General features: G+C 37.9%; 2 protein-coding genes across 2 annotated transcripts; one reads left to right on the plus strand and one right to left on the minus strand.

Annotated features, from left to right (window-relative positions):
* Positions 1 to 7,794: 7,794 nt before the first annotated feature.
* On the plus strand, positions 7,795 to 114,084 carry LOC128856882 (uncharacterized). The gene is made up of 14 exons (XM_054092303.1): positions 7,795 to 8,159; positions 28,850 to 30,073; positions 87,772 to 88,391; positions 88,878 to 90,072; positions 103,488 to 103,584; positions 103,677 to 104,077; positions 104,136 to 104,650; positions 104,735 to 105,238; positions 105,744 to 105,857; positions 106,480 to 106,701; positions 106,755 to 106,904; positions 106,959 to 107,581; positions 107,636 to 108,389; positions 108,451 to 114,084. Exons 4-14 carry the CDS (start codon positions 89,416 to 89,418, stop codon positions 108,509 to 108,511), a joined length of 4,098 nt encoding a protein of 1,365 aa, XP_053948278.1. The 5' UTR covers positions 7,795 to 8,159; positions 28,850 to 30,073; positions 87,772 to 88,391; positions 88,878 to 89,415; the 3' UTR covers positions 108,512 to 114,084.
* Positions 90,106 to 96,837, minus strand: LOC128856884 (myb-like protein I). The gene is made up of 4 exons (XM_054092304.1): positions 96,754 to 96,837; positions 96,447 to 96,698; positions 95,297 to 96,358; positions 90,106 to 90,703 (listed from the first exon to the last, which is right to left on the minus strand). The coding sequence occupies exons 1-4, from the start codon at positions 96,803 to 96,805 to the stop codon at positions 90,243 to 90,245; spliced, it is 1,827 nt and encodes a 608-aa protein (XP_053948279.1). The 5' UTR covers positions 96,806 to 96,837; the 3' UTR covers positions 90,106 to 90,242.
* Positions 114,085 to 144,179: the final 30,095 nt, after the last annotated feature.

Genomic DNA, 144,179 nt, shown 5'->3' on the forward strand with positions numbered 1-144,179 from the left:
TAAGCGTACATTGCGACGCTGTGTAAGGTACTGCAAGCTTTTTGAGATAAATACGAGTATACCGCTTAAATGCAATAAAATCGATGTGCAGCCCGGGGGAGGGTTTAAGTACCACTCTGGCTCTCCTCAAGTAGCATTAAGGCACCGCTTTGATACCGTTTGAGACCTCCAATAGGCAGGTACCTACAGCCAGCCAGAGCTGTTGATGTAATGGAGAAGATTGTTGGGACTTAGGTAAGCTGGACATTTACAGATAAAGTACTCAGCACTATCTTTCTCTGCAAGGCCCTCACAGCTTCTGCATTGGGGCTTAGCTTCTCCGCATGTGAGCCGATCGTCCAATGGCCGGTAAATACAGCTACGAATTGAAAATTTAATAGCGTGGAGTCTTCGGGACTTTCTGAGTCTTCCGCATATGGTAGTATCAGGTCAGTCTATAAGTTCGATCGTATTTTACCCATAATTTCACTTTTGTACGATTTTTTCATACAAAAAATTATTCGCGACATATAACGGAACTATTTATATTTTCTTTGATATATTGTGCATTCAACGAGTGATTTTGATCGCGGATGCCCCGCGCAGGTCGTTCTGAAATATTTAACTCCGACACCTTGCTCGAACTCGTGATAGCTCAGAGGTTAAATTCATCGCATGGAACAGTTCACAGGCACCCAGTTCACAGGCACCTGGTTCAGTTGGGAAAGGTTTCAAAGCTGGGAAAATGGGTTCCGCATAGACTTTCCGTCGCCAACCATCGGCAGAGAGTGAATGTGTAGTCTCAGCTGCTGCAACGGCTGGAAAATGAAAAGTTTTTTGAACCGTATCGTTACTGGTGATGAAAAATTAGTCCTTTATGGTTAGATAAAGTTGAAACACCAGAACCGACCCCTAGAGATGACCTTCACCCCAAGAAGATTCTCCTGTCTATTTGGTGGGATACGATCGGTATTGTTTATTATAAACTTCTGGAACCAAACCAGACGATAATTGCTGATTGTTATTCCCATCAGCTATCAAACTTGAATGAGGCACTTAACAAAAATCGACCGTCTTTAGTGAATAGACGCAAAGTTTTCTTTCACCACGACAACGCAAGACCAACATACTCTCCGGATATTGCACCTTGTGATTATCACCCTTTCCGTGGTCTTCAATCCCATATGAGTAACAAGAACTACTCCTCAAAAGAAGCTATAAAAGGGGATATCGAAGAGTATTTTGGCTCCAAGGACAAACAATTTTTTGAGCAGGGAATTAAAAATTTGCCTAAACGTTGGGAAGACATTGTAAATAATGACGGCAAATATATTATTGATTAATAAATACCAAAAACATCTTTTTTATTAATTTTAAAACCACCTTTAAAAAACGCACGAACTTATGGACTGTCCAAAATATTGTACAGGTGCCACAGTGTTTTCGAATTGCACATGAAAAAATGGAGTTCTATATTTTCTGCGCTTGCCGGAGATATAAGTCGGGCAATTCTGACACCAATTCAGTCCCCTTCCTGGCAAGCTCATCAGCAAGTTCATCAACATCTACGTTCTTATGTCCTAGAACCTAGATCAGGTAAGTACCAGCACCACCGAGAGATCTGATCTCCTCCTTGCGGCAGTTAACTAACTTGGATCTACACCACAGCGTCGTCAGAGCGCGATTAAAATGATCTGAAGAAAATGTTAAGACAACATCAAAAGAGACTCACGTAATGGAAAAACTACCAGCATCGATACTCCAACCTTTACTGGACTCGCCATGAAACTCTCTACCCTAGCAATATCACTCATCTACAAGCAATCACTTTCACACGCCTAAGCATCGGGCATACGCAAATAACTCACCAACATCTTCTCACCGGACGATCAACATGTGTTCAACAATATTGTATTCGCCGATCATATGTTCAACACTTGTTTTGTTTTACAAAGTTTAGGCAAAAGCATTTAATTACTAATCAGTACCAAAAATTGCTAAGAATTTACATATATTTGTTTAGTAGAATGTCAAGTAAGAACTTATATTCGCATTCGATGGCCGTTGTAGCTGCACTCCCATATGCAATTAGGTTTAATATCTATATAATATTTATCATATTTCTTCTAACACATAATATTGTAGTAAAAGCAAAAAAATAAAAAAAACGAGAAATCTATTTTATCGCCTTCAAAATAGGCTCCATTCCAAGCAATACACTTAGGCCAACGATTAGTCCAGTCATTAAAGCACCTTTTAAACGCGTTTGAAGAGATCTTCTTCAGCTCCTTCAGTGGTTTCTCCTTAATGGCCTCTATCGACTCAAAGCGGCGTCCGCGGAATGGCAATTTAAGTTTTAGGAAAAGGAAAAAGTTACAGGGGGTCGGTGAATGCGGTGGTAGTTCGATGATAGTTGTCGAGTTTTTGGTCAAAAAAGTGTTCACAATATGAGCCTTGTGAGGCGGTGCGTTATCATGGTGCAAGATCCATGAGTTTTCTTTCCACAAATTGGGCCGTTGCCTACGCTCATTCTCTCTGAAAGGTCGTATAACTTCCAAATAATATTCTTTATTTAACTTAGAACCATTTGGAACGAGTTCCAGGAGCACAAACCCATGATAGTTAAAGAAAACTAGTAGCATGATTTTCACTTTTAACCGACTTTGACGTGGTTTTTTGGGTTTCGGCTCATGTGCATAGCGCCATTCGGCCACCTGTTGACAAACTCATATACCAACGTCTCATCACCTGTTGCGCTAGATAAACGTTGAGTCCGAATTCACTTGCTCAAGCATGTCTTCCGTCACCTTCTTCCGCTGAATTTCTTGGAAGAAATTTAACTATCTTGGAACGAGTCGAGCAGCCTCGCGTCTCATGCCCAATTGATGGCGTAAAATGTTGCGAATTGATTCGTGAGTGACGTTACGGTCACGAGCTTCCTCCCTCAAACTTAAATCATGGTTTTCTAGCACCATTTGCTTTGACGACGTTTTCATCCATTGAAGACATTGGTGGGCGACCAGACCGGGGCAAATTTTCCACGACTTCTCGGTCCTTTGCAAAAGCCTTATACCACTCAAAGATCCGTGTTTTTGATAAAGCAGACTCGCCATAGGCTTTCTGCAGCATTTTCAACGATTCGGCACACGAAATCCCGTTCAAAACACAAAATTTAAGACAAATTCTTTGTTCGATTTTTTTATCCATAGGGAAAATCGCAGAGCACACCGGCGCTTGACTGATAAAAACAAGCTAATTGACAGATCACGCTCAAACTCTGCGACTCTATTGAGCACAGTTGTACCAACATTCCAGCAAAAAAGATCTAGACATACTTGTGTGTGTAAAGCGCGCTTTTTAAATGAACGATTCCCGATATTTTTTTGACGGAATGTATGTCTTTCGTGCGATCCAATTAGGATTGTGATACTTTCATTTGGGGACCGAGTCATAAAGTCTACATAATTGGAATTGAACGACTCCAACATGCTTTTCTTAAATACGCTTTACGATCATTGAACTTTGTTGAACCAATTCCTACTTATCAAGCTCGCTTGCTTTTGATTGAACTAATGTCTTGGGAACTAAGAAGATCTTTCCTCCTACTTTCATTTGTTTATAAGATCATCAATGGCAGTATTGATTGCTCTTTTCTTTTGGAAAGAATTAATTTTAACCTTCGCACAGTGTAATCTTGGTGGCTCGTTACCTTTCTATGTTACTAAATGTATAATGGAGTAAAGCTCGAAAATTTAGGGTATTTTGAGGAACTTTGTTTACAATAAAAAAACGAAAACTATATTTAAAGTTTTTAGGCTTTTTATTTAATTCTTTTACATACAAAAATGAAAATTTGTTTTTAATTTTAACAATTTTAAAAATGGTGCTGAATTGACCCTCCCGAAAAATTGGACCTGGACGGCGTTGTCCATTTTGGGTCTTCTATTTATCTGTAACACAAAGTCCAAAAAAATTATTAGTCAGTATGACTGTACCTACGTCCCATACTAGAATAAAAAAAAAAAAATTTACCAAATGGCGCGGTTTTGAATTTGACACTCTAAAAAATCGGGGTTTTTCAGTTTTTTAATCAAAAAATACGAAATAATTGAAATATTAATATGGTTCTAGTACGGGCGATAGCCATTGATGTTGTGAACAACATATTAAAATTTCAGACGATTCGGTTGAATAGTTTTTAGAAAAAACTAAAAAAGTCGTTTAGAGATAAATGAGTTTAAAGTTTGAGGTACAGGGCGGGCGGACCACTCTCTACCTAGTTAATGGCTGTAGAAGCTGTAATTTCGGGAATTTTCGCATGCAAATTTCACAGTATATTCTTAAGATACTTTCGAAATATCGGAAAAGCAAAAAATCGATTTTTCGGAATTTTTAGACCACCGGGTTCCCTTAATGCTCCTCTTGTTGGAGCTTTGAGTAAACTTAATTCGATCTCGAGTTCTATCCAACTAGATTTTTCTTCTCCGAAATGTGCATTTTGAATTAATTTAAACTTATTCTATATTTTAGGTATTTAAACCATTTTCGATTGTCAATCTAATTAGTCTGTAAGAAGCTCATGTTCATAGGTGAAATAAATAAATAAACAAAAACCAAAAAATTCGTCTGGAAATCCTTTAAATGTATCACACAAATCAAAGAGATTTTCGTTTAACTTACATAGAGTAAAACTTATGAAGATCTTTATGATTGCATGTTTCCTACAGGGTATGATTAGTCACAAATCTTTTTGGATCTACATAAATGAAGAAAGAAAGAAATTGGGATCTTGGTATATATTATTTCAAACGAAATTATGGGGCTCAAATAGAAAAATAAAGAAAATAACAAAGTTCTGTCAATGGATTCTGGTAGAGAAGAGAACAAAAAAGTATACGAGTACCGGCAATTTGAAAGTTTTGCAAAACTTTGCAAGGTATTTTTTATCTAGCATTCTGGAAACGTGTCCTAGCCAACGGATGCGCTACGATTTAACAAAGTGCACGACGTTTTCACCTTGTAGGAATTCCTCTAGCTCGTTATAATATCTGTTGCGATAGAGACCACTTTTTTTCTCGTATTGGACCCAGTATTCTTCTTTCCAATATGCTTAACTGTGTAATTGCATCTGCTTTCAGAGTCCAAGAGGAAATAAAAAACAAAGAAAAAAGTTATTCTTTTCAATTATTTTTATCAGTACGCCAGGGATTCAAAAACTACATGAAATATCTGATGATAGAGAAATACAAGCAATGATAAAACTTCTCGTAAAAAGCTATATGGCATTCAGAGGTGCCTTAAATCGGTAGGTCCCCATATTTCTTAAATGCACATCAACACTTAACCAGAGAGGCACGCATATATTTTTACAAACACAAACATATTTTATTTATTTATTTACATGAAATTAGCCTACAACATAAATCTTAGAAGCTATTTGTGTTAGGAGATATAGCAGCTAGGCCTTAAACGCGTATATGTACTCGTATATGAAATGTGGTTGTTGACGAGTTCTTTTATGGAAAGTATTTCTGATATAGCAAAACAATTTTCACGTTTTTTGGTCGTTTGTCAGCTGGTGTGAAATATTGAATTGAGCTTACGAAAATCGAGAGACTCAGTCAAAATGCGATACCCAGTTGTCTGATGTATGTACGTTTACCTCTGAATGATTTTCATAAGTGACTTCTTATTATTATAAAGGGTGGTTAAATTTCAAAGGCCGATGTTGAATGTGTACCACACCTAAGCGTAAATTTTTTTTCTGCATTTCATTTGACATTTTTCAATTTCAGACTAACTCAGACTAAAAGTTATTCAGGCTTATTATGAAAACGAGCGTTCAACTCAAAATGCATATAGCGCACTTCATAATTTTTTCGGTCAATTTAATCGTCCAAATGTGCGTACAATCGGAAAAATTTTGGCAAAAGTTTGAGCAAACCGGGTCTGTAGGAGATGTGAAAACACCAGTGCATGCTCGTGCAGCTCGTACTGCAGAAAATATTGCTGCTGTTCGCGATAGTGTGGTTGAAGAGCCGTCCACCACAACTCGTCGTCGTGCCCAACAATTGCAACTCTCACGCTCGTCGTTGATGAACATTATGCATAAAGACTTGCATTTACACGCTTACAAGGTGCAACTGACTCAAGAACTAAAGCCTCTTGACCATTTCAAGCGTCGTCAATGGTCAGAATGGTGGCTGGAAATGGCAAAAGTGAATGACCAATTTTCGAAGAAAAGCATCTTCAGTGATGAGGCACATTTTCACCTCAAAGGATTCGTCAATAAGCAGAATTGCCGCATTTGGGCGAATGATAATCCAAGAGTGATTGCCGAAAAACCAGTGCACCCACAAATAGTGACTGTTTGGTGCGGTTTATGGGCCGGCGGCGTCAGGGGTACGTCGATAAGCCAGCAACAATTCAAGAGCTAAAGGATGAGATAATTCGGCACATTAACGGCACAGAACCTCAATTATGTCTCAGCGTCATCGAAAATTTGGACCATCGGATAGAGGTGTGCCGCCGAGACCGCGGCGGTCATTTGGCCAATATTTTGTTCCATACATAATTGGGCATACCAAGATCATCATAATAAAGAGATATGATAATAATTTCCTAAAAGAATTGTATTTTATTCAAAATCAACACCGGCCCTTAAAACTTAACCACCATTTATATATATACATATTTTGGGAATAGTCCAATAATCTCTAAAGACCACACCTTTCCCTATGTGGCTTTGTAGAGTATGTATACCTCAGACGGAGGATATGTACCTGATTCGTAAAAAGTTGTGCTCTATAAAAGTTTTGCCAGCCCTGGGGCTGAGATCATTTATAGCTCTTTTCAAAGAGTCGTGGACTCAACGTTTCGATGAATCTTTTTCGCTTTGCTTTTTCGTACATAAGCACAAGTATATCTATTTCTGTATATTCGTACGCCTTATTGTGTTCATTCAGAACTTACACCTGCAACCGACTATTCCTATTCCACATTAGACTGATTTGTTTACACATTGTGTAAAAAAGCAGAAGCACTGAAGATCACTGAAAATATAAACAAAAATGTAAAAATGCGAATATCTTAAATTGGGCTACCATGTGGAATCTTGACAAAAACCGCTCGTCGCTACAGCGCTAAGGCGCTAAAAAAACAGAGCTATAAACGTAATGAAAAAGAAAAAAAGCAGAAGCTAAATCGCCGAATGGCGTTGATAAACAAACTGCGTAAGTGGAAATTCCCATGTACATACATTGATGGATGTATGGTATGGACACACACATACTCAGTTTGATTGTCGTATTGGTATTGCTCAGAATCTTCCAATCACTCGCCAAACTTGCCGAAGCAATCACTCACTCATTTGCTCATTTGCAGCCAGCAACGTTGCAATGCAGCTTTTGGAGGGCTGTTGAGTGCCAGCGTCGGTGGTGGGTGCATTTATCGCTAGCACACACACGCACATATATGTATATACATATAAATACTTATGTATATACAGAGGAACTTGTGTAAGCGCACGCCACTGTTTGTTGCCCGAAGGCCGTTGGCGGCCGCTGGAAGTCAAGCAAGAGAATCGACTGAGCAACCGCCCTAAACGAAATCAACGCCACACACACACACACTGTCACTCTCTCGCTCTCTCTCCCCATTAGTTGCGTTGTAGTGGGACTTAGCACTTTCTTGATGGATACCAGACACAAGTTCATCGTTTTCAGCTGCTTGTTAGACGCTTTTCCACCAACTGAACGCAAAAGTCACGAGAGTGCGCTGGAATAGAGAGCCAAGAGCGCCGAACACGCCGAGTAACGTTCGTGTGTCATGGCGGAGTTGGCGATGGCGATAGCGCCATAGAGGAAAATAAAATTTTCCTACCACAGCAGACAAGGCTTTGACTTTCGTTCGTGCGGCGGACGTCCTTGTCCTGCGTCGTGTGTGCCGTGTATGGACGCGTTGACGTTGTATAAGGAAAAAGTAGCAAAGTAGCTAAGAAAAATTTCAGCCATTTCTAAATTAGTTGCTGAACAAAAAACAAAACATAAAATATTTGCAAAATTCTATGTAAATGTAGCGAATTGTAATTAAAGTACAATGAAAAAAGTTGTTAAAAAGGTGAAAAGCATTGCAGGAAGAAAAGAGCAAAAAGTGAAAAGCATGAAACGATTGGGGGTGAGGTAGTGAAAAAACGCTGAATTTTGCAGCTCAGCGCTCAGTTTGTGGGGGAGGGCAACTGTAGCAGAGGCCGTGGCAGCAGCGTGCTAGCTGCAGAGAATCGACGAATTTTCTTTGCCATACCACCGTTTTCAGGTTTTTGTGTGTTATGTGATGTGTGAAAATGCGCGTATTATGAAGAAATTGTGAAAATACAACAGGCAGCTATAAAAACTGCAGAAAAATAAAAATTCCATGTAAACAAGCTAAGAGTGATGAAAGTGAAATAAGCGCTTTGAAGCGTTGCTGTGATTTTTTCATAGCTTTTGCGTATATTTCAGCGAGCAGAAGTGTTTTCAATTTTCATGGAAATACTCGGTGAACGCTTGGGGGTTGAAAGTTGGGGCGAGATAAGGCTGTGAGGCGACTACAACGCATTGTGGTCAAATGCATAAGAAGCCGTTATGACTAAATACTTGAGCTGTTGCAATCAATAATTAAGTCAAAGTTAAATAAAAATGTATATATACAATAAAAAGAATACATACAAACAAACATACATAAAAACAAATAAAATAAAAAAAGTTAGCAGACATTTCCCGCAAGTAGCTTGTGTACGCGCAGAATTCGGGCCTAATCACGCCATTCACAATGCTTGTGTGTGTGCGTTGCGGCTATGCTGCTCAATCAAAATAATTAAGTTTACTGTAATTAGGAGAAGTTGCATTATTATCGCATAAGTATAACCGACTTGTTTTTAGTTTAACTTTCAGCTTTCAGACATATTTTCTATCTGCATCACTGTGTCCTGCGCGTTCACGATCAGATGTTAAGCTCGTATTTTTTATTTAATTTTTTTTTTTGCTAACTGATTCACTCCCTTTCTCTCAAGCCGTAACTTGTGGTTGAGTTGCTCGGCAAGGTCGCATGAGAATTTTTTTCAATTACGCGAAATTTTTGCGCACTTCATTCGGCTGAAATACAAACACAACTTCAAGACTCTCCCACTCACATTAACACTCCACAAACGTTCTGGTGACTGAAGTGATGTGCCAAACAGCTGAGCTGGTGTGGCGAGTGGCAAGTGCGAGTTGAAAGGATTTTTTATCGCGAGAAGCTGTATTTATCAAACATTTTGTATGTCAGCAGAATCCATATTTTGTGTAAAAAACTTCGTTTGCAAAATATCTTTGCTAATATTCCTTTTTATTTGTTATTAAATGGCTAAAGTATTGTGAGAGCAACAACAAAAGCGTTAGTGGAAAATACAGGAGAGGGGAACACATTTAGAATTAACAGAATGTTTTAAATTGCCGTAGAAACAACTGAAAGCTTAGGACTATTTTGGAATCAAACTGTTAAATATCAAGACCCATGGCCCACTAAATGGAATGGGCGACTAGCGGGGGCAACTAAAAAGTAAATAACTATTATTTCAGAGTCTCTTTAAATAGTTTATGCTAGTTGTCTTAGTACTCATGTAAAAGTAATAAACGGAATTTAAAAATGTTGGCGACCATTGAACAACCTGGCGTATACGTAACAAAATAATAATGAATTCATACCAGTCCACTGTAGGTCAAATGACTACTTTTTCTGTGCAAAATTAATTACAACTAGAAAATCGTTCAATCGATTTCGATCGTATTCAAGCCAAAACTAGTCAGAAATTCCCTAGTAAGAATAAATCTAAAAAAATGGAATTTAACCCATTAACGACCACAAATTAATATTAACCCTTTTGCAACAATTAATGCAAACGTGACAGTTCATTAATTTTTTTTTTAATTATAGAAAACATTAGTAATTGCTTATATCTAATTCATTTTGTAGATTTAATTTAAATATAACATCTTCATTCTCATTAATTTCATCGTCTTGGTTGTTAAGATTAAATTCTTAGCAAAATAATAGTTCAATTACTGCTGAAGGAAGTGTGGAAAGTTTGCGCTTTTGTAAGCGTCTATTAAAGAATAGTGCGGAAATTAATGAATTTGAAGGATCGACAACCCAATTAAATTCGCCTAGCATGCTCTCTTCTTCCATTACTGCTTGAAAAACTGCTTTTTGCATCTCAACGATTCTTTCAGATTGCAACGAGACTTTTACAAGGGTATATTTTGCTTCTTTACCCTTAGGTCCTCATTTGAATTTAGCGGCTGTAATTTTAGAATAGTCTGGATAAATACCACAGTTTCTTAACTTATTTTCGTAGCGTATTGCGTTGTACTGCTCTTTTGAAAAACTATTTTGAAGAAAGAAAGCTAAAACCTTATGTGCAGAAAGTTGAATTGGCGATTTGGTAGCTTGAATACATAAACATCCGCATTTTTAATGGCCTTGTTGGACTTTCCACACTTTATTTCGGGATTGCAGCCAAATCGGTATCTCCTTGCTTACGAGCCGATGTTGCTGCTTCACGTACAAAAAGATTAGTATCAGCTTTCTCAGTTGAAAGGTCTGCGGCTTCTTTTTTTGTCAAATTCTGATTTTTCGCTGAATGGCATACGTGGACGACCAACAATGGTACTAGTTCCTTTTTTAGGAATGCTATTTACCACCAATTTTAGCTCCGAATTTAACCACACATGATTTTAATCCCTTAAAGGCGTTCTTTCTGTGGCATTTTTTCCACTTTACGTTTTACAGTAAAAAAACTTATTTTTTGCATTAAGTCCTTAATGGCCTTAATTTTTCCAAGAACATGATTAAAAACGGCATCAAATTGTTGTTTTTGGCAACATTATTTTCGCCATATTTCACACATTTCGTTTTTTTTATACCGAGGATGCCTAAAAAAAGTGGAATTACTCTTAAAACGCAAAAAATCGTAATTTCAAATAAATTGTCAATAACTCATTAAATAGCATTCCATCTATTTTTCTTAATTTGAAAGAAGTCAAATGCGGTCAACATTTTCTAGGGCTTCCAGAAAGCCAATGTGGAAGATAACTTGCATCACTTCAAGGTTATGTAGGCTAATAAGTTATTTACAAATATAGCAACACAATTATAAAGCGTTTTCATTAAATACATATATGTACCTACATGTCCTTCATTTAACATTTCGCACTAATGAATTATTTTCAATACAATTCGAGAAACGCGGACTCAAAGTTCACCAAGCACTGCTGAACTCGCAAGCAAATTTATACGAAAAATTACGTCGATTGACTTTGACGCGTGCCTGTGTACGAGTAACGGTGTTTTTTATTAAGTGAAAATAAAATCCACGCACCTTTGTTTTGGGGTATTTCTAATTACAAAACAACAACAACAAAACAAAAACGTCACATTCATTCTTATCACTTATGCACAGCAAAAACGGTCATTTGACCTAAAGTGCAGTCGCATTTGAGCAGAATCCAGGCACTCGCGAATATACACGAAATCACGCTAAGTTCGACAAAAGAGAAACAAAGAATTAAAAAAGAAGAATTAAGAATTAAAAAACATAATTTAAATACGGCGGCCACCGTTGCCGAATGGGTTGGTGCGTGACTACCATTCGGATTTCAGAGAGAGAACCTTGGTTCGAGTCTCGGTGAAAGACCAAAATGCAGGAGAGGTTTTTTCTAATAGCGGTCGCCCCTCGGCAGGCAATGGCAAACGTTCCGAGTCGGCTTGGCACTGTTGGTGCCTCCGTTTGTGGAACAACATCAAGACGCACGCCACAAATAAGAGGAGGAGCTCGGCCAAACTCCCAAAAAAAAAAAGATGTTCGCGCCAATTTTATATATATAATAATATTGAAAAAAACTTGTATTCCCATCGCTTATCGGAACATACGACAATAGTTATGTTTCAAAAACAGTACTCAGCCAGTGCTAGGGTTGTTCAGCCAGTACTAGGGGCTGTTGATTACGGGATTTAAGAACATTTTTAATGTCATATCGGTATTCTGCGACATTACTTTCGCAAATTCAATAAAAATTCTACGAATCTTAAATTTTTTGCTATGAGCTGAAATCTGTTTGATTACCTTAAAATGACATGGCGAAGAAAATATTACAAATTAATGAGAATTCGTAACTAATAATTCTGTTTTTACTTATGAATATCGATGAGGTAGAAAAATAAGTACCTATACTAAAATACTTGTTTTGAATTAATCTCTTCAATGTCTGTTCTGAATTTTGTTAGAAATTAATGAATAAATAAATAAATAGGAGTTCAAAATTTCCCTTTCGTTTGAAAGCATCAACGGGAGAATTAAAAATTGGAAAGTTTTAGTTTATTACTACTTGATATAATTTTAAGATCAGTAAAGTATAAAAAGTACAGTCTTTTAACGGTAATCAAAATTTAGTGAAATTCATGTTTATGCTTCCTGACGAAAAATACATCTTCAAAGTTTGTTTACTCTGGGATTCACATCGATGCCGGAGCCAATAGCCCTACTCAGTAGAAATAGTCGCTTGTAGATGCTTACACATTTCCAGTGATTCCTGATTTCTCATAGATTAAATGGCATTGCCATTTGTTGCGATCGCATTTTAGTGGTTGCACTACGAAAAATGCCGAGTCGATGAGAACCCTGCAGTTATATTTATTCAATGGGAGCAGATAATTAAATATCCCGGATGGAGGCTTCCTGAACTTAACCCGCTTATAATCCACGATGGCTTTCAACCATAACTGAGAGAACTATACACCCTCTTACTGACGCTGACTCCCATTGTGAAAAGATGAAATACTACGTTTTAAAAGGTTCGGATCCCAAGGGAGGCTGAGTTCATTTTGGGGAAGTCATAGGCATATTAATCAACAGCATTTCTTGTAGCGGTCGTTCATTAGCAGACATTGACAAACCTTTGAGTGACTTTCTTGTAGGAGAATATTGAGATACGGCAGCTCAAAACTCTTAACTCTGATATGAAAACTTTCATTGATATCCAGGCAACCCTAAGGCAGTGAGGCAGTGGAGGCAGTGATGATAACTCGCTTAATGTAAAGCAGTTCGAATTTTAAGCTTAATGGAGGGTAATTACTCCACTGACTGTGTACCACTCCATTGACTGCTGGCTCATAAAGAAATTTCTATTAAATAATAAAAAGGAAGATAGGCTAGCAAAAATCGGAGTAAGTCTCAGTCAACATGTCATATTACATTCGCACCGAGCGAAAATTGTTTGTGGGTTGCATCAAAATCTTAAATTACTACCAAGATCTTGCTTTGCTCATACATTTCGAAAGCCAATAAATATCGCCTAATGCTCCCAATGTTAAATTTTAAACTATAAATTCGGACACTACCTTCTTACAACACCTCAAGCTGCCAAATTGTGACAAGTGCAAAGTGAAGCATGCACAGTAGGCAACAAAATTAATGCTAAAGGTGCCCTGCAGCACGTTTTGTGTCACTGAATAGTATTCTGCATATCGCGCCTGCGTTCTTAGTCTCACTGAGAGATATTGAGGAGCAGAGGAATAGCCTGCGTACAATTTTTGGCCAAACTACTTACAAACTCTGTGGCGTATGCAAGAGGAATGTTGAACAAAACAAATCAATTTGCTTAGTCGGGTTGTAGGGAGAGTGAAATTCGGTTAAGCCATTCAGATGCTTTGAGCTTTAGTTATATTTAGTTATAATTCTTCATTGCCGAGAATGTTTGATCCTTTGTACCACTTAAGCACTAGGAACAAAATTGTTAATATAGAAACGAAGTATAACTGGAATGCATTTATTTGATTGCCATCTGGTAGATAATTTCATGGCATTCATTTTTGAATTTGATATCCGGCTACGAGTTACTTGATCCATTCGATTAATCCAATTTTTGACTACTTAAATCTATCTGTTGGTGTGTGACTACCATTTACAATTCAGAGAGAACGTGAGTTTGAATCTTCAAAATGAAGAAAAACATTTTTCTAATAGCGGTCGCCCTTCGTTAGGCGACGGCAAACCTGCGGTCAACTGTAGGCCCATTCATTTGTAGAACAATATCAAGACGCACACCACAAATAAGAGGAGGAGCTCGGTCAAATACCCAAAAAGGGTGTACGTGCGAATATTGCAATAAATCGATTCAAGTTGCACCAGTTTGTCGGACCGAAATGTCCTCAATGTTTAGTTGATTCATTTTGGAAACAAAAATTCAGGCAGCTTTGCTCGATAGCGCTCACTTTTCACCGTAACGACAGCTCCTTTCTCATTTCAAAACATTCACAGATTCGCAGATTTATTTTTTTTAAGTAAATTTCCACAATTTGCAAGCGTTGTTCTGGGTTTAAACGATTCATGATGACATACCAAATCTTACCGAACAGAAATGCCAACACAGTCTGCCATTCTCAGCTATCAAACCATAGTTATCGATATCGATAGTTCTCATGCAGTTGAAAGAACCCTCGATATTAAGCAGAGTTAGGTAGGTAGGTAGAGATGGCGGCCGATATGATCCACTTAGACCTGTCGTAGGCCAGTTGTGCCATCACTTGAGTTACTGCTGGATCTCCTATGACTTGCATAGTGTAGAAAATTTCTCGTTGCAGCAACTTTTCCATTCGAAATTTTGTGTGTTCAACTGTCTCAAAATTTATTCAGATATTTCCTTAATAAAAAAATAAAATTCAGTGACCCACAATTTTGGTTACAAACGTAAAAACTATCAAGTTGTGTGATGTATTTGAATTTACCAAACTGTGAGTCGCGCAGGGCCCAAAAAAATTTCCAAGCGCACAAAGTAACCACCCGGAGATATTTAGCTGATTTCAACAAATAATATCCATTAAAGAATCAAGTCCGAATGTTGTTGGTGCTCACAAAATGATAAACATTTTCAGATTACTTGTGTCTGTTGATATAATCAAATTTAGTTTCCACTATCGCCCATCGCTATTGAAATCAGAGGGAGTTTTTCAACCTAAGTTTTTCCAACCTGAGTATTTATTTGCATTTGGAGTGTGCACGTACGTACGTTTAGTAAGAGTTTGGTGTATTTCATCATATTTGTTGTTGTTGCTGGCATTCACTCACAATCGCTCGTACTTCACACTGTATTCTCAATTCTGCTCCGGAACTTTCCCATTTTTCTCTCTCGTTTCGTATTATTCCAGGCGGCGTCGTGCAATTTTATTATTGCTCGTTTATGCCAAAAATCAGCGATATACCTATACAATGCTTGCAGATCCACCTCCCCTCCAGCACTCCCAACTTGCTCTCGCTCCAAAGCCATTTTCTCTGAAATACAATCCAAATGTTCGGCAATATATCCAAATTGATATTCTTTGAGTTGCCATTATTTTCCTATTGCTTTTGTTGTCATTGTTATTGTTTTCATCGTAAATTATACCTTTGCTGTTTTTATTATCTGTGCGTGTGTGTACTGTAGTCATTGTTATACAAACAAATGGATGCCTGTGTTCGAGCACTTCTTAGAAGCACGACGCGTTCACCAACTTCCACATTTGCCATTTGTAGGCGGTCTTGCGCCGTGCGTTGTTTTCTTTGGTTTCGATTTCGGTTTCATTTTGATTCACTTCATTCATTCAGCTGCAAGCCATACGACTGACGGTGTATTTCGTAGAATGAAAGAAACTTAGCCACATACATGCGAGTACATATATAAGTTTACATCCTCTGCTGGCTGACAAAGTAATTGAGCCACTGTGCTAGGCTGCTGGTTGCTCTCGACAGTTCGCCAATGTACGTCCGTCCGTTCACAGATCGCGCAGAATTCGAATTTAGCAGCGGAGTGACGTGAACATGTCCTAAAAGATTTCAAGCGCTTCCCGTTATTTCTCACATTCTTGGAAGTTGTTTAGTAAATTTTCGTGGTTGTGTTTGCGTCCGGTGCGGGTCCATGTTGTGGCAATAAAGTGCGGACAGTGACATGCTGGTGTGATTTCCAAAATGTTAAAAAATAAAAATGAGATGTGAATATGAAAATGGATTCGATATGTGAAAATCTTTCTTTAGCAAAACGTCGTTTGAAAATTTGAAACGAATGTGCTAAATAAAGTTTAAAGCCACTCAAAGTGATTTATGTGTTTGCCAAAAAATAAAAATGATGTAAAAATTTTATAAAAATATACAACAATAAATGTGTTTTAGAAGCAATATGTAATGGATGGCTGCCGAAGAGGTTCAGCGGGAACGAGACGAAATAAAAGCGTTAGAATTTCTTTCGTTAAAAGTATTACTGTTATTAAAAAAAATAAACTGGCGCAGACATCGTTGAGAGATGGAAAAGGGAACTTCTTCAGCAACTTATGGGGTGTGTTGCGCTGCTATCTTTTGACTATGAATCTGTCATGTCGTCATTTCTTTTCCGCAATTTCCTTCAAGTTAACCATCGAGAATTCCCCCAGCATTCTATGTCGGAGAGCATGTCATGATAGCCAACCATGAATGGCAACGAAACTATACAATAATAATAAATTGGTTTTCTATGGGGAGCGCCACACCTCTTTTACCTTGCTGAATTGTTAAGGTATTATATTAATATGGTATGCCTTTCCACCAAATTTCAGTAACCAGGCACGAATGGTTCCGAAAATATTTAATATTAAACAATTGGTTTGTATGGGACGTGCCACGCCCCCTTATTTAAATTAATTTTGTTAGCAATAAGTCAACGAGGTTTTATTGCAATCCCCTGATTGGGTTGGCAGCTAATGCAAATGTTACATAAGATTTATCAGCAAATAAAGGGTGATCAATTTAGAGATGTTGGACTTAAAATCGAAATAAAACAACGCAAATCCAAATTGATTGGACAATTTTTATTATTTTTGTGTGGAACAATTTATTACACTTATTTTTCAAAGATAATCGCTTTGAAATGTTGCCCGCAACTGGGCCGTCATTCTGCCAACCCTAAACACCAATTTTGAATGACGCGCTGGAGGAATTCGGTCGGTATCTGTGAATAACTTTAGTAATATTGGCTTCCAATGTCCCAATCGAAGCTCGTTTATCCACAAAGCCTTTAGACTTTACATACCCCTAGAAGTACCCCCCACGATATTGGTGGCCGATCCACTGGCGCGAGGCAAGAGATAAACTGCTCACCGAAACGACGACGCTGTAAATCCATTGTTTCACGGGCTGTATGACAAATAGCGCTGTCTTGGTGGAACCAAATATTGCAGAAATCATGAGGAATTTCCGGCATCAAAGAGCCGCGCCATAGCGTCCGTCATTCACTGTCAACTTGGCGCCAGCCTCGTCTATGAAGAAATATTGGCGATGATTATTCCAACCCATAGGCCACACAAAACGGTTGTTTTCAATGAATGTAATGGCTGTTCTTGAATGGCTTTGAGTTGCTCTACAGCTCAGATATGGCAACTTACTGACATGGCCATTAAGTCAAAAATGGGCCTCATCACTGAATACCTGAAGGTGGCCTGAGCGCGTAACTTTTCACAGAGCGCCGATTTTCGTAATACAATTCTAGCATTTGTGAACGTTGTTGACGCGTAAGCTCTTCCAAGATGGAATTTCCATGAATACTGGTAAAAATTATGTATTTAGTTCAAAAGTGGTCATGTGTGATCTGTCAAAAAAAAAAAACTTATGAGAAAAAGTGCCTCCAATCTGGCCATCCTTTATAATTAGAATTTGCATCAAAAAAATCTAGGAAAAGGGCACCTAGTCAACTTTGTGTTTAATAGACACTGACTGTTTCTCGGAATCTGCTGCATTTGGAGCTTTGTGGAGCTTATGTGTCTAGACCTGCATTTTTCTCCACATGAATTTCCATTCTAGAGAGCGTTAATGTTTTTATACATAAACTATCTGTACCCGGCGCACGTTGCTACGCCAACAATTAAAATAAATTTAAGAAGAATAACTTTAAAGAAAAATCAGTACACAAATATTCAATTCATTCTAAACCATTTTATTGATTTTGTTTATTTTGAAAAAATTGTGACATTACAAAGTTTAGTTTCAATTCGATGTTTATTGAAGTGCTGTGGGATACAATACTCGTATTTCTTGTTTTTCCATCTGGTCCGTAGACGTATAAATCAGAAGGTTTTCCGACACGTGAGCAAGCATGTGAGAAGCATGGATTCTCCAAATTCAATCCCCACACTTGTAACGATTGTCCTTGTGCTTTGTTAATAGTCATTGCGAAAACGAGTCGCACCGGGAACTGTAAACGTTCGAATTCGAATGGCATATCTTTCGGGATAATTGGGATACGTGGCAACAGTACGTGTTGACCTTTGACCAGTCAAAATTGTTGCCTCGATAACATTGTTCATCATTTTCTTGACTGAGAGTCTGGTTCCGTTGCAAAGTACGTGGTGGATTTATGTTTCGAAGAAGAATGATGGGTACGCCAATTTTCAACGTAAGAACGTGCAGCGGCATGCCTGGCAAATCAAGCGAATTCAAGAATTCAGTTGGATAGTTGACAACCTCGTCTTGATTCCCCGCAGTATCGATGGACTTATATGTTGTCGTTTCACTGGGTATTCCATGCTGAATGGTGAAGTTGATGGCATTGACATACTGAGCCACTGATGGTTTTTGTAGTATTGTGCAATGTTTGGGAAAACTTTTTGCACCAATTCGTCGATGCTTTCTGTGATCTTACAGAAGTTTGCTGGCAGGGTGATACATTGTGTAGATTCATCAATTTCCATTCGCCCATTTCCAATATCCAATAATTGTTTTGCCAAATTTCCAGCCGATGCATCCCGTTGAAGTGGTACACGCATGCTAGTTTTCAAAGTCAATTTCTGTAAATGGCGCCATAGAACTGATGATTTAAGACATGCACTAAGTTCATAAGCGGGTGTTGAACGTGGTATAATGGACAGTGTTTGTCGAAAATCAGCAGGCAATAAAATGAGTGCGCCACCGAAGATCCATCTGTTTCCTCCAAAATCTCTCAATGTACGGTCAAGCGCTTCCAATGCTTTCTTGTGAGACATTGTACATCCGTCCCACATGATAATTTGACACGTTTGGAGTACTTTTCCCATTTCAGAGTTTTTGCTGATGCTGCATGTTGGTGCCTCAGGGTTTTGCAAATTCAACGGCAGTTTCAATGCTGAATGCGCTGTTCGGCCACCATCCAAAAGAGCTGATTTGTTCTAACGAATGTCCTCAGTTCGACCGAATCATAATGTGTTCTTTGTTGTAAATCACGATCGAAAAGGTTGTTTGCAGGTCGGCTTTAAGCAGGCATTCCCAGTTGCACTAGTGCCTTGTTAGCGATCGTCAAACATATGTCTTCAATCAAAATCTATGTTACATCTATGAACATGTCATATTCCTTTCCTCTGTGTAAAAATACATGGTCATACTAATTTTTAATGACAATCGGTTGAACGGGGCAGAAGTTGCTACTCTGCAGCTCCACCTGGTGGCGAGTGGCATCAATGAGCATATTCTACAAACCTTCTCTGTGGAAAATACATATGTATATATACCAATTTTTATAATAATCGGTGCAGTAGTTCTTGAGTTCATCGAGGACATATACACAAACATTCATTTTTATATATAAAGAAGAATACTATTTTTGAAGCCAATCTACATTTTATGTACTTTTCATTGTCATGTAAAATTTGTAAGATAATATCGTACTTACCGCCCATTGCCCTTAACAGGAAGAGCTTTTGAGTCAGTGAAGGCCATCAATTCAAATTACCTAAAGAAGTGTGCGATTTACCTCAGTTATATACCTCGGAAAATATAGCCACAAAAAATGAGCGACAATTTTGATGAAGCGACTTTATTTACTTTTACATTTACATTTATTTACTCCTAACTTTTTGCGTTCATTTCCGAAAGTTTTTCTCCTTTAGACCGATAATTTTGCATCTGAATACTTTTCCAGTTATATACCTGGGGGCACAAGTACTTCTTACTACTTTTTTTTTTTTTGTTTTTTGCGTTTGGTTGATGCATATCTTCCTCTTTTGTTGATGATTTGGGTTTTGCTTTTCATTATTTAAGATACTAAAGTTTTCAAGATAAATTATTTACATTAGAGCAAACAGTTGCCCAAGCTATGCCTGTATATTTGTATATTTCAGAGCACAAGCCAATTGTGCGCGACCCAGCAATTCCTGCAAGCAAGACCAGCTGCCAGTAGCAGCCTGCTTATTCGTTTACATTTGTGTACAGATGTGTATGTATGTGTACCCGTATGTTTCACGCGCGTGAAGTGAGAAACGGCTAAGCAAAATATTCGTTTGCTATTCATACGTCTGCCTTTTAGCTTGTTAGTCATTATGTTGTTCTTGTTGTCATTGATCAAAGAAAATGTCATTCCAAGCGTATGGAAAAATGCCTGTATGTTGCAAAAGTATGTCTGTACGCATGTGGATGTTTAGTAGGTGTGCTTGTGTTTCGTCTGCTGCCTTTTCAGCAAATCATTGCTTGTGTTTCAGTTGTACGCTACTCACTCAATGGATCATTGCTTTGATGCTAACGATACATCCATAGAAATACAGTTCACATCTACGACTCATTCAATTACCTTGGCAATCGTAATGGATAATCAATAAATTCAGGGGATACATTAAAGTAAATAAATGTTTTCAAGCCATGGCAAAATTTAACGAGAGGCGAATTCGAACCAATTTTTTCATATTTTGTCTATAATTCACATCAAATTTATTTTTGGGTAAAGTACTTGACACTTTTTGATACGCACCCTTTTCAAAGAAATATATTGAAAATAATATTTATATTACTCAAATAAAAATATGGTTATTAATAAATTCCATGGTAGGAGAAATATTGAAGGGAATAGGTAGAATAATAATTTGCTCCATAATATTGGTAGTCGAAAAAGTCTATTCGTATTTCTAATCAAACTTCAACTCATTTTTTTTTATATTTATAATGAGCTTTATTAAACCAAATATGTACCATTTTGGTCGACCATCTTTTGATATTTTTCCTCTAGAGACATTATTCCATCAGCGTAAAACTTTTGTGGTTTCTCGGCGAAAAACTGCGACAAGTAATTTTTCCAGGCTTCTCTTCAAGCCAACTTAACTCCATTAAGGGAGTTCTGCATTGACCGAAACAAATGGTAGTCCGATGGTGCAAGGTCAGGGCTATATGGTGGATGCATCAAAACTTCCCAGCCAAGCTCTCCCAGTTTTTGCCGAGTCATCAAAGATGTGTTTGGCCTAGCGTTGTCCTGATGGAAGACGACGCCCTTTCTGCTGATCAGTTCTGGCCGTTTTTTTCGATTGCTTGCTTCAATCTCATCAGCTGTTGACAGTAAGGTGTAGAATCAATCGTTCGAGAAAGCTGGAGCAGCTCATAGTGGATGATTCCTTTCCAATCCCACCAAACACACAGCATAACCTTTCGAGGCGTTAATCCTGGCTTTGCGACCATTTGTTGAGATTCACCATGATATTTTTCGCACATTATTGTCGTATTTGATCCACTTTTCGTCTTCTGTTACCATTCGCCTCAGAAATGGCTCGATTTCATTTCGTTTCAGCAAAGAATCGCAGATGTTAATTCGGTACATTAAATTTTTCACAGTCAATTCATGTGGTACCGAGACATCGATCTTCTTTTTATAACCAGCCTTTTTTAAATGGTTCAAACCCGTTTGATGATGAATGTTTAGTGCCTTGGCGATGTCATGGCAGTTTATGTGACGGTCCTGGTAAATCTTTTCCATAATTTCATCGACTTTTTCAACGATAGGTCGACCGGAGCGACGTGCATCTTTCACATCGAAATTTTCAGAACGGAAGCGAGCGAACCATTGTTGTGCTACACGAACTGATACAGCATCGTCTCCGTAAACTTCACAAATTTCATTGGTGGCTTGCGTGGCATTCTTCCCTTTTTTATATTTTGACTCATTTTTGAACAGCTATAACTTTTTTTCAACTTCTCCGAATTTAATTTTTTTTAGTTAAATGAAGCTTAAAATGTCACCTTTCTAACACCGTATGATATGACACAATGTGATTGGTAGCACTGGAGATAGATGACTCCAACGACATCTATTGACAAAATACGAAACAACTTTTTCGACTACCCAATACAATAATTTTTATACTTGAAAAATATTAGAATTAAAAAAGTAAGAAAGTGCCAAATACAATGAGAGTTGTAGCCTGTAACATCAGACGGGCGAATGAAAAATTGGTCTTAGCGCGGTTTTTATCCGATCTAAATAACATTCATGACGTATTTAAATAAAGTGCGGTGCATGGGGAACGGGGAGCAAATTTTCGGCCAGCTTTACTAAGCCATTATCGAGAGGCGCTGATTATCGAATGTTTGGTGCATGATTACTAGTCGAATGCGCCCAGGTTTCAATCTCCGGCCATGAAACACTAAATGATAGAGCAAGGTTTTTTCTAATGCCGTCACCCCTCGGCAGGCACTGGCAAACCTCCGCCATGAAACTTTCAGCCTAACAAAAAAACCATTTGCAGTTCGGAGTTGGCTTAAAACTGTAAGTCCCTCCTTTTGTTATCATGACTCACACCCCACAAATAGAAGGAGGAGCTCGGTCAAACTCCCAATAAACGGTACCTCAAGCGGAAATTATTCAATTATTTTAGTTTGGGGAAAAATAGGTCCATTATTTTCTCGGTAGATGGCTGTAGGGATCGATATCCCATAAAGTATTGATCAACAAATTTAAACTTTATGCTCGTTGTCAAATTGGCATTTCACGCTAAAAAAATTATTTTGCTGTTTTTTGTTGGTTTCATTCAGTTGTGAGTTACAGGATGTTAACTAGTGAAGCCAACAAAGAGAAAATTTGGCACATTTCACAGTTTTTCTTTGATAACGACGAAAATGCAAGCCAGGCCGCGTAAATTGTGAATGGTGTTTATCGGGCACAGAAGCTTGGACGATGGCAATATCCGATGAAGCGACGCTCCAAGTGTTCGAGAGAAAGATTCTGCGTAAGACTTTTGGACCTTTGCATGTTGGCAAAGGCGAATATCGCAGACGATGGAACGATGAGCTGTATGAGCTTTACGACGACATAGACATAGCGCAGCGAATAAAGATCCAGCGGCTACGTTGGCTGGGTCATGTCGTTCGAATGGATACAAACGCTCCGGCTTTGAAAGTATTCGATGCGGTACCAGCTGGTGGTAACAAAGGAAGAGGGCGGCCTCCTCTGCGTTGGAAAGATCAGGTGAAGAAGGACTTGGCTTCACTTGGTGTGTCCAACTGGCGCCGTTTAGCACGAGAAAGAAACGACTGGCGCGCTTTGTTAAATGCGGCCAAAATCGCGTAAGCGGTTATCGCGCCAATTAAGAAGAAGAAGTTTATCGGGCAGTGCAATTTTGATTTCCTTAATTCTGTTCAGGCATTTTTGATGTTAAAGAAAATGTCGATAATGTCGAAAATGTCGATAAAACTACAGCAATAAGCAAAGCTGACCGGCATATTAGCAGTCGTAGCATCGTCCAGGAGCTAAAAATTCACTATGAAACAGTTTTAATCCATTTTCACTAAAATTTTACGCAAAAGTAATGAATTTCTTTTTCTCCAAACAAATATAAATCGACAGGGTGGCGCATTTTTACAAGATTTATAATCAAATCCTATATAGATTTATAAATCCTGCATAGATTTATAATTCCATAACTCAAAATCGTTTTTTTTTTGGTAAAAAAGTTATTCAAATCCAATATTGGGTGATTAATTTTGCACCACCTTTATATAATAGTAAAAATTGCTGCACCAAACATCTACTGCCTTCTTCCCATAGTCAGAGGCATTGTCATGTAAAATTAGATAAAAATTTGCTTTTAAATTGTGGCGTGTGCTGCGTACCCTTTCGAATGAGCTTAATAAATTGGGGCACACACCCTTAAACAAGTGAGTTAAAATGACTTACTTCCTGTATTCAATTTCTCCTCAAATCCGTATAAGTACTACACTTTTGCTGTATTGCCTGGAATTCTTGGAATTTGGTCTTATCTTTAAAAATTGCTATTAGTTGCAACTTTACAAAAACTCTTCACATTTTCACTTAAACCAATAAGCCACACGTGCGCTCCACAGCAACGAATCTGAGTGTCGTTGTATGTAGCTAACCCACCATAGACTTCCATGAACATATGCTCCTGGGACCACACCAAATTGGCATTTAATTAATTGCATTCTTATCATCATTAACTACTTGATGGTACATATTTTCTATAAGCGGAAGCGAAATCAAATGAGAAAAGCGAACAAAAAATCTCATGAGGGTGTGTAAACAACGTAGAGCAAATAGACGATAAATTTGTTATCAACAAATAGCAAAAACCAACAACAAATAAACATAAAATGTATGTAGACAAAGACCTGCCAAAGCTGACAGCGCAAAAGTTTAGTAGATTTAATCGCACTTTGCCAAATGTTACGAAAATTATATTAGGTAACGGGTGTATTTTTTCTGACCAAGTAAAATACAAATTATTTTCAAAAGTGATATTATGCCTCCAAAGTAATACTGCAACGTACTTATGTTAGGGTTTGATTCAGCTCTCGAAACATTTCTATAAATATATTTTCGGAATAACACAGGTATAACCATCACAGCCGTCTTCGATTTTACCAGTACTTCCTTGCGTTTCTTAAAATGCGTTCCCCGTAGTGGTTTCGTAACTCAATCCAACAGAAAAAGTCGCAGGGAGCCGTACGAGGTGAATTCGATGGCTGTTGGGTGGTATTCGTTTCGTTCTTGGCCGTTATAATGCTGCGAAATCCCCAAGTTGTTTTCCCATAAATCCTTTCCCGTAACGCACAAAAAATTACCCTTATTTACTGTCTGACTTACTGGGAAAAGTTTGTCGTTATGATCCATAAAAAACGTGAGAATTGCTTTATGTTTTAACATAAAACTGGTGGTTTATTGGTCATGGTTCATTCGGAGCTCCCCACTCACTCGCCCGATGTGTGGATTGCATGTCGTACCCATAAACTCACGCCTCATCTCCTGTAATGGTGCGTTTCATGAATGTTGCGTCGCCCGATGAATGTTCAACCTTGGAAATCATATCTTTGGCGATATCAACGCAGCCTCTTTTTTGCATGAAATTCAGATGCTTTGAGATCAACTGTGCAACAACACGGCGCAAACCCAGATCATCAATTTCAACGGAGCAATATTCAATTTCTCAGTGACTCTTTGATGGTTAATTTGCGGTTCTGGACCAATTTTTCTTTCACTTTATTGATGTTTTCATCAGTTTCCGATGCCAATAGCCTGCCATTACGTTATTTCTACGCCATCCTTGGCTAAAAGTCCAAGAATTAATGAAATACCGTTATACTTTGTACTTTACAACTTAAGCGGACTTTTTGTTTTTGTTATCTATCGCCTACAACCTTGAACCTCATGCAGAACATCTGGCGGAACCCAGCTTGTACAATTTCCTCAGTTTAATGTCAATAAAATCTTTTTTTAAATTGGTTTGAGATCGCCATTGCCAGCCGAGGGGCAACGCTATTAGAAAACATTTTTTCTATCATTTGGTGTTTCATGGCTGGAGATTCCAACCTATGCACTTTCAAATGTTAGTGCGCAATACAATTATTGTGATTTCTCTTTAGTATGATAATATTAATATAGCTTAATTACGTATGTAACAAAATATCGGCCAAATGGCTGCCGCGACCTCGGCGGCACACCTCCATCCGATGGTCCAAATTTTCGATGACGCTGAGGCATAATTGAGGTTCTAAGCCATTAATGTGCCGAATTATCTCATCCTTTAGCTCTTGAATTGTTGCTGGCTTATCAGCGTACACCTTTTCTTTCAAATAACTCCAAAGAAAGAAGTCCAACGGTGTCAAATCACATGACGGCCAATTGACATCGCCGCGACGTGAGATTATTCGGCCATCAAATTTTTCGCGCAAAGGAGCCATTGTTTCGTTGGCTGTGTGACAAGTGGCACCGTCCTGTTAAAACCACATATTATCCACATTCATATCTTCCAATCCGGGTCATAGAAAGTAACTGCCTGACCGGCCTCATTTTGGAAAAAATACGGCCCAATGATGCCGCCGGCCCATAAACCGCACCAAACAGACACTCTTTCGCCCAAATACGGCAATTCTGCTTATTGAAGAATCCACTGAGGTGAAAATGTGACTCATCACTGACCATTGACGACGCTTGAAATTGTCAAGAGCGTGTAAATGCAAGTCTTTATGCATAATGTTCATCAACAACGAGCGTGAGAGCTGCAATTGTTTGGCACGACGACGAGTTGAGGCACCAATATTTTCTGCAGTACGAGCTGTACGAGCATGCACTGGTGTTTTCACATTTCCTACAGACCCGGTTTGCTCAAACTTTTGCACAATTTTTCCGATTGTACGCATATTTGGACGATTAAATTGACCGAAAAAATCACGAAGTGCGCGATATGCATTTTGATTTGAACGCCCGTTTTCATAAAAAACCTGAATAACGTTAACGCGTTGCTCGATTGCTTATCTTTCCATAGTTCAAAATGAGTTAGTTTGAAATTGAAAAATGTTAAATAAAATTTAGAAAAAATACTTAACGTTTAGGTGTAGTTTACATTCAACATCGGCCCCCAAAATTTAACCACCCTTTACAATCTAACGATATGGAATTCGAAATCTCGTTTAAACCGTGAAGGGTCCGAGCAATGGACTCCCAATTCATTTTGAATGTTTAATGATAAAAAGAGTAAGAGCTTCAAAAGTTCTCACCGGAATAAAAAGTTAATGCATTGCAAACTTAAATTAAATTCAACACAAAAGGAACCGATAGAATTAACCTTCTGAACTCAAGTGAATTTAATACAATTAATAACAAGCGGAAGCTATAAGAGGGATATGGGACAGAAGATTTTAGAGATTTTAGGGCATATTTAAGAAACACGTTTTGTACCCGTTCAATTCTTGTGATAGCAAATTGGTGATAAGTTCTCCGAATAGTTGAATTTCATGGTTGGATTCAACCCAGGCAAAACGCAAACGCCGTAAATAGTAATTTCATCGTGTAAGGATCTGAGAAGTTTTTTGGATATATAATTGATATGACTTGAGAATGAAAAAGTACGAGTTAGTGACTTGAAAACATTTTTTTTTAATTGAAGAGGTACATGAATATATTTATATGTACACACCAGGAAACGAGCTCAATAAAGTTAGACTGAAGTTTAAGCACACCCTCTGGATTTCTTATTGAGTCAAAATGCATATAATAGGTGCCTGATAGTATTATTTAAGATGAATAGTAAGGCCTAAAACATTTCCCTGAGGTACCCGAGAAGTTGCAATTAAAGGAGTTGTGCAGATTAAGTAAGCATGTGACTTGACTTTAAGGCACTGTGACTTCACGTACTTATTTCAAAGGAGTCAATTTATATGGCCTGAGCGCCAAATTCGTAGAACAATTTCGGCAATCATTATGTTCCACCTAGGAATCACGGGGAAATATGTATGTATAATATTTTGTGAAATGATTCGGTAGCTCATCAAGAGTTCGTCCAATTTTAGTGAGGATTTCGTGCTTTTAGCGAGTATTGCGTTATTGACGTAGGACTCAAAATGCTTTGGACCACTAACTCTCCCCACCGACGTTAATATTTCAAGTCATTGTAGTTTTGAAGCTGTGAAATTACTGATGCATCTGGCGTGAAAACCACAGAAAACAGTGACTGCCTCGACTTGTAATGAGGTCTCGACTCCAAATACGAACATTTTGCAAATACTACAATATTTCCCATCAGCCCAAAAACTAGAGTCTCCGTTAAAATGATTTCGTAGTAAAATTCCATTTAGAAGTCCAGTTGATTTTTAGCGCATCAACCGAGCATAGATATTTTTGTTAAATTCTGATGTTTCATTTATGACTGCAGCGCAGATTTTTCCTAAGTATTTTTATGTAGTACGCAGGTGAGTGACGAGCTGTTTAGAACGATGCCGAATAAATAATTTTAGGTAGTCAGCCACATGCACATACATACGACAGCAATGCCTTTTCCAGTAGGTATAGTTTGAGTTCATTGTGGATGGGTGTTTAGTGTGACTGTAGACATAAACTGATCACCCAGTTGCGTTTAAACTTCTACAAATTGCAAAAACTTTTCCAGTTTTATATTTTGCATGATAATTTACCAGAAAACATAAATGTAAAGAGCATAAATTTATTTGGAATTTTCTATGAGATTACAGAAAATAAAACCAATAAAATAAACTGTTTGCTACAATAGTATCGCAAAAATTCCCATTTTAAGGTGAATATTTTTTATTTTTCTTTTTGCGAATTTTGCATATTTCTCTTGTGAGCTATTCTACCCGTTGTTTACCGCGCACAGATTCCATGTTGAACTTTACAAGTTTACTTTATTTATACCTTAATCGTGGTTTGGCAACTGATGAAAACAATCCATTACAAGTGCAGATAGAAAGCACTGAAGCACGAATATGAAAAAGAGGAAATATGTAAGTAAAATTGTAATCAGCGCGCAACAGCAAAATTTCTGAGTCAGTGTGGGAATTGTTATTAGTAAATTGAGAAATAAACATCATCTTTAGTGTACAGTTTTTTTATGTATAACAAACACAAACAGTGCTGAAAAATGTTTATGAGGCATAAAGTGTGTAATACACGCAGGTGGTACGTGGCGTATGAGTAATCAATAACAGCGTTCTCCCCACAAGCTACGAAAAAAAGTAAAAAAAAAGTTTAAAAATATAAAAAAGTATAAGAAAATAAATAAAAACATTTAAGGAAAATCTCAAAAATTTGAATACCTACAGGTTCCCATTAACAGCAAACCACAAAGGATTACAAAATGAAAGATGCTTCGCACTTAAAATATTCATACATGCAAGTGAAAGGTAGAGAATAAAATTTTCGTAAAGAATTTTAATTTAAGTGGTGCAGTAAAGTGAAAATATATGCACATATATACATAAAAAACTTGAATACACAGCCAGCAAGTGGCAGCGAAGACTACATAAGTAGCGAAACCTCATTTGTCAGGTATTTCCGGTGTTGAACATTGCACAGCGACAAATGCCAGCAACACAAGCGGCAGTGAATAAATTCACAAAACTGCTAAGAATTTAATTCAAGCAAACAACACATTTCTATATTAAAAAAAGCAGCAACAATAAGAATAACAACAATAGCAGAAACAATAACAGTGTTAACTGTGTAAGACAGAGCCAGCGCGGTACCAATAACAAAAACACGGTAGGAGTATAAAATTGTCGAAAAATCAAGAGCAAACAAATTAATTAAATACGACAGCTAGGGCAGCAGTTGATGGTGTGAAAATAAAAGGCCTCGGAAATTCATTTCGTTTTCTTCGCACAAAGTCGTACGAAAGTACGAAACACAGTAGTAGTAAAATTTTACATAAGAGACCCACGAGCTGGAAGAGTGCACAACGGACAATAACTAAGATTCCTGTGACATCAATCCATTTTGTGACAAAATTAGAAGAGAAGTGAAACTAAACACACTGTGATTGTACCCCCGGGCGTAATTGTGCACCGGCTGCTTTTGTGTAATTGAAGAACTCAAGTAAAAAGCACAACGCAGCTCGGCAGCTGTGGTAAACAATTTGGCCCGCACTGCGTCACGCGTCCACACCGACTGCTGAAAGAAAAATTATGTGCTGAGCAGCGTACTTTGAAACACTTTTCAACACAATCAGCTTCAACTAAACTACAACAACAATAACTATATAATCCTGCTCAACAATGCCCACAACTCATCCTTTTCCAAGTATTCTGTGTGGCATCGGTGCGCGTCAGTGAGGTGGCTTCTTTCTATTGCTCCAACGGACCTGTGCTGCGCTACCCACTGGGTGTGAGTGTATAAAAAATTTAACAGCACTTCCGCACTAGTGCCACAACACCATCAGTGCTGCACAGCCCCGAGTGCTGATAGCGGCAGCGGCGTAGAGGTTGACGGTGGTTGCATTGCAAGCCGGTACTGTTGCTCATTTGGTCGACGCGTACCTCGAGTCTACGGTAAGTGCCAATTCTTCTTTTTTATTTGTTTGCTGATTTAAGATTTTTGGTAACTAAATTCTGAAAAAAGGTAATTTTAGGTGTATGTTGCTAAAATCTAAAAACGTGTATGATAAATATGTGCTTATCCTTGTTTGTACAGGGTGCGCTATCTCGGTCGGTATGAAAACATTGAATAACTTTGAAAAAAAAAAACAACGGATTTGTATAAGTGATGTATTTTGATTTGGTTTGGTTATTTACAATTTATTAAAACTATTTTTTGAATACAATAACAGTCAAGTGGCCACCTTTATTAGCAATCACAAACTGCGGTTTTCTGCGTTTGCCATCACCTTGACAAGCATTTCGGGTTTTATAGCGTCGGCTTCGCGTTGTTTCGGTGTAAAGCGATCCATGGTTGAAATTACACTGAATTGACGTATCGAAAGCATGTATGTTGAAGTTAATCGGTTGGTAAATGACAAAGTTATTGAGCGTTTACATACCGACATAAAAGATGGCGCACCCTGTTTATTTCTGAATTGTGCATAAGGCTTGGTCTTCATAAAAAACTACATAGTTGTATAGGCTGTCCTATTCAGTTCACCCTTTTCGAATTTCACCAGCTTTATTAGTCATTTCACTCATCTTGGAGAATGGATGAATCTTCTGGGCATTTAATTTCATAATAGATTTTCAGATCATCCGCGTATAGAAGAAAATCACGATATCTGGACATTAATTTTTCCGCAGGACAACTTAAGGAAAAATGGTGTGCAAACGAGCTGAAATATTTTATACATGTAAAATTTATAATACTCGTAACAATCACAAAAAATATTTCACTCAATTATGACATGCAGAAAAGCTTTTCAGGGCAGAGTGGACAGTGGACACATTGCAAGTCGCGTAAAGAAGGCCGGAAGGAGTAGAAGGTTATATTCTACTCCTGCAAATCTATGTTCGGAGAGACTCAATCCACAGGACGTTCTTCGGATGTTCAAGTGCTGCCGAATTTTTATACATGGATGCCTTGTTTGGTAGGAGGCACTTTGGAAGGACTATAATATCACTAAACTTGCCCCATTGACGTTCTGAATGTCGTTTTGCAATCACTTCCCATCGACTTTTACATTATTTCCATCGCTGCTCAAAGCGCAATTAGGTTAAAAGAGAAGGGCTTCTGGAGACAATCTCTCAAGGGGCATGGTAGCATTTTTAGGCAGTTAACACCGCATTTCTCTAAATTTGTTATAGATTTATCTATCCGCAAGTAGTGTAGCTACTGTTTCGTGTCAGGGCAATATTTCCATGTAGGCAGGATTGGAACCAGGGGAAAATATGTACCGAGGCTGATAGTTCTGCCTTCACTGACGGTTCCGAAATGGAATCGGGAGTCGCAGCAGGAGTTTTCTCTATATCAACAAATTTATCTATTTCATTAAAATTACCGAATACTGTTAGTGTTTCTTAGGCAGAAGACTTCGCGATCCTGCAGCCATACAAAATGCTTGCTCTGACGACGCCATGGTGTAGATCCAATCTAGTCAACTCCTATAAGGAGGAGATCAAATTTCTCGGGTGTGCAGGTAACAAATCTCTTAACTGGGTTACAGGACATAGGAACATAGGCATAAAATTGCTGATGAGTTTGCCAGTCCCCAATTGGTCCAGAGACCTCCTACCCGTCCATTGGCATCTCCCTGATTGTTGTTAAAAGAGAATTGCACAACTTATTTCTTAGGAAAGCGCAAAAGAGATGGATCTCCATTTCTTCGTTTGCTATTCCGAAAACCCCTTGACCCCAGTACAATACACGCAGGACGCAAAAAGTTTTAGGAACTCAACGCCAGTCAATTTCCAAACTCGTAGCTGGGTTTATCGGCCATTGGAAGATCGGAATACATGCGGAAAAGCTAGGCTTACCACTTAACCTCCACTATAGAAGCATTCAGAGCAGAAGATTGTTGAGCACTTTCTCTGTAAATCTCCAGGTTTAGTAGCTAGACGATTAAGGTCTCTGGTGCTGCTTTCGTCGACAGTCTGGGTCAGTCCTCCGACCTAAATCCCATCAACATTTCACTTTGTATCAACACCTATGGTTGGCTGTAGATATCCGCCCATTGGAGGTATCAAAAGAGTATCAAAGTCACGCTTTAGTGCTACTTGGGGAGTCCCAGTCTGCTACTTAAACTGATGAAAGAACCTCTTCTAGGCATCGCTATATCAGATTTATTCAATATCTCCTTATGAAAATGGAGGAACGTTCAGTTTTACGTCGCCTTCGAATTGTAGATTATTCCACTCTGAGCGAATTTGTCAGAACCAGCTGATGAGCTAACATCACTTGGAATGTGTTTACAAAAATGAGATTGTGTTGGTGATTTACTAAAAAAATCAATACAATAAATTTATCATCCTCAATTGAAAAGGTGTGTCAAGTGCCAATTGTGCGTGCTTCGATGTGAGCAGCTCATTGCGGCAGATTCTCCTTCAGCTGCACAAAACACACAGTAAACCCTTCTTGGCCACTAATCCGGGATTGGCAATCGTTAAGGTCGGCTCACGCAACTTAGCAATGATCTTTTCGGCTCAAGATCAACTTTAATATTCACTTTCTGAACAAGTAACTAAGTGCTCAATGACTGACCGAATACAACATTTCAAGGATCTTATCGACACTTTAAACAATTTGCATACCAGAACAAGTCTCGTCTTCGAGTTAAACACTAGTACTGTAACCATCGATTTGACTGGGTTCAATTTTAACTATACTTAATATATATTTTCCTGGAGTCCCGAGGACGCATTGAATCGCTTGACCCGCTATAAGCAATTCTGTCATATCAAACTGCTCCTGAAAATTTCTCTTGATTGCGTTATTACTATGAAACAGAAGGTTCAAATTCACTCAACATTTCGTTGTACTGCAATCATTTTCTAAGACCGAACCTTCCTCAGGAATGCAGCACTTCTTTGGCCTTACTCCAACAATGAACTATCTTTCATCATGCCTTTTGTTCATACTCGCAAATGAAAATGGAAAAATGCTAAAGCTTCCCACACAAGCACTCAAACGAAAAATCGTTGCACAGGTTGACAAAGAATTTCCTTCTGCAATTATATAAAGAATGTGGAATAACAGAAACGCAATAATACGAGCTTTCTGCACATGAGGAAAGGAAGATAAAAAATAATACGAAATCTCATGCAATTCAATTGTTGCATGCTGGTGTGATTGTTGCCTCACCATTGACAAATGCATTTACTGCGCCATTTGTTATTTACGAATGCTGTCAGCCGCTCGTTTGGTTTCAGGTACTCGCATTATTTCATGCCATTGCATGCTCGCATGCACAATGGGCCATCTGTCGTCCGTCGTTCGCCGTTCGTCGTACGTCATCCGTCGCCAGTTGACAGACTTTCAGTCAGCGCTGGTCGATCGATTGATTGACTGGATGTGTGCGCTGCCTGTTGCTCTTGCTGTTGTTGTTATTGTTATTGTTGTTGCTGGTAATGTTGACGTGCATGACTGCTCGCATGGCAAAGGATACTTCAGTGCAGCAATTGTGTGAACGCTCCTCCCTTTTTATTGCGGTTACATTTGCAACAGTTGTTGTTTGGTTTGCCATCGCATTTGTTGCTACACTTATTGAATTACTTAAGCAGTTAAGTGCATGCATATGCGGCACATAAAAATGAAAGAGCATACAAGGATTTTGTGTTTATTATTATCACAAAAGGAGAGAATAAATTTGATGCCGCAAAAGTCATACAAACGTAAATACGCACATATACACATACATATAGCCGAGCACCCAATTAAGGGTGTAAGCGGCGGTTATATGTGCAAATATATATACATACATATGTACACATACTACACAACGCCTGATTCTGTGGCCCGGAGTTAGCCCTTCATCAATAAGATAATTGGGAAATAAAGCAGGTTTTGGAATTAGTGACTTTAATATGGAATATCATAGGCAGGCCGGTATAAATTTACAACAATTCAATTGGCTGTTAATCTGTGTATGTAACATTTACTCCGACAACGAAGCGAATGGCTTTAAACTCACTGTCGGTGCACTCGTAATTAGTCGGGGAATGCCGGACTTCTCTTTCGACCGTATCCGAATACTTCGGTATTAGTCTCATTTAACCCCCCATTGAAGAAGCTGTGGGGACCTTTCAGAGAGGGAGACTGTTGAGCACTTTCTCTGTAAATGTCCGGGCTCGGCGATTAAGATCACTGGGTGCTCCTTTCTTCGACAACCTGGGGCAGTGCGCCAACGTAAATCCCATCAATCTTCTCCATTATATCAACAGCTCTGGTTGGCTGTAGATATTTGCATGTTGGAGGTCTCATAATGGTATCAAAACGTCGCTTTAGTGTTGCTTGAGGAGTGCCAGACTGGCACTCCAACCATTTCACCTACCTATCTACATACCTCATTTGAGTACCTGGTCAAAAGAACTTTGCGGGAAACTGCTGGGCAGCCGAACTAGCAAGACAGGGCGCCCTGGAGTCGATTTCCTCGCGAAATGAAAGGTTGGGATTCCCGTGAAAATCTGAGGTTTGCTTCTGAAAAGGTTGGCTTCACGTCAGCCAGTTCTATGTTAGTGCACGATCGAGGACGCTCGAGGAAATTTCTAAGGTTAGCCTTGCCACTGATCTGGAATTTTGTGAGTGCCCATTTTGGAAATTGTCCTGTAAGTAACCTCACGTTTGTCGTTTTTTTTTGTACCAGTGCATAAAGCTCTGTTAGAACGATATAGTCACCGGTTGTCGTCGACTAGTTAATCTGACGGTTGGCAAACAAAACATGCTATTTCGACGATGTGGGTCCACAGGAATAGTGGTGTTAGGTGAGTGGGGTATTCTTGCGGTGAGACTGAATACTCCTTCCAGTCCTGTCTGGAGGATGAGATGGAATCACCGTAATATCTTCCCTCAGCTGTCTCAGATTCAGTCACCTTACCTCTAATTTTTTTGCTACACCTGCAGATATAACCGGTTTAGATATCACATAAGTGATGAATTTCGTCAGTAGCATATATCTGCAGGTGAAGGAAAGGTTTTGAAACTACTCTTCCTTAGCTTTCATTCAGCTGCTGTAAAAAGTAATCGAATTAATGCCTAGTCTCCTCGCTCGTATGCCCAATGGATAGTGTTCGGAAAAATACCCTCAAAATTTTAGAGCTAAGGATCACCAGCACATTTCCTTCATTTTTCTATTTTACAGCGGAGCTGTCAAGCTTGATCATATGCTTAGCAGTTTCCTGCAATGTCCCTGTAATCACCATCATAGGGATATTAGAATAAATGTTCACTTCCATGACAGTTGATGTACAAATGAGCTACTAAATAGTTACTTCAATGATTGCGACTACCTCCACTTGGAGCACACTGCAAGGCTCCGGAAGTTTAAGCTTGAGCTTGATGAAGATCTCCTTGTAAAATACTCCTTCACTCACCCTTCCCTCCAACTTTGAACTATACGTGAATAAATGCACTAATCTCTGTCTCCAAACGCTGCACACCGCCACTCTTCTCTTCAGAGAACTTGCATGGAGAATAATCCGCGTAATTGATCAGTCACCGTGCTGATGTACTTAAAGTCTCTAAGGACCCGAAGGTTGCGTTTTAATGACGCCCAATACTGAAAATACTGCGCAAAATATAAAAGGTCTTCCTTCTTGGAAATCGGTTGTTTGAACCAATTTTCAAATAAAAAATGGGTACCTACGAAACGAACTGTTTAAAGGCTTCAGCAACTTTTTCAGGTATAGAAAAAGGTGGATTCCGCATTTTATTTTTGAACAAAAAGAAATCTGTAGGCGCCAAATAAGGTCTGTAAGGAGGATGACCCTAGTTAGCTTTTACTTAATTCGAAATTTACCACTCGAAATTTACCATTTTCAATTTCTCTGGTGGTGCAATTACGATATGATCCGATTAAAATTTTATAAGCAGTTAAAAGAAATTAACCAGGTTTGAGTGATATTTACATGGTTTCAGCATTTCCCCCAAACAAATCTCAAAGGAAATTTTTTCAAATTAACTCCATTGCTACGATATTGAAGAGTATGAAGAGGATTAAATAAAAAAATGATAGTCACATAAATGTAGCTTATCCAAAATAGCCGCCTACAAAGTTGCTCACATACATACTCGTATATCACATTTTCGAAATAGCTAAAAATTAAATCTTTAGAGTAATAAGAAAATTCATACGTTCGCTTTTATTTCTTTAGCCCATATTCTTTCACAGATACATAAATGACAAAGCTAAGCTGATGTACTCAATGTCATTTACATACATATACATACATACATACATATAAGTGTATGCGAGTACTTGAGTAAATGATTTTTCTTCTCCTCGTCTACTAATTTTCTATTTTGCTAAGATGTGTATAAATTTGAGTGCCCTTCAGCAAAAAAAAAAAAAAAACACAAAGGAGGCACGTGAACCTTTCATCTCTCTGTGCACGAATAGTCTTTTGGGTTTTACACTTTTGGAATTACGCATTTGAAATGAAACAAAGTAGCTAGTCGACGTCAAAGTAAGGTAGAAAGCGTAGGTAGATACGCGAGAGCTCGCATATTGGCCTACAAACACACACAAAAGGGCAATCATCCATCGAATTGCAAATAAAGAAAATTTGTGGAAGACGAAAACTTTTCCATTTTTCTGTGAGTAAAGTATGGAATAACCTTTCGTGTTCTCCTCATTGTCAGCACTCTTACCACTTTTTTAAGACCTAATTTGTGATAGAGACCTAAGGTGGGAATGCGGTATTAAGAAGAGGTCTAAGAAGGCGTACGTTTCCTTGTAAGACTGCAGAAAGCCATTGGCAAAAGTGAGTCCTTTTGTGGGTTCGCTGAGTCCATAATTAATTTCTTCTTCATTTGCACACAATTTGCTCATTTTGTTGTTGCCTTAAATATTATACCAAACGCGTGCTCCTGATCCTTAGTATCTTACTAATTTATATTGCTTCATATTGTTTAAAAAACAAATAGTGAAAAATAACTTCGACAGACAAAACTCATTAAGAGATTAGCTGAAACACATAAGTACTGGCCTTTCGTTGAATTGCTTTGCTAAAGATAAAGATAAAGATACAGATAAAGATAAAGATAAAGATAAAGATAAAGATAAAGATAAAGATAAAGATAAAGATAAAGATAAAGATAAAGATAAAGATAAAGGTAAAGATAAAGATAAAGATAAAGATAAAGATAAAGATAAAGATAAAGATAAAGATAAAGATAAAGGTAAAGAGAAAGATAAAGATAAAGATAAAGATAAAGATAAAGATAAAGATAAAGATAGTAGAATACAGTAATCCCCTCTATAACATATGGATTGGTAGCGCGTTAGGTTAAATTAGGTTGAAGCGGTTGTCCTGTGGGACACACTCAGGCTCATAGCCCATTGTGATGCCGCGTAGAGAGCTCGTCCCTATCTCTCCTAAACCTGCGTCTGGATAGAGCAGGACAGTGACACAGTAGGTGCGAGATTGTCTCTCCCTGGTCCTCATCTAGACAAGTTCTACAGAAGTCATGTGTTTGGACACCCATCCTTTGGGCGTGTCTACCTATTAGGCAGTGTCCGGTTATGACTGAGATCAATGTGCTAAGACTGTGTTTATTTTGGCTAAGCAGAGGTTCTGTGCGTTTAGCATTTAGGTAGAGTTGGCCACAGTTGACGGACGATTTTGCAAGTTGCTTCATTACGCCATCTTCCACTCGCTACTCTTGCAATCTCCTCGCGAATACGTAGCTTACATGTGTACAAGGGTATACCTATGTCATTGTCTATGTGCTCGTCAGACAATTTAGTGCCGAATCTCGCTAGTTCATCGGCTCTACAGTTACCCTCAATGTCGCGATGGCCAGGAACCCATGTTACCTTTAGGTGAAATAACTCAGCCATCTCGTTAAGAGATGTGCGGCATTTCATGGCTACCTTGGAGGTTGTCAACTGTTTTGTGGGGGATTTAACGCCGCTTGGCTATCAGTGAAAATGTATCGGATATCGCATCACACCGTATCAGTGTCGCGGCTTTTATTATTGCCATCAGTTTAGTCTGAAAGACACTACAGTAGTCGGGGAGCCGAAAGCTGAAGGAGATCCCCAGATGTTCGGAATAAAAACCTCCGATGGTGTGGTTCACATGGCGCCAGTTATCAGAACAGATGCTAGTCTTTGAACCTACAAGTCCTAGATATTTTGCCCTTTCTGTTACTCTAAGTGGTTTCCCTCCTAGGAATATTTGTTGAAGTGCAGGTGTTTTGTGTTTCCTACTAAACAGTATCAGATCCGTTTTTTCCGGATTTACTTCTAGTCCTCGACTTTTACACCAAAGTGATAATCTGTTGAGAGATCTTTGTTGGAGATCACATAATGTTGGAAGGTGTTTTTATAATGCTATTATAATATCTTCGGCATATGATATTATTTCACCACCCATTTTTTCAGGTTCTTGTAGAAGATTATTGACAGTTAGGTTCCACGGAAGTGGAGATACTACCCCACCTTGGGGTGTTGTATTCATACATACACATATACATATGCATGTATAATCAGTACTCTTAAACCAAAAAACTATGAACACAATGCAAGCCTCACACACAAATACGAGGGACATAAAATTGCGTTATAAATGGACCGCATTACAGGGCGGATCACTGTATTCGTATTACTAATTTACTAGATCACGTAGAAGAAATCACGGGCACCAGCTGGATATAAACATACATTTTATTATATTTTTTCATTGCATTTGAAAACTTCAAATCACCACCAGCTCGACACGAACTAAGAATTTATTGTGTTAGCAAACTGAAGACATCACACGACGCTTCTCGGTCGATCTCATTACTCGACTCTCAGCGAATTTGAAAGAATCAGCTGATTTGTTGAAGTAACAGGTTTTATGACAGCGATTTGTTCACAAGAGAGGTCAGCAGAACTTGAGCTTGTGTTGGTGGTAAACGAAGAAATCAGCGTAGTCACTGTGCATGCATCTTCGTAGCCATCTGAATAACGACAAATTGGAAAATTGATTGTGTTCAACTAACCTCACTTTACACATTTCTTTATTTCATTCGCTCTATTACATCCCCTATGACGTAGCAACCAAAGTTACTCTCACGATTTTATCTTCGTATGACTAAGCCTTGGTATTTATTTTACTTGGTTATGTAAGATAAATGTAATTGTTTACGCATGCTTTCCTGCTCCAACAAATTTCTTCAACACTTTGAAACTCTTGCTACTCATGTCTCACAACTGTCGAATTCCTACTAGTTTGGTACCTGAAATTGGTTTCACTAGTAATGGATTTTCCTGCAGGGCAAAGTATTATTTATGTGTGTATACTTACAAGCTTACATATGGAGATGTACACGCATATTATTAATTCATGTGTCGCCGATTTTATGTGAACATTTTCGCAGATTCACTTTTACGATTTTGTTTATTTTCTTGAATTTTATTAATTTCTTATTTGGCTGCCTATTTGCTTAAGCAATTTTGAGTAAATGTACATACATGCATATTCTGTGCTAAAAGTATCCGAATTTTATTATTGAAATATGCAGAATATAGAAGCATTTTAAGTGTTACTGCCACCATTCATATCGCGAATCTGCAATTTTGTTTATTTACAGAAATGAGCCTCGTTACAGTAAATGTTTTTTCAGCAGAAGTCAGCACTTTTTAATGCGTTGTTGAAAAGTGTGGCTTCCTATAGTTAAATATCAAAGCCAAATAAGTACCCCCGCCGAATTGTCAGGAACCATTTATTAAGTTATGCCACAGTTATTCGAAGCAAAACCAGCCATTTAATCATTTAAACACCTAATTTGACCCTAACTGGTCTTGCTCAGCTGCCGAAGCTGATATTGCCACACTAAGGAAAGCGTATCGAGTTGGTAACAAAACTTTAATCAGGCTACGAAGCATCTTAGGAAGTTTAGGTGAAACTCTGGTATATGTATGCATTTATGGTCAATGCTGTGAAATGAAAGAAAAAAGGAAGGCAAGGAAAACATAGCTTTTAAATGAAAATGTAAAAAAATTGGTAAAATACAGAAAAATTTTTGCACAGAAGGTACTTGTATGCACGTACGTGCGAGCGCGACTGCGTGTGTAGGCATAAATGCGCAGACATCACTGAACATATGCACACACATAGGCATCACATATGCACAAGACATTTGTTTATTTGCAGACTCAGACATTTTGGTGTCTTCACTAATTTTCTTGCGTCGCCCAGCCGCTTGACGTGCGTCGCCAATACAAGCACATATTTCAACAAATATTATTTCTGCAAGTCACATTTACCTATACACATGCATAGTATGTATCTACATTAGTTATATGACTAATTCCCATTCCCAAAGTACTCAAATATTTACCAAAATTTTGTTGCTGGAGAGTGAAATCTACCGAAGTTCTTCCACGAATCTTTGTCAAGGCTCTTCCATATAAAAGGGGATGAGTAGTTACCATTTGAAGAAAATATAAAAAGAAATGCTGAATAGACAAATACAAAATCACTGGTTAGCAACTACATACACACATATGTTAACGGTATAAATTTTATTTGCACATATTACGCAAATCGAAAATATTTTCCATATTGAAAAGGGGTGGCAGTCATAACAGTTTCGTTTAAAAATCACATCATTTATTACTTTTAAAATATATATCAGTTCTATGAATTACCCTTTGCCTCAAACCTTTTCGGGCTCAAATGTGTGTGCATATATATTTTTTCTCTCAAAACTCACTCCATTCGCAGGCCGCGATGAAAATATTTGAATTCGCAATTGCTGATCTTTTCAATGCAAAATTTCCATAAAACCTTAGACAGCAAACACTACAATGAAATTAAACTTTTTTCGCCAATTAAATTTAAAACACTTGATTCAGTTTCCAAATTTTCCGGTCAAGCGAGGTTTGTTGCTTTTAGTTGCCTCTAAGCCTTTAATTTTAATTAATCGACAGAAAATCAGTTTCCAGAAAATAATACCTGGAAAAAATCGTTGAGGTGTGTAATCACGCTGTAAGCGTTTAATGATTGAAAAATATTTGGAAAGGGCAATATTTGAATTTAAAAATCTCAATTTGTGCTTTGTCGTTGTGCTGAAATTGACGGTGTTCTAAGAAAAATAATTGTGCGGAAGTGCGGAAAACCCTGAGGAAACTCACACAAATTCTGTAAAATTTTATTTTAATTTTAGTTTATTTTATTTGTAAAGAAGGAGGGACGATTACAACTAACTCTAATTTTAAAGGGACCAAAAAGTATGAAATAATTCCTACTGAGACAGCATAGTTTTTTATTTTTTTATTTATTAATGTCAAACAAAATTCAGAACGGATATTTAAGATATAAATTCAGAACTAAAATATAAATTTACAATATTTAATATAAAAAGTGTAGAAAAAATCAGATTATCAACATAAGAAACCATTAAATGGCTAAAAGTATATAAAAGTTAAAATTGAGTTTTAACGATATAAATAATTATGAAACTAAAATAACAAATATATACTAGGTATTATTTTGATTTCTTACATCGAAAGTATTTACAATACATGTTTGGCATTAGAAAGGTCTAAATCCAAAAGGGAGGAGAGATACGAGGGGTGCCTTTTATATGTCGGGATTAAATAAATAAATAATTGGCGCGTACACTTCTGTTAGGTGTTTGGCCGAGCTCCTCCTCCTATTTGTGGTGTGCGTCTTGATGTTGTTTCACAAATGGAGGGACCTACAGTTTCAAGCCGACTCCGAACGGCAGATATTTTTATGAGGAGCTTTTTCATGGCAGAAATACACTCGGAGGTTTGCCATTGCCTGCCGAGGGGCGACCGCTATTAGAAAAATGTTTTTATTAATTTTGCCTTCACCGAGATTCGAACCAACGACCTCTCTGTGAATTCCGAATGGTAATCACGCACCAACCCATTCGGCTACGGCGGCCGGGATTAGAGAACAAAAATAAATTTTAATCATCGAAAATCACTTTATTGTTTTTCAAAATATTCTCCATGAAGATCTATACACTTTTGCATGCGTTTGAACCAATTGTCGAAGCACTTTTGCCACTCTGAATGAGGTACCTCTAAAACATGCATTCTGAATGCCGCAACCGCTTCTTCAGGTGTCGAAAAACGTTGACCTCTCAGTTTGTTTTTTACGTACGGGAATAAAAAAAAGTCATTCGGTGCCAAGTCAGGACTATACGGCGGATGACCCATTAATTCGATGTTTTGGGTGCTCAAAAATGCAGTTGTTTGAGCCGATGTGTGAGAGCTCGCATTGTCCTGGTGAAGAGTGATCCGTCTTTGGCGATTGGTTTTCCTAATTTCTTGGAAGACAACTGGCAAACAAATGGTTGTGTACCGCTCAGAATTTTCTGTTCTGCGTTGTTCTAGTGGTACGGTTGCGGCATGTCTAGTTTTTCCGAAAAAACGTCAAAGCCAAAAAATGTCAAACTTTGCGATACAGCTGTCAGTTGCCAGATTGCAACACCAGGGTTGCCAAATCCCGACATATAAAAGGCACCCCTCGTAATTAAGGTCAAATAACGTTCTAACTAGAGGCGCATTGGCATTATATAATTTCCTACTAAAGCCAACGCGAAAAATTTTGCAACGGCGAAAATTTCTGCAAGGAACATTAAACTGTATTTTTTCTAGAAGGACCGGGCAGTCAATTTTGCCATTAATCGGATCAAAGATAAATGATACTACATACCTGAAAAGTATCTCTGTCACTTAATGGAAAGAGACTAATCAAACGACAGCGCGATTCGTATGATGGCTTCGGGTCTGAGAAATTGAGTGAATGTAGCGCGAAACGCACACACATTTTTTAAACCCTCTCCACTCGATTTATATGGAGGCATAATCTAATTTGGACCGAACAAACGCGGAGTATAATTTCTTAAGAGTATATGGGTCATGAGTGACGTCTAATAAAAGCGAGCATTGCAAGAGAATTGGAAACGGCATAATTTGGGTGCGTGATAAAATTAAGCTTTGAATCAAAGAAAACCCCTAAATCTTTTATCACATCGGACGAAGCAAGATATGTATAATTGATATGATAAGAGGTATTAAGGGCGTTTTAAGGCTTAGAAAATTTTATTTTATTACAATAATCCAATATTGAGAAATAGACTATTCATAAGGCACCAGGAAAATAAATTATTCAACTCGGATTGTAGGACGGCTGAATCACTAGAATTTCTTATTTCAGCATGCACTTTTAGATCATCAGCATAGAGAAGAAAATTAGCGAAGGAAAAACACGAACAAATATCATTAATAAACAAAACAAATAACAAAGGTCCCTGAGGTACACCAGAGGTGGCGATGAAACTCCATCGATAACTACAGTGCAGCATCTCTTTATTAAATGGGATCGAATCCAATCAAGGAAAGTTGAATGAAAACCGAGACAAGCCAATTTAGCTACTAAAATCGTATGGGAGAGTTTATCAAAGGCCTTAGAGAAATCCGTGTACATCGCGTCAGTTTGGAAACCATTCTGGAAGCCAGCGTGGCAATCATTAGAAAAAACGGATAAGTTAGATAACGTAGATCTTGCAATTACAAAACCATGCTGTCTAGGACTAATTAACGTTTAACGCTAAAATATAACTTGTCTTTGACAACACCTTTGAAAACCACATTTGAACTCTCATTGCAAATAGAAAACATTAAAGATATTTCATTTTATAATTTTTGGTCCGTTTTACATTAAAAATGTTGTAAGAAAAAAGTATGTAACATATGGGCAGAAAAGTTCCGGGCTTAACAAGGAAAATACGTTTTTTTTTTGTTCAAAATTAGCTTTGTTCATCAACGTAATTTCCATCAAGAGCATCGCAATCATTCCAGCGCCGCCTAACATTTCAATACAATTTTGTTGAACGATTTATCTTTTGCCTCAAAGTAGGCTGCATTTTAATCTCTGCGAAATTTCGCTCGAATTATTAAGAGGAAGCAAAAACAAGTACGTCACTACTCAATCAAAACAATGGCAAAACTATTCATTTATTCAAGCGAAATTTCGCAGAGATTAAAATGAGCGTTTTTTAGGTCTGCGAACAGCCAGTAATCGCTGAGAGCCAAATCTGGCGAACATAGTGGATGTGTGAGCAGTTCGAAGTTCAATTCATGTAGTTTTGCCATTGTTTCGATTGACTTGTGACGTACTTATTTTTGGTTAAACGGAGCTTTCTCATATCTTTGATATCTCTACGATGTCATCTAACTCACGCAACTTCAATTTTCGATCATTCAAAACGATTTTGTGCATTTTTCTAGGTTTTCTGGTGTTACCGTCTCATTCAAACGTTCACTGCGTTGTGCATCGTTCGTGTCTCTACGACCGCGTTTGAAATCAGCAAATCATCGTTTTATTGTTGGGGACTCCAACTAGCACTTTTCATGCCAATGCTTCGCTTGAACGCTATTTTTTCCCATCACGAAGCAGTATAAACTTAAAACACGAAATTCTTTTTGCTCCATTGTTTTGAAAATAAGAAAAGTAGCGTCAACGTAGCAAATTAACTTACGAGCCAATGAATAGAATATCATGAATAGCTGCTTGTTGAAGGTTAACATTTTAACAGCTGTATTTTTAAGGTTAATACAAGCTGAAAAAGAGGTGAGTGCAATAAAACTAGTTCCATTTATGTGGTAGGCCCGGGACTTAAGGCCCTTGAGTTACTTAGAGCTTATGACTGTCAGCCACTTTTAGAAAGAATAAATTTTAATGTTCCGTGGAGGTATCTTCGTGCGTCGTTGCCTCTCTACGCAGATAAAGCTAGAACGAATTATGCACCTAATGTACCTTTTGGAAGAGCTATTTGAGAGTCTAACCAAATCTCAACATCTTTCGACCTTGAATTTTCTATGCCGAAAACAATTTTTAGTGATATTCTGAAAGTGCTGCTCTAATTTAAGTGTAATTGTTAATTGGTTTATAAGAAATTATTGCTTCATAAATAAATTTCTTCTATTATGGGGAAGGGTTACCTGCGATGTCCCTGACATCTGTCCTGTCCGTCAACAGAATAAACGGGGCAATCGATAGCTTTTCCCCTTTTAAATCTCCAGGTATCGATGGTATCATGCCAGCGAAGCTTCAGAAGACTAAAACCTTGGTGGTTCCCGTCCTTCAAAAGATCTTTATGGCGTGTATCTCGTTAAACCACGTTCCTGCAAGGTGGAAGAAAACCAAGGTGTATTCATTCCTAATGCAGAAAAGAAGGGTTACGTCATGCCAAGGACTTCAGATCCATAAGTCCTACCTCCTTTGTTTTTAAAGTGTTCGAAAGAGTGATCAACTATCACATTCGAGAGCACTTTGAAACTAGGCTATCTCCAGCTCAACACGCTTACCTGAAAGGGAAATGTACCGAGACAGTCTTACATGGGATAGCAGGGGCTGTAGAGGAATCTCTGGAGGAAAAATAGTTCACTTTGGCGGCCTTTGTAGACATAGAGGGCGCCTTTAATAATGTTACGGCTGAGTCAATTGTCACTGCTCTAAATAAGCTAGGGGTAAAATACCTATCTCCTTCAAGATCTCGTCCCTACTTGGTGGTAGGGAAATAAATGCTGCGGTAGGAGGGGCTAGAATCACTAGGTTCGTACATAGGGGCACACCGCAGGGCGGATTCCTCTCGCCTCTCCTTTGGCTAGTAGCTATTGACGAAGCTTTAACTCGCTTGAACAGGGGTGGGGTAAAGGTGTTAGCATATGCCGATGACTTGGTCCTAATGGTCTCAGTACCCTTCCCATCAGTAATGGCTGAAATTTTGGAAGGTGCGCTGGCTACACTCAGTAGTTGGGCTGCCAGTTGCGGTCTCAGAGTCAACTCTGACAAAACGGAGTTGATGCTATTCACCAGGAAATACAAGTCTCCACCTTTTAAACTTCCAAGACTAAACAGACAAGACTCTACAGAACCGGTTTCAGTTGTCCCCTTCTCAGACCCCTTGATCGTTGTTAAAGGGAAACTACACAATTTCTTTCTAAAAAAAGCGCAAGACAGATGGAGGTCTGTTTCAGCGTGTGCTATTTCGAAAACACTATAGCCTCAATACTATATAAACAGAGCGCTTAAGGTGGTGGGAATCCCCCGCCATGCAATTTCCAAACTCATTGCGGTGTTCACTGGCCACTGGGCGATCGTTAGTCATGCGGAGACGCGTAGAATTGCGTACAACCCCTATTGCAGAAGCTGTGGGGATCCTGGAGAGAAAGAGACTGTTGAGCACTTTCTCTGCAAATGTCCGGCTCTGACGACTAGGCGCTTGAGATTCCTTAGCGTGCTCTTTGGGGATGGTTTAAAGAAATTCTCCAGCCTAAATCCCTTTTCTCTCCTCCACTGCATCAACGGCACTGGATGGCTGTAGACGGGTTTCTTTCCCATACATTTTTTTTCGTAGGTAGTTTATGATATCAAAACGGCACATAAGTGTTACTTGAAGTGTACCTGGGGTATGCTTGCCATCTAATCTACCTACCTACCTATGGGGCAGTGTACCCCAAATAAGACCCACCACAATACTGGAATTATTTGTTGCATTGCAGCTACCAAAAGTCACTCTCAAATAAATAAGAATGGACTGTTTAAAAATTGCCTCCATTTCAGTGACGTATCAGAATGTCATGTGCGAATTTGGCCAAATAGCTGAATGACGTTCTGTTGCGCAAAATGTACCCAAATGGTTAATAAACAAGCCTGCCGATGGTCCACCATTTATTAAGCTTTGCGTACATTTTTCTCTTCAACTGAAGCCAGCGCTCCATAATTCCTTGTCGTTGCTAAGTAAGCACCAAAATTAACATTAATATGTAGAAATGCTTCAGCCATTTCTTTTTTAATTGCGTTTCATTCGCCATTGCATCCATTTAATTTTTTTTTCCGCAACTACCACACTTCATACCGGCATTTACTGAAACAAGAGGGGGCTGTGTGTAGCATATTTCAGAACGAACACACTTTCATGTATCCATGCATGCATGCAAACATATTCCCACATTTACCCACTTTTTTTTTTTTTACTTTCGCTCTTATGCCCATATAACGAATGCCCATACGAGAACATTCATATTTCAGTGCCGAGTGTGGCTCGTTGCGCTTGAATATATAATTATGTGCGTGCACTTAATGTAATTACAAGTTGTAAATGGCTTGAATAAACATAGAAATAACATTTGCATGCGTGGATAAATGAGCGCGGCGCAAAGTAAACTAAGCACACATATCCACGCTCGCAAACAGCCACAATGGCCAAGCATGGCATAGGAGGCAAAGTGCTTTATAAGTGGCCTTTTCATTAACCGACGCTTGGTGACACAACAGCTGCAGCCCATATTTGCCTGCACCCACACAGACGAGTAGTCACCGCCGAACAGACAGCAGTTGGGCCCTTTGCAAATAAGTAGATATGTATGTACGTGTGTCAAGTGAGGCTTTGTGAGCTGTCAGAGCTTCAGCTTCGGTATTGCAACCGGCAGCTGGTGCCGGTAGGCATTGGCCCAGAGATGTTTTCAGCTTGTTGGGATGACACACGAAATGTGTTCCAACTTCAAATGCCAAATGCCAAATGCATATAGTCACTCGCCTTAATAAATATGTGTTTGCTGTTGTAGTGTTTGTGACTTGAGTGCACTTAAGGGTGTCCGCACCACGAATTCGTGCTTGAATGTACGTACACATTCGCCCGCTTGTTAGTTGTAGTCGTCACTTTGACACTTCCATAAAAAATGTTGCTACATTTTTGCAGTTTCTTGTTTGCACGACTATTCGTCTCTGTTTTCTATGTTTTAGTGCTTCTGTGAATGGTTTGAGACTCCGATGTTGGTGTCTCTGCTTGAGTGGCATTTTATTTCATGTCAACATTTTACAATTTTTAATAAAGTATTTCAAGAGTGCGCGCCTCTGGGCTGTGCATAATGTAATTGTTAGTTGCAAGAAAAATGGAAACGCAAAACCTGTGACGCTGTGGAGAGGACGTAACAGCGAACGGACGGAGTACTCAACAACGTACGCCATAGCCAACCTCTAAGTACGTGGGTTGAAAGCAAGTAGCGTGCGCCATGTTATGAGTGCTTTTATGGCTACCGTGGCTCTGATTTGTGTTGCAGCCACATGAGTTGTGCAGGTGGGGAAACCATAGCGTGCGAGTTTACGAGCTTTGATGTTTCTGTTTTTCGGTGACTGGCATTCAGAAGGCACCTGGATTGTTATTTCATCTATACTCACTTACGGAATGAAAAAGATATTCTTTTTAAGCAAGGTGCCTCCACCACATCGCTGACATTTCACGAGAGCATAGAGGGAGCCTCCATAATAGTGACCCAAATACTATCATTTGTATATGGCTTGCATAAAATAACTTGGGGAAAGCAACGGGTGATTTTTTAAGTATATATATATATATATATGTAGAGTTTTCAATAAAGATATTATACTGCTTGCTTTGCATTTGGGAATGAATGAATGAAAGAATAAATGAATGGATGAAAACGAAGTGTGGATTTCCACCCCATGTTCTTGATGTACTCTACTCATCACAGCACCTCACCCAAAAGTTCTCCCAATAAACCTAAGATGAAGCTGCGTTGAACCGGGTATTTGTGCATTTCTTCTTATAGAGATATCTGATTTTTCTTCTCGCTATAGCATCACATTCGGCGAAAAGGTGTGTTGGAGTTTCTGAGCATCGGCTCCAGACAGTGGACCATATCCCCATCCTGTGCAGATGGCTTCGGAATCAGCAATGATCTGTCGGATCAAATATTTTTTCTGAGAGTCAAGCTGCGATCACGGTCCTGTCGTCGCCATATTGAAGCTCTTTTTTGGTCAACTCCTGTAAGGAGGAGATAGAACACCTCGTATGTGCAGGAAACATTTCTCTTATCTCGGCTCCAAGGTATAGGAACATAGAGGGAAATAAAGTTGTCGATGGGTTCTCCAGGAAATGGTTGACAGAACCGTTTTGAGTTGTGCCCATCTCAGACACCGTTGCTAAAGGGAAACTGCTCAATTTCTTTCTTAGAAAAGCGAAATACAGATGGAGTTCTATCTTACCGTGTGTCATCAAAAAAACACTTTGGTCTCAGTATGACAGAAGCAGGATGCTTAAAGTGCTAGATATCCCCCGCCATGCAATTTCCAAACTTATAGCGGTGGTCACTGGTCACTGGGCGACCGGAATTCACGCGGAGAAGCTTAGACTTTCGTACAACCCTCTTTGCAGAAGTTGTGCGGATCCGGCAGAGAAAGAGGCTGTTGAAAACATTCTTTGCAAATGCCGAATCTGGCGGCTAGGCGCTTGAGTTTGAATAAATGAGTTCTGACACAAAATCTACTGCTTTTATGTGCTCACAAAATTAAATGCGCTCGAAACGCGAATTTCTATCAAATAAATGTGTGCCCAAAGGCTTAAACTACGTTTCCGTCTTATGTTGTTCAACACAGAGTGCGATCGGCAAGGTTTTCAATTGGAGGTCTCACTTGATGGATCATATCGCAATAACTTTAAAATTTAAGGACTAAATCCTTTATAGTGCGTCAGTTTTCTACTGAAGAGGCTTATGCCATCAATTTTGTTGTTAAGACGTGGTAGATCTTGGACTTTTACGATAGTGCATTTTTTGACTAAATCTGTACATTTTTCGTGATGCTACTGACAGTGGTTGCTTAAGAAGAGGAGGCGTACTAATTGCCGTAAAAAGAAGGTATCTTGCGTTTTGAATTACGCTTAAAAATGACGACTCGTTGCTTGATCAACTTTGCATTTGCATCAAAGGCTCTAAATTATATGGCTGCTTGTATTTTATCGCCTTGTATATCCCGCCTAATAACAACTCGGACTTATATAAGGCGTAGATAGTCTCCTCAGTATAAGTATTACCCAAATTAATGAAAGTTTTAATTAGTTTAATAAATTTCTGTATCTAATATTAGTAATTATTGCAAAGGGTTTTCCAGTAACAGGTGTTATTTTGAATAGCCCGCTATTTCGGTAGATGTCACTTTTGAAGCTGTCAGCTTTTGATATTTGACAAGAAGAAACTACGCTATTAATAAAAATGGAACGATACACGCTTAAACAACGCATTGAAATTATTAAAATTCACTATAAATTGGTGAAAATTTGGCAGAGACGGTTCGTAAAACTCGAACATTTTTGGGTCATCGTGAAGCAGTTTGTCGGACCGCGATACAGAAATTGGTGAAAAAATTCGAGCTCTTGGGACAAATTAGTGATGTGAAGAATAAAACCTGTGCACGTCGCTCAAGAACAGTCGAAAATATCTCTGTTGTAGGCGAAAGTGTTGAAGGAAACACAGGTTTGGCCATTCCTCGTCGTTCTTTGGAATTAGGTTGGAATGCATATTTTTGCATAAAGGTTTGGGTCTTAAAGCTTATAAAGTCCAGTTAATACAATAACTCAAGCCGGCCGATCATCAACAACGTCGTGTCTTTGCTGATTGGGTCGTTGAAATGCATGAAAGTGATCCGGAATTCCATTGAAAAATCATCTTGAGTGATGAGGCCCATTTTCACGAGTTCCAAGAGTTATTGTTGAAAAGCCTCTCTATCCTCAACTGTTCGGCCATCCGGCGGAGTCATTGGACCTTTCTTTTTCGAAAATGAGGCTGGAGCAACAGTTACGGTGAATGAATTGCGCTATCGAGAGATGATTAACGATTTTTTATGGCCGGAATTGGATGGAATTGATCTGGATAACGCTTACTTTCAACAAGACGACGCTACGTGCCACACAAGCAACGAAACCGTTGATCTTTTAAGGGAATAACACCTCTTATTGGAAAACCCTTTATATCAATGTTAATTTCCCCAGTATCCGTTGCTGGTATTCATCATGTCCTTTAGGTATTAAGCTAAAATTTTATGAATTTCTACCTTCATCGTGTATTAATGAAATTATTTTCAGTTAGCGTCCTGTGATTATCTGAGCTTAAATAATCCCCTTTTAGAATTCACAGCCACTTTCCTTATTTTAAATCAATAATGCATGAATTTTGCATTAATAATATTCCTCTATTTTTCTATTTTTTAAGAAGCGCTTTTATGAGTCACCTTGGCATAAAAAGCAAAATAAGAAATTTAAAAATCTTAAAAATAAATGAATCAAATCTTCGCCACATACAGAAGCCGACGTTCTTTCAACTATCTTGCTCAAGATCTGTCCAGCATTGGCAATTCCTCTTGAGATTGTTCTTTTACAAATCTTTACCTACGAGCACTTTCTTAAATGCATGGAAATTTACAATCACCTCACCTTTTTTTAAAGTGGAAGCAAAATGATGTTCGCAACTATAACCCAATTTTGATAGCTTAGAACAAAAATCCCCTAAAGAACAAAATTCATTTTGCGAACAAGTCTTTAATTAACCCAAACCAACATGGTTTTGTAAATACCCACTCTACAGCTGCTAATCTGGCTGTTAGTGAATTTTACATGCCATGGTTTGCCATGTTTTTCCAGGACTTGAAGTTGATTGCGTTTACACTGACTTCTCTAAGGCATTTGAAAACGTATCGCACGAAATTCCAGTAACAATGTTAGCTTGTTTGGGCTTTCCCCCACCTTTCTGCAATGGCTTAAGTCATATTTGACGGACAGACGGTGCGTGGTAAACATCGATGAAGTTTTATCGAACCAGTTTGTTGCTACTTCAGGTGCCCCCCAAAGGAGTATCTTAGGGTCACTTATTTTTATAATTTTTATCAATGACATAAGCAAATATTTTTCCTTTTCAAATTTCTGCTCTTCGCGGATGATTTACAGTTTTTCTCATCTTTTAATGTCTCAGTGGATACTCAGAATCTTCAACTCGACTGGAACAATCTTCATCGTTGGTGCATAAGGTCGCGTCTGTCTTTGAATATTAAAACACATTTACATTTATTAGGTGCGCAACTAAGTTATTGCTGTTTTTTTGATGAAAATACAACTTTATTCTGAAAAAATGGTTACAAGTTAATCGCTGAAAGTATTGCTCATCGCTGGCAACTACTTTTTCCCATCTTTCTGGTAGATCTCATATACCGTCGCGGTAAAACTGTTCATCGTTTGAGGCTATCCACGGATAAAGCCATGTTTTGATGCCTTCATATGAATTGAACTGCTGGCCAGCTAAATCATGTGCCATCGATCGAAACAGGTGATAATCGGACGGCGCAATATCTGAAGAATATGGCGGGTGGGGTAGGATTTCCCATTCTGTGTTTCCAGGTAGGAAACTTGTGATGCTGCAGAATCACTTTTTCATGCCTCTCCGCGTATTGCGGCAGCTTCTCGCGCGGTGTTCGGATCGATACCGATCCCCAGTAATGGTTTCGCTTGGTTTTAGCAGTTCATAATAAATAACATCAACTTGATCCCACCAAATACATAGTATAACCTTTGCAGCGTGAATATTCGGCCGAGGCGACGACGTGGAAGAATGACCAGGCAGTCCCCATGACTTTCTTTTCTTTGGATTGCTGTTATGAATCCATTTTTCATCACCCGTCACGATGCGATGAAGAAAACCCTTTCTTTTTTGCCGCTGGAGCAGTTGTTCATAGGCGAAAAAACGACGTTCAACATCCCTTGGTTTTAACTCATAAGGAACCCAAGTCCCCTATTTCGGCATCATTTCCAAAGCATGCAATCGCTTGGAAATGGACTGGCGGGTAACTCTTAATACTGAAGCGAGCTCTTCTTACGTTTGACACGGATTCTCATTGAGCAATGCCTCCAATTCAGCGTCTTTGAAGGTGTTTGGCCTTCCTTCACGCGGACTGTCGTCAACATAAAAATCACCGTCTTTGAAGTGAAGGAACCAATCTCGGCACGATGTTGCACTTAAATCAGCATCTCCATATATTTTTGTAGCTCTCGATGCGCTTCAGCCGCCGTTTTTTTTCGAATGAAAGATTTCCTCAACACTTCCCGCAAATGACGATAATTCGGCACAAAATCAGACATTTTCACAAAACCAAAAGTTTATGATACCAAAACAAAATCGCTAATGTGTCGAAGCAGTTCGTTTACCATATGTCTAAGCTTGGTTTATGACGTTTAGGTTATGTTAGAATCGACTAGCACACACTGCTGGCGGCATTGACAATTGCGCACCTAATACTTTCATTGGCAAAATACGTAAAGAATTTTATTTTGTTTTATTTTTTCATGTAAAACAAAAAGTCCGGCACTTTAACTTCCAGAAAACTGTAAATTTCTCGAAAGTGTGTTGCTCAACACCCTTAAGCAAGCTCCCTAAGACCTCATCCTGACTTACTTGTTTGGCAGCTGTTGTACCGAAGTTTTGCACTCCGTGTCGCCGCTGGTTAAGGAACTTTCGTCGTGCGAGTTACTACCATTCAGTGTACGTGAGTGCGTGTGTAGGTGTATTGCGTGGTGCGTGATTTCGAGTTGTATTATGTAGAATACCTCATATATATATATATACATTCACTCTAAATATCAGCACTTGTGCTATTTTTAGCTGCAACGCTTCAAGGACACATCAAATGTCCTCACGTCAGTATATAAAAGTAATTAAAATGTTCGCTTCCTTTGTTGTGGCTGTGGTAGTGGCTTGGCTTGGCTTGGTTGCCCTATTGCTGGTTGGTTAGTTTACTGAGGAATGTGGTACACTTGCAGGTGGGGGGGAGGGGGATGATGGCATAGACTGTTGTTGCTACTTCTGTACTTTGTATATTTGCTGGAAATTTGTGAGAAAAAAAACTTTTTTTCGACAAAATTTACTTACACAATCGTGCACCAGCGCTCAAAGGGATGCAGTAATCATAAAAAATCCATTTTGACTAGCATTGCACTTGGACTCGCTTGGCTGAGCTTGATTACTGGTAACATTTTTACTTTATAACAACAGACATTGCAAAAATGTGGTGATAAAAAAGTTACGGCTCAAAAACATTGTTTGCTGTGGAATAGAGTATTTAAGCATTGAGTATCAAGCATTTTTCTCCATCAATTTGAAAAAATTTTGCTGTTTTTGAGGGATTTCTCACATTCTACTGCTTCCTACGAGCGTAAATAATCGCATGAAGTCATTTTGGAAAATGTGGTCTGCTCGCGGCATTTGGCTGCAAAGTGATAATTGACTTGTCACAGCACCAGCGAATGGCTACCTAATCAGTGCGAGTGGCTACACAGTTACATTTACTACCACACAGTTACGTACACTTACTTGAAACATACATAAGCAATGACGTCAACGGCGTGCCTGACAGCAACAGCGGGAGGCAGAACTCAATCACAGCCACGATGACGCGGCATGACGCTGACTCTGGTTCCCTGCATTGGCCCGCTGCTGGCACAACTCAGCCAAACATACGCCCACTAGCGCATACATCTAAGCACATGGTTGTGCATGCACGCAAATCTGTTGGGCACCGCCTTGCTGCACTACTCTTGGCATTACTTTTTAGTGCACTTGGCCCCATCGGAAATCACTAATTCACATGCCAGCGCCGTCGATGTGTGACCACTTCTGGTGTATAGAAATATAGAAATAAATATACATACGTACATATTATATATGCATATGCGTGTATTAGTTATAAAATGTGCTTACCTTTCGATTGCCGGCATCTGGGGTGCAACCAACAACGCCCACGCAAACCCTTTGCGAGCGAGCGTCAGCTGAACTTGTAAGTACTCGTGGAATTTCGAGTGTCACCAAGTAAGTCGAACTTTTTGTTTGTTGTTATTGTCACCCTCTCAGTTGGTGTCGGTTGGCACCGCCTCGGGCATATCTTTAGAGTAGCTGACATGGCCCACCAACAACTGCAGTGGTGGAATATCGGTCGTTAATGTGAATAGTTGGCAGTTTGTAGCTGGTATTTGGCACTGGTCTTACATAAATACTCGTTAAACGCTTGAAATCCTTGTTGATCCTTATTGATTTTCTATGCATTTCTTCTTCTTGTTTTCACTCAATTATTCGACTCACTGCGATACGTGCTTTTATTACTTTCATTTTGTGTGTGTGGGTAAGTGTGTGTGTGTAGTTATGGATGAGCGAATGACGTTCCATTTAATGTAAGAGCATTTTTTGTTTTATATTATTTTTTGTTTTGCTGAAAGCCTTTAAACTTTAGTATCTGGAAATCGTAAATAATAAAATTTTTTATTACTTTTTTCTGTATTTGCTTTACTACCAATTCTTGCACACTTTTGAAACCCGAAAGTTTAAAGGGGATTGCTGTTCAACACAAATATTTTATGCACAAATTTTATGAGCAAACTAAAATGTTTGCTTGATTGCCACAAACGGATATATAAAAACTTGAATGCTGATAGTCACGAACGATCACTCGCCTGGAAGAATAATTATATGCTGATGGTGATTTTTATTAACAAGTAATCTCAGCCGCTTATAACGCTTATGTTCATAAGTGAATATAAAGTTCTGACCATTTTTCTCTACAAGTCTTTATATATGACGCTTCAAAAGTGAAATTTTATGTTGATTTTTTTTCGGTTAACCTTCTTAAGAATAACTTAAGAACAGCTAAAAAAAACATCTCTCTGCACATCAGAGGGCGGAAACAAAGGGTCTCCCACGATTTCTGTTAGCCGCTATATGTCTAATTTCGTTCCAGGTGGCGGTTGAAGAGCTCATGTTCCTCATATTCCATTCCCAAGTGGTGCCCCATCCAAGAGCTAACCGCGCCCGACGCTGCTTCATTTCGGTGATCGGACAAGAGCCGTTGTTTTCAGCGAGGAATGGTCGTTTCCCAAACTTTACACAGCCTTTTATTATTGAATCATGGTTTAAAGCGTTCTAAGGTCGAGATTAAAAAATAAAATTTGATAAATTTTCCAAGAAGAATACGAACAATATGGAAAGTCAAAAAGATGCAATGTTTCAAAGTTTATATAAAATTTATAAAAGTTGTTAAAGTTTTCATAAAAACTTCAAATTTTTTAGTCAGTAGTTTTAGAAAATTTCTAAGTGCGCGATATTTTTTTGAAAAGGGGTAAAATGTTAAAAAAATGTCAAACTCTTCAGCAAAAAAGTTGTCAAACAATAAAGACTTGCTCTTTATTGTACTACAATTTAAGGAGATATAAAAGTTCTTACCCAAAATTTTTGAAGTAAAGCTTTTTAGGCGTCGCTGGACGAGCGAGAATGGAGAGTAAAATTTCAAGGCCATGCAACGTTTTTTGCATTTGCGTTCCGCGAGAGAGAAAAAAGATATAACGTAGAGGAAAAGGAGAGAGAGAGAGCTATACCTTATATATATCTTAGATACCCTTTAGCCTTTTTTCCTGAGTTTTTCCTTGTGGTTGCTAATTTGTAGTGAGAAATAACCTACTTTTGGCGTTATATTTCCTTGGTGTCTACTGTTTGGGGCGTTTTTTGGTTCCCATTTTTTTGGCGTTTTTTTTGTGCCTTCTTTTTGGCGTTTCCTGGCTAGTGCTTGTGCGTACTATAAAGTGCTATCCATTCCGGCGTCGGATTTATTGGTATTGCCTTGCCGTAATTTGTGCCTTTGCTGCGGTCCTGGAATCGCTGCATTTGTGCGGGTGATAAACGCTCGAAGTAGGGCGCGTTGTTGCCACGGTTTGTGTTCGGCGTCGACCCTTCTCCGTTTTTTGTAAATTTTGTGTATTTGTACTCTCTGCAAATGTTGTGAATATATTTAGAAATATATTTGTTCTCTCTCTCTCTCATTCTCTCTCGGGACTCTCCTTCTTTCTTTGTCTGCCTTGAAAGTTTCAATTCTGTTATGTGTACTATGCTACACGCATTTCTTTTTTAAAAAACTTTCTCTAAAAACGTTTACATTTCAATTTTTCTAATTTTTATAAATTTTCTACAAAGCTTAAGACTTTGCTATATACAGTTTTTTGTATATATTTTTATGAAAAAGAAGAAAAAAATAAACAGCCAAAATTTGTCAAAATGTGGTGTACATTTTCTTTTCACGTTAACAGTAGATTCTCTGTTCTTCTTAAGTGTCGAACCATTTTTGACTTAATTATATTATTACTTGTAATAAAAGGCGATATGAATTATGGAAAATGAATACGGCTAATAATAATTCAGTCTTTGAGCATAGTGACAAAACTATGAGAGTTACCGTGATATGCAAAACATATTTCCTTCTTTTCAATTTTTTAAAACAGATTTCGTTGAAGTGTGGTGGAAACAGATAACATTAAGCGGGAACTATGCCAAAATACCATCGAAAACTTTCTCTTAAAGACGAAATGTTCGCAGGTGGTCATTAATCGATTATCGTGTAACCTCCATATCTCTATAAGTCTCAGCATTTCAACCTTTATTTCATTTCCATTGAGTTTTATTATTTTTATCAATCTGCAATATTTTCTAAAATTGGGTGTTCATCTCGACTCCATCCTCTTAAAATGTTTTGTTTTAGTATAAATATTAAAGAAAAAGTCAACGAAAAGATTCTCACATAAATAAGAAGTCATACATATTTTCTTTCAACACATTTCTAAAATTTGTTTTTCTTGCTCTTGCCATGCCCACTTTCCCCATCACTTGCAATATATTCGCTTATCTGTAGAAAATTCAATGCCTGTCGTTGTACGGCTTGCGTGATTTTCAATTGTCAAACAATTCTACATACATATATTCGCAAAAATTTCGATTCCTAAAATCGAAATACTCAATTCAATGCAAACAATTGCACAAACGTACAAATTTATGACTCAGCTTGGTTGTACATTTATATGTGAATACACTTTTCAACTCACCCACTAACATTCCAAACTGTTAGCAGAAGGCACGGCGGCTGGCGTTGAGTGCACTAAGCTTTTGGTAAGAAAACCGAAAAGGACAGAGTGCTGACCCAAGCTTTACTAGAATGGCAGAAGAGCTCATTGCCAAGTGGCAGCCGATGTGGCAGTTGATGGGGCATGTACTCGGTCACACGTTTTCCTCATCTAAGTTGCCTAAATGGGCATGTGTCTTTGCCTTACTGAAGCAATATCGCTTCCAACAATGGCCAGATTTCATGCAATTTATCTAATGGCACCCGCAGATGGGCGAAATGAGGGGAATAAGTAAAATAAAATAATAGTAGAAGTACCAGCGAACTCGACTTGCTCCTTTAAGACGAAAGGATGAAAATGACACAGAATCTTTATTGAGGAATTGAAAAGCATTTTTCCACTCGACTGCTTCTGGTGGGAAGTGGTAGTGGAGGAGTACGTCTTTATGAGCGTAGCGCTGGCAGTTGGCAGCTAGGTGCGGTCGCATGTAAGAGATGTATATACTTGGACTTGACCAAAGGAGCGCAGAGCGAACTCTGACTTTGTCAGTTGTCAATTTTTACGGTCGGGGACTATTCTACGTGCCTCTGCATTAATTCTAACGTATATACATATGTGTGTATGCCCTTATTCTTACTGCTGATTTCATTTTCCCTCACCACAAATATTTCTTCCATTTGTTACTGTTATTTTTGTTGTTATTAGTATACACAATTGCCATCAATTCGTGTGAACGAATTTACTGAATAAATTCAATCAAATCAATGTTCTCTAGTGCGTCGACAACAACCAATTTTATCGTCCACAAACAATCGTCCATTTCCTCTGCGAATGCCCTGCCCTATGGAAGGACAGAATGTTAATCCTGGGTAAACCGCTGTTCGAGAGTATGGAACAGTTGTCTGGCTTAGAGGTCAACAACCTGAACCGCACAGACTGGATATAGTCATGCTGTAAATGACTGGTAAACAAGTTGGTAACGAGGATGTGGCAACAAAAAGGTGCGGAAGCGCTAGTTGGATTCTGGAAGAATCACCACTTAAACCAACTTCTAACTACCAGTTTTTAAATTTAGCGTTTAGGACTCGAGGACTTTAAAGTCCAATGGACAACATGGAAGAGTGTCGCTCTGAAGAGCTTGATGACGAGCTTGATTGTGATATGCACGTGTCGTCCATTTTCAATTTACTATTTCATAATACATTTGATAAGTGCATGAAATGATAAGTAAAGAGCGCAACTTACAGGCAAGATGTAAATTAAGCAAAACTTCCTTACATCTTACAAATTTAATAAATTAAGTTATGTCATATCGAAAGCAGCGAAAGCTGGCTACTTTTTTACTTCCTACTAGCTGTGTAGTCCTTTGTTCCTCCTTGGAACCATAGGAAATACTAATAATGGCTAAGAACTATCGAAATGAGGATGAAGCGATGACTTTTTTTAGGAAATCGACTTTTAGGGTTCGCCAGTTACTGATACAGATCGTGCGACCAGTGGAACTTAATTGCTCAGGCACACTTTTTTTCAAGAGCGTACAATTGCTAGTGAATTCCGATGATATTGACATAATCGGCCTTAAAAAAGAAGTGCTGATAGTTCGGCCTTTTCTAAACTAGAAAAAGAAGCAAAGCAAATCGGCCGCCGTAGCCGAAAGGTTTGTGCGTACCTACCATTCGGGAGTGCATAGGTTCGAACCTCCGTTCATGAAACCGCAAAATGATAGAAAAAATTTTTTCGAATAGCGATGTGCTCTCGGCAGGTAATGGAAAACCTCCAGGTGTATCATTTGTCGTTTGGAGTTAGCTTAAAACTGCACGTCCCTCCATTTGTGGAACAACATCAAGCCACACACCATAAATAAGAGATCGGCCAAACATCTAACAAAAGTATACGCACCAATTATTTACTTATTTTTTAAATGGGACTGGCGGTGCCCGGGGATAAAACGAAGTACCTTCTGTCATCAAACTAACAATCGGCACACTCGCGTATCGGCACAAACGACACTGTTGACAGTTATAATTTCGAGGTTGTAAGAGGCTTCTTTTATCTAGGGCCGAGCATTAACACCGATAACAATGTTAGCTTTGAAAACTAGCGTCGAATCTCTTTTGCCAACAAGTGCTACTTTGTACTAAGTAGGCAATAGAGTAGTAAAGTCCTCTCTCGATGAACAAAACTAGTATTCTACAAGGCTCTCATCATGTCCAACCTATCGTATGGTGCAGAAGCTTGAACGATGACAATATTCGACGAGGCGTCTCTTGGAGTCTTTGAGAGAAGATTTTCGGCAATAGCGAGTGCTGTTGCTATGAGGCTGTATGAGCTTTGAAAATTGAGGCTGCATTAGGCTAAAAGAGGCTGAAAGATCTAGCGGCTTCGTTGACTGAGTCATGTCATCTGAATGGATACAACGACCCGAGTTTGAAAGTATTCGATGTGGTACCATGCGGTACGTACGGTGATAGCAGAGGAAGAGGAATGTCTTCTCTGCCTTTTAAAAATCAGGTGGAAAAGAATTTGGCTTCACTTGGTGTGCCCAACTGGTGCCAGTCAGCACGAGAAAGAAACGACTAATGCGCTTCGTTAAACTAAAATAAAATCGCTTAAGAAATTATCGCCAATTATAAGAAGAAGTTACTGATGCAGAAGAAAGAAGAAGAATGCACAGATTGCAAACAGTAATGATTATAAGTTCAGTAGCAGCGATCCAGTTCATTATAAATACATTTTTCTACAAGGTTACTCTCGATACAAATGGTTGTCCATAGAGTTTCCCTCTAGGTAAATTCAAGGACACAACAAAGTATATTAACGTGGTGGTATGGAATTTTGATGTGCATGCAATGTACTTCCAGTGTATGTATCTTGGATAACTGTAACCAGATGGCAGTTGCATAGTCTTTAAAAAACGTGTAAATTTTGAAAGTATTACAAATATTAACGTTTTTCTCTCTACTGTCATACAGAATTAGCTTTTCTTTGCACTGAATTGGGGGCACAACATTGGACAGCCATGTGGTTTCGTGAATATTTTCTAAAAGTAGTACCATCTGTTTTATCATATGTATATTATGGCAGTTTGTCGCAAAGGCCAGTAGAGAGGAGGGGATTATGCTAACATTAATGTAAAAAAAAAAAATAAAAATATTTCGTACTCAATTAGACGTCTTCATTATTAACCTTTGTCGACTGGCCTTGGGCTGACAAAATTCGTAATATAAAAATTAAATATTTTAGGCCATTAAAACAGTTAAAATCAGAACCAAATTCAGATAGTTTGGTAGCCATCGCACATCATTTATACGATAAAAATGCTTTCCATAAAACACCATAGCTGCTCCGGAGGTAACATAAAACTATACATACTGACGCACTCAGTGAATTTCAAGGAAAGTACAGCTTAAATAGCAGCCCATCGCTCGTAACGTCCAAATTATCAGAGAAAATATCAAACTAGGAGCTCAGGAAATGTATTTTGAGATGCAGCCGGTAACAAATGTGGTGGTATTTCTGCAATAAATTGAATTCCACATTTTTTAACCTTTGCTTGAAGTACGGGAATTTGCGATGACCGAGAAAGCTCGAGAGAGAACACTCACCACTTTGTTGCGCGTTAAACTTATCGCAAAGCATTCCAAATTTAATTTTTGGATACGAAAATTTAAGACGTAACTTTAATTAGTACTCAGAAGTCAGTAATTCACTATTGAGAGCTTTGACGAAGTTTTTAATGAAGTCAAAAATTTTCCTGTTTCCTCATAATGATGAGCAGTTGCAGTTACAAAGAACCACAACAACAATCTCATCCCTATCAAGAGATTGGAATTTAACATAAATCAGGTATTAATTCAAATTTAAGTGGAACTTTATTTAAACATTCATTGTGACCTCAAGAACTCTACTGTTGCTGAGTAAATTGAAAAACAAGCAGAAGCACACTCCCGCAGCCGTTAAAGGCATCGCGATGGGGAAGCTAGCAAGCAACATCTCAAGCCCCACGACTCAACCGAATCAAAACTCCATCTGATCTGGCATGATGGTTGTTAACTTTAGGAAGGGACTATGAAAATCTGTTCACAAAATTGCTTTTATGTTACCAAAATTGTACTGTTCGTTAGTTTATTTGTAACTAGTTGCAGTGTCAACAATCTTTGTGATGCATTTTATTTTGTATATATGTTTGTAACAAAACAAGTAATCAAAAATACAAAACAAGTAATCGCATCAGCAATCGAAATGCAAGGATTTTTTTATTTCTATTGTGCAAGGGCTCTATTGCGTGCCATCGATGAGCAAGCGCCGCTAATTTCCATCATGAGGTGTACCTACTATATCAAATAAATCTGTAATTTCAACGCAAGAGCAAATATTTTCTGCTTTTCTGAACAAAAAAAAAAAAAAATTTCTCGTGAGAGCGCTGTCAAAATTTGTATTTTTTATAACATTCGTAAGTAATGCCATCAGGAAGAAATCTTAATTGGGTATTTTTTAACAAAAATTTGGAATTTTTAGTTTCCACATCACCCCTGAGGTTAGTATCGGTTTAAAATACATGAATAGCAGGATTTAAATGAAGTTATCCAAAATTTAAACAGAAAAGTAATGAACACGAAAAACATAATTATAAAGAAATACATAAAATATTAATATTTTAGAATATAAAATAAGACAACAAAAGAAAATTTGTGAAACAACTAAGAGAATAAATTAAATGCAAATAAAAATAAATATCTCTTAATGATTGACGAAGATTACCTTTAATTTGTATAGCTTAAAAATCGATAAAAATGGTATTTATGTGTGTAAAATATCACAAACTAAGGAGATAACAACTCAAATTCAATTCGCTTACCCACGCTTTTAAGCCATAAAATATTTACTTATGTATATACATATTTACGTAAACGAACACCCAGTTTTCAATAGACTTACAAATTTACTTTTGTGCGGTCTTTTTTTATGCGTTTTTTTGTGATACTTTTTTTGTGCGGTTTATCGACACACTGAATTTCGCCGTGAGGTTAGTGAAATTTAAACTGTGTTGGTATCACTTTTTTTGCTGTCAGTGCGTGTGTAGAATTTGCATCAGGCAATTTCAATACATAATGCGCCATCTAATAAATTTAGTTAGTTGCCACCGACCTATTAACCACTAAGACAGAATTTGATTTATTGTGAGATTAAAGGTAAATTAATTGTTTTCCCTATTTAGATACGGCTTTTAAGGTGTTAGGGGTGGTCAGAATTAAACAAAAATTGGATTTTTTCGCATTTTCTTAAAAACATAATTATAAAAATATTGTGTGAAAATTTGAAGTGGTCGGATTCACACTTTTCAAGTTATTCAACAATTAACAAAGGGCGCTCAGGCAAAAATAAACAAAAACAAAGACTTTAAGGGGTTATATATCATACCTTGTGTTGGACAAAGAAATCGAAAATTTTTTTATGGCATATTCTAAAAGTACATCATCTTAAAAATATAAATTGAAAAAATCATAAAGATCGGAGCAACGAAAGTTACAGACCGTGGAAGCGCGCAAATTATCCATAAATGAAGTGCACGCAATACTTTAGACGCGATTATCTCGAAGTCGTGTTTTTTGACCGATTTGCATAAGCTTTTTTTTAATTATTCGAAGTTACAACCTCGTGAATCTGAACGGGTTCACTTTTTATAAATATTTGCGTAGTTCGCTGGAAGAATTTTTTTTTCAATTTTTCAACCCCTCAAAATCGTTTTTTTGGTGCAAAGCGGTTTTCGTATCGAGAAAAAAATTTTTGGGTAAATAAACCGTTCAGATTCACTAAAAAACATTTTTCTACAATATTAATTTAATTTCTTTGATTTCAGTTGAGCTGCTCATGCGCTACCGTGATCACCGCAAGCCTCTTCGAAAAAACGGCGTTTCGGGGGAGGGGCGATATCAACAATAAATAATAAAAAAAAATAAAAACACCAAAATGTATTCTTCGAGAGTTACCCTTCAGTATGATATATGCCTCATTTGAATAACAGTTCTAAAACATATTTAAAAAAAATTAGGACAATCGTCCATTTTTTCGGGCTCACAAGGTGCGTTTTTCTCAAAACTATGTTTTTTGATGGTGATCACTGTAACTTAAAAACCGCTTGGTAGTTTTTAATAAAATTTATACTGTTTTTAAAAAACATAAAAAACTCGTGCCTGATTGAAGGATTTTTTTTTCCAAATTTCAAAAATCTGAAAAATATTTCCTGAGACCGCTGTATTATTAATTTTGAAAAAAGCTACAATCAGGCAGAAGATTATATATAAATAAAACTATTTTATCTTGTCCGATTGATTTTAAATGAATCTCCAAGGACTTGTGATGATCAGCGCAAGGGACGTCTGAAGAAACCGGCTCCACACAAACAGCGATAACTTTTACAATTATTAATTTGTTTTTTGAAATTTTGAAATTTTGTTAAAGTCAAGTCGAAACATGATGCATTGATGCTATGTTTATATTTTTGTAAAATGAAGCAACTGACTAGCAAAAAAAAATTATTGAAAATCATAATTTTTTTGGGCCTCTGACTACCCCTAACCGCTTAATGATTTGAATTTAATTTTTAGAATAAAAATATAAATTTATATTGTAAATTTTTAAATCGCGACGCTTTTCCATTTGAGTAAAAACGAGCTATTTTCGTCAGTTATTTTTTGTAGCCTTGTTTCTGGTAGCTCGCCATTTAGTCTATGAGCTGCTCCTGAGCCCAGGGATTGGCAGTGCTGCCAAGTAGACAAACCAGTTCCTGGGCGCGCTCTCAATAAAATGTTTCGAAAGCCGGTAGAGAATTGCAGGCATATGTGCTAGTCGAATGAAAAAATAATAATATTAGCACGATTCCTTAAAACAGAGAGAGAGGTGCCAACTGTACTAGTTTATTACATTTTTTGTCTTTACTGCTATTCTAATTTCTAGTTTCGGGACATTCTGATGTTCAAAATGTCATTTTCGTCGAAACCATCTTTTATAGTATCTGCTTATTAACTTCTACTGAATTCTGTTCAAGTTATAGAAGTGTATACTCGTTTGTCTGATCTGTTTTGTTTTCGTTTTTTTTGTTTTTGTTCGGCCTACAAATGACTGTGCTATCACAATGGATCGGCAAGGGTCTAAATGAGTTAGTTTAAAGACCGACTGCTACTTTTTTATTCTACCTACCCACGTCTGATATCCAAAAATATTCTGAAGTTATTGCCTAAAATCAACGCAGATTGTGTCAACTTTAGAGCAGTAATACTTTAATTTATTTTAACTTTTTGGCTTATTAATAGAGTGAATATTTCTAGCGCAGCCTCATAATCTATTTGTAATATATTTAATATGTCAATATATGAGACTCAAACAAACGCGTATTTTGAGAAGTTCACCCCTTTAATACCGCGATCCATCCTCCACCTAAATTTAGTTTGCTCTAAATATCCTTGAATAAGTCAAACTTTCCCCAACCAATGATTACTTTTACGAAGTTTCTAATCCTGACAAATTTCCTTTGGAAAACTAACTTAAATTTTCGTATTCCTCATCGTTATCATTTTCTTAATGTACACACTGGCGTCAGTTGCCGCAGAAGACAAGTTGAAAGTTCACACAAATGCTTAAGTACACTTATACATACTTGAGTATAATTTTAGCCTGCAGCAAAAACGTTAACTAATGAAACAAGATTCTAGTTCAGAACCAGTTCAACTGCACCAGTTATAAGCCACTTTATTCTGGCGCAAATTTTCCAAGCACTCAGCCATTATTGCCCGTTGTTCTTAAGTTCTAGCAAGGGAACAGGATAAAAATGGAAAAAGGCTGGATGAAATCCATTGCTCGTCTGCAAGCTTCACAGACCTTTTTATGAAGCTTAGCACTGGCTGGGGGAAAGAGAATGTAGCTCATTGATTCTCAGTACAGCCGACTCAAAAATGTGCCACCTATATCTGGTAAAGGCCGAACTAACTGTTCTGTACTATACTCATCTTTCAAACAAGACGCACACCACGTGAATCCACGATGTTGACTAAGTTTGCGATTTGTTGTCCGCATGAATTGTGATCCATAATCAGTCTTATGAAGACACTTAGCTCGTTCTCTCTATCTGAGAACAAATATCGCTACCACCCTATCAGGTCTGTTCAGAAAACTCTTTGATAGTTTTGCAGGTGTCATGAGCTCTCGTGAGCTTTGCTAATGAATATCTCGATGTACCCGATTGCTCAGGTTATGCTTGGGTGTAAAATTAGTTTCGTATTATTGTGCCAGCCAGCCAGCCAGTACGTTGCTTTGCACACCACAATGTCCCGACTCATTTTCTTCTCAGCTGTCCTGCTCTCGTCGAGTTAAGATGCAGACATCTGGGCTCTCACATTTTTGTTACACCTGCGGATATATCAGGTTTAAACATTACGCACCTGGTGAATTACATCAGCAGATTGAAGTGGTTAGTCACCGTGTGGTCACAAGCCTCCTCCAAGGCATGAAGAATGTTCGGGCTTCGTTTCGTTATCCTCTGTATGGCATTACAATGAACGAATTTGGTTCTCTGCTCAAGTGGGTCCTCTTTTGGGCATCCATTTGTCCTAGTCCAGTCTAACCGGGCACCCACATAAATCCAAGCTTATCCAACTTGCAATGGTGTCAGGTCTCCTGGGCTTCCTTTAGGGAGCAGAGCTGTCACCTTAAACTCTGATACTTTTATATGTTTTATGTAGTGCAAAGCCTGTCTATTGAAAAATCGTTGTGATTATATCTAAAATAGAAAAGTTAAAGTAACTGTCCAAATATCATTTAACCCGAGCACAATTTTCAGTATTGGAGCTGTTGGAAAAATAGATCTATTATGATAACACTAAGCGTCGAAAATGTTGAAGCCTGCCAGGTTGGCCAGTTCCATTTGCTGCGAAAAAAGTTCATGCTTCAAAGTTTATGTTGTGCATCTGGTGGTGTCAGAAGGGCGTCATCTTTTATGAACTCCTTAAACCAACTGAAACCATCACTGGCGAAAGTTACCGACTGCATCTAATGTGTGGGAATCGGGGTCTCAAAGAAAAGCGGCCGGAATAGGATGGTAGACATGACAAACTGATTTTAGTGCATGACAATGTCAGGCCACAGTTTGATAAATCGCTCCAGAAGTATTTAGAGGGACTGAATTGGGAAATCTTGCCTCAGCCACCGTATACCCCAGGCATTGCACTTTCGGATTACCATCTGTTCCGATCAATGCAGTCAGGCCTTATTGGAGATTGGATCAAGACAAAAGAACTGGAATTTTTTGTGGGAGGAATCCGTATGCTGCCTGAAAGATGGAGTAAAGTTGTAGCTTCCAATGGCACATACTTCACGTAATATCTTTCGTTATTTAATTGTTTTAATAATTCATAACTTTGGCTAAGAAAGACCGGAAACTTGTTCCCATACCCAATACTATATTTAATTAGTCAAAAATATATGCAACAGAGAATACGGTGGATGCTAGCATAGAAATCACCAAGAAAAGCTTCCCACTTATTTACATAGAACCGCAAGCAAAAACGGGTCTACCCCAGTTGTGGTTCTAAGTCCACTAAATGCGATGCGGTACGATAGAAAATCTCTACACGGCAAGTTAAGTGGCATGTGTGTGCGCATGTATGTACGCAATCTTGCCACAGCTATCAACTCATCTTAACCAACCCGAACGCAAATAATATCGCAGCCCCACTGATGGCAAGAAAATTACAAGTTTCTCTTTTTGTATTTTTCTCATTTGTATAAAACCAAAAAGGTCACATGGGAAGCCAAAATTATGGAGTGGAAATCCAGATTGTCACAGTACAAATAGTTAAAATCACAAGCGAAGAGTGTATCGGAGGAAAGGGTAATAAGAATATGTTGTACTCTCTTTCCCTCATCGTTAAGGCTGTCTTAAATTGTTGGTTTTGAAATCGGGCCGAAATGCTGACAATTCCTTTTTGCAGTTAAGTTTCAGCTATTATCGTTTTTGTTGTTGCTGTTGTTGTTGTTGAGTCTGTACTCAGAATTTGTTCATTTATACAATATTCACATTTTAGACGGGAAGCTCATTTTCAACAGACATTGACAACGAAAGTGGATACTTGACTGGTAATGGTAGCTTGTGAGTGAAACCCAAGGGATGGGCGCACAGTGGTTTACTTACATACATAGTTAGTGTTGAAATTTTGGTTGGAGATTTTGAATTGATAACAAAGGATCAACGACAAAGAGATCTACATATATAAGTACATTCGCATTACTCTTGATAACTCGCAAACCCTTTGCAACATCACACGAAAGTTGTTGTGCTCATTTTCCGAACAAAAGTAATGCAGTGATGGTTTGGTGAATTAAACACGATTTTTTTTGCATACATATCCATCGCGTTATTCTCTTTTGTATGTAGTGACACATAGTCGTATAAACTCACTTTTGATTGAGAGGTTATCTACCGGATTAAAATCGTTCCTGCATGCAGGCCATTTCATAAGCGGTACGTTGAGCTCTTCAAACCACTTCAACAATTCTTTTGAAACGTGGAAAAATGTTGTCTTCATCCATTTTATCATACAAAAATAAGATAAAAGCATCGTCCAACGATTCCGCGTATATTTTACATTGCATTTATTTCGTAACAAGGCAAATTTTTTTAGGTAAGTAGGTGAAATGGTTCAAGTACCAGACTGGCCCTCACTAAGTAGCACTAAAGCGTCGTTTTGATACTATTTTGAGACTCCCAACGGGCAGATATCTATGTACAGCCAACCAGAGTTGTTGATACAATGAGAAGGGTTGATGGGACTTCGGTTGGAGCATAAGTCCTGGCTGTCGAAGAAGGGAATACCCAGTGACTTTAATTGTCTGGCTGCCAAACCCGAACATTTACCGAGAAAGTGCTCAATAGTATCCTCCTTGAAAAATCCCCATAGTTTCTGCTAGTTTTTGGAATGTGGATTAAATGCTAAATCCCGCTTTTCTGTGTGAGTGCCGATCTTCCAATGACCGGTAAACACAGCTACGAATTTGAAAATTGAATGGTGTGGAGTCCGCAGGAAATATTTGCTTTTACTCTTGATAAAAATGCCGCCCACACCATAACGCTGCCACCACCAAATTGCCTTTTTGCCATGCGTACGTCGTTGTTAACAAAATCGTACCAAGAACAAGTGTACGAGTCTGGACCGTCTACGTTGAATTTTGTGTATATGTTTTCGAGCGAAGTGTGAACGCGCTTGTCTGTGATGCGTCTTCAACAGAGGTTTGCATAGCGATTTTTCCATTTTACGTTATCTGTGTTGCGAAAAATGTGTGCGACGTGCCTGGTTGTATCTGGAAGACCCAGTTTCTTTTTTATTTATGCCGAATTTAAAAAACTAGTTCGTGACTCCCTTTTTAATTTAGTTTATTTGGCGATAAGTCAGATTTTTATTGCCTTTCTTAAGCTTTCTGATGCCATAGCTTTTACCTTTTTTGAAAAGAGCGCTGGATTACCTCTGATCTTCCGATTCATCGCCCAATCTCTCGATTTGACATTAAAACATTTTCCCATTGGCATTTTGATAAAAATTCTAAAAACCGTACTCTAAAATAATTAAAGTGCGTTTGTACGAAAAAGAGTCACTGTCCACTCTTTTGTATGGGAAACAGGAACAGCCAAACTTCTACGCAAAATATTTAATATAACACCAAATATTCATTTAGTCAAAGATTCATTTTGTCGCCCCTAAATTACCTCGCTTCAGATAAATATAAATATAAATTTCACAAAATTTATTCCATTTTTCGAAATATTTTGTAAATTTGCTTTCGAATCGCTTTAAGCGTTTAAGACAGCGAATTTCAGGTTATAGTCTCAATAAACTCCAAACAAGTTCTCAGGAGCGGTAACTTCAGTTTTGGGAAAAGCAAATAGTTAGCAGCGGTCGAGTAATTTTTATATAGTACATATTTTTGATACCAGAGAGCTTTAGTGCTCATGTTTTTATTGGAATGTCACGACAGAAGAAATAGGAAACAACAGAAAAGGACGAATTGCGTTGAACAGCCTACATACATTTGAAGCCAGAAGCATTCGACCATATTGCGAATGGAACGGCTTTTTGTTATTTCATTTTGTGCTGGTATCCGAATGTACACGGCGAAAGGAAAAAAAAGAAGAAAAAAACAAATCAGCAAGCCTACCTATAATAGGTAGATGCGCCTTGTTTGTAAGAATCTTACGTAGCTGAGAGGGATATAAAAAAGTAAATTCCAATTGCTTATAACTTTCAAAATCTTTATTTTTTAATTTTATTTCATCACCTTCAAAGCGGTCCTCTTCGATATAATAAATTTATGTTAACTATTTGCAAATCCTCGAAAAAATTATAAAAATAGATTTCTAGAACGGCAAAAGACTGATCAATCAATCGACAGCGAGATTTGTGAGATGGATTAGGGTCTGAGAAATTAGGTGAATAGAGTGCAGCATAATCTAATTTGGACCAAAATATTCGGAGTATAATATTTTAAAAGTAGGGATATGGATCAGTGAAGTACGATGAGTAACGTAAGTGAATTGAAAACGGCTTTATTTAAGTGCTTAATAAAATTGAGTCTTGAATCAAAGAAAACCCTTTAATCCTTTAAACCCTTTAATCGCATGAGACAATGCAAGTTATGTGTTATTAATAAGATAAAAGCTGCAACTGAAAACCCTTGCTAATCCCCGCTGCTTTTCGAAATTAATCGGTGAATGTAAGACAAAACTGAACAGTGTTGCAAAACTCAACAAAGTGAGTCTTATTTGGGTGCCTGGACATTGTGGTATTACAGTGAATGAGTTAGCTGATGAACTGGCTAAAGAAGGCTCTGCAAGTATGCTACTAGGCCCTGAACACTTTCTAAGTGTCAATTTTGAATCGATTTAACTATGGATTGACGACTTCACGTTGGTCTGGGTTGAACTCGAGCAGATTAGCCAAGTGCTTTGTGAAAGAACCAAACAGGAAAATAGCGCCCTTTCTCATAAAACCTAAAACTACGCAGAAAGGATCTGAGAGCACTTGTGAGTGTAATCTCAGAGCACAACGCCTGTGGTCAGCATATGGCTACCATGGGAATCATTGACGACCCAATATGCCTATTCTGGCGTGAGAATGAAAACACTACAGAGGATTTTCTGTGAAGCTGTCCGGCGTTTTCTAGATTCAGACTTAGGCTATTAGGGTGCGATGTACTGGGGATGGGTAAAGTGCATACTCTTCCTCTTTCGGACCTCTTTAAGATTCATCAATGAATCCAAAAGATTCGTGGAAGAGTGAACTCAAATGAATTTTTCAGTCTTACCATATGATATCTATCCTGCCTCTCTGTCATTTTCACTGTAATCTACCCGGGTGTAGTGCACTGGTCTCCTGACAAATCTAATCTAATATCATCCAATATGATAAGAGGTATTAAGGAGGTTTTGAAGATTAGAAAATGTTATTTTATGACATAAGAAATAAGTGGCTCATAGGTACCAGGAAAATCAATTATTCAGCTCAGACTGTAGGTTGGCAGAGTCACTAGAATCTCTTATTTCAGCATAGATCACCTGCAAGGCGTAGAAATTTAGCAAAGGGAAAAAACGAACAGATATCATTAATAAACGAAACAAATAATAAATAACAAAGGTCCTTAAATACTACACTGAGGTACACCAGAAGTGGCCATAGACTGTTACGAAGAAACTCGAACGATAACTACTGGACTGCTTCCATTTATTAAATAAGATCGAATACAATTTGTCAGGTTAGATGACGTAGATCTAACAACTACAAATCCATACCGGCTAGACCCAATCAGACGTTTCGCGCTAAATATTCTCGTAACTTGTCTTTGACAACAAATTTTTCACCGATTTAATTATCATCAAAAATTCTCCGGATTACTGTTAATCTCAAATCCGTGGCAAGAGAGTGTGTGTGTGCATATTATTTCTAAAGTTTGGCTGTTTCCATTGCTTTCGCCTACTCTTCCTCTTCACGAACAGTAATTCTCCTACCTTTTGTTTGTTTAATCGTGGAGCTTGACGACACAGTGAGCTTGAAAGGCGTAACCTTGTATTCTATTATTCTTGGCTATTTTCATTAAATTGATGTTACTCACTATTGACAATGCCGCCAACTGTCTTTACTTTAAAGAGAGCTTAATTAGTCCAAGTTGATACAGAGCAAGTTGTATTGCTTTACAACAACAACATTGAGAACAACCAGAATATCGAGAACACAAAGGATGTTGACAGAACAGAATCATTTCAAGTAACGAGTTGAAGCAACAAAAATTACCTGATTGAACGTGGTCTTACTAGTACTCATTAGGTGCTTCCAAATAAACTTAATATTTGGAAAATTTTTACTTTTTTCTAGTGTAGCCGACTATGTTTTTTTACACCAATTGCTTCATCTATTCGCCACTTGCTAACGCATGGCGACACGAAAAGGCCTAAAACGACTTCTGTATTTTATGAATAATGGTGTTTTTTTCAAAACGAAAAAAATGCATATAGTAGACACCGATTACTATACAATTTTGGACAATTCAGATAAAAAAGAAATGAAGCTGGATTTCGCCCGAATTTAGATTATTTCATGTCTTTTTTAATGTCAATTCATGCACGAGATTTATATATATTGTATATATATATAATTGGCGCTTACATCCGTTTTGAGTACATCCTTCTCCTATTTGTGTTGTGTGTCTTGATGTTGTTCCGCAAATGAAGAGACCTACAGATTTAAGCCGACTCTGAATGGCAGATGTTTTTTATGAGAAGCTTTTTCATGGCAGAAATACACTCAGAGGTTTGCCATTGCCTGCCGAGAGGCGACCGCTATTAAAAAAAAACTGTTTCTTTATTTTGGTGTTTCACGGAAACTTGAACCTACGTCTTACGAACGGTAGTCACACACCCACCCTTTCATCTACGGCGGCCGCTACAACATTTACTCAAGGGAAAAGACCTCGTAACTTTATAAAATTCGTGAATTATTTTTACAAAAGTGCGGCCAAATACATCCACACAACAATCCTTCTGCTCTGATTGTCACTCTGAAACGAATGACGCGAATATTGAAGAATATCTAATTCTACTTGAGTATGTGAAAAGTGTAGAAAAAAGAATGCCAACAAAACACAATAACTTTTCACTTGATTTGATTACTTTACCTTCGCTAAAAATATATCTAAATTGCATGCGTAAAAATCTCAACCAAAAACACTGTTAATTCGTGACTGCTCGCTTTCTGAAAAGAATGTATGTGCATATGTTTATAGGACAATATAAAATATATATCTGTACATTGACAAAATAACAATTTCAACAGCCGGAATTGAGATTTTACTTCAATGAATATAAATTAATCTTTGCCGGATTGAAGGACGTATCAGCGCAGGTCAAAGTTGGCGGTCAAGCGAAAGAAATTTTGATGACTACGCATAACGGATGAGTAGTTTTATTATTTTTTATCAACAGTGAAAAGACTTTCGGTCATCTGCAACTATCAGGGTTCAACACCACATTCTCTGCGCCGAAAATATGAAATCATTTTATTTGAATTTACATTTTACAGCTCTATTGAATGACCCCGCTTTGCACTTTGACTGCCTCTTAAAGGGCATCTCGAATGAGATTAAAGCAAAGTAAAATAAAGAAAAATAAATTGACAACTATTAAGGGCCAAATAAACGACAAGCCTCCTTTTCATTTCTTCACACAGGGCACAAATCATGATTTTGATTCGATCAAAATGCAGATTTTTAGTTTGCCTTCGTTACGTGTTAGGTGTAGACAATGACTGCACATTGGGGTAATTTTGCAAAAGCAACAACAACATTTTCGCAATTTATATTTATTAAGCTATTAGCGAAAATTGTGTTTCTTATAACGAAAATTCAACATTTGCATTTCTTACCTCAGGCACTCGTCTCAGGAATTTAGAAAAATTCAGAAAAAAGAATTAAGAAACATTCAGAAAAATGAATTTAGAAAAATTCAGGAATATAAATTTAGAAAAAATCATAAAAATTAATTTAGAAAAATTAAGAAAACTAAAATTAGAAAAATTCGGAAAAAATTTAAGTGATAAACAAAAGGTTTGAATAAAATGTAAATTAAAAGCTTAAAAAAGTGGTTTTAGTTAATAATTTAAAAATTAAGTCACAAACACAAAAATATCACCGATTTGACTTGCTGTTTGGTTGATATTGACTTATCTTCTGTATTGGTTTGGATCAAAATAGGAAGAGCTAGAAAAACCGCCACTGAGTTTTTTTAACATCTCCAGAGCAAAACAAATATCACCAATCTCACTTACATTCGATGGAAACCGAATTTCCCCATGTGGATGCCCACTGGATAGTGGGAAGTGAGGTGTGCGCTAATTGAGGTGCTCGCGTTAGAAGTTCCCTCGAATGCCTCCAAGTCTACCATCACCAGAAAGATTACGCGACTTTGCATGCCTGTGATTTCTCCCAGCCCTTGATGAACTGATTCGATGCCTAACCATCCATGAGTAAACAGCGGGTACTCCTATCTCTGCATGGAGAAGTATCCTACTTGAGTGCCTGTCTAGCTAGATATTCAGACAGCCAGTTTCCTGCAATGCCGCTGTGGTGTGGGCAACATTATAAGCTTGCTAGGGAAACATTCAGATATGAACGAGGGAAAAGAGAGGCATTTCCCGACTAATTTCGCGTGCATTATCAGTGAATTCAAGGCTTTGATTGCCATTTGGCCTTGAGCATAAATGGTTGTAGTCTTAAAGATAACACTTGTCAATATCCAAAAACTCCTTTCCTCTTTGTCGAATTACATTGCATAGCCCCATCATCCTCATTGCTGTCTGGATAAACCTAGTCGGTTGTCTTGGTTTCATACCTGTGTCCTCCATGTCCAAAATCCCAAAAAACCTGCGCCTTTATCTACACTATCAATCCATCTGAGCGGCGGGCGTCTCTTTCTTCTATGTCTGTGGCACTTTCCAAAGATTATTTGTTAAGGTGGGTGATATGTAACCTGCGAATCTAAGCATGTTGATCATTATGATTTCTATTGCAGACACGTAAACGCACAGTTTTTCGAGATTGCAGATTTTTCGCAGATCAGCGGCCTACTTATCTGCGTCTCTGAGTGACCAGGTTTCAGTACTGTATAACAAATGAAATAATAATTGAGAAAAGTCTGTGTTATCCTATCTACAAGGTGCCTCTTTAGGTGCTTGCACAATTTCTGCAGAAATTTTGTTCTCATGATCAATGGTTACTCCTAGGCGCTTAGATTCTCTCACTATTTCAAACTATAGCCACCGATTTTGAGTATTTGACCCACAGTGTGTCTGTGAAAGTTCGAAGAACTAAGCTCATATATTTTGCTGTCCTTTCTAAACTTTTGAAGGCAGCGATGATACAAGAATGTCTATGTCGTCCGCGTAAGGCAGCAACTGAACCGATTTAAATATAAAAAGCTCCCTTTGAGTTTACGCCTGAGTCCCTGGTAACTTTTTCAAGGAAAATATTAAATAGAAAACAGAAGACTCCTTTCCTTAACCAGAGTCCGTACAGCTTTGCGAACTCTCGGGAAAGATCGTTTTGAACTCTTACAACGTTCCTTACATAGTTCGTAGTGGACCGCGTTCAGCGTATCGTGAATACGGAACTAGGCCATTGTTGAGAAGAGCTGACTGCGAATGCTGTCGTAAGAAGCTTTGAAATCTATGAAAATATGATTCGTCATCACGTTGCATCCATGAGACTTATCTGTCTTAGAAAATTCGGTCAATCGTTGATCTTCCTTCTTGAAATTCGCCCTGGTAGCTACAAATTATGCGTCCAATATGCGGTTTAAGTCTAGCGTTTAAAATATAAGTATGAGAATATTATGCAGATGTTGTTCATAGAGTTATAGGGCGATAATTTTCACAGAGTAATGTGTCGCCTTTTTTATATTGAGGGCAAATTATTCCAATTTCCCACATCTTTGGTATGCGTGCTTCGTCCCAGGCACAGTAGTTCATTGCTCATGTATTTAAACAGCTCTGCTGGGATCTCATCCAAACCGCAGATGTCGTTGCTTTTTTTAGCGTTGATTGTAATGAACTTCAGGAAAGCAAGCTCTCTTATCATTTCTGAAGATTTTAACTGTGGGTATTCGGATTAAATGCTCTTAATGTTTATGTGAAGGAGTTTGTCGAAATACATTGTCCACCTTTCAAGAATTTTATTTTTTTGGTTAAGCTCGCCTAATTGATGGTTCACGGTTTTGAAAAAACTTCGTGTATTATGACATTTGAAGTCTGCTTCTAGTTGCTAAAATTTTTCTTTGTTTAAAATTCTCTTCGCGTCATAGATTTTTATACATTTCTGTAGATTTTCGCATTTTATGGTCTATTATTGCTTTACTCGCTTTATAATTTTTTTTCTGTAGTCATCTTGTAGTCATAATTCGACGAACCAGGAAATTTTTCTTTTGATCTCTACTTCCCAAAGCTTCCCCTACTTTTCAAAAAGGCCCACTTGGTTTACAATCTCGTCAAGATGTTTGTGAAAATTGTTTTCTCTACGGATAGGCTAGGACTGTTAAATTTATTCTATGCCATGTTATTCTTTGTGCTGGCTATTGCGCGTATGCGAGTGGCTACTAAAAAGCGGTAAAAATTTGCATTCGCGCCGCATAAGCTTCTCACCTAAAGGAGGCTAGATTTATATTTTGAATAAAAAAAAAAAGATTTCTTGGCCCATTGGCTTGATTCAGCTGTGAGTTAGGCTAGGTATATCTGGCTGATCTGAGTAGATTTCACTTGGACCTCAAGGGATCATAGTGTTTAAGTGATTAAAGTGTCTCTCTCAGAAATGCCTTTAATCAACTTCACAGCCCACTTCTGAGCCATCCCTCTGTTGGTTTGTTATAAAAAATATCTCATAAAATTCATTTTTCTGGAGAAGCTTTCATGTCTTTCTTTAACGGCAAGGAATCACAGAAAAAAGAGAAGGCATTAAATTGAATTATTAATCTAGCTGCGAAGTCTTTAAACTGCTTACAAGTAGTTGAAGTAGAATTCATATCAATTTGGTGAATAAAAATGTTGGATATATTTACATACGACGGTTTTTTTGTGAAATTTTTTTGCAACTGCTCGCAATATTTGGCTAACAAAATGTTTAAGAAAATGTAAATAATTTATTTGTAGGCTAATTTTATACTAACTTGAATATTACTTTAATCAGTGTCTGTTTGGGTCTACGAATGATCAGTGGAATGGCGCTCAAGCACTAAAAAACTCGTAAAAGTATTCAAAGCATCAGCAGAGTTTTTCCGCTTGTAGGAAATTTTTCGTTATTTTGGCTGTATGCTGGTCTTATGTACAGATTGAACTTGGGGATACGTATATACAATATGTATGTATATGTGCGTACGTACATACTCGTATATGCAGTAAATATAAACATATGGGCGGAATAACAACAGTTCATTAATACTGAAATACTTCCAATGTCTCGCTGGCCCATTGTCCCTGCGCACGTGCTGCTGTCAATCCACCCACATTAACACACACACACGCACATACACACCCCGATTCACATTAAACATTGTCATGAATCAGGCATTCATTTGTCTTCGCGCTCACTCTCTCACATATACAGAAACACATACGCAAACATAGTCAGTGAGAGCCAGTGAGCCAGTGAGTCAGTCATGCCTTTATGCTACTTAGTCACGGTACATGTATGCAGGTACAAATAACCGGAAATTACCATATTAACTGTACTTCCTGCAGAATTAATTAGGCTTCCGCAGAGTGCATATAAAAGCATGGCTATTGTCCCAGTCAAACATAGAACCACTCGCCCAGGCAAAACCATTTTGTCTTTGTTTTTTATTACATCTGCACAGCATCTCAACTCGAATTAGTGAGTGAGGCAGCAACAAAGTGAAATGACCATCAAAGTGGCCCAGCAAGTGCCTACCCGAGTACCCGAGTTTTAGGGCCATATATGCATATGAGTGTGTATGTGTGTGAGTGTACGTGAGAGCTGCACCTATTCAGTACTCTACACCCACGTGTTTGGAGAATACAACAGAAAAAATCACATGTCTAAGCATACTCGGCCAATTTGCGCCTGCATGAGTAGAGGAGTCCATGTCATCGATGTGAACTGATATGATCTTCTCCTGTTATTACATACAGATATTATCCCTTATCCTATGCTGCGTTGAATAATAAATATGAGCGAAGGTTGAGGAATCAAAAATTATATGCGACTGCTTTTCATGTTTTCATTCTCGTCATGCAATTGAAAATATCTAGATTCTGTCAAAAAAATATCCGGAATTATTCATTTAAAAAGCGCGCGTTACACAAACAAGTATGTCTAGATTTTTTTTTTCTGGAATGTTGGTACAACTGTCTCCTATAGTGTCGCAGAGTTTGAGCCTGATCTGCCACTTAGCTTGTTTTTGGCATTTAATTATATCAGTCAACCGCGGATGTGCTCTGCTATGGATAAAAATATCGAACAAAGAATTTGTTTTAAATTGTGTGTTTTGAACCGGATTTCGTGTGCCGAATCGTTGAAAATGTTGCAGAAAACCTATGGAGAGTCTGCTCTATCAAAAATACGGGTTATGAGTGGTATAAGACTTTTGCAGCGGGCCGAGCAGTCGTGGAAGATTTGTCCCGGTCTGGTCGCCCATCGACGTCTTCAACGGATGAAAACGCCGACAAAGTCAAGGAAATGGTGCTAGAAAACCATCATTTAAGTTGGAGGAAGGTTGCTCGTGACCTTAGCGTGTATCACGAATCAATTCGCAACATTTTATACCATCAATTGGGCGTGAGACGCGTGGCTGCTCGACTCTTTCCAAGAGAGTTCAATTTCTTTCAAAAAAATCATCGGAAGAAGGTTGCTGTGAAAGGTGGAAGAAGGTGGAAAGTGAATTCGGACCCAACATAACAGGTGATGGGACGTGGGTATATAAATTTGATATGCAAACCAGTCAACAGGTGGCTGAATGGCGCTATGCACAAGAGCCGAAACCCAAAAAACCACGTCAAAGTCGGTCAAAAGTGGTACTCGTTTTTTTTGATTATCATGGGATTGTGCACTCGGAATTCGATCCAAATGGTTTTAAGTTAAATAAAGAACATTATTTGGAAGTTATACAACCTTTGAGAGGGAATGAGCGTAGGCAACGGCCCAATTTGTGGAAAGAAAACTCATGGATCTTGCACCATGATAACGCACAGCCTCACAAGGCTCATATTGTGAAGACTTTTTTGACCAAAAACTCGACAACTATCAGTGAACAGCCACCGTATTCGCCGGATTTAGCTTCCTGTGACTTTTTCCTTTTCCCAAAACTTAAATTGCCACTCCGCGGACGCCGCTTTGAGTCAATAGAGGCAATTAACCTTTAACTACTGAGGTGGTGGTAAATTTTACACCTCGTAGTTTGTTTTCTCTCTCACTCTCTGCAGTTGAGCGCTATCAATTTCATTCTCTTGGTATTTTCTCGTCATCCTATGATTATTATTCAGTTGTGTTTCTACAGTCGAGGGTATTGTATAAGCGGAGATATACCAGTGCTGGTGTCAAAATTACCACTCGTCCGGGGTTACGTATTTTTTTAATAGAAATTATTTTACCACCACATCAGACTAAGCGTAAATATTTAATAGAAAATAAAATACCACTTCTCAGGCTTAGCGTGGAATCATTTTGACTACTCCTACGATTTATTGCAACTTATTTTATTAGGTTATGTCAAATTCAAGCAAATTAAATGACTTAGTGATAGCCAGATTGCTGGAAGACGATGACGAAATCAGTGACGTTGATGATGAAATTGCTGATCCTGATTTTCGCCTTCAAGATAGTGATACAGATGATATAATGAGCATTGAAGATGAAGAAGGAAGTGAATGTGATGTTTCCGAGGAAGATGTTGCTAAAGAAATTGACAATGCTAATGAACATGGAGATGGAGAAGACGCAATTGAGTCAATAGGAGTAACCAAATATTTTTATGGAAAAAATGGGTATAAGTGGTCGGCAAAAGAGCCAGCACGGTGCAGTAAAACTCCACTACATAACATCGTGCGCTTGCCAAAAGCATTGCAGCAAAACCTTGAAGATGGAATAATTGAGTTTTGGTCAAGATTTTTCGATAGAAATATAGAGAACCTAATTCTTCAACACACAAATACAAAACTAAAGGCTAAGTTCGATAAGTCTCAAAGAAGTGAAGCGAAATGTTTGGATATTATTGAGTTGCGAGCATTTTTCGGTGTTTTGATATATTCGTCCGTTTTCAAATCGAATCACGAAGACACTAGCCTTATATTTGCAACAGATGGAACAGGCAGACAAATTTTCAGGTCCACAATGTCGGAGGAACGATTCCTATACATCCTTAGCTGCTTACGATTTGATGACTCCACAGACAGAAAGAAACGATTATTAACGGATCCATTGGCTGCCATTTCAGAACTGTTCAAGAAGTTTATAGAAAACTGCCGAAAAAATTATACAGTTGTGCCGTTCGCGGTAGGTGCAGATTTAAAATGTATATTCCAAAAAAGCCTGCAAAATATAACATCAAAATAATGGCGTTAACAGATGCTCGCACACAGTACCTTGCAAATGCTTATATATACCATTCTGACGGAAATGGTCTCACAACTGAAGAAAAAGGCTATCAGTACCAACACAAGCCGTATTAAGGCTAACTAAAATTATAGAAGGAAGTAACAGAAATATTACTGCTGATAATTGGTTTTCCTCAATGCAGGTTATAGAAGAATTAAAAAAAAGACAGCTTACGTACTTGGGTACATTAAAGAAAAATAAAAGGGAAATACCTCCCGAATTTCAGCCCAATAAAAACAGACCAATTGGATCTTGTTTGTACGGTTTTACCAAAGAAGTTACCATTTTATCATATGTGCCTCACAAAAACAAAGCTGTTCTTTTGTTATCTTCTATGCATCACAGGGAAGAAAGCGATATCCAAAGTGGAAAGCCGGCAATAATAGCAGACTATAATAACACAAAAGGGGCAGTTGATGAACCACTCGACGTACGCTACGCTGGCCACTCGCAATTTTTTATAGACTACTGGATATAAGTGCTGCAAATGCTTACGTTATATATCAATCTTATGCTGAGTTTGATGATAAATCGAGGGCAGACTTTTTGAAAAGTCTAGGCCGGCAATTGATTTTACCACATTTGCAAAGGCGACAGCATAATCCTCGACTACCCAGGTTTATTCGAGACAATATAAGTAGCATCTTAGGACCAGACTCCGTAGCTTCCCCTCTAGTAGAGCCGGCCACAACTGCGAAAAAGTTATGCTACATTTGCCCTAGTAGGTTGAAGCGGAAGACTCCACATGTTTGTTTTGTACTAAGCCTATGTGTATGGGATGCAGTAAACGCGTATGCGTGAAGTGTGCAAATAAGGAATTTGATGAGTAAAAATCCTCCGAAAAGATTGATCTGCAGTTTTTTTTTTTTTAAACATAATTTTTGTTTGTTTTCTTTTTTGTGATTCTAATGTCATAAATTTGGCTGTGAAAAGTGCCTTTATCTAGTTTTGAATTTTTTCTTACAATTTTTTTTAAGTTATGTTAGTGCTGTTTTTTTAGTTTTAAGAAAAGTGACTATGAAATAAAGTCCTTGTTTTGTTAAACTAAAAGTTCGTTTTCTTTAAATTTATTACTCTATTCATTTAAAAATATGTTTTAGTATTCCAATTAAAAACAAATAGTTTAAAAAAAATTTTTCGTTCACAAAAATTATTTATAGATTATAAGGGGTAAAATTTACCCCCACCTCAGTAACTACGTCCAAATATTTCACCTCAGTAGTTAAAGGTTAAGCAGAATTCGCTGAAGGAGCTGAAGAAGATATTTTTATATGCGCGCGTTTAAAAGGTGATTTGAAGACTGGACTAATCGTTGGCATATGTGTACTGTTTCGAATGTAGCCTATTTTGAAGGCGACAAAATAAATTTCGATGATTAAACAATTATTTTGCGTTTTATTGAACAATTTCCGGTACTTTTTTGACTGAATGTATATTTTCGTACTAATTGCTTCTAATTAAAAATTATTAATTATTTCTGCTTATGTTATTAAGCTAAATGTGTCTGTAAATGGTGCAAAATTCAATTACAACGCAGGCTTTGAGTTCGGAGAAAAATGCTGTGAGCGTTTACATCAACCAGTGATTAGAAAATCCTTTATTAAATCCTTTTCGTATCAAGGTACTTGAGTAGTAAAGTTGTGTATTTTTTCTAGCTTATACTTATATAAAAACAATAATCAATTATTCATTCAGTCCGTGTGTAACACCGAGTCCATCCAAACAATTGACAAAAATAGAAGTTGTTTTTGAATTTTACTCGTAAAGGTGGAAACTTTACTTACTGAAAGAGGGATTTGTTGAAACTTTTCTCGTAAGTGTGAAGGTGTTGTATGGGTGGCACAGACCAGATCCACACAAAGGATGCCATTTTGATACACCACTTTTAAAACCACTGCTCTTTATTAGTCGAACCATCTTTCATTCGTTACCTTTAATTTAGGTCTAAAACATAATAATATTTAATATCTTAGAGCTCGGGCAAATAGGAGCACTACGCGCATAATTCGTATTAAGCAATTTAAGTTAAAATGGGTAAGTGTTGCGTAAAGATTTAACAGGGATGTGAAAGTGAATGCTCCGTAATAGGGATGAACAGTCAACTTCTCCTTTAATTACACTAAAATCAAAAGACAGTGAGAGTACATACCTTCTACTCTCAACAGACTTTAAGTTTATTAATATCAAACGGGAATTATAGGAAGAGATAGAATTTATGAATTTGAAGGACCTGAGAGCATATTTAAGGCACACCTTTTGTACACGTTCGATTCTCTCAACTGCAAATAAGTGGCAAGGACTCCAGATAAATGTTGTATACTCTAATCTAGATCGAACAAAGGAAGTAAAAAGTAATTTGCGAGTGTAAGGGTCCGAGAATTTCGAGCTATTACGCCGTAGAAAACCCAGTTTTTTTTCAGTTTTTCTAATCGCAGAAATAATTTTCAAATCATGAGCATACAGAAGAAAATTGGCAAACAAAAAACTGGTACTAATATAATTAATAAATAAAACAAGATACTACCTTGGGGAATCCCCTGATTTGACTATGAATCCGCCTATGTCGTCTACTTTCTTTTCTGCAATTTCTTTCAATTTAACCATCGAGAATTCCTCCAGTGTTCTATGTCGTAGATCACCCAGGCTTGGGCACTTACACAGATAGTGAAAGACGGTTAGCTTAGACTCTTCTTAGTTTCAGCTTCTACATCTGTCCTTGTACGGCCACCCATCTTCTTAGCATGGTCTCCCATGGTAATTCTGAATATGTCTGCTTGTGGCATTCTTAACAACTCGTTAGTTCTGGATTTATTGGAATTGAGTCGAGTTTAATTAGTTATTTTGCAGATATCCGGGTTAGTCCACCTGTCGATGCGCTGCTTCTGGAATATCGAGAGAATCCGCCTTTTACGCACGCCTTGGGGAGTGCCTATTTTCTATCGCTTCTTATTCGTTATTGGTGTCCCCCTGTTTTGACAGTCCATAAGATTTCTCATTTCTTTCTGTATTATGTATCAGTTTCCTCAGAGGTAAAACTTATAACTAATGCAAAGAGTTCCATACTATTAGATGTTTCGGGATTTTCAACAATGTTTTCCTTAATACTTAAATCGGAACCTCTTTATGATTTGTTTCCTTGTCTTAAGTTACTTCGAGATGAAACTAATGGTTATGATGACAATAGCAAATGAGTCATTAAATACTTTTTTTTATATTAAATATTTAAAGCAGATATTTTCTTAAGTTTTTGTGTGACCTTTCTAAGGCTTCTTGGGGTAATAAACCTACCAAAACACGCTAAAATGGATATTAAGACAAAGAAATAAATATTTCAGAAAGTAGTACCTATTGGCATATCAAAGAAATTTATCACATCGCATTCGTGTACTAAAACTTTATGCACAGAACTAAGTAATATCTGAGGTACGAGTTTTTGCTTCGGTTACCGAATTACTGCGCACATAGGGAATAACAATTACTTATACAAGGTGAGAAAGGACAGGAGCTTCGTTCTGATAACTTCGAGCTTATTTATGCAAAGTATTCACTCTGGCCTCGATACACTATTTTGCGTGATCTAAAAGCGGTAAGTGTTTCAGGTCATTGACCGGAATGTCCTTCATGATGTCGGTACAATTATTTTGGATGGCCTCTACGGACCCAAAACGTGCTCCTTTCATAACCAAATGCAATTTTCCGAATAGGTAGAAGTCACAGAGAGCCATACCAGGCGAATACGGTGAGTCATTGATGGTTAAAATGTGATTCCTGGTAAAAAAATCAGTCACAAGAGTGGATCAATGAGATGGTGCATTATCGTGAAATATGTAACAAACGCTTCAAAACGCCAAGATAGGAAATTTGCAGTCAGGGTTTGGCCCGTTGGCACGAACTCCTTGTGAATAATTCCCTTGGAATCGTAAAATCAAATGAGCATTCACTTGATTTTTAACTTCTCCAAACGCGATTTTTTGGGTGATGGCTCGTCTGGGGCCTTCCATTCGGTACTTTGACGCTTACTTTCATGTTGGAAACACCAAGTTTCAGCACCAGTTACAATGTTGTAAGGGAAGTTCTCGTCTCTTCTCGCCTCTTTAGTGAGTGTTGAATTCTGAACAATTTTTGGTCCTCAGTTAACTTGTGCGGAATGAAACATGTACAGACCTTTCGTAGACCCAAATTATCAGTTAAAATGCGATAAATCGATGGTTTGGAGATATTCAATTCCGATTCCATGAATTTCAATGATGATTTCGGTTCACTTTTCATAAATTTACGAAGAATTTCGATGGAGGTTTTGGTGATTACTGATGGGCGGCCTGTATGTGCGGCCTGTTTATGTCCTCAGAACGATCTCTGAACCGTGTAAACTACTCATGAACTATGGCGCGAGATAGGCAAATCATCACCATAAACTTTTTTCATTAATTCAAATGATTCGGTAAACGTTTTACCGATTTTAAAACAAAATTTGATATTCGGTCTTTGTTCGAAACTCATTTTTGTACCGATGACACAATTACACTGACACTTTAGACGCAATATCTTCGCTTCCACTGAATGGAATGTCACCAGGCTTTCACAGCAAGTCAGCTAGGGATGTAACTTCCAACGCACTAACTCATTAAAAAGCTACGTCATCGAAAACATTTTTATGGCGCCAGCCTTCTTTATTTTGGACTTCACTTTGTAAATCTCATTATGAACATACCCGTGTAATATTTATCACCTCTTTTTGCATTTTCTAAGCTAAATTGTTTCACTATTCTATAGCTTAATAAACCGCATGGGTCAATTCGAACTCGCCGACAGTAACCGTTGTTAAAAAAGTTCAACTAACAATCGAATTCGTATATGTTAATTTTCAAAAACTGCGGCAATTGGTTTTACATCAAACCAATGCCAATTTCATCGTAAATGTTAATAAAATAGTATTTTTTTTTGCTTAACAACGCATTATTTGCATTGTGGCTGCTAAAACAAACAAAAAAAATAAAGAAAAACACACAGTTACACATTGCATCAGTGGCACCACCAAGAGGAAACGGGCGATCGCGGTAATAGCGCAGACAAATGAAATTTAGTGAAGTCCTCAACCATCTGTGCGATTCTTCTGCCTGAAAAATGTGAAACACAGATGGCGCTCTAAGCAGTAAGAAGGCGTTGTTCCTAGGCAACGACAGGTGGGCAGTCCCACTACTTAGGTAGCGGAAGGCTAATCGCCTATCCTGTCAGAAATCAAAAACAGATTAACGAAACCAACGCAAGACTGAGTCTTGTCGAGACCCTACACTCCCGAGAAGAGTGAACAAGGAAAAAAATAATAATTTATTCAAGTATGGCGTTCTTCAAAAATATATTAAAACGAAAATCCTTCCCTTTGACACCCACATTTTGATAGGTATTTCAATTAATTGATGGATTAAGTTGCATTTCACTGTTACAAATGGCAACCCTCTTTTCTCAAACTCAAAATATATTCCAAGTGTTAGTCAAAGTTATTAACGCTCTGTGCGCGAAGTTTCATTTAAATCCGTACAACCGTTACGGAGAGAAGAGAAATCTTTTGTGGTGCCGGTTTATCATTTTGTCAAACTTTATATCGCCCTGTACCGCTACATCGAGTTCTACTTCCAAAAAGAAAACTTTATTGCATACCTTTGGTCAAGCACTTTTATCCAGCACCTCATTTTGAAAATCGAGGAAACAATGCAGCTCTGATGACATTAAAAAAAGCCTTTGCGTTTTATAATTATAGATGAGCTAAAACAAATACGAAAATGAAATATTTTCGCGAGGTAAAAAAAGTGAACAAAACATTACTTTTCCCTAGCAATCGATGACTCAAATTGTCGAAAGACATAAAAAAAATGTTTAGAAGGTTTTAGAAGGTTTTTCCCCCAATTGTGGGGTTTTAGCATCTGCAAGCGCCGTTTTACTTAATACCTAAAAAAATAGTTGTATTAATTTTTTTTTTATCAGGCGTATACTTTTGACAACTTTATTATGCATGGCGTGGAAGTGAAATCATGTATACAGATTGCTTGTGATTTAGGGATGTACTATATAAGCCTTAATGTCTATTTTATTACAAAATAGATTAAAAACCACTTTTCTTAATTGGAGATTTAGCTTTCAAATAGCACCAAATAGTCCAAGTTTCAAGACATTCAATTTTTTTATTTTTGTCCACTGTGCGTGTGCGAAAAATGCTCTTTTACTATATTTTCTTACTGAGAAAACTCCGTTATTAGCTACAGTTTAGTCCAGTGAATAAAAAAACATGGCTTTTTAACCTTCACAGAAATATTTGTTCCGAAGGCGGTTCCAATTTGAAATTCTTGGCTGTAACCATATCGGTTTTTGGTTCAGTATATGAAATATTTGCTGCATTTTTCATATTTTATTAAATTACGTGATTAATTTATATTAAATAGTGGTAAAAATTACTACAAATTTTTACTTTCCAATGTCAGCGGAATGCTTTTAATCAGCATGTAAGGAGTGCAATATTAATTTATGGCTATTCTTTTTTTCGAGAATGAAATCACAGAAGTGCGAAAGTGTTAAATTCGGTACGTCACATGTCATGTAATACCCTTTACGATAGTTCCTGAACCGCAAAGCTCAAGAAAGTTGCTTACAGATAATTATCCGCAGCTCCACGCATCGCTTATGCGCTCTTAGAGTCTGCTCTGCCCTCAAAATGGGGTCGGAGGAAGACGCTGCGCTCCGTATAGATGGCCTATGTCCACTTGACTTGGTAGCGCAAGAGATGTGGACAGCTTGAGAAATAAGGCGCAACAGAACCAATGAGATCCCAATGAGCACTTAAAAATGTTAAAACTGTGCAGCTATTTAAGTTAAATTTATTTGGAAGCGCTGTTAGGTGCTCAGTGGAAATGGGGTTTAAGACTTCAAAGAATGCCAATTAGAATCCCTTTTGTTCAATGGTTAAATCCAATTCTGTCTTATGAGTAATTTTAAGATTTTAATACTAAATAACTAATAATTTTAACTATACAAAAAGTTAAATCGTTCTTAGTTTAGAAATTTATTTTCTAGGCCAATGCCATGTATCCATATACAGATATGCTTGTAGTTAGTTATGCGTATGTACGTGTTTGTCTATATATTCTAACTCCTCCTATTTCCCTTCTTCTCGTTACAGGCTTTGTACTTTATGCTTTTGTGATGACGCAATGGATTGCGGCCTCAAGTGGGCGCTTTTCAATACTAAAACGACATTCGCACCCACTTGTGAGGCTGCAAATAGCGCGGCAGCAAAATCGAAACCAAGAGCGATATCAAGAGCAACACCAACAGCAACAGCGTCCCTTACGGCTACAGCTGAAGCAGAAATACCAACAACTACAATTAATTTACGAGAAAAGCCAAAAATTGGCAGAACTACGCAAGTATCCCTACGCCATTGGCACATTTTGGATATCCAGAAAATAAACGCATTTGTCACCGCAAAAGCTACCACTACCAACACCATCCCCACCACTAGCCTAGGTGGGTTCACGAGAGTTTCGGTGGCGCGCAGACGTTGTGGCCACGGATGTGCCACCAGATTCACTCAATTCACGCTTGCGGCGAAGAAGCAGGCGATTCTAACATAACCTCCCTCCTAGCATCAGCGCTGGCAAAAAGTCGAAGAGGAGGAGAACTACATAGAGCCTAAGAAATAACAATAACGGAAAACGGGTACAACGACAAATGCTGTTTTAGGCGAAATAAATATTTACGTGAATAACGGGAACAACACACCTAAGAAAATGAAACATTGTGAGTGCTAGACAAATTCCAGTGAAATGCCAAATGCGAAAATAGTTTTATAACCACAGCTGATTTCATAGTAAAACTTTATGATAACTTTCGATTCACATAATTTGTAATCTTTTTTTTATATTTTTTCTGTAAATTTTTCATTTATAAGCAATATATATAATATCAACTTGAGACACTTACAAATTATTTAATTTTATACAATCGCTCATTACCTGGAAGAAAGTCATAACCCAAAAATTGTTATATTTTAGCAACTGTGCAGGAATGACTATCAACTCTTCAGCTCCTCAGCTCAATTGGCAGAATTTTATTAGTTGAAAATGCCTCTTTACTTTTAATAAGGCAGCCATAGTAAGTTGCAAACTTTGAACCCTTGTTTCCCGAATTTTTGTTATTTTGAGTTATGACATTCTTCCAGCAAACAAGCAATATACGCATATATGCATTTTATGAAGTTTTATAATTTTCCTTTTTAATTTGCAGCAAATATTTTTATACACAAAGACATGATGGAATTCGGCTAAGAGGATTTTGTTGCACTGAAAGCCAAAATCGAAAGCAAAAAACAGCTAATAGAAACTATAAGAATACAAAAAAAACCCAACAAAATATAACAAAACATTACCAACCTAAACTATTCTCTTGTCTTGCGCGAATTCAATTTAATTTCTGTCACGAATTGATTCGCCGCCTTACCACGTCTTGTCTTGACTTAATTCAATTCAACTAAATCAATTCGACTCTACTTGAGCTGTAGCTGCGACGACTCAGGCTGCTCCAGTTTTGACGTCAAGTGAAAATTGAATAGCAACGAACACCACCGCCGTCACTACAATTTCGTCCTGTCTCTTCATAACGTCGCGCTCGTTGCAGTACACCTGAAATCTAGCAGACCAGCGATTTGCGCTAACTAAACGTCGGCCCTTGTGAATCAAGCCAACAAAATAAATTCCCAAACGAGGCAGACGTTTTCGTGCAAATTGTGCCAATCAAGGCGCAATTGTTCATTTGTGCTGTGGCCATGGAGCCTCCTGGCGGGTTGCCGCCGGACAGAGATAGACAACTAGTGCTGCGCCCACAGCAGCAGCAGCAACAGCTGGTGCCTTTGTTGCCGCAAGTGAAGCCGACTCTAGCACTAAATATACAGCAGCAGCAGGAAGCACCAACGACCATTGCCACATCGCCAGCTGCGGCTGCAACGCACGCCAGCTCATCTGCTGCAACGAACGCCTCTGCAAATGCGCCATCGATCAACACCACTAACGCACTTGTGCTCGTGACTAGCAGTGATGTTGTTTGTGTAACTGCTGCATCCAATAGTACTGCCGCAACAAGCACCGGCCCTGCACTGGCGTCCGCAGCCATAGCGATATCGGGCACCACTCAGGCGGCTACTGCGTTCAGCGGCAGTGCAGTGGGTGTGCAGAATCATCCTCACCACCACCATCAGCCCCATCATCAGCATTCGACGCAGCAGCTATCGCATCACCAGCCTCACCTTCAACATCCCCATCACACGCACCACTTACCACATCAGCAGTCGCAGCCATATGGTGGCCATAATTCATCATCCACCTCGTCGTTACTGGGTGGCATCTCGAGCGGCAGTAGCAGCACTTCGGGTAGTGGACAGCAACAAACTATCGAGAAGCTGTCGCGGCCAATGGCATTCGATAAGGTGAGTCGGAAAAGCAAGCAGAATTTAGTTTTATTTTAAATGTAAAAGAACAAATATTTATTGCATCGGAAAATGGTTGGGGTCAATAACAAAAGGCACATATGAAATATATATCTCCAAAAAAAGGCACATCTCCGGAATTGCAATTAACGTCTGAGTTCTTCTCCATCCTAAGCGTTTTTGTTCTTCTTAAAGAAGCGGCATGAGCACACTTGAATAACTCCATCCTTGTCTTTGCTGTCTCCAGTGTTCTCGCTGGACTTCTTTTTTGGATGGTGTATGGGGCACACCAGCTCCATTTCGTCATTTCCCTCATCTTCGGCGTTTAACAGCATATCTAAGGCGCTTTCGATGAAGTTGATTGGTTGTGTAGGGCCGGCCAAGCTGTACGAGGGTAACAGGAAGGGGCGCGAAAGCAAAGCTGTATTACCAGGACTTACTATGGATGAGGCAGTGCCTGGCGAGGTAGGGTTGTGGAAGATGTTTAATTGAGGATCCAGCGAGTTGTAAAGATAATCTAAAGCATCAGCGTCGTCGGCACCCTCTACGGCTGGGCCAATACTTATCACCGACGTTGTTGGATTGCCATTGACAGTGATTTGAGCGCCTTGGGCATGAATGGGAGGACCATCTGGGGAGAGTGTATAAGCGAAAAAATTTGGTTAAGCGGGATTTTATATTATTTCGTGACTTTCTCATTGGTAAAGTCGAACAACAATAACAACAACAACTTATGATAACTGTGCGGCTTCGAAAACTGGAAGGAATTTCAAGGACTTTAATAGGAAAAAAAATGCGCTTGAATTCTTCCAAGAAGTCGCTTAGTTGCATATAAGTCAAAATTAGTAAAATTTATAAAATTAATAAAATGTGATTTAAGTGGAAAAAATAGTAATAATAGCCTATTTGCACCGACTCTCACATAATTTTGTGGGGTCGAATTTTTATGCAGAAATTCTCTGCCGTTGTTATTACCAATAACATTAAACTAATAGCCTTTAGCATCCTTTACATAAGAATGTATGCTGCTCTGATAGCCATTTCTTGTCAGAAAAGCTCAAATGTTGCCTATACAGTGCGTTTCATAATTATAGCACAGGCACTAACTGCACTATTTTTTTTTTATTATTATATTTATTCTTCTTCAGAAACTATATGAATACAAGTTTTAAACTTTTTGAATACTAAAAAAAATCTTCAAATTTTGATAAAAATTTTAAAATTTTTTAATGAAATTTATAAAAAGAAACTATTAATTTTGATTACAAATTTAAACTTTTCAATAAAAATAAAAATAAAAAAATCAAGCATGCAACTTTATATTCCATTGAATTCTGGTTTAAAAAATGTAAGTTTGCAGTGGCTCAAGAATCGCGTTGATTTTTGAAAATTTTTTTTACTTGCGGTTTCGTCCATTTCTCAATTTTTTATATGAAAGAAAGCAGCCAACAGTCAGCAAAGAAAAAAAATTATTTTGCGCAAAATTGAAACTTTTATTTATATGGTTTGCGTAGAAAAATGAGCTACAAATATAGGCATAAAAAATTAGTAAAATAATAAGAAATAAATAAATTGACAAAACTTCTCAAGAAGTCCCTGTACTATAGTTATGAAACGCACTGTATATAAATGTGACAGTTTGCTTGTAGTTCATATACCTTTAGCAAGTCATTCGATTGAAATGCACTCTGGAAAGGCTTCTGAGTTTGATTCAACCCACTAGGGGAGGCCCTATTTAATTCATTCGTTATATCAAATGAGGACTTATGGAGCAAAACTCAGCAAACGCCAGTGCTACTTCGGATACGAAAATGAAACTGGGGCAGGATTGGCCATGCCCTGCGCATATCAAGCGGCGACCTAGCAAGAACTACTATTGACTGACCTGGCGACGAAGAGAAACTGAAACGAACTGAATTTAGAACAGAAAATCCGCTCCGTGAATATGAGCTGGGGAGAAATGAACGCTTTGGCTTACAACCGACCCGAATTGAGAAAACTTGTTGTGGCCCTTTGTTCCAACTTGGAACCTTCGGATACATATTGTGGTAATAATAGCGGCAGAGAATTTCTGCATGCAAGTTATACTACTACTAGCGTGCTTTTTTTGAATATTTTTTTAGAATTTGACAATATCAGCTGATTTTTCTGACGTCACCTTAGTCGAATTTTTGATCAGTGTGACCAGATTGCCACTGTCGTAACTTAATTTAGCATGTTTTGGTTTTCTAGCCTCGGAGTTTTAAAACTTTTTCATGCTGTCATTTTTTTAGCCTCTTTTAATTGAAATAAATTGGTTACACTATCGACGATTGCGATTATTGTTGGTGTTGGTGATTATTTGCGTGTTATTTGTGCGTGCGTTAAGTAGGCCATAGACGTGAAACAAATCGAAGCAATCGGTTGAAACTCATTTCGCAGTTGAAACATTTTCACAGACGTGACTTTGGTTTCACGTTGTTCGTTGCTGCGTGAAAATGGAAAGCAGAAAAAATGACGGCCATGCCTGTTATTTATGTATGCGTGGAGAGGCGGGTTGCGAGGAAGAGTGCAAGATTGGTTTAAAAGTATAGACGAGTATTCGCATATAAATTTATTTATTTTTTTACACTTTCTATATTAGCGTTTTTTACTACTTCTTCAAATTTTCTAATAAAATTTGCCACTATTTTAATTTAACATTTATGTCCTTGTATTTATGCTCTTATTTTTTCACAATAATGACTGACTTTTGAACAAATCCATAAGTTCCTCAATAAATGTTTTGTTTAATGTTGCCATTTGTCCGTTCATGTGCACACTTCGACATTTCTTTTGATAAATAGAAAGTGTGAAAAAGAAATCTCAAATCTTAAAGCTTTCTCTCGCAACTGCAGCATTGCTTAGTTTTGGATATAAAAAAGCACTAAAATGCTCGTTTAAGGAATATGAAATACCAAACTTTTATTGAATTACTCTGTGCGGTTTTTTAAATAAATATGAATGGTTATGTACAATAGACTGTATTGAAAAAAACAAGGGTTCAAAAGTTCTTTATAAAAAGCACGAAACACATTTTTTTCTTTATTTGAGGTTACGTAATAAGATAAATAACGCCTTTTTGAAAAAAGTCGTAATGGTTTCTTCAATATTATCTGGTATTGTCTTTGTTTTTATTACTATGAATGCATCGCTATGACTTTGATTCGTTTTCTGTAAATTCAAAGACAGTTTGAAGCTTTATAAAATTTATAAAAAAAAATTTTAATGTTGAAAGAAGATCAAGTATTCTTGTACTCGTATGACCTCAAAAGGAACAAAAAATTAGATTTCCACTTTCAAAACAAATTGTACAATATGTAATCAATAAATTTTGAATAGCACTGAAATCATGATTCAATGATAAAAGGTTTGCTCAGTAAGCAGCTTTTTCGTTCTCTCTTGACAAATCGGCTCCCTTAGCAAGACACTGGGCGGTAGCTCTTAAAATTTTGAGTAAAAGTGGAGGAAAAGCAAAATTTGTAGAAAACACATTTCATTTTCAAATACTCTGCTTACGAGCAACAACCCTCTAAAGAGTTTTCATTGGCATGTTCAGGACTTGGTAGTATGACTGACATATATACCGTCTAAGTTAGGACATGATAGAGTAATTGAGGCAGTCCGAGATCAATGAATGGAGAATTAACAAAGCTTTATTTCTTATGACGTGGTTATTTAGATGGAATTCATTATTTGCAAAGAGCTAGCATTTCCCAAAGAGTTACGGCAGGGAGAATAATTGGATAGTCCCGACGCGATCGATAACATTTCTGAACTCATTATAAAAAAGTTGGGATTGACGGAACTTATTTCCAATAAGCCCATCTTCCCATGGATGGATGAAGTGTCCAGAAGAGGTTTAGCAAAGCACAGTACCAGCATGAAAAAGCTTTTCATAAAACAACCATCTACCGGAATCGGCTTAAAACTGTAGATACTTCCATTTGTACAACGCACGATACAAATAGGAGAAGGATCTCGGCCAAACACAGAATTGTACGTGCCAATTATTTATTAATTTTTTGTCAAAATATATTCGTTTCATATTGGCGAAACTTCGCGATCGGTTTTAAATTTAAAAACTAATTCACAAAATAAAATCTTGGGTTAAGGGCAATAATTTCTTGTTTTAATATTAGACTTGGCAATTTCCGCTAATAAATTATATTTGTACCATTATTTACATTCAAATATTAATTAAAATTAATTTTTTAAACCGTTCGCAGTTTGTTTTCATTTAAGTAAGAAAATACTTTTTTGCTACCATTTCTACCTAAAAGGATTTAATACTATTTTTCCATTTATTAACCTTTTTAAATGCAACCTTTTGTAAGGGAGTGTCAAAAATCGAATGTTACTTGTGAGCAAACCTTTAATAATTGAATCATGCACTGAAATATTCTCGGCATAAGCTTTAAATTCAAAAAAAGAAACAAACACCAAACTTAAATATTTTCGCGCTTTGGGTATAAAAAAGCATTAAATTTATTTCGAAGAGCAAAGGGTTGGCACCACTGCACAACTAGACTAGTGTGACGTCACGCTCATTCTCTGATGGGCACCGTATTGTTTCTATAATTTTTGTGTTTCATATACCAGACAAGGCCAAGAAATAAAAAAGAAGAACGGAAGAACCAAAAATGTAATTCCAAATTTATAACGTGAAAAAGACAAAAAATAAATAAATAAATAAATAAAAAATTAAAATAAAAAAAAAAATAAAAGAAGAAAAATTAAAAAATTAAATAAAAATAAAAAAATTAAAAATAACTAAAAATAAAAATGAAAACTAAATTAAAAATTAAAACCGAAATAAGTGTTGTGCTAAAGCTCTTACGACAAATTAATAAATGTAAATGTCTAAAAAAAATTTCTAACTATAAAAATTTTCAATCATATTTAGATAATGAGTCTAAATAATGAAAATAGCCATCAAAAGTTTAAATTTTTTCCTCTTATCCGTAGGTAAATTTTTTTATTCTCCTCACCTTTTTGAAAAATGTATGGCGCGAATTGTACTTGATTAAGTTTAAACTTCTATAAAAAATGCAAAAACTTATTTTTGCTGTATTAACGAATTGCTCATACCATCAAAATGCTTTAGATAATCACTTATTGCTCGAAATGAAAGTACAGAGTCGTAAATTTTTCGTGCCTGCCCAAGTATCACAAGACTCACTAATTTGCGCTCGAATTTACTCACCTGGCCCCATTTTGTACAGCATCATGTTGGCGAATTTGAGAAAACTCTCCATTGGCAGCATTTTCCCGCTCGAATGTTTGGCGACTTGCATTTGCTGATGCCGTTTATCTGGCTGTGTCTGTGCCAGTGCTTGTGCCTGTGCCCGATGTTGCCTGTGCTGCTGTTCCGCCTCTTCAGCTGTCTCTTGTTTCAGTCTTTGTTGTTGCCCTTGAGATTCCTCTTGCAATTTGTTTGGCACTCCAATGCCATCCATTGACTTGTGCGAAAGTGATAACGGAGTGGGAAATGATTCCTTTACTTCCGCATGCTGTGCCTGTAGTTGTTGTTGCGACAATTGTTGGCTATGTGGCTGCAAACAGTTAGCGTGATGACTTTTGCGACCGATAAGCGCATCATTATTATTATTATTGCTATTGTGCTGCGCTTTGCCATTATCCCCGCCAGCGGTGCTGAAGTGGTCATTGTTCCGCTTGCGACTGTCGCTCGTGCCATCCTCGCTTTTGTCGCTGCCGCTATTGTTGTGATTATCATTGAGCTTATTGTTCGTTGGCATTGTCTCATCTTTGTTTCCATTTTCTGCACTGATCCCGTTATCATTACTTAGCTTACTGGCAATGCTGTTAGTGCCTGCATTGTTGCCCGACTGGTCCGTATTGATTTTTAGTGCGTTCAAGTTATTTAGCTTAGACTCCTTACTAATCTCGGACAATCTTTTGAAACTATCGGCAATACTACGTAAATTCGGCTGATGAAATGCGAAAGAGCTGAGGCCGTGCTGCATGTCTAACATCGGTTGCAACCCATTGTCAATAATCAGTACCTCCGCAGCGCCCTCGCCAGCACCGAATCTGGCTTCATGCTGCATATCGTCGAAGAAGCGTTCGCCGAGGCCATGATGGTTTAGCAGATAAGCCAGCGATGCCTTGTGCAGGTCCTTGGCGGCAATGCTACCCTCCCCTGGCTTTGGCTGCCCGCTATTGGTAAATTGTGATGGTGAATGATTGAGCTGTGCATTCTTTTTGGTTTTTTCCTCGTTTGATTTGTGGCTGAGTGAAGCAAAGGCTACAATTTTGTTCGAGTGTTCGAACAGAAGGCATGAAACAAACACGCACACATGCAAATAATTCGACTCAAATAAACTACTACAAACCTTTATCGATTGCGTGCCCTACGGCGGCCACGGCCTTTTTGGCCCACGCATGCTCGGTGTGGTCTTTGACTTTTTGTTGCTTATCCGGCGTAGCCATTGCAAGTTCGCTCAATTTAATGTCATTCGAAATGTTGCGCTGATCCGTTAGAATGTCATTGGTAAGTTTGGTATTGTTTTGCGCCCCTGTCGAGCCGCGCTTGATGCGACGCAGCGCTTGCGTTTGCTGAAATGTAACTGCGACCAGGGTTAGACCTACGCATGCATCTGAAGGTGTGAAATAATTATGAATCTGCTAAAAGATACTTACAGACGCATAAAGTCAAGAGAAGAAATAGGCTGGAGTTGCGCAAGCTGTACATGATGCTGTTGGTTTGTTGTAAGCAGATGAATTGCAGTATTCAAAAAAATGCTTTGCGAGCGTGAAAAATATACGTTTGTGAAATTCAAAGTTGACGGAGAAAATCAAATATTTTTGCTTTGTCTTTGCAGGCGAAGAAAAATATTTATTTGGAGAAGAGCAAGTGGCTAAACAACTACAGTAGAAAATATTTTGAGTTCGACTAACTGGTTGGGTCAAATCCTCTCAAGACAGAGCTCGTTCTACTTACGAGGAGTAATAATGTACCCAGAGCTAAACTTCTCTCAATAGAGGGTGCTCCGTTGGTGCTTTCTTCCAAGATGAAATTCTTACATGGGTACAGTCGACTCAGAAAATGCTTTCGTGGAAGCTCAATTAATATTTAGGAGAGCATAAGAACTGTTACCATTCTTGTATGGATGCAGGAGCGTTAAAGGCAAAAGATAGAGCCTCTCGTTTAGAGTATTATTATAAAGGATGGTTAAGTTTCAAGGGCCGGTCTTAATTTTGAATAAAATACAATTGTTTTTGGAAATTATTGTCATTTCTCTTTATTATGATAATATTGGTATAGCTCAAATACGTATAGAATAAAATATTGGCCAAATGGCCGCCGCTGTCCCGACCTCTATCCGATGGTCCAAATTTTCGATGACGCTGAGGCATAATTGAGGTTCTATGCCATTAATGTGCCGAATTATCTCGTCCTTTAGATCTTGAATTGTTGCTGGCTTATCGACGTACACCTTTTTTTTTCAAATAACTTCAAAGAAAGAAGTCCAACGGTGTCGTTGACGTTTAGGTCATTTAGGTCACATTCAACATCGGCAATTAAAATTTAGCCACCCTTTAGTATTATTATAAAATCAGTTCTGTTGTATGGAGTGCTTGTGTGGTATAATTGGGTGGAGAGAGGAGCATAGACGAAGAAACTAGGAAGAGTGCTAAGATCTACTACACTGACTGATCAATATAAACCCTTACTTGGTCCAAGAAGATATTCTCTACTCACATTCTAGTCAGTGCAGCTTTTGTAGGTGGGATCCGATGAACCTGTTCGCGGATCGCTCGAATCTTGATGGAATAGTTGGGAGAGTAGTATTCTGGGGGGAGTTTGCAATCAGTCTCGAGCTCAGGCCACCGGACCAATGCATGCTCCAAGCAAAGGTAGTCGCAGTGATAGGCCGCATATACTATGTGCAGTTACTTTAAGGGAAGTAAATATCTACTCCGACAACCATTCAACAAGGTGTGGCTGTAGATGAAGATGCTCGAGGGAGATTCTAAGATTAACTAAGCCTTAGCTCTTGAATGCAAGGTATGTATTCTGTGAAACTCGTTGTTGCTGCTCCTTCCTACTCCATCTGTATCAAGAATTATACGAAATCATCTTCTCCTCTTCTCCTTCGCTGCTCTGTTGCCACGCAATTCAGCCACCGTTCGGCCACCATCCTCACCAAAAGATGAAATTAAAATGTGTGAGAAAAGCTTAGTAAAAATAAGGGAGACTGATGCAATTACTTGCGATTTGGACCTACATAGTTCAAAAATCGGTATAAACATCACGACAGTTAGAAAACTAATATCTGAAAGACTAAAGCGCTTGAAGAATATAAAATTCAGCAAATGTCTTTATGTTTTTTTTTGTTTCGTCAAGGAGTTTGAAAAATGTTTTATGGATCTCAAGGATGCTGTCACATCAGTGCTATGAGTCACTCACAATCCTCCTCATGGATATAAATCCACCTCGGAACCGCTGTCACATAATTTCGGGGTGGAGTCTCTTATTGCACTACGTAAGTGCCCAAGGTGGCCGAATGGGTTAGTGCGAGACTACTGTGAAGCACCAAAATGAAGAAAAAAGTATTTTCTAATAGCGCTCGCCCCTAGGCAGCCAATGGCAAACTTCCCAGTGTATTTCTGCCATGAAAAAGCTCCTCATAAAAAATGTCTGCCGTTCAAAGTCGGCTTAAGACAACAGGACGCACGCCACAAATAAGAGAAGGAGCTCGACCAAACACCCACAACGAATATAAGCGCCAATTATATGTATATATATATATATAAGTTGCCACATTGTACCTGCGTCCAAGTCGCGCTTCTTCTTGCTTTTCACGCTTCTTTTTCTCAATTTTCTTCTTTCTCTACCATTTTTGAGACTTTATTTTCGGTTGTTACATTTCCTGCTACAGCTTTGAGTCGCTCACGTTCTTTTTGCCATCTTTTGCATTCAAAAACTATGTTGCGTCATCTGATAAACTGCCCCTATATACATATACTGATACAGTCACTTTGTTCATCTTGAAAAGGTATTGCCTAAAATACTCGCGATCGAAGAGAGACTATGTAAAAGCTTACTTCTTCTTCTGCTGCACCAATATTGATTGGGGCCCTTATACTATCAATCTTCCTGTAGTTTCCGTGTGCTATTTGACTTACTACTTTTAGATTGTTTGTGCTCTAATTTCATATTGTTCTTGAAACGCGCAGCTTCTTTCTTTTGAATCCAAAGCTGTTTGCGTTCCAACGCTAGAAGGTCGATGGAAATCGATCTGCTTATGAATAATGCTGTAGGTGAGATAGGCAGCTTTTTTAATAATAAAGTGTTTGTCGAAAGTGAATGAAAGTGATAAGAAAAACCTTTGATCCCGTAGAGAAAAATAAACTATCCGGGAAATAAATGAGAAGGTAAGATTTCGCAAGACCAGAACCCGCTAATGAGGCGTTAGAAAATACAGATCATGGGAGAGTCGCTGTTTGAATCGGAAAAGCTTCCAAAAAAGAACTATCGAAAATACGATTTGCATGAAATTTGTTGGTTAAAAGACCACTTTTGAAAACGAAAAAGAGGAAATTCTATCCTTTTACTTTCTACCGCGTGCGGACGTAAAGGGAAGAAACACTGATTACTAAAGGAAGGTAGGGCAGATGGAACAGTAAACTCTGTTATGCGTGGGCGACTTCTTGAGGAAAGTTTGACTCCGACTACTGAAATGTGCTATTCATAAACAAGTAGCTTTAGCTTTCAACAGTAGCCAAACTACCGGTATATACTCTCATGATTGTTTACAGTTAAATTATTCTAGAGTTTGTCACTCGGGATGAGTGGAAGGAGCCGATAATAGTGAAACTCTCGCAAAAAGGTGACAAGAAGTTACCCACAGTTATGAAAATGTTTAACAAGATAATTTAAGAGAGTATATCAGAGGTGTTAAACAGCTCAATTCATGGTATTCAAGTAGGCTTCAGACTTGGGCAATTTGTGTTGACTAAATTATCGCAATGCGAGTTATTACAGAACAAGAAACTCAATGCGGCGATGTATTTAACTAATATATTCTATACTACGACAACACTTTCGATGCTCTCAATAGGGAATGCATATGGAGGGTACTCAACGCAAGAGGAATAACTGTGAAAATCACGATCATCCTTAAAAATAGTTATGATGGAGTAAACTGCTGAGTATTACATGGCGGCGAGCTAAGCGATGGCTTTGAGCCCCATAGGGGAGTTCGCCAAGGATGTGTGAAATAGTCGAAGTGCTAGATAAGCACCCAATAGGCATAAATTGGAAGCTCAATCAAAAGTTGGAACATCTAGAGTATGCTGATGATGTTGTACCTCTAGCGAACAAGCATTCAGATATGTAGACCGCCATCGACAAACTCAGTGCAGAATCAAGAAAAGTCGGCTTAAATATTAATAGAGTGAAGATAAAAACAATTAGAGTTAATGTAAGCAATGAAACCCGCCTGTGAATAAAGGTAAAAGTATTCTAGAAGAGATAGAGAACTTTTAATATCTAGGAAGCAATATCGGCGTTGACGGAGGAACTGTAATTGATATTGAACCACGTCTCAGCAAGGCAAAAAACGTATTTTCACAACTGGGTAAATTGTGCAGATCAAACTCAGTGCTCCTGTCCACAAAAATCCAAAAAATATGGAATTTCAATTAAGACTGCTATAAAAAAAATTGTTCTATTTTTAAAACTATTTTAAAAACAATTTAGGTCAAGCAATAAAAAATTGCAGAGACCGTGAAAAAGTTCGTTGAGTAGTTTATCACTGGATAGGTATACAGGGTGAACGATATGAAGTGTTACCTATTCAAAACACCATAACTTTATTAGTTAATTAAAATTTAAATTAGTTTCTATTGATTTCAAAGACAAAATTGTTCAAAAATGATTACAATTTTAACATACAGGTGGATTCACTTTAGCTCGATATGACCACCTTTTGCCTTGACTATAGCCTTCAAATGGTCAAAAAATGAGTTGCATGCTGTACAAATGTGATCTTGAGGTATTTTGGCCCATTCTCGTATACTCGCTTTTTTCAGCGCATCCATACTGGCATATTTTTTAGTCCTCACCTTGCTCTTCAAAATAGACCAGATGGAATAGTCCATCGGATTTGCGTCGGTGAATTCGAAAGACATTGTGTGGACGAAATGAAGTGTGGAACATGATTTTTTAACCATTCTTGGTTCACACGAGCTTTATGAGACGGTACCGATGTCCATGGTCTACGACTGAAATGTTTGCGTGTCCACGATTCTAAAGCAGCTTCTAAAACATTTTCCCTATAATAAGTCGCATTCACTTTGACACCAGGCTCGATAAAAACGATTCGAGAGCGTCCATCAGCGGTCACTGCGACCCAAACCATTACTTGCGATGGGAAATTGCTTCGAGTGGCCATACGTAGGCTCAAATTCTCGTATGAGCGTTCGGTCAAGTAAACACGATCGTTTTGAGTGTTTATGAACTGCTCGATTGGGAAATTTTTTTCATCAGAAAACACAATGTTAGGAAATTCGCCACGTTCGTGCAAGCGCAACAACTCCTTTGCTCTTTCGCACCGAACTTTTTTTTGCTGGGGTGAAAGATCGTGTGGTTTTGGGAGCTTGTAAACCTTGGCCTTGAGCTCATTTTTCAATATGGGTCTTGCGATATATTCAGTTCTTTGGCCATTTTTCTTCCGCTTCGACGTGGATTTCGTTCAAGTCGAGCCTTCACTTTCGGAACCATTTCTGGCGTTGTTGCGCTTTTTTTCGCTCACCTCCATAGCGTTTTGCAATGTTACCAGTATCATTGTAATGTTTTGTAGTTCGATACACAAACATTTTATACACTTTGAGGTGACTGAGCTCACGAACAATGGTTGGTTGTGGTTTTCCAGCCAATATAACGCAATCCCACTATTACGTATGAGTTCCATCACAGAAAAAATAAATTCAACAAAACTGAGACGCAAATGCTTTTGATGGCTTATAAACGATACATTGAACTGTCATTAGAACAATTTTGACGTTGATGTCATGAGCTGTTTTACAGATACAACCAGTGTGAAGTTGGTAACACTGTACTTTCACCCCTGTACTTTCGGAAAATATTAACAAAATTTTGGCACAAAAGAGGCAACTTGTTAGAAAGTGGACAAAGAAGTTTCCACAAAATTATCCCACATACATTTTTTAATGATCTAAAAGTAATTACACTGCCATAATTGTACTTTTTAATCGTAGATATGTGCCTAGTCTTAGTCCTAGAAATATGTACGTATGTATAGTTTAACACTTAGGGGGCTCTTGCTTGTTATGATTTCCCGAAATTCCAATTACCAACTGATTGCATTTTTGATGAACTAAAAATCCATTAGCTCTCTTAAAAATTGTCGAACTTTTTATTGCTTCTAATCGTTCCATTCTGTTATGAACTTAACGGTCACATATATTATATACACACACACATACATGTATATATATATATACCTATATATTCTTAAGTCTGTTCGTATGCAAGGACTCTGGAGTGTTTTGCTCATTCACTCAACTATGACCTTGTCCTCTTCACCCACAACGAATGAAAGAATATTCAGAAATTGGATTTCACCAGAGACATTGACGTTGACGTTGACAGCTAAGTAGTTGAAAAATTTAAGTTGCGCCTTCGATTCGACCAAACCAATACCAACTCAACAAAACTAAACTACATCAACGACAGCTCACATTCATCCATCTGAGCGGGGCTTGTGCAACTACCAACGCTTGCGCACTCGGCTTTTTTTGCATCGTAAAAAATCCTTGAAACTTAATTAATTCGATTTTGAGCAGCTATGCGTGCGGCAATGCCGCTCTCGTCATTTTTTCTCCGTGGTTATACTCGTATGGGAATGTGCATCTAATTTTACTGCTTCATATGCGAGCCTTGCCCCAGTTGCCTTGTGGTTGCGGTTACAGCAACCAAAGTCGACCCCTCGAAGCTATGGTGCGCTTTTGGCCTACTCGAAGTGCCTGCGTTGCTATGTGCACATGTGCGGCAGTGAGGGCTTTGTGTGGCACTTGAGTTGTTTGACATTGACTGATTCACGCGCCTAATTTCATGACAGCCGCTCAAATCCAAGTGGCGCTTGCGGCTTCAGTTGGTAGTAACTAAAGACTCAAGTGAACAGCTGTGCTGTTCAGAGATATTGAAAGTTGCTAACGTATTTGTATATGTATGTATGTATATGAATGCATGTATATGTATGTATGTGAGTGAGTAGTGCCCAAAAATAAGATATGATTATTTAGTTGAAGGAATAAACAAAATCAATCGAAAATGTTTATGAATGTCCCAGGGGTGTGTGGGTCTGTCTACACATTTCATTTAATGATCTTGTTTGTCTTTATAGATGGAGACGTTAGTGCGCGCCATGCAGAACTCTGGAAAACCGGTGCCGGTGCGTCAGCAGAAAATATTTCTCAGCAATATTCCATCTGCGTTTATGGGTAAGTTTGTCTGCGCGCCACTCTTGCCGCATAGGCCCTCCCTCACGCACTGCTCGCTTTTCATTATATATGTTTTGTGTTCCTTCTTTCAGGCTATGATCTTATCGAGTGGCTAATGGATCGCTTGCTGATCGAGGAATCCGAGGCGTTGAGCATAGCCAATCAACTTTGCTTGCATGGCTATTTCTTTCCTGTCAACGACACCAAAACGCTCACTGTTAAGGATGATTCGTCGCTGTATCGCTTTCAGACGCCATACTACTGGCCGTGGCAGCACAAGGCACCCGACAATGTGGAGTACGCCATTTATTTGGCCAAGCGCTCACTGCGCAATAAGCAACGTCATGCCTTGGAGGACTATGAGGCCGAAGCTTTGGCATCGCTGCATAAGAGTCTAAAAGGCAAATGGGACTTCATCTCGATGCAGGCAGAGGAGCAGGTACGGCTGGCGAAGGAGCGTAAAAAGGGTGACAAGATTGTCGGTGACTCACAAGTAAGCTGCTGCGTTTCTGCTCAAATGGGTTGCTTAAATTTATATTTTTTGTCTATAGGAACGCGCTTACTGGCGTGTACACCGTCCACCGCCCGGCCAATTTACGCCTTTGGAACCATGCCCCATACCGTCGCGTGACCGTCAGGGCTCGAAGCCTAATAAAAAGAAAACTATCGAAGATGTGCAGCGCGAAGTAGACTATCTCCGCAAATCGCTCAACCGCACGCGCATGAAAATGTCACAGGCCTGCGAGTCACTGGTCGCTTATTCAGAGACGTTCGCCGAGTATGACTTCTTTTTGCAGCCAGTATTGCCATCGAACCCATGGGTGACGGAGGACATCACCTTTTGGCAGCTAAACAACACATTCGTTGACATACCTACGGAGAAGCGTGTCAAGCGTTGGGCCATTTCCATCGAGGAACTAGTTTCCGATCCAACCGGCTTGCAGGAGTTCACAAGCTTTCTGGAAAAGGAGTACTCACACGAAAATATTCGTTTCTGGATAGCAGTGAATCGGTTGCGGCGTTCAGCGCACTCTCAGGTGCCACACAAGGTCAACGAAATTTACGAGTGAGTACCGCCGAGTGCCAAGCCGTTACAGTTGATTCTTGATTCTAATTTTTGAATTAAAAATTTCTTACTTCTCCTTGGCAGGGAATTTCTGAAGCCGGGCGCACCATGCGAAATTAATATTGACGGTAAAACGATGGAGAGCGTGCTGAAGGGTCTCAAAAATCCATCTCGTTTCACATTCGACTCCGCTTCGGAGCATATCTATACGCTGCTTCTCAAGAAGGACTGCTACCCCCGTTTTATACGCTCCGACCACTACAAGCGCCTGCTGGAGTCCGGCATACAGCCGTCGCACAAGAAACGCTTCTTCAACTTTGGTGGCGTCGGCGGTGCGAAAAAGAAGATGACTGCAGCGCTATCTAGCCAACCGAATCTTGGTGACGCGGCGACTGCGAAGAGTGTTAGCGGAGTGGGCGTTTCAATGATGCAGGCGCCTCCGCCCGGCCATTTGGCACGACGGCGCGGCAGCGATCGTAGCCTCACCGGCTCCGCGCACGAGTTGGCTGTGATTGGCGTGAACAAGGATATTACATCCAAAGTGCCGCACTCGCACTCGCAGAGCAACTTGAGTGAGATTCCGTACAGGTGAGGTGGCTGTGAGTTTTTCTGTTCTCTTTAGTGCAAATAGTGGGCACTTTTTGTTGGTTTTTCAAAGTTTCCAGTTGATGTGAACCAAAGGCCAAACATGCAATTGTCATAGATGTTGCTTTTTCTGCAATACTCAGTAAATAATTTTATATAATTTCCACTTTTAAAAATTTATAAACTTTTTGCTAAATTAATCAAGTAAAATTGAGCGCTAAATAGAAACGAATTAAATATATTATATTAAAAAGATATGTAGCTTTTTAAAAACGCCATTTAATTTGATAAAATTTTTGAATTAAAATTTTTCAATCTAATTTTCTTTTTCGCATATTTTCATACAAAAATTTTTGTTCCACACACAATTCAAATGTATTCACCATGTGTGCACTTGCCAAACAAAAAAAAAAAAAAAACAAAAACAAAAAAAAAAAAAACAAACTACTGGAAAAATCACGAAATCATACTGAATTCACCCATGAATGTGGAATGTGGAATGTGGTAGTTGTGAGTCCATTTACAGGGGGGACATGCCGCAACTCCAGGTCACAGAAATCACAACACAAGCTGCTCCGTTCGGAAAGCGCGAGATTCGCGAGAGTAGCTTACGCTCCCATCAGTAAGACGTTATTTGCTCTCTAACCAACAAGCATCTCTGAACAACTCTGAACTATCTATCCACTGCTTCCCAAACTGATGTTGCTATCGCCCTACAATTTACCAAACTACAGTTGTTGTCAAATTTGGCGTGTTGTATTAACCACTCACCTCAAAAGGGGCCTAATTTACCCTTACCTCCATCACACATCTCCTCCATGTCGCACATTTCTTCTAACAACTCTTGTTTTTGTCGCTTGTTTTAATATTTTTTGGGTTTAATAACACAACATGGTTTCACCACTCATACCCCAGCTCCGGTTCTCATATATGTTGCGTGTGAAGTTTTTCGTTTTTTATCAGTGTAAAGTGGCCTCTGAAAATCTGTCTCATTCCTCTTAATCTGTGTCACCTTGTATTATTAACACTTTTTGATTTACATTTGTAATATTTTTGTCCGTTGAATTTTTTGTATTTTTGTTGCAATGCTAAATTTCTAATTACTAGTTTAAGAACCTCTGACTGTTGTAAATATGTATGTGTATGTGTTATTAAATGATCTGAACTTGCAACATTCACTAACGGCGATTTCAAACGATTTATGTCTTACAATTTTTGTTAATATGATTTCCACCACTTCACAGAGAGACATCTAAACCGAAAGCGGCCCGCCTGGAGACCACCGTCGAATCGTCCAGTAGTGCGGTGTGCCCGTGGGATATACCTGATGAGCCACCTGAAGCCCTCGCACCCACACTGCTTCAGACATCGCAAGTTAAGTTGTCGGTGTGCCCTTGGGAGCAGGAAAGCGAACCTGTCGTCATTAGCGGCAACGCAGCCAAATCGACTACACAGCGTCTCACCAGGTAGAAAGTGTTAATTTGTGTGTGATTCGATTTTGCTTAAGTTGACTTTATAGCACTTCTTCGGACATCACCGATGTTTCGGATCGCATGCAGCGCAACTTGGGTATACGCCATCAGAATACCGTCGATAGCGGCGAGGCGAGTAAACGTCTAGTACCGAACTTCACTGAACAACGAAGAGCTTCAATGTCCTTCACACCATCGTATGTTGTTGTACAAATTTGAATTTTCTTTTCTCACTTTAAAACCCTTTTCAGTCGCCTATCAGAGTATCATTTCGGTCAGACGTCCGTGTCTGCGAAGACCTCATCTGCCCCATCGCCCACTGTGGGCTGCCAAAGTGTTGTGGACGCCACACTCCCAACACCAACTCCACCGCTCTTCACACAAAGCATAGCCACCATGGCTGCAGTAACGGCGATTAGTAGTTCCTCCGGTACGATTACAAAAGATCCACCTTCCACATCGGATGCGGAAGTCGAGGAGGAGCTCAATAAGCTGGCGATATCGCAACGCAACAGCGAATCATCGGCATCCGAAATGTCTGTGCTACCACCTCCGACCCCAACACCGCCACCCCTTACTAAGGTGACACCACCACCCCCAGATGATAGCGTCTGCACTTACTATCAGCAGGTCGAGATAGTATCGTGCGAGAGTTCGCAAAGTGATCTGTTGTGTGGCGCCGAAGGAAGTGGCGGCAGTGACAATGGCAGCATAATCATATCCGAAACTGAGGTGGAGGTGCCCGTGCAGGAAGTGCAAATAGAGCTGATTGAATGCTTCGACTTTCAAGAAGAAAATAATCCACAGTTGCCAACACCAACAATACAAATTGAACTGGAGATGGACGCGCCAGCTGCAGCTGATGTACAAGAAGGTTAGTGAAGACCGAAAGATGCCCCAAAAAGTTCTAAATTTTAAATATTTGCAGGAGCGCTGAGAAAAACTGAGGTCCCAGAGGACGAAGCACACGCAACACCAACGCCAAGCCGCGATAATTCCGTACCAGAAACGCCAGAAATTGAACAGCAGCAGTCGTCAGCTGCTAGCACTCCAGAACCTCAAACATCGCCACAAATACACACCTCCATGTCTTCGGGTGCACTGCCAATGGCCGCGTCAACGGTACCTCCACCACCACCACCCATCGGTCCTATGGAGGAGGAAGAACAACTGCGCATAGAAGAGGAAATCGCAGCTGCACAAGAAACACAAGAAGAGCTGTCACCCACGACTGATGAGTACCAAGAGGGCCTGCAATTCGACACCGATGGCAAGGAGGACTACGACTACGACATCGTAGATACAGATACACAAGCTGGCTATATACCGCCGGCTCCTACTCCGGCACCATCAATGGCACCACTAGCTGAAATGGACATAGACACCGTGGACGATGAGCCATGTGAAGAGCCGGAGTTAATGCTTGAGGTGGCCGAATTACCAACAACACCGACACCAGCCATCGATGCAGTCGAAATGATGCCTGCGCTTGTTGAAACTGTAGCACCAGCAAACACAGAAGAAGTGAAAAAGAGACGGAAGAAGCGTGGCATGGATAGCAAAAAAATACACTCCGTCGATGAAAAAGAGAAGGCGAGTACGTCGGCAGGTGGCGCAACGGAAGCGAGTGGTGGCACAAAGTCCGAAGCTGACCGCAATGCGGTCTGTCCATGGGAGGATGAGTAGGTGGATAATGGCTCAAAATGAGGATTCTATACAAATAGTTGCTTCTTTACATTTCAGAAACATAACCACCAGTGATGGAACCTTTGTAAAGACCTACGCAACGCTCGGATATTTATGAATAAAACATAATCTTTTCAAATCTATGGTCAGCAAAATACTGAAGAAGAAGAAAAATCAAAAGAAATGACACTTGTTTGCATCACAAAGTTACACACAAACTCATGAACACCCACGCATATACATATACATACGTATGTAGAAATTGATTAATGCCCTGCAGGGAGATTTACTGATTCCAAACTATGGTGTAACTGGTTACAAACTGGTACCAGCTGGTGCATTTTTAGGCAATGTCTAGTGCAGGAAGACTAGAGTAGGCAGTAGGCGAACTTTGTATGGAGTTTAATTTCAATTGTACCGCGAAAAAATACTTAAAGGAAAATGTTTTAATAAACAGTAAAAATTATCAGACATGAAAGAGTTGAATGCTTCTTATGGCAGCTTGCTATTGAGTTATTTAGGACCAAAATCGGAGTTATTACCGTTCGCCAAATAACATTTCAATATTTGTGAAGCCGAAAATATCATTTTAGGTTAATATTTATTTATTAGTTTAATTAATTTAGTTTTATTAATATTAATTATTTATTAGATTTTAGAACAATGAACTCCAGAAGAGAAAGCTACTTCTGTTTTTTTCTCCTCTATGCATATAATATACATACATACGTACATCTCTCTAAAGCAACATCCTTATAAAACCTCTTTGAAAATTTCGCTCTCTTCTTGTAGTTTTCCTGCAGGTCGCATTTAAGCACACACTTACACATTCACATTACATTCATAATTCTACAATGACTTGCGAAGAATTGGCCATTTAAAAAATTGTTCTAGAATAACTACAATACTAAATACCCATACATAGATGGTTATATGGAAATCTCAAACACGTCACACCAAAAAGGTGCCCCTTAGAAATGTAAAATGCATGCAATCAGGAAGTAAGTGAAAAGTTGAATTCATTGCCTAACTAATACGACACTTCAAGTGAATTGTTTGTTGCTGAAAAATAGTTTTTAATAAAAGAATACGTGAATGCATGCGTGGTGAAAGAAGAAAAGATGGAAAGTTAAGGTACAGATCGCTGAAGAGTACTTACACACTGTAACTATTACTTAGTATTTAGAAACTTTAGCAACATTTTGTGACTTAAGGCAAAAAACGCATAACTAGAGAGGGTGTTACGCCATAAAATACACATACATACCAACACATTATCGAACTACATGCATACATATTTACGCACGTAAATTACTAGTTACCTTAATGCTGCTGTAAGTTTTTTTGTACTTAGCTGCGAAGGAAAAACCTGAGAGAAAAAGGGGAGAAAAATAGCTGCTTATATTGCAAAAGCTATGCTCTGCTTGATAACCGAAAAGGTGAGAAAATGCTTAAGGAATGAAGAATGAACTTGGAGAATAAATGAGGGAAGTGGTTTTGTTGCTTAAAGAGGAAGTTGCTAAAAAGAAGAGGAAGAAGAAGAAGCATAAAAGAGGAAACATGCAAGTAAACATTTGAAAAATAAGTTGTGCTGAGTGGAAAAATATTCAGACAAAGTGAATGCTTTTATTTTTATTTTGCCATAGACAAGAAAGCACTAATAAGAAATAAAACCAAAATTATGTACAACTTTCATTTAGTTTATTGTTAATCAGAGTTAACGAATGCATCGACTGCGCGAGTTTTGGTGTGTTCTGCTGCAGAGCGGCGCTTCTAATTAGTATGCACATACACTCGTACATGTGTTTGCAGGATTTACTAACTTGTTTTTAATTAGCTTAAAAATAAATTGAAGTATGCGGTTACAAGAGACCGAATCTGTTTATTTTAAATTATGTATTTATTTATTTCTTATTTTATTCCCCTCAACTTATTTATTCAACACACCTCTAATGAAGCTGTGACCTCTTATTTACATAACCGTTTGTTTGGCTCATTTGAAAAGAGAGCCGATCGCTCTCAAACTTAGACTGCAATAGAATTACAACAGCAAGCAAGAATAATTTTGCATGACTTCGTTAACCACCCCAGACGTGCATTTCTCACCACGACTACTTTGCGAGATTTGCAAAAACAAAAGTACGTATGATTTTTAAAACTTTCGCAGCTGCTGTTTCCTTTTGTAGAATGATGCTTTATATAAAAAGCCACTGCATAAGACAGCGAATGTGTACTCCAGCTGCAATGTCTCGTCTTTCGTGCACACACAACTCTCGAGCCCCAAAATGTATGCAACGAAAACGAGACAACGTCAAGTAAAGAACTTTTTTGATGCAGTCTGGAGTCACGGCAAGTAATGCATCATTCTACGAGATGCCAAAGTAGTAAAGAAATTCAATTAGTAATAAGTAAATACTTATTGTATTATTGTGTTGAAAAAAAGGAAACAAGAAACATATAAAATTGAGAACAAATTGAAAAATTATACTGTAATAAATGTTGAATATAAACTTGAATTACACTAACTAAGCAAATGTACCTTTGATGGATAGATACAAAAACAAACAAAAAAAAGTAACTTAGAAAAAATGCTTAATGTTCGTTGTTTCGTGTGTTTCAAAAAAGCGCTAATACGCATTGTTGCGTTTAGATACAATATTTACTCACTTATGCATTAATCAGACCGAATTGGCGCCTATAGCCTTTAAATTTTATGTGTCTAGCTAAAAAATATTGAAAAAATTAAAAAAACAAAACATACAGAATATTAACCAAAAAAACAAATGCATAAAAAAATGTAAGAAAAAAAAATTATAAAAAATTTAGTAAAAGTATGAAAAAAATATAAAAAATATATATACAAAAATGCAAAAAAAAAATTAATTTGAAAACTAAAAATATTCATACATATTTGGTGTATCCCTTGGAATTTAGCCCACACATACATTAACATTGATATACCAAACTGTAATCGTTTGGATCGAAAATTTAAAGTAATTTGCAAATTATACAAAAAAATTAAAAAAAATTAAAACTAATTAAATTAAAATCATGAACAAATGCATGACTAGAAAATATTCTTAGCACTAAGCGAAGTCAGTTAAGGCAAAGCATGAAAGTTTTAAAAACATTTACGTATGACAGAAGCAAAATGAAGGTGCGGAAAACCTACAGTCGTGGACTCCATTCGTGAATAGAGGTGGTGCAAGTAAAAATCTTTAAATAATAATAATTTTATAATTTTTGGTTTAGCAATTTTCCAACACATTTTATTATTAAATAATGAAAAATGAACTAAAAATAATTGAAAAGTAGTGAAAAACAACCGCAGAGTTGGAAAGTTTTAAGTGGCAGTAAAACTTCGCACATTAATTTTTTTTGTTTTTGCGAGCATTAAAAAATTTTATTATACAATGTTTATTTATAACTAATTTACTATTTTTTTCGATATGCAGTATTAGTTTAATTTTACTTATAAGCAGCTGGTCTAATTTAAAAACATAAGCATTTGTTTCCCAATACTTAAGCACTAATTTAGTGTTGCATTCAGCCAACCAACACCACTGAAACAAACTCTCACCCACACACACTCACTTCACCATAAACTAAGGAAAATTCTCAATCAAGAAACGAGCTAAATAAACAAATAAACTATTGGTTGTTGGTCAGACAATTCACTCTCAATAAGCTCGCTCGAGTATTTTATTTACAAAGAGTTACAAAAACAAAAAAAAATTTAACAAAAATAAAAAATAACCAAAAATTACAAATCTTAATTAAAAATATTAAAACTAGAAACTGGCTTAAAAATGCAAACAGAACAGAAAAGGTCGAAAGGAAATTAACCAGCAAATTTACATCATAGCGACATTTAACAAGTAGGAAATTTAAATTTAAATAATAAGCAAAAAAATAAAAAAACAACAAAAAAATAAATATTGTGCATCTAAAAATAAATGAAACCACCGTTCAAAAAACACTCACTAAGAAAAAGTTGAATAAAAATAAAACCAAAGCGAAGAGAAAAATAATAGTCGAAATCGCTTAAAGCCAACTCGTAGCAGAAATAGGCCTAGAATTTGAAATAGGAAATTTAGTTACAATTGCCAAATTATACATTTACATTGAAAAGTAAAAGCAGGAAAGAGAGTAGGGAAAAGAGAAGGGTGAAAGGAGAGAAGGCAGAAAAGGGCAGAAATAAAAGTAGAGAGCAGCTTATGGAAAATATGGATCAATATACTTTACTACATTATAAGGATAAACAGCATACAAAGCAAGGGCGCATAAGTAGACAAACCAACAACAAATAACAAAAAAAATGTAAAAACAAAAAATAAAAATAAGTGAACAACAGAGAAGCTGAGGATTTAGATTTTTTTAACTTAAATTGTTGATGCAGGAAAAGTGTGTAAATGGCGGCATAAGGGCCACAAATTTTGTGGCACGCAGCATAAAAAACGACCCGAGGGACGACGGGCTGGCCAACGCTAACCGCAAAGCAAAGTAATGCAAAATCGAATTGAATTTCTTTTACTGACGCATAGAAACTTGAAAATAAAGATTCAAATTGAAATATTTACGTAATGGTTAAGCAAAAAAATATGTATAATGTTAAAATAAATGAAGCTAATAGTAATTGTTGTTATTGCGTATATAATTAATAATTAGCCTTATAAAACATGGTTATTACTATTATTAAAAGTGAGGCATAGCCCGGTTAGAGTTAAAAACAAATGGCATACATATACACACGCATACATGGCTACACCCACACATAACTGAAAAAACAAAAAAAAGAAAACAATAGCATACAAAAGGGAATGTCCAAAAACGCATTCGAAGCAAAAGTCATTACGAAGACGTGAAAAAATAACTGATGTTCATCTACACTCACACACATAAAGCCAGTTTATCCACATGAAACCACGGTAATACAACAAATACTAATCTATAACGTCAAGTTTATAAAAGAAAACATTTGAAGCAAATTTAAGCAAAATTAATGCTAACAAAAAAAAAAACACAATAAAATTACTTGGCCTATTTTTCATGTGCAGAGATAACAGCAAATAAAAAATTAAAGTAAATGAATTCTTTACTATTTAACACAAGCAACATCAAAATTCAAAATGGGCAGTTACTAGCAGAGGCAAGTGAAGTGCGAAAGTGCAAATAACTAACGGCATAGATACGCATGCTTACCCACATCCACGTGCATGTGAAAATGTGTGCGCCCTCGTAGCCAAACAAAGGGGGAAAACACAAAAAGGAAACGAAAAAAAGGAGAGAAAAGAAAGTAAGTGAAAGGCGATTCAAATAGTAAGGAAATGCTTTTTCAGACACACATACATTCACCTACACACACACACATACATGAAATATGTAGACGTAGACTAATTTATTCGCAATAGCTCATACAAACACAGAAACCACACGCACATAAAGAACAGTCAACAAAAACAATAAGGCAGTCAAGTTGCATAAGTAAATAGAGGCATAAACATACACACATACATACATACTTAATGCTATAAAAAAGTTAAAAAAAAAACCACAAAAAAAGCTAATAAATAATTGATTAGAAAATAATAGTACGTAGTTAAAATAAATGTTGATTGATTGATTGGACTAAGACAAAATAAAGAGGAAATAACAAAAAAAAAATACGCAAAAAGAAGTAAGAACCAAAAATGTAAACCAAATAAAATAAATAATATTATTACAAATTATTATTAAATAAATTATTATGATAAATAAATATATATTATATTAATGATATATACACACAATGTCAAGAAGCATAATGATTGAAAGAAATAAATAAATTGAAGTACAATAAAGAATTTCAAATGAAAATCAGCGGAAAGTTGTGCTTGAGCTATGTTTTTGAAGGGACTTTAGGTAAGTTCATCAAGCAAATAATTTGTAACAATGCAAAGTAGGGGAAAGTGAGAGAGCGAAATGACATTTCATTGTGAGGGGAAGTTGCAAGTATTTACTGACTAAATTTTTACTTGCAAGAATTTGCTAATGAGAAAATGCCGCTAGCAGTGTGTGCTAGTCGATTCTAGCATAACCTAAACGTCATAAACCAAGCTTAGACATATGGTAAACAACTTTCGGTGAATCCTACAAAAAGAAAATTAGTGCTTTTCACTAGGAATCGCAATATGGAAGGGCTGTTACTACCCACATTAAAAGGGGTAACACTGCAACTGTCTCCTGAGGTTAAATATTTAGGAGTAATCCTAGATAGTAAACTTACCTGGAAGAAGCACGTCGAGCAGAAGGTCTCTCGAGCACTAAAAGTCTTCTGGCAGTGTAAGAGAACCTTTGGCAAGGCATGGGGTCTAAGACCGGCGATAGTACACTGGCTGTACATCACCCTGATTAGACCCATTATTACATACGCCTCTGTAGTATGGTGGAAAGCCACAATAGTTAATTCCAGAGTAAAATCCCTAAACAGGCTACAGAGAAGTGTGTGCTTGATGCTATTCTGAACTTTCAACCTCTAGATCTTCAAATTCGAAAGGAATAAATGAAGGCGGCGTACAGGCTCAAGTTAAAGGGATTTTGAGGAAATGAAGTAAGCACTGGCCACTGTCAGATATACCACCAGTTGTCGGAGCGGTACACACTGTTCACGATGACAGGGGACAATCCGGTGCCAGTCGTTAGCTTCGGTAGGAAGTAGCTATGATGTTTTGATCCCAGATAGAGATCAATGGTTAAGTCCAGAGATCCTATTAACGGGATAGCAGCACACTTCCCACATCGATCAATGCAAAACCAGTGATGGAAGCGGATCTGGATGGTACTTAGACGAATACTCTAAGTACTCCTATGCCACAGGATAGATGGCCACGGTATTCCTTACGGAAGTCTTGAATGTAGCGTACTGGACAATTGAGAAAAAGTGGCGGAGTAACAGTATTGGAATTTGTAGTGACAGTCAAGCTGCACTGAAAGCCCTTGCTAACCTACGCTGCTCTTCGAAGTTAGTCGGTGAATGTAAGACAAAACTGCACAGTGTTGCAACACGCAACAGAGTTAGTCTTATTTGGGTGTTTGGACATTGTTGTATTACAGGGAACGAGTTAGCTGATAAATTGGCAAATGAAGGCTCTGCAAGTATGCCACTAGGCCCTGAACCCTTTCTAGAAGTCAACTCCGAAACGATTCAGCTATGGATTGACGAATTCATGAGGCCTACCCACAGAGATCGTTGGTTTGATTTGAACTCGTGCAGAGAAGCCAAGTGCTTTATGAAAGAACCAAACAGGAAAACAGCTCCTCCTCCTAAAGCTCAGCAGAAAGGACCTGAGAGTAGTGGGGTACCTCGTCTGTGGTCAGCAGATGGCTATCATGGGAATCGTAGACAGCCCGAATGCCTATCCTGTATTGAGAATGACGACTCTGCAGAGCATTTTCTCTGTAGCTGTCCAGAATTAGCCTTAGGATATTGGGTTGCGATACACTGAGTATGGACGAAGTTCATACTCTTCCTCTTCCGGATCTCTTAATGAATCCAAGAGATTTGTGGAAGAGTGACCTCAAACTAATTTATCCGTTTTACCATCCACTTTTTATCTCTCCTATCTCTATTCTTTCTACTGATATCTATCCGGGCGTAGTACAATGGTCTAATGACTGATTTGATTTTCCTCTTTCATTCGAAAAGAAACCGCTGCTACGCTTCCACAGCTGCTATAACCTCACCATTTGGTGAAAAACGCTTCTATGCATGCATTTCTTAGGTCTGGAAACAGATAGGGGTCAAATCTGGTGAATAAATTTGAACTTTGCTGAAAAGGACCTTTTTTATTTAGCAAACTGTATCTTTCTTCTCGAATTGCTTCCTTTCGCATTCCAAGAACACCTTCTTGGCTGATTTCCGATCTCCTTCTGGACATGAACTCGTTTTGGAGCCGAAGAACCAGTTTCCACCACTCTTTAGCCTCTTGTTTTCATTTAGAGTCTTGGTGCTAGACCCAAATCTCATGCACAGTTATGAATCGATGCACGAAATTCACTTTATCCTTTCGAAAACCCTCAAAGTGTTGCTGAGAAAGTTTTTGTGCACACAGCTTTCTGAAACCCAATACTTCCTTCAAAATATTGCTTACACTGCCCAATGAGATGCCTAAGGCTTCTGCTAAATATTTTTCAATCACTCGGCGATGTTCAATATGATGTCCTGTATTTTTTCTACGATTTCTGGTGTAGTTGCTATTTTTGGACGTCGTTGACGTGAATCGTCTTCAAGGTTTGAACGACCACGTCTAAATTCGGCAACCCCATTTTCCACTGTACTAATTGATGGTATATGGCAATCCAATAAAAAGAGTAGCGCATTTTCAGTACCTGGGATGTTGGCTTAACGATACTTGGATAAATGAAAAAGAAATTTGTTGTTGGAGCAAAGCACCAAGGGAAGCCTTTTTCAGCTATAGAACAGCTGTTGTCAATAAGAATTGGAGTATAAAATTAAATAAAATTAAACCCAGTATAATCAAATGGTTTCAAATAGTTTTCAGACCAATTTTCAATTCCTATGCAATGAAATAAGTAAGTTAACATTAGTGAAAAAACCCCTGAATTGTACCCAACATTTTCACTTTTACTGCTAGGTGAAGTTAAAGCTTCCAAAGCTTCATTTTCATTTATTAGGGCAGATTAGGGGTAACGCAAAAGTTTTTATAAGTTTTACTCTGCCACTAAAGCTTGGAGCTTCGCAAAATTAAGCTTTTAAAAATTTAATGTTCACTATGCTTTTCCATATAAATTATTTATTATAAAGTTCAGTGGTATGTGACTTTATTAGTTGGGAATATTTTTTTAGTTAAGTAGATGAACTTTTGAAAAAGCTAATAATAAGTTTCAATTTTATCAACTATGCTAACTTCTCAACATAAACGAGTTAAAGTAAATTTAACCATAAATGTTTTCAATTTCACATTATAATTATTTAAAGAAAATTTGTAGCGAAATTTTGTATTATAATTTCCGAATCGCTACACTTTTAGGAAGAATCTAAAAATCATTAGCTTTTGTATCTTCTTCCTCTTTTTTTTGCTTAGCCTTATACCATATCGGGTCGGCTCTCCTTAAGCGATATCTCTGGTCACACGGCTCTGAGTCGTCTCTTCACTCGTGCTTCTGTATCGCATACCGTCTGTTCAAGCTTTTTCCATGTTTCTGGTGGTCTGCCTGGCCCTCTTTTTAACTCCTTTATCTGCAACACTTGCCTCACTGCGCAATTCTTTGGTATTCTCATTTCTGGACGAATTCCTTGAAGCTTTGCGCTAATTAGAGCAACTTTGCTCCTACCGAGAATAAAGTTGTTCTTCCGAATTTCTGCCACGTGCAGTTTCAGTTCTAATTTACCGGATATAGCCCAGCACTCGGAAGCGCTCCCAACCCAGTGCTGCAAAAATAGCTTCGCTTTTTTTTTAGATTTTGTTCGCGTTACAATATTCCATTTACGTGATGCTCCAAATGACGGCTTAACTCGTCCCAGGGTGCAAAGGTTTCGCGGAGCAAGTTCGATGCAAACAGCCCACGGCCAGAGCTCAGCCGGACATTGAGAATAAATGAAAATATTGAGCTCAGCGCAACGCGATAATCCGCTTCAGCTCGTGCACAAGCATGCGGCCGACGTGGGACTTTTAAAAACTATTTTGCACAAAATATTGAAGAAGAATTTTGGATTTCATCACTTCAAATTCAAGCGCTTAAGCTTAACGGTAACAATTTGCGGTGTCTTTTGTCGGCTCATGTTGAACGATTATTTTCTGTCAGTAGAGACTGAACTTTCCTACCTTCCGTACATACACATGATTTCAAAAAGTTGGTGCGTTGCTGCTCTCACTCGGAGAGAACATGGCCAGATTGCGTGATTTCTTCGTTATTAAACTAATAAACCCGTTTCGGTGACATATCCTGGCCACCTTGATCGACCGATCTTATTCCTATGACCTTTATTTTAAGTAGTACCTAAAAGTGACGTGTGTCAAACAAACCCTAACCCTGACCATCTCAGTACTAAAAAAATACAGTTCGCAAGGTTGATGTCATTCCGATATCGCTTCTCCAGCGAGTGGCATGGAGTACGAAGGTCAGATTTCAAGAGTGTATGCAAAGTAACGCTCAACATTTAAATGAAATAATTGTAAATAAATAAAATCCACACCTGGATTCTTTGTAATATTTATAGAAATAAATTTTTATTGTTAGTACAATTACACTGTGCGACAATTTTGGGGTCATCAAAATCAAACCACACCGGACTTTTTTTTTCTGAAAATATACCTATTCAATAGCAAAACCCTCGCTGTGTTTTTAAAAGTTAGCTCGATTTTTTTTTTTTTATAGCGTTTTGAAGTTTTCTATTTTCATGAGATTTTGGAGTTTTACCTGTACGCTAAATTTGACTTATAAATCGACCTTTGTTTGATTTAATCGATTTATTTTGTCATAGCTTGATGCAGAAATTTCGTACATGTACAAATAAACTTATTTTGAGAAGAACCTATATCTCAATACGCAATTTTGAATACCAAAATTTCGAAAAATTGTATGTTTTTACCATTTTTTACTGTAATTATGAAAATAATTAAAATTTCTCACTATTTCTTCTAGCAAAAATGTTGCAAAATGTACTAAAAAAGTCATTTATAAGATAAAAACATAAAACTGAACTTTAAGTTTGTTATTTTCTAAAAAAATAAATTTTGAACAAGATTTTTCTTCATAAAAATAATTTTTTTATACTCTGCTTTAAATTTTTTTTTAAATATCTAAAAACTCTGTAGGTAAAAATATTAAATAGATTAAGTAAAAAGAATATAGACTTGAATTCTTATAATTTTTTTTTTTTTTTATTAAAATAAAGAATTTTTACGTACTAAAACCTTAGAGACGAGCTCTTTTCGACAATGATTGAATTTCAACATCATCATTATCAGAGTAATCAGATTCATCAGTAAAGAATGCCATGCCTGTCTCTTCTTCTTCTACCTCATACTCTTTTTCCTCCTGGTTACTCCATTTTCCTTCATTTTCTTCCTGGTCGTATTGAAAAATATGTTTACTCCACCAACATATTTCGGCTAGTATGGCACCTGGAGCTCGTTTTCCTCGGTATCTTGACTCAAATGGCATCGCAGTTTGATGGTAGCGCTCTCTTGCTCATCTGATTCTGTCGACAATTGTTGACTAAAATAGTCCAAATGTTGGTGAAGAAAATAGCAGAAAACGTTAATATTTGCAGAACAATTGTACATTTTTTATTTTCTTAATTCATAAAAAATTCACGTAAATGAAATTAATAAATTCAAATATGTTAACAAAAACCGTATTGTTCACAAAAAAATATTTCACATCAAATTAATCTCATGAAAATAGAAAACTTCAAAACGCAATAAAAAAAAAAATCGAGCTAACTTTTAAAAACCCAGCGAGGGTTTTGCTATTGAATAGGTATATTTTCAGAAAAAAAAGGTCCGGTGCGGTTTGATTTTTGATGTCGCACTGTGTTATTTTAGATTAGCTTTTAATTCTTGACTCTGCCACCGGACACCCTGTATTTTAAGGCTTGCACCAAATACTAGAACCAGCCCACGATCCGATTTGCAAGTACCTCCAAAACTCGTTTTTTATAAATAAATTAGTTTTAAAAAAAGTTTTTTTAGGAAAAAGCAATTCTGATGATAAAAGAGTTATACTGAAATATTCTGCATAAAAGTGTTTAATATTTTATGAACAGACAATCTATAATTGATATTGGGCATATTAATTTCTTAAAAATATTGTTGAATTTTACTTCGCTGAATTTTCTACTAAACTTTTTTATATAAATGTCCTTCATGTGACTAGATTTACGATTTTGCTGTTTTGACCGATTTTTCTTAAGAAATGCTTTACCCATTTCAGGTCTACTACATTTTCTGTGCTCTTAATTTGCATCTCCAATAATTTTAGTACTTGAATAATTTATATATGTATGTGAATAATCAGAGCAACGAGTTATTCTAAGCTAACAAAAGTCAGTTAATATGACACGCGCTATTTTATTTATTTATGTAGGAACAGAGTACCAGAATGTGCGACATCAAGTCCTTATCAAACAGGTCTACGTTCTTGGAACGTGCCTGAGTTATTTTTGGAAATCGATTTTCATTTCAGAAGCACTCCTATAAAGGCCACTGTTAACATTCTTTTTTTGAGTGAAGTTATCGTAAAATTAATTAATAATTAAGTAATATTTTTTGATATTTGTATTAGTAAAAAATCTCAGCCAACATTTCTGGTACAGATATAAAGGGTTTCCAATAACAGGTGTTACAGGTGAATGGATTGCGCTATCGAGAGATGATTAACAATTTTTTATTTCCGGAATTGGATAGTATTTGATCTGGACAAAGTTTATTTTAAACAAGACGACGCTACGTACCACACAAGCAACGAAAACGTTGATCTTTTACGGAAAAAGTTTCCGGACAGTGTTATCTCTCGAAGAGGTGATCAAAATTGGCCACCGAAATCTTCTGATTTAACACCTTGTGACTTTTTTCTTTGGAGCAACGTGAAAGAGAAGGTCTATGCCAACAGCCCAGGGTCGATTCAAGACCTCAAAGATGGAATTCGTAAGGCTGTCGAGGACAGAGGGCAGCCAATGGAAAATTTCATGAAAAGGATGTTGTCCTGTAAGCGTGGTCGTGGTGGTCATTTGCCTCAAGTTATTTTCCACTATTAACGGCATACCTTCCTCTTTATAATGAAATAAACATACGATCATTTATATTAAAAATAGCATTTTTCTTTGAATATCAAAATAAAACCTCTTATAGGAAAACCCTTTACGATTATTCAGGGGGGCACTAGCTGAACACTTGACTATTGGTCATATGCTAAATAGGACTGCATCCTCACATAATTTCTGCTGCAGCTATTAAGATGAGAACGAGATGACATTTATGTGCGAATGCCCCGCCCTTCTACGTGAAGGAATCTTACCCTATAGGTATCTGAGCGTACATTTCTGTGAAGAGTTGTGCAGCTTAGGCATAGTTTTGTGGGAGCGATTGATTATATGGTCAACATATTGGTACGGTGTCAAGTCATATACAAATAGAGTGTATTTTTGCCATAAAAAAGCTCCTCGTGAAAACCGTTTGCCGTTCGGAGTCGACTTAAAACATTGTGGAACAACATCAAGGCGCGCACAACAAATAGGAAGAGGCCAAACACCTAACAGAAGTGTATGCGAAAATTATTTATTTTATTTATTTTTACATATAAATAAGCTGGGAGAAAACTTTTTCTAGGTACTGCAAAAAGCTGCTGTGGCAAAGAAGTTAATTTTTTATAAAAGAGCAGCCCACTTAAACTAAACAAACCATGGTTTAGAAACAATAACTCTTTTAAAAAAAGCCCTTTACCCATTTTATCTTAATCAGTCAGTTTTAATTTTGTTTTTAGGGCGGAAACAAGGGCTCTCCAACGATTTCTGTTAGCCGCTAAATTTCTAAATTTGATTCCAGGAGGTGGTGGTCATTTAGGATTGTGGGTATCAAAGTTTGTCGTGGCCGTTCTCCGCGCCAGTTTCCTTGGGGGTTTTATTGGAAAGTATGGAGAGTATGTCCAATCCAGTTCAATTTCGACTTTTAATTTCTGGATTGATTGGGCAGCTTTCAGTGAGCAAAAGAAAGTCAGAGACTGGTCTTGGCCAAAAACTGCGGCATCTGACTATAAGACCTTTTTGATAAATGTTTGAAGACGTTTGCTTATGCACTCAGACAGAAGCCACGTCTCAGATCTAAATAGGAGGACCGATTTGACACTGACTTTGAAAATTCTAAGTTTTAGTGTTTTAAGAATAATGAATGAATTTGTAGTTTCTCTATTCAATGACTTTAAATGCTTTTTGAGGTTATGCCACAATATCATCCAGACAGACTTGCATCACCTTACCCATGCCGTAGTACCAAATCCTAGCGAATATCGATGCACTACGTTGCTTACTGCAACAGTCTGGCTACTTCACCGCAATATTTATTACACATCATTAAAAATAATAAAAAATATAATTTGATTTCGGTAAGAATGCCATGAAATATTTTCTTGAATTATTACTGTTATTGAGCGCTCATTAGTTGCCTCATTTTAAATTATTCACATATTTAATGGATCCGAATAAATATATTAAATTATTGATGGCGTGTTTAATTGAGGCAACAGTGATAGTTGCGCGAAGGCAAAATTTCGAGTGTTACTCAAAAATAAATGTTTAATGTTTGGTTTCACGCTACTAAAAGCAAACGTGGCAAAACCGATTAAGAGTGGGAAATAAAAATGGAGAAATCGCATTCGAGGCAAAAGCCAGTATTTGCAGAATTACTGCAAGGCAAACAAAATAAATAAATGCGCCCAATTTCATAAGCAAATTTTAATGGTATAAAATAATTTTTTTCAATGAAGGATTTTTTGTGGTTACTACGATTTTCAACCGACTGTGATTCATCCGTTTTTACGACTAACATAATTTGTAAAAAATTGAAGCGTTGGTAAATGGCTGTCAGAGTTTTAAGAAGAAGCAGTTAATGACATGATTTCTATTAGGCCCATTCTACAACTTAACGTCGGAGTCCACGGGATACCAAAGTGGGTAAGTAAGTGAAAGTGGCAATGGGTCTTTAAACCAACTCACTTAGACCGTTGCCGATTCATTGTGAATTGTGATAGCACAGTAGCAGTTTACCTGCTACTCCTCCTCAAACCATTTTGTTTTGAGTGCAAGCCCCTTGATCTGTCTGGAACTTATATTCCTCAGACCATGAGTATCATTCAAGAATGATGAGCCAAAGTATCTAAGCCTACAGGCATACCATCCAGAACAGTGACAAAGAAGATGTCTGACAGACTCTTCTTCCTTCTCATTCTTGCAGTTCCCGCAATAGTCGAAGTGAGCTAATTCCATCTTTGAGCAAGAGATAGTGGCCTGCAACTAACATAGAGACGACCGACTGAGTAACATCTTTGAGCGCCTGATGTGCCATTCTGGCCAATCTCTAGCGTTACAAACTATCAACCCATCTCGTGTTGGCTGAAGTAACAAAGTCACTTGTCCCACGCAGTTTGTTGGTTCAGAATGGTATAGTTAAAATCTCCATATAAAGAGGGACGCGAGTGGAGGTGCCCTCTCTTGCTAATTTGTCTGCATTTCAATTCCGTAGTATGTCACTATGCCCTGGCACCCTTATCAAATGAATTGTGAAGTATTCCGTACTCCCGTTTAGAGACGCCTGACATTTGCGGATAATGATGGAATTAGTGACAACCCCACTAAGAGATTTTATCGCCTCATCAGTGGCTAGAATTATAGCAAGAAGCACGCTACAGTGATTGGGAAGACGAGCCGAAACACCTCCTTTTTGCTTCTTACAAAAGACACCAAAGTTAACTTTATTGTCAAGCTTTCAACCATCAGTAGGCTATTTTCCCGGCAAGGTATATTGTCAACCCGCTCATTTCCAGCTGGGATTCTAGTATGAAATAATATATATAATATAATAAAATATAGTTAATCCCAGAAATAGTCAACAGGATTGATTGGACCCAGATCGAGTGTTATGGGCGACTGTTCAACATGTAAATCGCGCCATTGATTAGTTGCGACAGGCCGAGCAGCAGTGTTACCTTCATTCTGTTTACCAACCAAGTCCAGGGGGAGTAACAAGAAAAAAGTAATCAGATCACCAGATAGTAGAGGAGCAGAAGAGTGCCGCTGATAAATTTAGCTGCCATATTTTGAACCAAAGTTGTGGGGTACGCGAGTTACTCGAGTAGCTTAGAAATAATTCCGGTACTCAGAAAATCGTTTTCTTCATGCCTAAAAAACGCTGACTCTTTCTGCGAGGAAAAATTGGAAACAAATGTCAGCTTTTTTGTATTTAGATACGAAGGAATCAAAATGTCAAAAAAAAAAAAAAAAACGGAAAATATGGAAGCGATAAAGCTAGGGTTATATTGTATATGGTATATATCCTATAAATAATAATAATACTAATATTTTTTTCTTTATTTAGTTCAGTAGCACAAGTGTACATAATAAATAAATAAATAAATAATTGGCACGTACATTTCTGTTAGACGTTTGGTCGAGCTCTTCCTCCTATTTATGGCGTGCGCCTTGATACTGTTTCAGAAATGGGGAGCGTTCACGTACGACAACCCAGGCTCCCATTTTTTTTATAAATTAAATAACTAGACTAAGAAATAAAACTAAGTGTTGAGGAAAAATGTGTGGTTTATATTTTCAATGGTCAAACAAACAAAACACAAATAAATGGATTGGCTAGTTTTTAAATTCCGGTTTCAAAATGTGGTGTTTTGCATTTTACTCTCCTGAAGATAAATTGGTTTTGCTTACACCAACAACCATTTAAGTGTCGTTTGACCAAAAACGTCAGATTTGGTGTTCAGGTAGTGAGAAAGTGTTAAAATTTTATCTCCGATTCGAGACACTTTCAAAAGGGCTGTCTCACCCACAAATGGCGCCTTAAGTTAGGCAAAAAAAAAAGATACAAGAACACACATACACATACAGGACGTATATTAGGGCATGTAAAAGGTAACATAAAGCAATAGAGACTTTGGAATCGACAATGGAAACTCATACGACGATGTTAAGGAAGGTGTATTTGAGTGCACAGATCTCTATGTGTTCATCTTCATATAGTAAGGATTGAGCGCCGTAGTGCGGCATGTATCTGAGCATACATACATTACCTTTATTGGGGATAGATTTGTACCCCTCACTAATGACCCTCACTGTTACCCTCAGTAATTAATTGTTTTCAGTCAAAGTTATGTTGATTTTGACAAATTAATATATCATTTGTTATTTAATTATTTTATTTCTTGTATTTATTATAGGAGAAATGGAGTATAAGTATTGCCCTACTTTAAGGGAGAATGGCAGCCAGAAAATACTTCTATTTACGCATTCATAAATTATTCTTAATTTTTTTTTACGTTTGGTGATTTGAGTAATTCAGTAAAATTTAGGACATAATGGATTAATTTTCAAATTGATTGATTACTGTTCCACCAGATTTAATAAAAATAATAAACACTTTTTTGAGTTATTTTTGTGTTTAGCCTGCTAATGAGTGTAGCGAATTAAATTTAGTTCCTGCAGGGATTCCTCAGTGTTAAGTGATTGGTAAGTTATCTTATATCATTTACTGTTTGCACATACCTAAATGTGCTGAATGTATTTATGCCTTTTTTGTTGCTGTTTATTCCTTGTAAATCTGATGATGGGATGATGCTATTTTCATAAATGCAAAATTAAAGTGAGCAAAAGCCAAACGCTAGACCTCTATTTCTCGAGAAGAAGTAATGCGTGATCTTCATTGTTCTTCCAGCATTAAACATCTGGGAATTATCTATATTTGACCAGAAACTACTTTTCATCGATCACATTCACCAAATGATCACCAAACATAGCCTTCAAACTAATACAGGCTGGACGCGGTATCTGAGGACAGAGTAGAACTGCTTAGCTTTTATTTTCAACAAAATTTAATGAAACGTGCATATATATGTACATACGATTGTGTGGCTATAACTTCACGAAACCCTTATTTTTCTTTTCCTCTTTTTCAGATAAGACATGGAAGATAACAACTTAACTCTATAAATGAAGAGACATGCAGTTGTCGTCGCTTCACATCTGAAAACCACATCTATTTAGAAATATGAAATTTTCCTACTTACGCCCATTCATTAGTTCATAAGATACGCCATGAATTTAAATCAACAGGCGGCGGTGCAGAATCTGTTGAAAAACGCAAAAAATACAAGGAACATTCTGATGCAATCCGGTTTGCAAAATTTATTCAACAAGTGCAAGCAAGCACTGACGAGGTATCTTCAAAATTAATGAGGGCACTTGCGCCGGAGGTTAAAGTTTCTGAGGGTCTTATCGGTCTTACTGTACATGAAGATCTTCCGTATAAATCCTGGATTATATGCGGATAAGATAGATAGTTTATGTTGTAGCAAACATGTGAACAGCGAGCGATCTGATCAAAACGCCTTCTAAACAAGAAAAGGCAACACTCTGAAACCCCTGAAAACACCGAACTTAGAGTCACCTAACTCAAACCGGCCTTAATCTCCTAGATTACTACTGTTGCTGTTGCAGCAACAATACTAAGCCCTGTCAGTGTAGTGTATATCACCGGTGGTCTTCGTCTAACTCAACTAAAGGGTTTGGTGGGGCATGTGAAGAGGTGATTAGTATCGTGCGGGATGTCTTCACATGCAGGACATATGTTTGGTATGCCGGGGTCAATTCCGAATAAGTAGGAGTTTAACCTACCACAATATCCAGAACCTAATTGTGTCAGTATTACGCGGGTCTCACGGGGAAGTTGGAGCTCTTCATCTGCTGTAGGTGGTCGTTGGACTTCGATTACGGCATTCGGTGGTTGGTGGTCGGGAGCTTAAGAAGATGGAAAAGGTTTCTCGATGACGTTTATTGTCTGTCTTCTGGTTTAGTAGTTGTCTGTTCGTTTCGTCTTGGATCTCGTCGGCGTAATTGAGGAGGTGTCTCCTGACGTGTCTAGGAGACACGAGGTAGCACCCTGTCTAGTGAACCGTATATCCATGCTTAGATTACTCCTTATGCGGTATGGTTCAGCGTCCTCTCAACACCACTTCTTCTCTGAAGCCTGCAATTAATACCGTCAATATGAATTGATTCGTTCATGTAATCGTTTCTGAACCCGGATCGAGGAGGTTATTGCAGCTAATGAAAAATGTATTGCATGATTTTATAGATGTATATTAAATTAATGGTGTCCGCCGTAACCGGACTAATTGGTGCGTAACTACCATTCGCCCTCGACAGGCAAAGACAACACCACCGAGTATATTTTTGCCATGAAAAAGTTTCTCATAAAAAATATTTGCCGTTCGCAGTCAGCTTAAAACTGTAGGTTCCTCCATTTATGGAACAACATTAAAGCGCATGCCAAAAATAAGAAGAGGAGCTCGGCCAAACACCCGAAAAAGGTGTAAACGTCGTTGTGTAAGTTTTGTGTAAAAAATTATTGAAATTTCATTAAATTTTATGCAAAATGAAAGCTAATTAGTTTTACTCTTAAGTTTTCCTCGAATACCGTACGCACCCTGTATTTGATTTGCAAGTAAACTATTTTATATTTCCATACAAGCAATTGCTTATGCATTTAATGTTTGTTTTACCATTTAATATTTCATCTTCACAGTGGAACCCAAATCTGGGATCAACCGAATGATAGTCTTGCACAAACCTACTCGGCCGCGGTAGCCGCATTATAATTTATTTTACTCCAAAAAATTCACTTAGAACTCTTCTTCGTACACAACACACACACACAGATGGGCGCAAACATAAGTAAAAGTGAATAAATTACAAATAAAATGCAAATAAAATGCCATTTCATAAACGGAACAAGGTCGCACGGGGCTGAAATAAAAACAAAATAAAAAATAATGAAACCGAAGCCAACCCTGGCGCTGCAAGCTTAACAGAAATAGAAAGTTAAGGCCAAAAGTGCTTCTGCAGAATCCCCAAAACGCCTGCAGCAAGAGCTCTGTGACTTCCTCAGCCTGCTTATGATTCGCTGAGCAATGACTGACGCCCATATCGTCGCAAGCAGCATAAACAGCAGCACCAGCAGAAATGTGCCAGTAGGTGCACTTAATTTTATTTATAAACCCAAGAATTTGTCATTTTGTGACATTCAAATGTGCATCCAATTGTAATGGAACCCGCCACCATTCCTCAGCAGCGGCATACCGAAATAGTTGTGTGACATAAAATACAAAAAATGAAAGGGGCAGCGACCATGTAAAACATGAAATATATTTGTCTTTTAATTAGTGAGTAGTAGGGGTTGAGTGCGAAAGGGGAGACACTGACTCAAACTCATATGAATGGCACAGCTGGAAATGATGTGTGAGATTGGAGAAGAATGCGGGCAAATGTTGTCGGAGCCACGTGCATGTGGAAAGTGATTTGCGGTGATTCATACATGCCCAACCGCTTAACGCTCACTCACGATACGTGAGCGCCACAACTCACAACTCACAATTCACAAATCCATCGATGCTAGTAGGGTTTTGGTGACATTTGTCAAATCTACTGTGGCCAAAATGGAATCACTGGCGGATTGTGGCAAGCAAAAACATAAAACACAAACACTGTAACGGTATTATGTGAGATTAATACTAGCATTTGTGGCATTTATGATGGCTTCAATGAGAGTGATTACCGTTGTGGCAGAAGTGAGGTGGAAGTGTAGATATTGCGATTTGTGTTTTCCGTATTTTGCTTATTTTAGACGAATATTGATTGCTGATTGCAGTTATGAATATTTGTGCGCAATGCGCAGCCAACAAATGCAGTTGTTGTAAATATGTTTCCCATACAAAGGCATAGTTTCATAGTCGTACTCGAAGTGCAGCCGGTGAAAAATGTTCAGCAAAATATTGGTCGCTATTTTTTCGAAAGTTTTGTTTTTTTGTAATTTTTTCACCACAAACGCATTTGTTTTCCATTTCTCTGTTATCTTTTGTACTGAACGCAATTTATGCATGCGCTCTCCTACGGCTTTTGCTGTTTTGACATTTGCATGCATGGGCAAATGCATTTAATGGAATTTGTGTACCTGCTGATAATTTTGCTGACCGACGCGCATTTTCAAACGTTGAGTGTGGATGTGTGTAAGCACCTATACATAACTGCTTGATTATATAAAGCAGCACTGTTGTGGCACTCACACATACTTGCACACCTGCCGAGTTCGAAAACAATCAGCAAAATGCAGCCTCAACATTTTCATTGTTGCTTGTGAAATATTCAGTTTGATTTTATTTGACGAGGCATGTGAAATTCCAAGGGGAAATTCAGTTGCAGAAATTGTTGTAAACGCTTTTGATATTTTTTGTAATCATCGGCAGTATAAATGTTGTCTTTTTATAATAGTTAATAGCTTTCAGTGTTAAACTGTCCCTTGAGTGAATAGTTGAAACATTTACAATGAAAATCGTAACAAAGCAGGTAATGGCATTGCGAATTTTGATGAGATGCATCGATTGACCCATGTCTGTCTAATTTCCTTTAATTTAAAATTTAGTTATCTGAGCCGAAAAAGTGTTTTGCTATTTTTTTCGCGCAAAAGAGCCATTGTTTCGTTAGCTGTGTCACAAGTGGCACCGTCCTGTTGAAACCACATATTGTCCACATCCGTATCTTCCAATGCGGGGCATAAAAAGTTCGTTATCATCTCACGTTAGCGAACACTATTCACAGTAATTGCCTGACCGGCCTCATTTTGGAAAAAATACGGCCCAATCATGCCGCCGGCCCATAAACCTCACCACACAGTCTCTCTTTGTGGGTGCACTGATTTTTCGGCAATCACTCTTGGATTATCATTCGCCCAAATGCGGCAATTCTGCTTATTGACGAATCCACTGAGGTGAAAATGTGCCTCATCACTGAAGATGATTTTCTTCGAAAATTGGTCATTAACTTTTGCCATTTCCTGCCACCATTCTGACCATTGACGACGCTTGAAATGGTCAAGAGGCTTTAGTTCTTGAGTCAATTGCACCTTGTAAGCGTGTAAATGCAAGTCTTTATGCACAATGTTCATCAACGACGAGCGTGAGAGGTGCAATTGTTGGGCACGACGACGAGTTGAGGCGGACGGCTCTTCAACCACACTATCGCGAACAGCAGCAATATTTTCTGCAGTACGAGCTGCACGAGCATGCACTGGTGTTTTCACATATCCTACAGACCCGGTTTGCACAAACTTTTGCACAATTTTTCTGATTGTACGCACATTTGGACGTTAAATTGACCGAAAAAATCACGAAGGGCGCGATATGCATTTGGATTTGAACGCCCGTTTTCATAATAAGTCTGAATAACTTTAACGCATTGATCGATTGTGTATCTTTCCACGGTTCAAATTGAATTAGTGTGAAATTGAAAAATTTCAAATGAAATGCAGAAAAAACTTGACGTTTAGGTGTGGTACACATTCAATATCGGCCCTTAAAATAAGGTACAGTTGCTACTAGATGCCGATATGGTCTAAATCTTGTTTTACACTTGAGCCGCCGACGCTGATTACTTGGCTGGAGCATAACCAACACTTCAGCTGTGACTTGTGCACTTAGGCGTTGTCAGTGAGCCATCACTCACTTTTTCCCCACGTCAGTGACGTGTTGCATACCAAGAAGCCGGTGAAGGTCGAGGTCTCTCACATTGTTCAGCATCCTCATTGGCTTCAGCATCCCCATAGCTGACTACCACATTTCCAGACCGGCTTAAGAATTTGGTGATATAAAATTAGTTTACGTGAGTTGACTGAATAGAAAGTCTGCCAGCAGAATAAAGAAGGTTTTCTTAATTTTAGATCCAGCTCCTCCGGCTTTTCTTGGCATGCGCCTTCGAACGCAGTTTGGATCAAGGATTATTCTAGCATATTTGATATCGTTGACGTGCGGTATATTTACGTTGTTTATGTAGACTGACTTGAAAGTTGTTTTGTTCGTGCCGAATGCAATGTATATCGATTTGAAAGTATTTAATTTGATACTTACGTTTGAAAATAAATAAATCTGTACGCGAAGTTCATTGATCCATGTGTTGAAGAAGACGCCGAAATGTTGATTCGTCATCCTGGAAAATTTTACGTAAGGATCTTCGCTTACGGGCCTGTAAAATACAGTTCGTATAAGAATTGAAGCCATCATTTGCACCGCATTTTTGTTGAATGGACTCACTTAGATGTATTATTTAGATTCATTGGAAAAAGTAGTCGTATCGGGTCAATGCCAGATATCAAATTAAAAAAATAAATGCCATGAAATTATCTGCCGCATTAAAGTAAAAAAAAAAAATAAAGTTCATTCCAATAATATTTCTGTTTGGTATTATCATTTTAAGTTCTCAAGCTCTTAAAAAAGCACCTGAAACACTGATGCAATTTAGTTAAATAAAACTTCAATGTTATAAGAACAACTCTCAATATTTGCTTTCACACCCAATAGATACGAAAAGTGGCAGGCGTAGGTAGGAGGGCGCACCAACTCTTCCATTCACAGATGTGAGCCAAAAGTTGTGCGGCATGCAGCTGCTCATGATTTTGATATTGCACACCAAAAATATCCAATTCCTTTTGAGTGTGTCAGAGCACTCACACACATACATATATACATATGCGTTACTGAACGCTTATGCCAATGTTTGTGCTGTGCAAATAAAGATGGGAACAAAGGAATGTACAATATTTACCCCTCTTTAAAATTTTCTGAATTTTTTTTAATTCTCGGTGTACACTTTTTGAGTTGTACCTGTGTATTTAATTCTTCGCATTAAACTTACCCTTCAACAGTCAGGTTAAAATATTAAATAAAATCACATTTACTTAAGGTATGAAAAGGAAACTATTTACATCGAAAAAATATTTGTTCATTAAAACTCACATTTAAATGCAATTTTACCACAATTAAATAAAGCTTTCTTTCAATTGCAACCGCTGACAAGCCAGATCTGTCGGTATGCCTGGGCGTATACGTGATTTACACTCCATTAAAATTGCAATAAAATTTTAAGCGGAGAAGGAAAGGGAAATGCCGACAGTCACGCAGCTGCTACGAAAGGATATTAATAAAATGTGACAAATGTGTGCGAGCAGACTTTGAAATGTAGCAGCTTTTGCGGATTCTCTGCCATTTCAACAATGAAGGTTGCCATGCAAATTTCCCACTCACACAATTAAGAGCTCATTTGTGGCCGTTTCATGGAATACTCGGATCTCATTGCATTCGTTTAATATACCGTTTTTCAATGCTTGTGTTAAGCCATTTCAAATAAAAAAACAAGGATGTGTCTGTAAGAACTAAAGGCACTCTTGAACGTAAATGCATACAGACCTACGTCTTACAAGCCTTGGCCACATTTACTGTGTATAAATATAAATAAAAGTATGTATGTATGAATGAGGGCCTACGTTCAGTGAACGCTGTTTGCTCTAATCCTTTAAATGTGCGCAATTTGTTTTAGAATCCAAATGCAATGTCATCAGCCCCAACCAACTAAACTAACCAACTCGGCGGTAAGATTGACGATATTGCCGGTTAAAGGCCATAACTGGGTACAGAGCAGTGTCGAATGACAGAAATAATTTGTCTCACTGCATTTTAATAATATAAACAATGAGTAGCTAGCAAAATTTAAGCACTGGTGCGCTGATCCCAGATCATACAAACTCGAAGGGAGTGTTAAAAGTCAATGGCTTTTTGGTCTAGTCAGAAACAAAGTAATATTGAAAATTGTTTTAGGAGCTTCTGCCATAATAATTATGTATTATGGATTTTTTGCGAAACTACAAACTCGTTTATAAAGCTCAGAGGACTCTTGCTGCATAGCGGTCACACCCGGAGCGGCACAAGAATCAATTCTCGGTCACAACTTGTGGAACATTAATTATGACCAGACATTCAATACAGAAATGCTTTATGATACCTTTCTAATCGGATACGCAGACAGTATCGCCACAGTCATCACAGCACGAAACTTTGAAGAATATGGGCACAAGCGAAAACGGAGTTACTACTTCTTACCTAGAAGCACATCCCCCTGGGAGTTAACAAGCAAACTTACTCCAATCCGCTAACCACAAAAAAAGTTTGAAAGTACATAGGCATACGACTGTTAGGTAGGTGAAATGGTTGAAGTACCACTCCGCCAATCCCCAAGTAGCATTAAACGTCATTTTCATACCATTCTGAGAGCTCCAACGGATAGATGTCTACAGCCAACCAGAGTTGTTGATGTAATGAAGAATGTTGATTGGTTTTAAGTTGGCGCACTGCCTCAGATTGACAAAGAAAGAAGCGCCCTGGAACCTGGAAGACAAGGCACTGCTTGAGCCCAATCCTATTCAATACCATAATCGATGAAATCATTCATGATGTAAATGACATAACACACGGTTTCAACTAACACTAACTAAAAATATTATGTTGTGCGGACAATGCAGTACTCATCACGAATTCCGAAGATGATCCTCGCCCTCAGCTACTTACTACCTGGGCGCAAAAATAACATATTCAAAAAATGTCGTTGATGAAATACGAAATCAATCCGGAAAAGCCTCACGGGTGTCCGGGGGTTTAGGCGATATTACATATATGGAAAATAATCAAGGAGCATCAAGAGCAAAGTTCGCAAGAGCAAGTTCGCAGTACGAAACGGGTAGATACGAGAGAAGTGCGAAATCACTGATGTAGTAAAGTTGACCCAGAAGAGAAAAAATGTAACTCACATATAAACTAGAATAAAAAACTAGAGGTAAAGATTGCGATGAAAGGTCAGCTTAAAACACCACCATCTCCAGGAAAACCACCAAAGCATTGACACAAGTGTTGGATGTCTTGATCCCGCTCCAAATGATGCAATTGTTATTTATATTTTAAAAATCAATAACATATTGTGATGTTTTTGAATTTTTTTGTTGAATTTAAAGATTATAGCATGAAGCTCTTTGCATCAATTATAAGTTCCTCCTCAGAGGATTTAAGTTCATAAACTGATACGTAATACACAATGAATAATTCATTAATTTATGTCTTTCTTTTGTTTTCTTAATTTTTGGAGAATTGTGTTGTTGATGTGTGTGATGTCAATAATAATTATGCCTCATTTTACCTCTACATCAAAAAGCAAAAAGTCGGTTTTTTCAATTGATAACCGGTACGGAAAAATTGATTTCATTTGTGAAATTAGCGTGACATAATCATTTCAGGAGTAAACTTTCAAGGAAGAATTCTATGGGCTATGAAAAACTTTGAACCATACAAGATGGGATATTCCCTGCCATGCTGTGGAACACTCCAGAAACGACGATTCCTTGGCTGGAGGTCTTTTTCAGAAAAAGTCTTAAGCTAGTGCATATTCCAAAAAGCTAGAGGAGGGTTAAGGTGATTTTTACCCCCAAAGCTGGTAGACGCGGTCATGATATAGCGAAAGATTTCAGACCCATCAGCTTATCCTCCTTTATTCACAAAATCTCGAGTGATTGTTGGATGTATATCTAAGGAAGAAGATTACAGACACAACGATTTCATCATCTCAACATGTCTACCTCAAAGGAAAATCCACAGAGCCAGCTCTTCATGAGGTTGTAAGTACGATTGTGAGGAGCATAGAATACAAACAATACTAGCTAGACGTTTTTGTCGACATAGAGGCCGGCATCCAACAGTGTTAGCACAAGATCCATAATTGAGGCTCTTAATATGTTAGGCACAGACATAGGCCTCAACGAATGGATAGAAAACATGCTTAAAACTAGAATGATCATCGGTGAGGTAGGCAGCAGCACGGTAAAATTATTCAGGGAGGAGTCTTTATCCCCTCTGCTGTGGTTACTAGTTGTCAAGAATATACTTACCAAATTCAAGTGAAAGGGAATTAAAGTAGTGGCGTACGCGGACGACATAGTGCTTATAGCTTCAGGTATGTTTCCAACCACAGTCAGTGAGATTATAGAAGGAGCTCTGGTATTACTCAGCAATTGGGCCACGGACTGTGATTTAAGTGTAAATCCGAGAAAAACTGAACTGATGATATTCGCTAAGAAAACCAAAGTACCAAACTTTAATCCCCCAACACTAAGCGGCGTTAGTCTTACGCTAACCCAACAGGCAAAATACCTAGGTGTTATCCTAGACCCCAAACTCAACTGGAAGTCCAACGTAGAGTACAGAGTAAAGAAAACAAATATAGCACTTTACACGTGTAAGAGAATGTTGGGGAAAAAATGGGGTTTCCAACCAAAACTATCCAATTGGTCCTGCACAGCCATTGTAATACTAACATATGCGGCACTAGTTTGGTGGCCTGCAACAGAAAAGAAATACAACCAAACTAAGCTGAACAAGATACAAAGAACAGCGTGTACTTAACTACAGCAGTTCTACTGAAGCCCTCAATGTATTAACTCATCTGCTACCAACAGATTTACATACTAAAACAATGCTACTTGCAGCGCTGTGAAACTCAGAGACATAGGAAGCTGGACAGCAAGATCGTACTGTCACCGCAAGATCCACAGGGACCCCGGCTACTCAAAAACAAATCAAACTACACAGTCCCCGACCTTAACTTCAAGAAAGTCTTTACGGTACGTTTTCCACCGAGAGCCGAATGGGGAAAAGAGAAGGTGATTGGAAGATACGACATTGAAATATATAGTACACCGACGGTTCTAAGATGAACTGTGGTGTGGGAGCTGGCTTCCATTCGGAGCCACTCAACCTATCTCAGTCTATTAGACTTCCTGACTATGCCAGTGTATTCCAGGCAGAACATATAGCGATAAGAGAAGCATGCAATTCATTAAAACTCTACAAGGACGTTGGTGCAAGAGTAGCCATCTTCTCCGACAGTCAAGCAGCTATTAAGACCTTAGACATTAACTCCATTTCATCCAAGCTAGTCTTATAGTGTAGAGAGGAACTAGAATTGCTTAGTCATCGGCTGGAAATTACTCTGATATGGGTTCCCGGTCAGAGGAACATAAGGAGCAATGAGATAGCAGATGAGCTAGCAAGAAAAGGTTCGACACTAGACTTAGCAGAGGCTGTGGAAATCTGCACCCCACTTAACACAATAAAAGCATCCATTGCTTCACACTACCATGCTTCAGCCGAAGGAAGATGGAAGCAACTAACTACATATATTACAACAAAAAAACGCATGGCCGTGCCCAAAATCCAAAGGACGAATCACCTCTTAGGATGTTCTCGACCAAACATAACACGCATCACTGCAACCCTTAGAGGCCATTGGAAAGTAGGGGATCATGCAGCCAGACTCAACCTCCTCTTCAACCCCATCTGCAGAAGCTGTCAAGCGGAAGGGGTGAAGGAAAGTCTTTTCCACTACTTCTGTGAATGTCCAGAGCTAGTTAGGGCACGACTCCGCTCCTTCGGTAAGCCTTTCTTACAGGAAATTAATGAGATCTCAGGATCTCAGTAAATGGATTTGACTTGGAAACAAAAAAAAACAACACGAGGACAGTGATAGTAAACCGGCGCTGGTCACTAAATAGGATTATTTGAGTGGAAATATTCAACCACTTCCACAACAAGAACAACAAACTTTCAACAAATTCCGACTACTCCTTCTCCTTTTATGCGTTAATTGCATGATGTCAAAGCACTGCCCGTAGTTCTGTGCTGCAATTGAGAAGTTATAAGCGAGCAATACAACAATACAAATGGAGTTTCATGTAGTAATTTAGAATATATTTTATGCCTAATTTTAAAACATCAATTCATAGCAGAAGTACTTAACTTTTATTTATATGCACCTTAAATTATCTCCATTTCTTTATCGTTTGCCTTCCTCTTCCTTCATTCATTTGCAAAATAATATTTCCTATCCCGCTTACGTCCCCAACGATTCGGTTGACAACTTTGTGGGCTTTTATTCCAGATTACTTTCTTGTCCCGTTTCTTTTTCATATTTATTCATTTTCTTATTCCGACCCCTTTACCCCGTTTTACTTTTGCTATATACGAAAATTATTTTTTCTTTTACGCTGCCAGTCAGTCATTCATAATCCGGTCTGAGTACGCTTATCAGTGCTTTTGCATAAATGAATATTTGCTCAAGATACTCGATTTGAGGATTTGTCAACATTTCGCGAATGGTTCAAAATGCGTCGCATAAATCTTTTGCTTTGTAAAGTCTGGCTCATTGTTGCTTTGTATCCCATGACCTGCATTACGTTTTGCCTTTGGTTTTGCTTTTCTGTCACCTAAAATTTTGCTTTAAAATTAATAAAGAAATCTGTGAGTGATGACAATCAGAATTTATACCAATTTCGGCAAACAAAATGGACGCAAATAGTAGTTAATGTTTTCGGTTTTTTGGTCTGATACTTTGTTTCTTTTATTAAAAACACTGCTCCGATGATGAATATACCGAATTTCATTAGGACAGACAACAACATTAGGACAGACAATAGACAGACTAATCAGAGTTTGGCTGGCAGGTAGTTTGTGGGATTTTTTTAACTAATAAAATTCCCCAGAAGTAGGCTTTAACGGTAAATAATATAAACAGTTTGAACAGAGTTACCTGTTTTACTGTCTAAGTGGAAGTCAAGTACTGAAGACATCACCTTAGAGACTCGCTGATGACCTACTTCCCCCGGCGAAGGCTACTATACTCTCTGTATGAGTAATTCTTAATGTCATTTGCAATCTTTTGGATATCCATCGTACGGGTAAGAGAATGGGCGGTGGATATTTTGCTGTCTTCCAGAAGCCAAGTTTTGATCTAAAAGATATAATGCTTGTAATACGTTATCTAGGGAATGGAAATCTCTGTGAAGAGTTCACAGCCTTCCTGACACTTGATTGTTTACAGCACCCCGCTTCTTTAAAGTTTCCGCCTTCATTGAGGATCGAAAAATAGCTTTTTAATATGTGGCCGATAGTGCGAGGATATTTATGTGACCACTCAAATTTTTTATAAAGGCTTGCTTTAAAAGGGAAGGCAAGGGTCATTTGCAAATGCAGAGTTCCAGTACGTGGAAAATGCGCGCTACTATGCGAGGGCATCCTGCGAATAAGAGGAGCTCAAGTACTCCGTTCGATTGCAGCGAGAAAACATTGAAGTAAAGTTGGTGTTTCTACCGTAAATAATCTGGAGTATAAACCGCTAATTTCAATTTTCCTCGAAAATTTAATTATATAAGCAATCGCTTTTGTTTGCTAAGTTCGCGAATGTTTTATTAAAAAAATTTCATAGGCCTTCAAAATCATTAAGAAGTTGCGGTTGGAATGGGGAAAAAATAATAATAATGATAAAAAATGTCTTACAAAAAGCGGGTTGGGTAGCGGGGTACAGTGAACAAAAACCATCGTGTAGTTAAAGCACCAATTACACTGTGCAACAACATAGCCTTGGTATATTTCTGAGAGAGGATATATGTTTATCATTTTTGCTGAAGAAAGTTAGAGAACAGCACGTTTGAACTTCTTTATTTGAATTCAAAGGTTACGAAGATTATATAAGGCCTTTGGATAGAAGGGCTCATTGTTAGGTTGGATTGAAGCGGTTGGCCATTGTAATGCCACATGAGAAACTTATCCCGACCCGTCCTATAACCAATATAAGCTTATCAAAAACTATAGCAGATCCTTGGTTTTCAAAGTGGTGATATATATCAACTCATTGAAGAATTGCTTACCTAGAATGGCAAACCTTTGACTGGATAGAACAGAATCACAGTAGCGCAGAAGGTGCGAAATCGTGTCTTCCTCTTCATCTTGATCCCTTTTGAAGAATATAATAATTTAATACAATTTATATAATTTTGCGCCCCCTCACTTATACGCAGGGTTTATTTCTGGGGAACTTGAAGGTTTAATGTGCATTATTTCCTATCGAGTACTAACCGTTTGGAATGACCGACAGTTCTATTTTTTTATTTGCCTAAGAACGAATGTGTGACTCTAAACGAATTTCATAATTTGAATATATGGATATGAGTCCTGTACTCTTACAAAAGAAGACATTGCTATCATCATTGCATAGAGGAAACTAATTCTCCCACAAGAGTTAGGATTTCGTCAACACCATTCGACCACTGAGCAGGTCAATTCCATCTATAAATTCGCTAGAAGAGAGAGAACACAGCTCTCATTTTAGACACAACACAAGCATTTGATAAAGTCTGGCATGCAGCCCTGTTACACAAGCTCAAAATAAATCTGTCTCACCGCTGTACCTTACCTAGAGACACTTTCTTGTGAGAATTAACAATGAAATTACTAGTTTTCACAAATTGAATCAGGCGTGCCTCAAAGTATTATTCTAGGGCCGGCGCCTTACACTTTATTTACTGCCGATCTGCTCTTGACAAAAAGCACTTACATAGCTACATATGGGGAGAGACAGCTGCATAGTAATGACCAAATATGATCTTGCTTCCACTGCTTCAGCTCTACTGCAGCACAACATCGACAAAGCCAGTACCTGGTTGAACAAGTGGCTTATGAAGGCTTTAAATCATTGCCAAATACCTCAAGATGATCAGACAAAATACCTGGGTATTTAACTCGATAGCAGGCTAACATGGCGTCCACATACATTCTTGAAACGTAGGCAACGGGGATTAAAATCTCGCGCTCTTTACTGTCTACTCAATCAAACATCTGCATTCTCACTGGATAACCAAATTTTCATCTACAAATCTATGTATATATGAGCCAATATGGACATACGAGTTCAAGTATGGAGGTCAGCCTTAAATCAAATCATACGTAGAAATCCTTTAAAGGTTTCAATAAAAAAAAATTCTGTGAAGTTTATTGTAAATTGATGACTTATAATTATTTTAACCCCCGTTGGGCACTTGGTTGTGGCCATTCGACTTTGGACGTTAATTTAATATATTTTTATTATAGCTAAGGACAAGTAGCTTCCTAAAATTTAATTTTCTATCAATTTATGGATATAATCTTTGACAAAGGATCCTTGCATAGGACGAAAAAAAGAACTTTCGGTTGGACACTTCGGACCTGGTTGCACCCCTATGAGTTTACATGCACTTTTAAGGGAATGTGTGGCAAATGCGCCACATTATAATTATTTTTAGACATCGCAGGTAGATATTTTTAATTTCTTACATTTTTGATTGATTTTGGCATGCATGCTAAAAATATTTTGGTTTGTAAAAAAAAAGGATTTTTTTGTTTTGTTCTTTATTTTGACTTATTTCGAAGAAGGTTCAAGAAAAAAACTTGATTACAATGAAAGCTATGGTGAAATATCAAATGATATTTATTTATGGATTCTTTGGAAGGCTAGCAAAAAAATGTATAAAAGATGTATGAGTGCTGTTGACGTACTGAATTCTTGCATACAATAAAATATAAACGAGTTTTTCCACGAAGCTTTTCGACTTATTGTAGACAAAGACGACAAGTTCTCTACGCTGTGAGTTTATCGGCTGCGGTTGGTTGGTTGCCTACAATATTTCCAGGGATAGTAATAAGTTTGTTGAAAATGATTACATAGCCATAAGGGTAGTGAATTGAGAAGTAATGGCTGGATTATTCATACGATTTTCGATAGGACCAATGTGTTCGTCAAAGTCGTCGAAAAAGGCGCCCAACGGTGGGTTAAAATTGCACAAAAGCCTACTATATATTCTATATAAGGCCATTCAATTTTCCACTTCACGTTTAATATTTCGGACCCTTTTTTATTAGCTAGCCAACCTGTTCCAGAAAAAATTTAATTTTGATCCACAGTGTTATTTCTGAATTGAAACTTTTTTCAACACTTTGACATTGTTCTCGATTATAAACAAGACATAAGTAAGCAAGTACAAGCATAAATATATGTATATATATATATACATACTTAAGGCCAACAACATTAATCACTGCTAAAGATCCACAACCGTGCACTGCCATGTAGATAAATCATTTAAATGTAATTCACTGAAAAAGTTACACTCACACGTTTCTTCATATGTATGTACGTCTTTATATCACATGTATATATACAAATACTTACACACATACACATAAAAGTAAGCAGTACTTCACCTCCTAAAAGTTTCGACGCAGCGTCTGCCTCATATTTTTCTATATGGCACTGATTTGATGAATCGAGTTGCAGCTGTGCCCAATCACCCTCCGCCAGCACGACCACTGAGGTGGAGTACAGATGCTGCTGCATTTTCAATGAGTGCGCAAGACAAAGTTATCGCACACAACATCACCACCCATGCATTCATTCATATCGCCCCGCTGCCACATCCCAAACCCCACATCCAAACAAAACACAAATCAAAGTCAAATGTGGCAAATGAAGCGAGAACGTCAAAATTTTGTAACAAAGTCGCAGTTGGTTTCTTCCTCTTGTTTGCGCATTGCGCTCACTGGTGCGCTGCAACAGCATATTTCTTGTTGCCTGGTCATCCTTTGCAGCACTTCACAGCACCAAAAGGATATTTGCGTGCATTTCATTCTATCACCACAAAAGCAAATATTTGCATGCGATAGTGTGAGAAGAGGTATGCGGCAAGCTGCAAGTCGTTTGGCAAAAACGGTAGTCTCGTCTGCATTTGCTTTTCATTTTCCAACAACAACCAGTGTACTTTTGTATGTACAGGGCGCGCATGAGGCAGCCTTTCTTGTCTCGTCTCCAGTTTATTTCATTTTATACTTGGTTTAAATCATTTTTCTCCTGAAATCTGACACCAAGTGATTTTTGTTGCCGTTTTTATTCCCTTCTATTATTTATGTGGTGCCGTTGTACACTACTGAATAGCAGAAGACGGAAAAAAAATATTATGTTTCTGCAAATATATACAAATCTAAATATTTATGTCCATATGTTCCAGAGTTCATGCCAGGTTATTTCCATTAACATAAGTTTTAGCTTTTTTTTAAAACGAATGTTTGGCGCAGGGAAAAGTAAATTTGCGATTGTATTTTTATGTCGTTTTACTAAAGTCAACATCAAGAGAAATCTCTGTATTTTAGGGGAACTTTTGACAGCTCTAAGTTAGAAAGTCAACTTCTTGATAAAGAAATTAGTGATAAAATCTTGGTGGCAAAATCTTAAAAATATCTGAAAACAAAAACACATCAAAGAGAAGTGTGCACCATATATGGGCAGGTCTAGGGCCCTATCATCGTCATCAAAATTAATTATTTCATCATCCTAATCAGGTAAAAAAATGTCCACCACACTTTTTTTAGAGGTCGACTTCTATACAACACTACCCTTACTGCTCTAAAAGAAAATCACTCCTTATAGAAATGGAATCAAAAAAGTTTAAAATTCACCTTTGGCAATTAAAAAGCTAAAGGGAAGTGTTCCCCAGCTATTTTTAATTTTTAATTTTAATTAATTTTATACAAAAATATATTTCATACTACTACCAAACCATAAAATGCACCTAATTAATAATAAAAAAATAAAGATTCCCAATTTTTATGAATTTGCTATTTTTCGTACTACTTTACTTTTCCTTTGTATAGTTTTCTTTCGGCCGCCGTAGTCAAATGTTTGGTGCGTCACTACTATTTAAGGTTATGTAAGTTTGAGCTTCCTTATATGAAACAGGAAAATGATTGCCAAGTTTTTTCTAATAGCGGTCGCCTCACCGAGTGTATTTCTACCATGAAAAAGTTCCTCGTAAAAAACCATTTGCCATTCGGGGTCGATTTACAACTGTAGGTCCCTCCGTTTGTGGAACAACATCACGACGCAGGTCACAAGTAATAAAAGGCGCTCAGCCAAACACCTAACAGAAGTATGCACGCCAATTATTTATTTATTTTTAACAGTTTTTCTGAAGTCCAATGTAGTCTGATACATATTTTTTCTTTAAAACACAAAGCTTTTTTCTCACCATCTTTCTGGTAGATCTCGTATACCGTCGCGCTAAAACTGTTCATCTTTCGAGGCTATCCACGGATCAAGCCATGTTTTGATGCCTTCATATGAATGAAACTGCTCTAGCTGACCGACCATGTGCCATCGATAATCGGACAGGTGATAATCGGACGGAATGAAATTCCCATTTCAGACATGCTATAGAATCACTTTTTCATGCCTCTCCGTGTATTGTGGTCGCTTCTCGCGCAGTGCTCGGCTCTATCGCATCAATTGAAGTCGATTCCGATCCCCAGTGATGGTTTCGCTTGGTTTTAACAGTTCACAGTAAATAACACCAACTTGGTCCGGCCAAATACAAAGCATAATCTTGCCAGCGTGAATATTCGGCCGAGGCGACGACGTAGAAGCATTGCCCGGTCATGCTTTCTTTTCTTTGGATTGCTGTAATGAATCCATTTTTCATCACCAGTCACGATGCGATGAAGAAAACCCATAATTTTCTGGCGCCGGAGCAGTTGTTCACAAGCGAAAAAACGATGTTCAACATCCCTTGGTTTTAACTCATAAGGAACCCAAGTCTCCTGTTTCTGAATCATTCCCAATGCATTCAATCGCTTGAAAATTGATTGGCGGGTAACTCCTAATACTGAAACAAGCTCTTCTTGCGCTTGACACGGATCCTCATTGAGCAATGTCTCCAAATCGGCAGCATCTCCATAAACTTTTTGTAGTATATCATATACTTATACAAAATCACTAATGCGTCGAAGAGTTTGTTTACCATATGTCTAAGCTTGGTTTACGACGTTTAGGATATGTTAGAATCGACCAGCACACACTGCTGGCGGCATCTGCGAGTATTGACAAACAGACAAAAAAAGTGTAAATAAAAACCTTAGCTCTGTTTGTGGAAAAAGGATTATGAATTTGGGTTAAACTTATCCAGTATGTCGCTTACGTAAAAAATAGGTGTGTCTACCGAAGACTAAATTTACTGTTTATTTTAGACCCCACTTTTTTATCTCTTAGTAATTTTTTACATATTTTAAAAGTCTCGTTATCGAAGCATCAAAGCGTAGGCACTTTTTATGTGACCAACCATTAAAGTTGTGTTGTTGTTTTCCCTAAACACTAACCTAAGTGTTGTTATATAACAACTGTTTTTGGGTGCATTGTTTGATTGTTCACTATAAGTTAACTTAAACGTTGGTTATAAAAATTCGCACTAAGTTCTATTTGCCTGCTGTGGCGTAACTTTTTAGTGCTG

This window comes from Anastrepha ludens, chromosome 3 (assembly GCF_028408465.1).
Source record: "Anastrepha ludens isolate Willacy chromosome 3, idAnaLude1.1, whole genome shotgun sequence".
NCBI lineage: Eukaryota > Metazoa > Arthropoda > Insecta > Diptera > Tephritidae > Anastrepha > Anastrepha ludens.

Coding starts and splice junctions, on each gene's coding strand:
- LOC128856882 (XM_054092303.1), top strand. CDS start 89,416: ATGGAGCCTCCTGGCGGGTTGCCGCCGGACAGAGATAGACAACTAGTG. Junction 107,582..107,635: donor TGCAGCTGATGTACAAGAAG/GTTAGTGAAGAC, acceptor AAATATTTGCAG/GAGCGCTGAGAAAAACTGAG. Junction 108,390..108,450: donor GTCTGTCCATGGGAGGATGA/GTAGGTGGATAA, acceptor TTTACATTTCAG/AAACATAACCACCAGTGATG.
- LOC128856884 (XM_054092304.1), bottom strand. CDS start 96,805: ATGTACAGCTTGCGCAACTCCAGCCTATTTCTTCTCTTGACTTTATGC. Junction 96,699..96,753: donor TCTCTTGACTTTATGCGTCT/GTAAGTATCTTT, acceptor ATGCATGCGTAG/GTCTAACCCTGGTCGCAGTT. Junction 96,359..96,446: donor AGGGCACGCAATCGATAAAG/GTTTGTAGTAGT, acceptor ACAAAATTGTAG/CCTTTGCTTCACTCAGCCAC.